Here is a 144,179-nt window from a genome sequence, read left to right as displayed (position 1 = left end):
AAGAATTCACATCTGACTTAAACATCAGTTATGGCAAATCTTGGAAAATCTTTATCTTTCTTGAAGTTTCTCGGTTTGTTTATTTTGTTCCTGATTCATGTAATAATCCCGAACAGAAATATGGCTGTTTTCTGTATTTTGTGTGGGACGATGCATCACGGATGCTATCCTTAGACCTCTAGTGAGGTCAGGATAAAAAAAAAAGGGAGTGTCTCCATCGTAGAAGCAGAAGTGGTTTATGATGGCAAATATTTACACTCAAGCGTGATCTCTAATATGCTTCCGTTTGTCATCGCCAGCAGGGCTTAAAGTGAGCAGTGTTGACAGTCTGCCACTCTTCTGATGAGTCCTTTTGCTTTTTGTCTTTTCCCTGGATCACTTGAGCATCACTTGGCAGCCTGGGAAGATGAAGAGCAGCTGGAAGAGGCATCGGGATCAGGAGCCAGTCTCAATCCATTGCCCATCAGGAGCCATCGCTGATGGAGCTTGTGCTAATTATATCCAGTTGCTGTCCTTCCCATGGAACAGAGAACTAGCAAAGGGGCTTCCAGAGAAGAAGCAGGCTGGTCCAAAAGGCCAACTAGAGCTCCACAGTTTGGCATGTGCCGATAAACTGTACAGCTAGGTGAGCACAGAGGTGTGTGGACCACGCTCCCTTTATTGCTCACACCCAAGTGTCTCTCTCCCAGTGTCAGTCATGTGTAACATTCCATGGTTCTCGAATGCCTCTTACAAGCACTGTAATAAGACGAGGGTGCTTATTTCTGTAATAAGAGCTGAAATCCTGTCCCCAGCTCACCACTGCAAAACCCTGAGCCCAGAGATGATAACTTTTTTTTTTTTTTGTGGAACGAATAATAATTTTCAAAGAACAGCTAAAGTTTAAATATTACCGTGAAGCTCACTGAACTTCAAGCAAAACATATTGCAGTGCGGAACTGAAACAAGGCCGGTTTTGTAGATGTCTCTTCGTATTGACTGTGGCTCTAATTATTAGGAAAGCAGCAACAGAAAGGTCCTGACTTATGCTTATTACGCTGGTCCGTCCAGCTATCCCCTATCTTTTCTTAGAATAAATGTACAGTGTGAAGAAGGACCACCAAAGACGGTGATATTATCAAGGCTTGCGTAGACTTTTCCAATATTATCCGAAAGGAACATGTGTCAGAATCCTATAGTCTCACAACTGGTGCCACTTGGAAATGATAGAAACTGGGGAAACCGCTGAGGCAGCGCAATCCTTTCTGCTCGTCTTGTTCTACAATATATAGGTGCATGTTGAGCTGTGCGGACATAGCTGGCTTTTTGACCAGCCTGCTTCCTCTTTGGAAGACCCTTTGCTAGTTCTCTGTTCTGTGGGGAAAACATGTAATTAGCGTATGAGACAACGTGATGGCTCCTGACGGGCAGTGGACTGAGACTAGCTCCTATTTCTTCGAGTAAGAGTATCAAAGAACATGCATCACAAGGCACAGCTGCACAGATGATGTGTTCGAGAACAAATTCAAGTCTTCCTAATCCCGTCATGAAGGGTTTTCCTTTGGTCTCCTGTATTAGTATACAACCACACACGCTTATTCTTAATGGTTAATATAAACTTATAAAGGCTTTGATCCATTTATTAGTGGATTTACATTAGCACGTATGAATTTAACAATGAAAAGGACATTACCGAGTGTGTGTGTGTGTGTGTGTGTGTGTGTGTACTGTGATCACAAAACCTCCTTTATTACTTTCCTTTTTTAGCCTACAACTTCCTTTCCTTTTTCACACCGCACATAGACTTCTCTTACATGTTTGCGTACATGAGAACAAGTATGATATTTCTCTTTACCGGTCTGACTTCTTACACACAATATGATCACCTTATCTATCTATCTATCTATCTATCTATCTATCTATCTATCTATCTATCTATCTATCTACTTATCTATCTATCTATCTATCAATCATCTATGTATCTATCTATCTATCATCTATCTATCTATCTATCATCTATCCATCTATAAAGGAAATAATACATGTGTTGTTTCTTTGATCCGTGTCTCTATTCATGGGCACCTAGGGTAATTCTTCAATTCCTGATAATGTTTGCATCCTAAACTGTTTATTTAAAAATACAGCTAACTTTATTTCTTATTGGTTTGCAAAAAACAAGTAGGAACACCAATATAAACAAACATGACTTGCTTAGAGTCAGGATTCTGGTTAATATTCTCTCCCTACCAGACAATTTCACTAGGTGGGAAATATCAGAACAAAGGTTTCCCTGGAGATATTTGTGCTTGCTGACTCACTACGGCATCATACATGGTATTAAGTTATTATTTTTACAAACAGAGTCAGGGTAGAGGAAGGCTATTTTATTCTTTCATCTTCTGTCATTGTTCTTAAATTTAAATAACTCACATCAAAGAACTCGGGCATGAGACCAGAAAATATCTCAGACTGATATTTTTTGATAACAGCCGCTGTATAAAATGTGTCCTTATTCACATTCCCGTCAAAGGGTGTGGAAACAGGCCGCTGAGAAGAGGCTTCGTGGAGGGGTCCCAGGGAGCAGAGAAGAACCTTGAATGTGAAAATGCTCTCTCTCTCGTTCTCCTACTAAAATTGAATTTTCCCTTTTGTTCTTGGATTCTTCTCTGCCAGACATGCCTATGGTTTGTGAACACCCAACGCAAACTTAACAATTTTTGGAGTGAACACGGCATGGGCCAGATTCGCAAAGTTCCCTTTTAACATTAAAGAACCCACAATGAAGTTCCTAGGTAAAATAATTTAGATAGACAGTATTTTTATTGGTGATAATCATACCGATTTTAATTTACTTATGCATGTATTCTATTTTCAAGAAAAAATATACTTAAATTCTGTATTAAGGTTGAATAGAACAATCGCTCAGAAAATACAGAGCAAGAAAAATAAGGAATTTATAGTACAGTTTGTAAAGGGCTTCCCTCACACACATTGGGATCTAGATACCCAGAACTACATGGATCACACGGGGTAGCAAGCGCAAGTACTCCCAGTGTTGCAGACATAGACGAGAGGTGATCGAGCGTTAAAGTCATCCGTGGCTGCATGGCAAGTGTGAGATCAGCCTGAACTACAAGAGACCATCCTCCAAGAGACAAAGAAAAGCAGCCTACTTTTCTAATTACAAACTCAAACTTCAGATTCTCCTTCTTTGGTTTCCATGTGTACTGTGTTGTCAAAGATGTTGCCCTGTCCCAGACTTTGTGTATAAATGAGTGGAAAGGATACAGCAGAATTGTTACGTAGGTTAAATAGGATCAAGCATGCAGAGCTGTTTATGAATAGACCACAAAATGATGAAGTCAAATGCCATGTTTGCTGTCTTCCCGTGGCCCATACGACATTGGTTTTTTTTTGTTTTTTTTTTGGTTCCATACGACATTGGTTTTTAACTCTTGGCTTACACCCATGAAAAAAGCATTCAAAATCCCAAGGTCCATTCACGGGCCGTTTCCCATTGCCAAAGAGCGCAGCCCCTGAGGTTCATCAGTCGCACGCCATGGGTGACCCTGAGGCATCAATCTTTCCCCGGGGCTAATTGTAACAGCTAATTCCATTTTTTTTTCTCTAGGTTCCGATCATTCTCAGGATGGAACTGCCAGCTTCGGGGACAATGTGCGGCATCACTGTTTTATAACTGTAACCTTTTGAAAGAGTCAAGTATGCTATCTTACTACTAAATATTTGCACAGGATATGGGAAATAATGACAATGACATAATCATCCCCTTTCAAGATAGAGTCAATTACTTACATTTAAATTTAAAATGCTCTTGGATTCTAGTTTCTGATATATTACACCTATGATTCTATTAAATTATAAATAGGGTGGGGAGGTGGGAAAGGATGGATAGATGGGGAACACCCTCATAGAAGTAGGGGGATGGGATGGGGGCTTATGGACAAGAAACCAGGAACGGGGATAACATTTGAAATGTGAATAAAAAAATTCAATAAAAAAGAGAAAAAAGGAAAAAAATCATAAATAATTAGCATCATTTGAAAGTTTGCAACAGTTTACCATACACATCCCTTTGTCTTAAGTGGAACACAATTCAAGAAGTTAATATTTTTCCTCCTGTAATTTCCAGATCTTTTCTCAGAAACCAGTGATTTTCAAAATGAATGATGTCATAGTCCCAGAGTGCTCTGTGACAGTAGCAAGAAAAGAAAGAAGCAAAACACAGATGGAATTAATGGTTTGGGATGTTAATCAATGTAATAATTTGAAAGAAAGGGATGGGAACTTGTCAAAAATGTATTTCTGTCATTTCTTTAAAAAATCAGCTAATATAATGGGCTTGTTTTAATTTCTGTTCTATTTTTTAAAGTCTAAACAGTTTAATTTTTCTTTTGTTTTCTTCGATTTCTCTTTATCTGAGACACAAAATGTGAGTGGAAATGTGTGTGTGTGTGTGTGTGTGTATGTGTGCACGCTTGTATGTGTGTGTATGTGTGTGTATGATAACAATTTAGCATGGTATTTTATTAACATGGTTTTTTGGTGTGTTCTGGCTACATTAATTATATATCAATCCATGCCTTCACAATCCAACCACTAGGGAGTTCTCCCCCAGGAGTTAAGACCCTCTGACCCTGGGACTCTCTGCTGTGGGAAACAGCCATGCTTCAAAGTATTAGAGTGAGGATTTAAGGAGTTAGCATTTTGAAAGTTATTGGAGCAAAGGCAATCTGTGTGCGAGTACCAGAAAATAACTCAAGTTAGTCACTGTCTCTGAAGACACCTTATAGGTCCGTTGGCAGAGGAAGGGCTCATACTTCAGTATGAGGGAAGGTTGCCCAGCATCATGGTGAAAGAATGGAGCTGAGAGAAGGGAGAGGCAGATGGGACCACAACTATGTTATCTATGTTTCACTTTTCTGCTTGGCAGAGGTAGCTACCTTCTAGTGTCAGAACAGTGGCTATCACATTGGGGAAAATGTATACAAAATAAGGAATTCAGTGACTCTTTCCCCTCGTGTGTGTGTGTGTGTGTGTGTGTGTGTGTGTGTCCATGTACGTTGCTGTGTGTCAGTGATGATGCATGTATACCATGACAGTGTTAGATGTTAGAGAACCATCTCAACTGTCAGTCCTGGTATTCTACTTTGTTTGATACGGGGCAATTTTTGTGTTATTTGCAGATTCCTATACCAAGCTAGCAAGCCCATAAGCATCAAGAAATATTTCCTCTCTATAACTCCTATCTTATCACAGCCAGGAACACTATAGGTAAAGATGTGCTCTAACATGGCTTTTGGGGTGTTCTGGGGTTACTCTCTGATCTTCCTTGGCAGGCGTTTTATCTATTACTCTAACCACGGTGTTACAAGTTCAATATTAGTATATACTTTGTACCATGATAATTTTGTACCATGTCTGTGTTCTTTCTCTTTACCATACAAGTGACTAAATGCCTTTTCTCTTTTCTAGGGTAAAATTTTGCAGAGTAAGTAAGAGGGGGTATAATAGAAAATGATTGTTTAGTTTAATTAATATCGTTATTGTCATAAAGTCCTTCCCTGTACCAGAAATATTTCCTTAAAATGGCATGAAAAATGTCATGTGAAAAGTAATGGCAGTCTTTCAAGAAGAGAGATTCCAGAAATTAGAAAAGGGGAGGAATGTAGAATATTCTAGAACATTCCAGAAGAAGTCTTTATGTTCAAGAGAGATTTGAACAAGTGAGGTGTGTACCTCTCAGGAATATATACATATATATAATATATTATATATACATATATAATACACATATATTATATATGTGTGTCTGTATATACCATATAATATATATATATACATATACACACATATATATGTATACATATACATACACACATACATATATATACATACATATATGTATATATGAGTATAGACAGAACCTGAGAGCAAAAGTGGGTTTAGAGCCAAGCAGGCTTTACTTCAAGCCCTAGTTCAACCCTCATGATGTTAGCAATTTGATCTGCCAAATGCCAACATATATATTCACATGTTAACTTGTAGCCACTAGATACTTTTATGTGGAACATCACACCCCCCAGACACTTCCTAAGAACTCCCACATCTCTCCTCTGCACTCATTTTTACCACAAGACAGGCATGGGAATATTCTTGCATTGAGCCTTTCCATGGGTCAGGGAAGTAGATTTCAACCACACATTTGCAAGGACGCTTGGATTTGGGTGTCCTTAGATACACCCATGGACTCTATGGAGCTAGGCCTTGGACATCCTGTCTGTGGACTGACAGTGGCACGGTGTTGTTTAAAGTCCTGTTGGTTTCCATGGGACACTCAGCAATGGCTATTTGTCCCAGGGAGCTAGCAGCCAAGGGAGATAGGATTTTCTGAGGCCAGCCACCAGCAATCCATGTAAATTGCAGTTTGAGTGCAATCAATAGATGTGACAAACAGCCAATGCTGGCAACAGGGGACATAATGAAGGTGAGGCTGTGTAAACGCTCCCAGATAACAATGGAGGGGAAATTACAGGGCCGCGTTCTATTGAATAAGTGTGATGCCAAATAAGCCTCTGCTCTCAGGTCAGGTTTTCCAACTGCTCAAGTGTCTGTGTTCTTGTCCTTTGTAATTGCTAGTGGCAGTGGAGCTGGCTGGACTTGTGGGGAGCACGCATTCAGCATGCAGCTGTTCTGCACCACAATCCAGTTTGGATGGCACCAGCTGGTCCATGGTGTCAATGACCACCTCCCAGTGGACAAGGCACCACCTCAAACACCAATGACACTCTTCGCAGTGAGAGTCAAAGGCCTGCCGTTAAAGCAATAACGGGTTCTGAGCACTCCCAGAAAAGGATTAAAATGGGGAAAAAAAATCACGTTGGCTATTATTATAATGTTTTCCATTTCCTAAGTATCTAGGAAACAGTCTCTGATAAATGAAAGGAAATATGCTAATATGATATTTCTTCTTTAAAATGTGGAAAATCAGAGACGTGTTGAAAAACATAACCTTACATCTACAGCCTGCACGTATCGTAGTGTTTCAATAAGTTTAGGATCTAATCTTTTGGTATCTCAGTCTTCGTGGTTGCAATAATTCACGAGTGGCATTTTTATTTTCTTAAAACTATATTCTATTTTTTAATTCTTAAACATTGGTTTTCTATTTTTAAAGTTATTATATAATTTATATAATATGTGCTACATACTATATATAATATATAAATTATATAATTATGTAATATAATTATATATTATATGATATTTTATATCATATCATATCATTCTCCTTCCCTACAAAACTTCCCATATACCCCTTTCTCATTTTCAAGTTCTTGGCTTCATTTTTTTATTAGTTGCTCTTACAGCTATGTATATATTCTTAAATACACAAGTGAAAACTGCCAGTTTGACATAGCGTTACTTCTATGTGGATTTTGAGGGCTGATCATAGTGTACTGGATAGCCAGTGGGTGTGCTCTTCCCAGGGGAAGATTATTTCTCCTGCTCTCAGTAGTACTTGGTTACCTCTAGGTCTTTGTGTGGTGTTTAGCCTGCTGGGCTTTTCCTCATCCGCATTAGCATGTCTATTGTTGTAAAACTATATTTTAAGATTTTCAATCTATATTGGAAAATTACTAGGCAGTGCGGTAATTGTTTTTTTTTTATGGGTGAAATGGCTGCTTTTTATCTACAAATTGTATTAATAATTAAACGTGCTGCTTTTATGTTGTTTAAATCTCCAATTTGATACAATGGAAAAAAGAAATTTGTTTTTTCATTACATTATTATAATAATATATCCACTCAAAACTTCAAAGCATCAAAATAGACAAGTGAGGGCTCTCTTGGCAGGTTGGTGATGTTGTCACCTGTAATTGCAAACCAGATGGCAATTTGAGATTAAGTGCAGGCCCCTTGTTTTTTAGTAAGATAAGCTTGCCTGCTTTGTGGTGGGCAGTGTGTGGTGTTTGGGAATATTTAGGACCCTCCCATTTTTTTCTTTTTTAACGATATCACACTTAATTCATGTACTCTACCAGTTATCTTTGTTTTCCAAATGGCATACACTTTACAGTCATTTTATATCTCCAAACATTGATTTACAGACATAATTAAGTAAAATTTCTTCGGTGAAGCCAATGCTGTCATGTTCATTAGTGAGTTTGTGTAATTTTCTCCAGATCTAGGGGCACAAGGGATATGAACTTGAACAAAGCCGACTCCGGGAAACCTACCTCCCTTGTCAAACAGCATTTACTTTTATTATGTACAATGAAGTATAGTTTGTAAAAAGCTTCTAATCTATTAGGAGAGCCAGTATCATATATATTATGCCTCTTATGGGGGTGTATCAACATTCTTCTTTCTCCCATAATTTTTCATGTATTCAAATTACCCAAGGCCCTGGAGTGGTAGAAATGCAGATTCTGTGGCCACAGCTCCATTCGCAATACCAGCTTCCCTAGTCAATCCCAGCTTTATGATAAGGATGGAATGCAGAAGAAATTTTGGTTCGTTCTACTTCATTGAGAAGACTAAATCCAGACAAAGCAAAAGCAAATGCAGGGGGTATTGCAAAAAGGTCACTCAAATCCACAAATTCCACCTACATGGATGGAGGGTAAAATGAAATCAGGTTTTAAGATATAAAGTCAATTTGCTTCTCACTCCCTTTTTCAAATGACTGACCTTCTTCATAAGACTCAATGGACTTTATAGGAATTTAGGGCCCACGGCAGCCTTCCATGATCACTAAGATAATGAATATTCAAACCTTTTCTTGGACAGAGAAAGCCCTGTTTAAATGAAAGGGTATGTTGAAAGCGACCAATTGAGCTCACTCTCAAAGCAGCTGCTGTTTTGGAAGCAGACTCTGGCCTTCTTGTGGCCCTGGCTTCTGGGGCATAGCTACTTCTCTGTTCCTGAGGGGCCAAGCCACTGATCAGCCTCATCATCCTCCAATCCTTGTTTACAGGTACAAAAAAATTGGAGTTTTGAAGGTCAAGTAAATGAATGTACGGCTTCTATCAGGGAACTCATAGAAGAATTTTTAGGGGCCGAAGCTGTACCTATTTCTACTTCTTCTCCTAAAAGTTTATTTTAGTCTTTTCCCAGTTGGGTGACTTCTGCCCATTTGGGAGAGGATATAGCACTGGATATGTTCTTCTCAATCTCTCCCCCCACACACACACACAATGGGAAGATGATATGTAGTCATTGTGTGTGTGTGTGTGTGTGAGAGAGAGAGAGAGAGAGAGAGAGAGAGAGAGAGAGAGAGAGAAGAGGGGGGGGAGGAGGGAGAGAGGGAGAGGGGGGGGGGAGGAGGGAGGGAGGGGGAGAGAGAGAGAGAGACACTTGAAAATTTCATACATGTTTACAACATATTTTGATGAAATCTACCCTTACTTTCTCTCCTCCCAATTTCTTCCTGTTCCTGAACCACTATTATCCTCAAACTTCAAGCACATACAAACAACAAACAACCAAACATACAATCCAAACACTAAGTAGGCTTGGTGCTCTCAGTATGTACTCGATTGCAAGGCCATCTACTGGCTCATGAGGAGCTTTCCGGTGGCTATAATTCCTGCATCCCCACCCCGCACAATAGCCTAAGTTTCCGTTACCTTAGCAGCCATTAATTATTTTAGATTCTGAGCTAGGGGTGAGACTTCCTGAGCATCTCCCTCATGTATACTTGTATTTTGTCTGGTTGACCTTGTGAAAGTCTTGCACATACAGCCATAGTCACTGTGATTTCATGTGTGGAACTACCCTGTTGCATCTGGGGAAATAGATTTAGTGTAGTCATTTACTGTGGTTTTTTTCTTTTCCCCCAAACATCCCTACCATAAACCTAGCCTCTTCTTATGACTAACGAGGTCATGGACACAAGAGGAGAAGCCATTAGTACCATTTTCCTAAACTGGTATCATTTCTAACTCCATTCTAAACACTGATCCCTCTCACCCGAAGAATCTTTATTCTACAGCAGCTGGAGACTATTACAGAAATCTACAATTGGACAAAATGACGAGAACAATGGGATGCACAGCTTCGATTGATATGTCTATAATACAACCAAAAAGACCATCGCAGAAGAAGGCTTCAAAAGATTTTTAAGTCCTGGAGGTCCAGGATTTCTTCTATCTGTGACACTGAAGCTGCCGCCATCGAATCTCAACGATATGATCTTCTCACCAAAATCTGCATAATGACAGCACCAGCTGATATGCAAGTGTGGAAGGAGCTATCCCACGGGGCTCCAGACATAGATGAAGAACTGTAGGTAGTGAACGGCTGCTGAGATGTGGTCAATCAGTTTGCTCCAGGGATCAGTCACCTGATAGGTTATCCAATCCCGATTGGTCAGCTTTAAACATATATGCATATACACCTGAGAAACATAAAGGGACTAAGAAGGGTATACATTTTAATAATTAGAGAATAAATAACAAATTTGTGAAGGCATTGAGGGCACATGGTAGGCCTTGAAGAAGAAAGACAACGATACCAATATAGTATATATACAAGACCCCCTCCCCCAATTGTAAAGTTTTTTATTAAGCAAAACCAAAAACCTCTCCTGAAACCAAAAACAGGCTCCCTATTGGCATTGCTACCGTAGAAGTCAGTTTGGTAGTTTCCTACGAAACAAGACATTTTATTAGCATGTGATTTACCAGTTGTATTGCTTGGTATTTACACAATGCGTTGAAGCTTGATGTCCATACGAAATGTATACACAGGCATTTAGCAAACCTGTATTCATTAAAGACTTGGAAGCAATCAAAATATCCTTCAGTAGTTTAATACACAAATGAATAAAATCTGTAAGCATAACGTTATACAGTCCCTGAGCTGCCAAGCTATAGATGTCCTGGAGAAAGCTTGCGCGCATATTGCTAAGTGGAAGACGCATATCTGCAATGGCAATATACTATATGACTTTAGCAAAATGAAATCTGGGAAAACCAGAACTAGGAATTCTGTAGAAGGATCATGGGGTACCTAGGGATTAGGGAGTAAAGATTATATGACTAGACCGAAAACAGAGGTTTTTTTAATTATTTAATTTTATTTTATGTGTATTGGGCTTTTTTCCTATATGTGTGTTTATGCACTGCATGTATGCCTGGTGTCCATGGAGGTCAGAGAGGGTATTAGATCCCCTGGAACTGGAGTTATGGATTGGGTGAGCAGCCATGTGGGTGCTTGGAATCAAACCCACATCCTCTTGAAGAGCAGTCAGTACTCTTAACCGCTTGACTGTCTTTCTGGTGACCACAAAGGGGTATTAAGGCCGTAAATCCACTCTATAACATAAACAAGTTTTTACACATTGATCCAAGAATCATGCAGTACACATCACCTAAAGAAAAAAAAATTAAACTATGGACTTTGAGTGATAGTGATGTCTCGATGATATCGGTTTCCATGGTGTTTTGAATGAAAATGGCCCCCAAAGGCCCACAGAGAGTAGCACTGTTAGGTGTGGCCTTGTTGGAGCAGTGTGGCCCTGTTGGAAGAAGTCAGAAGTTCAAGCAGGGCTCAGTGGTTCATTGTCTCTTTGTACTTCCTGTGGATCCAGCTGTAGAGCTTGCAACTACCTCTCGAGCCCCATGTCTGCTTGTGTATCGTCATGCTTCCCATCATGATAAGAATGGATTAAACTTCTGAAATGTAAGCCAAACCAAATGAAATATTTTTTCTTCATATTACAATAGTGATGGTAATAAAACCCAAACTAAGACAGTAACAAAAGTGACATACAAAGAGAGAAGACTAGGAAAATGAATAGGTATGTTATTAGATGGGAAATCTCTACTTTTAATTTTTACCCACCAGCAATATGACCTAAAATTCCAATTACATTGTTTCAGATGATATTACAGGTTAATTACAAAATATTAACCAAATGTTTCATAAAAGTTCATATATATTACACTAAAATTTTATAGTCATATATCTAAATATTACAATACATATATTAATAATATCTTAAATCAAATTTCAGATTTAATGTAACATTTTAGAGCAGATTAACTTTTCTGACTTCTAAAATTCCGATCTAAGTTATTAATGACAAAAGAAAAATATCTTTAAAACATCTTTGTCTTAGATATATTAGAAAGGGAACAACAGCAGAAGCTGTAGAGATGGGTTAAGGGTTATAATCTGCAGTATCTAAAGAGGTAGGAATTGAGAACAGCTACCTGCAGGGCCTACAGAGGGGAGTAAGAGTCACTTTCTGAAACATGGACACAGAGCAATTTTAGGACCACTATCTGTAGTATCTCTGAGAGAGGAACTGAGGATTACTCTTGTACGAGAGCTACAGAAAAGTTGAGGACCATTATTCTGAAGCATCTATAAATTACTTGAGGACCACTGTTCTACATATGTGGGAAAAGTATAGAACTAACAGATCTCTGATGAAAAAACATATTTCTAACACCTGTCCATGCTATATGGTAATGGGTGTGATTTTATAAATTCCCTATTTAATGAATGATATTCTGCTTTCCTTGAGGACAATTATCCATGATATTGGGTGGTTGTCAAGCTTTCTTGAAAGTGAAATTGTTGCTAAATTATACACATCTTGGAAAACATTATGCAACACTAATTATTTTGACTGTTGACAGATTGCATCAACTACCCATGAATAGCATTTTTTATAGATGCCTGAACCTGTACAGTTTAATATAGTTCATTGATTTATCACAGCTCAATTTCATTCTAAAAGATCTCAAACTACCAAATCCTTCAGTTAGTGAAAGTAATTTTTCAGTACTTAGATACTCAAATTCAGACAAAATGGTAGGAAAACAAGCACTTGTCAGATTTGTTTAATTTCAAAAATCTTTTGGGGGAATTTCCTAAGCCACTACAGAGTTAGTTCAATCTTATCATCAATGGTTCATTTATTATGAATTCAGGGAGGGCATTAAATAAAAATGTAGTCAGAGAACTCACTATTAATTGAGTCTAGGGTTGGAATCTGAAACATTAACACCTTTTAAGGTTCTATGGGTAATTGTGAATGTTCAGTCAAGCGATCACTGTTTCACACCATCGACAGAAGGAGACTGAGGACCGGACATCTGGGACGTCTGCAGAGGCAGGCACCAAGGACCACTCACTACAGGGAGCACATACAGAAGACTGAGGAGAAGGAGTGATATCTGCAGCATCTACAGAGGGAGACCTTGAGGTCTGATAGAACCTGAGGCATTTATATAGAAAGGTTAAAGGTCATTACCTGCAGCATGGACAAAGAGAGGTTGAAGATTACTGTGGGCAGCATCTGCAGGGGAAGACTGAGGTCCACTGTTGGAAGCACTCACAGAGGGTAGCTGAGGACTTCTGTTCTACAACATCTACGAAGGGAGTCTAATGGTCATTGTTCTGAAACATCCACAGAAGGAATTTGAATAGCAATTGCCCAAAGCATCGATAGTGGAAGACTGACGATTACTATCTGAAGCATCTACAAAGGGAAGCTCATTACTGTTTTGATGCACCTAAACAAAGAAGTTATTACTATTATTATTATTACTACTATTATTACTACTCTTATTATTGTTACTATTATTAATAGTAACAAAGAAGTTACTATTATCTGTAACAACTACTAGGGGATCTGGGGACCGCGTTTGAAGCAGGTAGAGAGAGAGGTTGAAAAGAACTGTTCTGTAGAATTATAGTAGTAAGCTGAGGGTCACTATGGTTTAGCACATAGGGAGGGGTCCTGAGAAACATTATTGGGCAGCATCTAGAACTAGAGACTACTAGTCCAAACTATCTATAGGCATAGATTGGGAACCACTCTCCTGCAGTACAAAATTTCTGATCAGATTGTGCATTGCTTAAACAGAATTTTGAGCATCATGGTTCTGCACCATGTGCAAAATGAGCTGAGAACCATTATTCTACAGTGTCCATGTTGGAAATCTGAGGGTCGCAATTCTCCATAATTTACCAGGGGAAGTATGAGCATTGTCCTGTACCATTTACATAGGACAGCTTTGTTCTGCACATTGATATAAATACATACATTTACAAAATAGAATAAGGACGTGTATCATTTATTTAAAAACCCAATTTGGGAAAAAATTTAACATCATTTCTATTTGGAAAATGACAAAATACACAGAGTGCTACTCTCTGAACAACTTAATTTTACTTTTATTTTTATCTTTTAAATGACTCATGATATCTAGACATTTTGGGGGCTTAGCATCATCCTACATGTATACATGACTATATGTGATTGAATTAGGTAGATTGCAAATTTCCAAATTTTTATTATTTTGTTTTGTGTTGAGAATTTAAAACTCTTTTGCTTATTATGAGATATAAAATAAAATACAGTAGAATGTAGTCCTTAAAGTTGCTTATTTTACGTATTTTATGCCTACAGTGTGTACTGTACCATATATGTGTCTGGTGACCCTGGAGAGCACAAGAGAGCATAGGTTCCTCTGTAGCTGGAATTACCTATGGTTGTGAACCTTCATGTTGGTACTGGGAACTGACCCTAGATTGTATGAAAGAGTAACAATGCTTATTCTTAACTAATGAACCATCGCTAGTGCATCAACTATAGCTATTTTTCTGTGCTATAGAACATTGAAATTATGTCTTCTTTTCTAATTTTATTTCATTACCCATTATCAAACCTTTTCCTATCTACCTTCTCTATTTTCTCTAGTCTCTACTAACTTGTGTTCTTTCTGTACATGAGGGAGAATATAGATTTTTTTCTGTGTATCTGACGTATTCAGTTTAACCTGTAATCCTCACCTTCCATCTGCTTTGCCACAAATAACAATATTTTATGTTTTAAGGTTGAATAACTTTCCATTATATATTAGTATAAATGAAGTCTCACAATAAAGGAGTATAGATGTTTCATTGATACAAGTACTTCTTTCTTTGACTATATACAGATTATGAATCTGTTTGTTCTGAAGAACGTCTTCATTGTTTTTCATGCATATTCTTATTAACATCGACACTCATAATATATGAGTCTCCTTTTTCCTCCTCCCTCTCATTTTGTTTCTTTTAATAGCAATCATGATAATTAGGGTAGAAGGCTATCTCTTTGTGAGTCTAGTTTGTATTTTCCTGATAATTTATTTTTTTAAACATTTTATATATATTGTCATTACCTAGCATGCCTTGATAAAATCATTTGCACATTTTAAATGATTAGATGACAATTTTTACTGATGAGTCGTTAAGTTCTTTCTATGTTCTCAACATTAATCTTTTGTCAGTGTAATGTCGGTCTAGCCTCAACATTTCTTAAACAACTAAGGAAACATGTAGAAAAGAATTTTTAAAGAAATGTAAACTTTTTTGTTATTAGGTCCAACTGAATTCAAGAGTCAGTGAAAATCACCTTTTTCTATCTATCAGGGTAAAAATGGCATCCCAAAAGTGAGGAAGCTATAATATTCTTCCCGTGCTCTAAATCACTTATTAAAGAGATGCGAAATTAGCAAGCCTGCATCCTAGAGACTAGCATAACATGACATAAATGATGAAAACTGACTTTATTGTGTTAGATGCCCCTAAGGCAGAGTGAAGGGGGAAAGACAGCAGTAATTTTAGTAGCTGAGTTTTGTAGAAGTTGTGTGCTAGAAAGGGAGCACTGAGCAAAGCAAGGTAATGGGACAGGGAAGTTATTGTATGGCATACTGTCATTACTAAGGCACAAATGACTGTGTACGTATGTGTGATTGGATGTGTTTAAGATAGTGATACAAATGAAGGAGAACATATTTCAGTTATATTTCAGGAAAAATGTAGCAGAATCGAGATGGGATCGTCAAGCTTTTACCTTGGGACCTTAGTGGTTGCAAAGAGAGGCTTTGCTACCCAGTGGGCCACTGAATCCCTGCTCCCTGACTACACTTTCAAATGGATCTGAGCCTTTCCATAAACAAATGTGATAGCCACAGTCCAACTCCCTATGATGCTCAATGTTCCAGTGGCCTGGGTAATAAAGAAACTTTAAAAAATGGCAGTGAGAAGGACAATGAATAAATCCACATATCTAAAAAAACAAATACTTCCAAACAGCTTTGAGGTATTTTATAATTTCTACAACTGTAGAGAACATACTGCCTAGAACTTGCCCTCAACTACATTTGGCTGTGGATATTAACTGGATTGCTCTAAATACCATCGTCTATAACTCAAAATAGAATTTTTCATAGCCTCCACTTATACAAAGGGATGGGGAATATTTACAGTTTTCTTAACAGTCATTCGATTACTCTCCAAGTGGTATGTTTCATGCTTTTACTTTATTATTTTTGTTTATTTATTGGATATTTTTTATTTACATTTCAAATGTTATCCCCTTTTCTGGTTTCCTGTCCATAAGCCCCATATCCCATCCCCACTCCTTTTTCTTCTATGAGGGTGTTCCCCCACCCATCCACCCACACCTTCCCACCTCCCCGCCCTGACATTCCCCTACACTGGGGGTTCCAGCCTTGGCAGGACCAAGGGCTTCTCCTCCCATTGGTGCCCAACAAGCCCATCCTCTGCTACATAAGCAGCTGGAGTCATGGGTCTGTCCATGTGTACTCTTTGGTTGGTGGTTTAGTCCCTGGGAGCTCTGGTTGGTTGGGATTGTTACTCTTATGGGGTTGCAAACCCTTTCAGCTACTTCAATTCTTTCTCTAACTCCTCTAATGGGGACCCCGTTCTCAGTTCAATGGTTGGCTGTGAGCATTCGCCTCTGTATTTGTCATGCTCTGGAAGAGCCTCTCAGCTTTTACTTTATCTTTAAAAGTTTAGTTTGTTTTTTTAATACACATAGAACAAAAATAAACGAAAGACAACCTTCAAATACATCTAGATTCGATATTAATTCAAATTTCCAAGCTCCAATGTATGTTTGAGTCTTTCTCTGTCATTTATGTGTATTTATTTTAGCTGTGTAAAGTCATTTTAAAATTCTAGTTTGGATTTTTGTTATATTTTCCTTGCAAAGTCTAATGCACAAATGTTCTTTGAGAAAAAGACTGAGTATAATATTCTGGTGTCTGGCTGGCTGGCTTTCTTGGCATAAGGACTTAAATACATCAGTCACATTTTCTGCAGCGACCAGTGGCTAAATAAAAGTGGCTAAATAAAAGGGACCTTGGCTTTATGCTAATGCCTGTGTTAACTCGTCCATATTGAAGAGTAATTTCTTAACCCCTTGTTCCTGTGTATGACTTAAGTAGGAATGGTGACTCAACTTTTTTATTCTGGCATAAAATCTGTTCCCTGATATGAATCATAAGGTAAATTGGTTAGATGTGTGTGCTTTTAAGTAAGATAAACTCTCTCTCTCTCTCTCTCTCTCTCTCTCTCTCTCTCTCTCTCTCTCTCTCTCTGTGTGTGTGTGCATGTGTGCGTGTGTTGTGCATATGTCTGTGGGTTCTCATGTATATGTGTTCATCCGGAGGCCAGAGGTTGCCATCAATGGCTCCTTACCTTATCTTTTGAAAGACGACCTGTCATAGGTCAAGGAGCTCATTGATTCAGTTACATTAGATAACCAGTAAGGTGCTTGGATCTGTTCTTGCCTCTCCAGCACTCATGGTGAATACCAACATATACCACCCAAAGTTCTTTTTATGTGAGTACTGGAGACTTGAACTCCGGTCCCCCTAACCACACAGCAACAAGCACTTTACTGGCTCATCCTTTTCCCCCAATACTTTATGGTATTTAAATGTCCACACTTGTTAGTAATGAGTATGACTGGTCAGAATTCTAGCTCTCCTTTAGTGTTGGAAGAGGCGATTTTGTGTAAAACGATTTTATCTTTTCTGTGTCCCAAAATCATGGCCTGCGTTGATGCTATTTAACATTTTATCAACTGAGCAAGAAAAGAGATGTTACCTCTCTGAGCACTGGGCAAAGGCCACTTGACTAATGCTGACCCCTGCCAACGATAACACATGGTACATGGAACATCCACAATTACCGCTCTAGTGTATTTTGCAAGACACAAGGGGTCATAACAATCAGATTGTTATGTTGTGGGAGAGCAATAATTCAAGCCCTGTTTGCCTGTGCTGAGCTTGAGAAAGCTGCTAAGGTCAATGTGGTTATGTTCTCCGAGGATGAACTGAATGTGAATGACTTCAGTGAGCCCACAGAGCAGACGTGCAGCCGGCTGGGGCTTGGGCACAAAAATTGTAACCACCCTCAGGGTTTCTACTTGTTACTGCCTCCTTTTTGGAAGAGTTTAATGTATCCATATATTATCTGTGAAAAACAGATTTTATGAAAGCCCCCCCAGTATCTTACACAGAAGCAAAATTCTTCTGATTGCTACTCCCTTGCTTTCTTTTTTAATCACTAGGCTTCTATGGAGGGAATGTGGCTGCATTCTTCCCAGGGGTGTCACCTTGAGTGGAGAGGCTGACTTTAGGTGCTAGGACATCACATCCTTTGCCTTTGAGCTCAAGCCAGAGTTTTGAAGTGATCCTTAGAGCCACAAAGAAAGCCAAGAGCAATGTCAACAGGACAATGCATTGGAGAGAACAGAGGACAGCAAAACCTGCATTTTAAGACATCAGATATGATCTCCATAACTCAAGACTTAGTAGTACCTACAACCAACATTCAAAATAAGAGCAATTATGTCTGCGTGTGTAGCTTACTCATGTATGTTACTTGAGCACGCGTGTGCATATGGTGTGCACAAAAACCATCAGTGAGTGGATATCGGGTGTTCTGTTCTATCGATCTTTCCTTTACTATTTGAGACACATCTCTCCTTGAACCTGGAGCAGTAAGTTATTATTATTACTTTTAGTTATTTACTTTTCTCTCACTATGTGTGTGTGTGTGTGTGTGTGTGTGTGTGTCAGAGAGAGAGAGAGAGAGAGAGAGAGAGAGAGAGAGAGAGAGAGAGAGAGAGAGAGAGAGAGGGATGATGGGCCAGGACTCACAGATGCCAGGGCCCAGATGTGCAGGTGAAATGATAATTCACAGGAACAACATGGTTCTAGGAGCCAACTCAGAGAGTCGAGTTTGACAACAAAACCTTTACCCACTGAAAGATCCTTTTTACCTATTTCTAAGCCATTGCTTACAGTAATAATAACCCATCACATTAACACATACTTTGCTTTTCTGATATCTTTAAAATAATGCTGTAGAATTTCTTTGTTTCAATGTTACAGGTGTGTTTTCCCATCACAGTTCAACTGAGGCTTTTAACCAGCAGACAGATTACCGGCAAGCAATTGGGACTCTGAGTTTATGTCTAAACTTTGTATGTCTAAAACAATGCTTCCTTTTAATTTTGTGGTTCTAGAAAGGAGGGTGGCTGTCAAGTTTTAAAATTTTAATTTAATTTTGTTATACATATATGGCTGTTTTGCATGCATGCATGTATGTCTGTGCAAGCTTTACTTTTCGCTGGAAAAGTCAGAAAAAGCTATTGGATCCCCTGAAACTGGACTTACTGATGATTGTGAGCCACTATGTGGATCCTGAGAATCAAACCTAGGTCCTCACCCACTGATTTTAACTCCTTAGCCATCTCTGCTGCCAATTTTTAAATACTTTCCAGGTTAATATATTATTACAAAGTACAGCACCTACTTTTCCCTGTTCCTTACATACAAGTACATGTTAGTACATGGATAAGAACATACGCACACCAATAGACATCAGTTATCCAGCTGAACAGCTGAGATTATTAATAGATCATAGAGAATAGACTTCTTCCCTCAATAGCCACAGGGGGTCACTGGAGAGCAAAGCTGTTTTCAACTAAAGCATCCTTTATCAGAGAGAGTCTTGTCTTGCCTTAGGATGCTCTCATTAGGAACAAGATTAAAGAAAAACTGAAGCAAGAAAACTAAAGGAGGAATTAATTTCAAAGGATTTAATAAAGGGGAACAAGGGTTAGAGATAAATTCTTCTCTGCAGACAAATTTCCTCCAGATAGTTCTAGTCAAATAACAGTGTCAGTAGCTCAAAGTTCTAGAAAAGAATTGGAAAGTGCCACCAAATTGGTTTGAAAAAAGAAAAAGAGAAAAAGGATATGGTTATATTACATGCCATGGAAAGTATTAGAAAGAGAAAAATAAAAGATCACAACAATGAATTAAAAGAGGGTTATAATGTTTAATGTGGAGTTTGACAAAAGCATATTATATGCCTTGTGTGGTGAGAGCAAACTGAAAATTTGACGGAAAGTTATACATGAAGGAAAGATTTATTTCCTTGCTGTACTTTTGGGGTGTGATCTATTACAATAAAGAAGCAGTTTAACAAACTGATGTGCTTGTCTACCATTGAGTAACTATATCCTGAATTTATATTAAAATATGTATACATATTTTCATAAAAACAACTAAGGGCATTTATTTTAACTTTTCCATTCCGTGAGAAAATTTCTATGTTTTTATTAGTTTTGTCAAGTTAGCATACAAATAATTGAATTCATTGTGGGGGTTTTCAAATATTTAGGTTATTATGCTTTTTATTCTTTTTCCTTTTCAAATTTCCTGCACCTCTCTCCCTGCCCATTCAAATGGTTTCCCCCTTCTACCATCATGGAATGTATATATGTGTACTGGCTGGTTCTGTGTGTCAACTTGACACAAGTTGGAGTTATCACAGAGAAATGAGCCTCCCTTGAGAAAAGGCCTCCATGAGATTCATCTGTAAGGCGTTTTCTTAATTAGTGATCAAGGGTGGGAGGGCCCAGCCTATTGTGGGTGGTGCCATCCCTGGGCTGGTGGTCCTGGGTTCTATAAGAAAGCAAGCTGAGCAAGCCAGGGAAGCAAGATAGTAAATAACATCCCTCCATGGCCTCTGCATCAGCTCCTGCCTCCCAGTTCCTACCCTGAGTGGGTTCCTATCCTTGTTTCCTTTAGTGATGAACAGCAATGTGGAAGTATAAGCTGAATAAACCCTTTCCTCCCCAACTTGTTTTTTGGTCATGATGTTTGTGCAGGAACCCTGACCAAGACAATGTGTAAAGACTTTAGATTAGAGAAAGGCAAAACACTTATTTTGGACTAGAGATATTGATTTGGTATCTGAGAGTTACTAAGTTTTCAGTCTCATAAATATGAGTCAGCAAGGAAAAGAGGAACACCCATGAAAGGAGTGGAAGGATATTTGCCATAATTAGTATAGATGTGGGCTATTCAGTAAGAAACACGTTCACCATCGTTGTCCAATACAAAGTAGTTTAGTGTGGAGACAGATTAAACAATATGTGAAAATTTAGCCAACTAAATTACTGACCCCCACAGTCCCTGCAAATGGAAACTCTGCGTTCCTCCTTGAAGTCTCGTGTTGTAAACAGATGTTCTTTCATGACTTAGTGCCATTCATTTGTATTTTAAGATTATGTTGGTGATTTAGATATTTAAAACCACCTCAAGTACAATGCTAAAATCTATGTAGTTTGTGTTTCCAAACCCAAGAAGTGATGTTCTTTACTGAGAAAAAAAGATCTGTGTGTTATTTGAATTTTGTTTAGATGAGTTTTTTTCCTACTGTTTTGCAGTCAGTGATTCCACAGTAAATATTCAATAAGACATGTTGATTTGAACAAGACAGGTCCTCATGTGTTTGAATATTTAGTCCTCAATTGGTGGGACTATTTGGGAAGAATTAAGAAGAATGGCTTTGTTGGAGGATGTATGTGCTGCTGACCAGATTTCTTTGAGGTTTCAAAGACCTGTGCTATTCCCAGCATGCCTCTTTGCCTCCTATTGTTTGGGCTCCACTGTCATGGACTTTCACCCTCTGATATAATAAGCCCAATTAAACACTTCATTTTATAATTTCTTTGTAGCATTCTATCACAATGAGAGAAAGTAATTAAGACATAAGGTATCTTTTAAAATCACACACACGGGGTTGGGGATTTAGCTCAGTGGTAGAGCACTTGCCTAGCAAGCGCAAGGTCCTGGGTGCGGTCCCCAGCTCCGAAAAAGAAAAAAAACACACACACACACACACACACACACACACACACACACACACACAGCTATATGTTCATCTGTTGCCAAAACTAATATGACCAGAAACATCTCAAAATCTCTCCTTGGATCAATGTTTGAAGAGTACTCTGCACTTGTAGCAACTTGTGCAGTTAGACGGTGACTAGGTTTAAATAATGACAATTTTTTTCTTCTCAATTCCCTTATTTAGTAGGCCCTCTTCCAGTCCTTTTTGTGTGCATTAATATGTCCATACATGTAGTTAGAATTAGCATCAAGACAGCTCACAACCCTATGCTCAGCACCTCTAATGGCTTGAATGGGAAATGTCCCCTATAAGTTCAAATGGATGGGCACTTGCCCCCCGAGATGTTGACACTCTTTGGGAAAGTTGTGGAACTTTTAGAGTGCAGAGCTTTGCTGAAGGAGGTAGCTTGTTGAAGACTGGGTCTTGAGGTTTTGTAGCTTGACTCTATGGCCTATTTACTCTCTACTTCTTGACTGAAGATACCATGTGACCAGTTGTCAGAACTTCTGTCTTCTGCCATGTTTTACCAGATGTAATGGACTGCAATCACTTGAATGATAAGCCAACATAAACCCTTTGTCTTTTAAGTTATGTCTTGTCAGGTTCTTGTCACAGCAACGGGAGCAGTAACTATAGTGGTACCATTTCAATGATCACACACATCATCACCGTCTTCAGTTAATTATCCACTTACTTAATGAATCCTTCCCACGGAGTGCAGTCAGCTTTGAATCACAGACTTAGGCACTGTCTTTAGAGAGGATTCTACAAGAAGTAACCACTCAGCTGGAAATTAAGCAGCGAAACCACTAAATGTAGAAGAGAGAAGAATGCAAAAGCATCTCCAGAGGAAAGAATTGTTTTATTTGGCAGTCCTGAGAGAGAAGAAACAAAGCATTTTTAAAGTGTCTGTTAATAATCTACACTGACATTAAAGTGATGTCTTTCAAACTCAAATGCATACTGGGGAAAAAGAAATAACTTGGTGAAAATGAAAAACCTACACTGATTTTAGTAGAAAACACTTTAATCTGGTTTGTCTGGTCGTGTGTGTGTGTGTGTGTGTGTGTGTGTGTGTGTGTGTGTGTGTGTGTGTATGTGTCTGTGTGTGTATGTATGCATGTCCTCATGCAGACTGTAACATGTTCAAGCCATAGGACAATCACAGTGTGGGCTCTCACCTTCTCGTCTTTGTGGTTCACTGTTGCTCCTACCAGGCTAGGTGATCTGAGCTTTGTGCAGTGTTGTCTGCCTCCCACTTCGCTATAGTAGCACTGAGATTACAGAGGCACACACCCATACTCATATTAACATGGTGTTCATGGTTCAGGAGATATGAACTCTGGTCCTCATGATTACATGGCAAGTGTTCCTCTTTCTATCTTGCCAGTCCTTGAAAAGATTTTGATTAAACTTGCTGCTTATTTTCTATTAATTCTCTAACATTTTCCCATTCCCCATCAATCTTCACTACAATTTACTTTTAGTTGAATAAACAAAAAAGCATTTTGTTTTCATTATTTTCAAGTTTGCTCTGAAGTCTTAATACTCCTGTTCCGAAGAAAACTGGCACCGGAGAATCATCACAAATGCGTCAGCAAAGTTGCTTTCAGAGGTGTCCCAGAGTTAAATTCCTAGAAAAGCACAGGGATTAATTCCTTTCTGTATCAGCAAACTCAAGTCGGATTAGGCCACTGTGATGGAAATCTGGTACAAAGACTGAAACACATAAGAAAGCAATTAAGAATTTTAACATCAAAATATAGATTGTTAGTCCTACTAATCCTCTGCCAACTCTTGGTAAGCAGCAATCTGATGCGTTTAAGAATTCCACCCTGAGCTCGTAACATACACACAGGCACACACACACTAAAAAAATCTCAATTTTGGGAGGTGGAAGGATAAATCTGGTCTGCCCTCCCTGCCTCCATACCTATTTTGTATACACACCTTGTGTTTTGTTGGCCTGATCTTCTCATCTGTAAAATATGATGATAAGATCTCGTAGTCTTGTTACAGAGGTTAAAAGCATTATAATTATCAAATAGTTCTATGTATCCTACACTCTCAGAAAGTGTAGCCCTTCTCTCACACCCTGTTCAGCCATCTGTTGCTGGGCAACACATTATCCTGCAGTTCAGCATCTCAGAGAACTCAGAAGAGTCTTGTGAGCATCCTGCGTCTCTCATAGGTACCAGGAATCATGCCCTAGTACCCACCGCTTGGTTGTCAGGGTGTTGCTTTCAAACTCCCTCAGTGGTTGTTGGCCAAATATAGGTCCTTATTGACTGTTAGGTGGAGACTTCTGTGTCTCAGCATCCACACTTCTCCAGGGTCCTTCAAAGTATTCCAACAAGGAAGCTGCCTAAGTGACTTAGAAGAGACAGAAAAAGAGAAGAGCAAAGGAGAGAGGCAGAATGCGGGAAGGAGGAAGAGGACAATGATGACTAAAAGAAGGACGAAGACAGATGATAAATAGGAGAAGGGCACAGTATTCAAGACAGATGCAGAAGAATTTCACAACTAAATCCCAGAGGTGACACCCCTGATCCCTGAGTTCCCTGCTCATCCCATCTGATACGCGCATGCGCATTCCAGGAAGCAGAGATCAAAACAGCCTGGGGGAGGCTGCCTACCTCTGATTCCCAAAGATATGTTGGTTATCTACTTAGAAAAATGACTAGGAAGAATAGAAAATACAAGCTAAGAGTGGTAACAGGAAACTGAAATATAGATTACGAATGCTCCGAAGAAATAGAAGGCAACTCACTTAAGTCACATGGAATTTCAGATTGTCTATGATGCCCCTATTAAAATAGCCATCACATTTTTTGAAACTCAAGTGCCCTAAAGGCTCATTTTCTTCTGTAAAATGGGATTGTCTGTAGCTTTAACCTCCTGTGGCTATTACAAAAAAATGATAGCATTTTTTTTTAATTCAGGCAGATTGCTTTGGGGGTGGGGTACCTCTGAAAAGTATCAAATCCCACAGTTGTTTGGTATAAAGATGACCGTGTTTGCTTTGTTTGAATTTGTGAAATGGGCTATTTATATTACAATCACCATGGACGAACCAAAGGAACCTACCAGCTTATGTACACATGTATTTGATCAGAAATCTGAGCAATGGCCTGGTAGCACTCTGGTAAAGGTTGAATGACATGCTAATCATGGTACACTTCTCAGTTGTTCTGTCAGAAGCAAGAATTCTACAGACCAATCTCAGCGTCTAAGCACTGGGGGAAAAAAATCTCATTTTCAAAAGCTTTATCTTCCCTGCTATGATTACATAAATTACCCAGTGGGTAAGGTTACTCAAATGACATAACCGGTATCACCTCTCTATTACTATATTGCATTTTTTGTTGAAAAGACTGCAATTATACTAAATACCCATCTTCTGAATGCAAATGACAGCCGAGCCTGTGAGTTTAAAAATATTAATTTCTCGTACCATTTAAAATGTTATTTTACGATCATTCTTACTGGGTTAACATTGTGTGTGCTGAGGTGGGGGTGACAGACTGAGAGGGACAGGGAGAAGAGAGTATGGAGACAGGAAAGAGAGTGAAGTAAAAGGGAAAGGAAGAATTTTAATAGAGGACAGTGACGTGACGTTATTTAATCTTCTTATCAAGCGAGTTTCAAAATATGCTTCCAATTCTTACCACCCAACTTCCTTCATGGTGTATTTGGCTTTATGCTGAGCTGAATTCAGAAGATCCCATTAATGAAGATGGTTTAATGCCTGTGCGTTATTATAATGGACGCCTTTGTTCTCACCCTCCTTCCCCTGTCATATGCTAAGTCATTAATCAGTGGGTGCTGAAAAAATAATTGTCTACTTCTTAACAATTGTCTATTGTTGAAACATTTGGAATTTCGAGATAAAGATGTACAGGCTGCTCTAAAAATGGTTTAAGATTACCCTTCATGGGACCGTGGACGTATTGTGGGAAGCGCGGAACAGCTGACCTGGTTTTAATGCAGTTTTGAGGCTCCTCACTGAATTGCCTATTCAAATAGCACTGGGAAAGCTGACTTCATTAATGTCAGGAAATAATGATTTCACATGTTTTTATTGAGCTGGCACAATTATTAAACGCGGAAACATCATAGAATTACTTGGCATTTTCAAATAGAAGTGTAGCATGTTGAGAATCGCAATGGCAACCTCTTGTCTATATAACATCACCTTTTTGTGTGTAGTACTCTCATCTTATGTAACACCTATAAATTAGAACCCCACATCCGAGTGACTGCTATTCAGCAGGAAATATATGACTGCATCATGCTGTTTTAGTGGCTTAAAATTAGATATCTTTCTCATTGAAAATGCTGTAATTTGAAATGTCAATAAGTACATTTCATGCCATCTCATGCTATAACAAATTACTGCTTAAATCTGTCAAGATGGAAGTCTAACTCATAACCTAAAAAAAATGTGAATTCCAAATTGGAAGAAACGTGTGCTTTGATTTTTTTTAAAATATAACTCACTTTAATAAAAATTTCTTTGTAAGTCTGTGTATTTCCATATTGAACAACAGCACAGGCAGTTATTGATTTTGTTATAGATGTAAGCTACAGAAATTAACACATATTATTAATTATTTTATTTGATGAGTGCCTAGAAGAAAAACTACTCACGTGTGTATGCTTGTGTGATTTGTGTGTTCTCATGGGTGCACATAATGTATATTGTGGAAGTCAGAGATCAGTCCTGGGTTTTTCATTTGAGAGCAGAATTCTGATTGGCACATAATATTTTGCATACCTCCAGTTAAAAGAAGAGGGATATTTAACTCCGTTTTAATCTATCCTTGATATTTTAACAGTTTTGTTTTATTTTTATGGCATGTGTATGCATGTGTGTGTGCATGTGCACACATGTACTTATGCATGAATGAAAGGTGGCATGAGGGTAATATATACTCTTAACCACTGAACAATCTCTCTGGCCCTATCCATAATAAATTTTTCTTGCTGCATGGTTTTAATTGTATCGATATTCCACAATTTGCTTATCCATTCCTGTTCAGATGGACATTTAAACTCATTCATACCTCTGCCTGTCACACTATAAACATGTATGCACAAGTCTTAGGATGTGCGTAAGCTTTCATGTCTATGGGCAAATACCTGAGATGACTCCACCATATGGCAAGCACATACTTAACATCTTAAGTTGCAACACACTTTGCAGACCCATGGCCACCATGTCACAGCTTGTTGCAGCCATGGTCACCCCCACATTGTTTATCTAGATCATGGGAGATGAGAAAGGATTCCTTTGACTACATCTGCCTTGAGCTCTTAGCAAAGTTACAAAGAGAGCAGAAGTCACTCATACTCTGAGCACTCGGGAAGGATTTGAGCATAAGTGTACATCCTTTCACAAAGTTATCTCAGGATTCATGCACCTTGGTTGCAACTTGACACACCATAATGGCACTGACAACTGGTCCATCTAGGAGAGAAATTTGAAGATGACGACATCATCCTGAAGAGTACATGTCCTGGCCAATGCTGGGCCAAACACAAATGGTTCCCGGTTTTTTAATCTGCACTGGCAAGATACGATCTTTGGGAAAGTGAAAGAAGGCATTATGGGTACAGGAATCTCAAGGCCAGTAAGACGATCACCATTTCCCACTGTGGACAACTCTAATTCGTTTTTGGTTGGTTGGTTGGTTTTTTTGACTTTGGGAATTTTCATTTAGGTTATAAATTTTTTCTTTTAAAGAGAATAAGGATAGTGAATCAATTTGTGAGTCTGTGCAAGTACATATGTGTTGACGTGTGCATGTTTATGTGTATGCATGTGTGTGTTTATCTGGCATCACATAGTGGAGTTTGCACTTAGTATTTTTACACAATAAAAATGTGTTGTTTGTTTTTTGTTAGTTGATTCCAAGAGTTCTTTCATTTTATAGAGATGAGTTCTTTGTTAAATATGTGATTTAAAACTTTTTTATTTTTAGTTTGTACTTATCTCCTATGGTGAATGTTCAAGTAAAGATGAACTTCAGTTTAATTTTTGGCATTCAGATGACCTGTAAACATTTTTATATGGCAATATTTTTAACATGACAGTGATTCTAAACTTAAGCTGTGGCTTCAATCTTACCTTACTGAAAACTATAGCATGCATTCTAGTAGAAGTTAAAAAGGGAAAATCTGAAATTTCTATGGTAATACAAAAGATACATATAAAAGGCAAAATTGAAAGATGTAATTTGGGGTGATAATTCTACTTGATTTCAAACTTCATCTATGTTAAGTCAACATAGAATTATATCAAACAGATAAAAGATGCATTCAGCTATACACATACACAGACGTACACCACAACTGCCTTGCAAACAGAGATAGAAAAAGTACACATGCAACTGAACATTAAGACATTTGCAAAGATTCATGCTGAGAAAGAAGTATTTATAACAAATGTTCCAAATCCTGGAACAGTCATATGAAATAAAAGAACTTTGATCTCTGTCTCTGTCTCTGTCTCTGTTTCTGTCTCTGTCTCTGTCTCTGTCTCTGTCTCTGTCTCTGTCTCTCTCTCTCTCTCTCTCTCTCTCTCTGACACACAGACACACAGACACACACACAAACACACATACGGTTTAAAATGGAAATATATCTAAGTATAGCACCAGGTACACAAACTCCCAGAAGAAAATATGAGAACAACTTTGCAATTTCGAGTATGCAAAACTTTTCTTGTACTTTTTGTACAAATTGTCAATAACTTCTGAAGTACAGAATGTCAATGATTGTTTGGTATCATGATATAGAACAGTGGTTTTCAATCTTCCTAATACTGCAACACTTTAATACAGTATTGCCACTTCATAGCTGTAATGAATTGTAATGTAAATATCTGAAACACACTCTGTGGGTTTGTGACCCATAGGTAGAAAACCTCTGGTATAGAAACTGTTATAGAAACAATAATTTTGCAAATCTTTCCTCTACATCTTATACAAGGATATAAAGGAAAATTGACAGGCAAGTATCTAGGAGATAGAACATTATTGCATTTGTGTTTTTGTATCTGTAACTTGTAAATATTTAATGAATAAAGTACCGTGTGATTATTTAATATATTGAGAACTGAGAACAGATATTCCAGCTCACATGTACTTTTAACACATTAAAAAGGTATTTTGGAGGCTCCAACTCACAATTGGCATAGTTGCACATTTTCCTACTACATGGGATGCTATTTTGCAACAGCAAGGTACAAAATACCTTCTGGTCTATGACTATTGGAGTATTACTTTACAGCAGAGAAGCTTGTTAATAATTTTCAAAATTCCCAACAATTTCCATAGGTTTTGGAATGAAGGGTTTAGAAGTTATTTTCTGTGTTAGCATAATAATTACTCATAGGTTTTTAAATGCCCGATGGATTTATTTATGTAATAACCATTTGTATTTCATTTTTCCCATCAGTGCTTAGCATAATCTACATCTGATTTATGCCATCATATTAGGTAGACTGCTAATATCAGTTAGTTAGACTGTTTTAATAGATTTAACTTCCTAGGCCTATACTATTTTTTTTTGTACTGAATGAGGTTGTATTTTGCCATCTACTATTTGTCTGTCCATTATCAATCTTAATTCATTCAACAAGAGGAAGAGTAAATATAGCGTTTTGGTTGAAATTAAAAGAACAGATTGAAGTGATGTAGAATTTTAGTTATTCTTTATTTACATAAAACTGTCATCTTAAGCCTTATTGTTCATTGTTTTTCTCCATGTATAGTCTATTTTATTTCTAGATACTCCCAGGTCCTTGAGAACCTTAGTGAGGACTAGGACCAGGCTCTACTTACTCTTTACTTTAGCCCAGAGACATTCTGGTTACATGGAACCTAGTGGTGGCATCACTTCTGAGGTTTTATAACTCAGAAAGCTGGGAAGAATGTTTAAGAGAAATTAAGTGTGGTGGTTCGAATGAGGATGGCCTCCATAGGATCATGTTGGTGAACTGTTTAGGAAGGTTTAAGAAGGTGTGGCCTTATTGGTAGAGGTCTGTTAATGGGGGTGGACTGTGAGGTTTCAAAAGTCTACTCTAGGCCAAATCAATCTCTCTCTCTCTCTCTCTCTGTCTCTTTGTCTCTCTCTGTCTCTCTCCTCTGTCTCTGTCTCTGTCTCTCTGTCTCTGTCTCTGTCTCTGTCTCTCTGTTTCTCTGTCTCTGTTTCTCTCTCTCTCTCTCTCTCTCTCTCTCTCTCTCTCTCTCTCTCTCCTCTCTCTCTGCTAAATGTCTGCCTACCTGCTGCAGTACTCCCCATAATGATGACCATGGACCAACCCTCTGAAACTAAGCAAGTCCTGGTTAAACGCTTTCCCTATAAGCTGTCTTGGTCACCGTGTCTCTTCCCAGCAGTAGGACAGCAACTAAGATACTGTCATAAAGCTTAGTTACATAGATAAGGATGATGAGACATTCTGGATGATTAATGCAGCACACAGTTCCGAGGCTGCAAATGGTTATCTATATATTCTCAATTGAGAATTACTACTCTTGGAAAAAAATTAAAAAAAACCAAAAAAACAATGTAGCATCTGTGGTACTTGTGAGTGTCTCTACATGATAGGTGTTTTTTCACATACCTCTGACAAAATAATGGTCCTTTATTTATTCTTTTGCAAGATAACCTCATGGAACAAAGATCCCGACCTTTGCAGAGATATTCATGGAATGGATACAGAAAAGAAAAGCAGATTGTTCAACAGTGCAGCCCTGTGAGACTTAGCAAAGTATGTGACCAGCACTTAGTGCAATGAAAACACCCCTAGAAACAAACCCTATTAATTACATGGGTACCAACTCAGTAAAGACTCGTGGATTCTGAGGATGGGCAGATATTTTCTTCATCTGTCTAGGCCTATGGGTGACTTCTCATGTTTACAAGCTTTTGTTGTGCAAACCTTGTTCCTTGATTTAAAACTATTGGTTAAATAAAATCAGCTTGAAGGATTACTGGGGAATCACCCCTAATCTACTCTTCTAACTGCTGGCCTGGCTACCTCACCAGAAGTGTACTCTAGATACTTGCTGTTTCTCCTGGCCATTTGCTCATGGTTCCTCTCCCCTCATGATGGCTTCCTCCTCCCTCTCCTTCCTCTTTCCTCCCAGTCCCTCCTCCTCCAACCAGTCACTTCTGACCCAACGACCTCTAATTCCTCCAGTAATTGGCTGTAGCTAATTTTATTTAACCAATAGTTTTAAATCAAGGTTTGTACAACCAAAGCTTGTAAAAATAAGAAGTCACTTGTAGGCCTAGACCTTCAGGTATAAAATTTAACATTACAATACATAGCAATAGACCAAGCCTCAACAAACTGTTTACCCACTGATAAGCCCACCATGCTCTAATAGAGAGCTACAAACCGATGGCCACACACACAGATGGCAAAAAACAAAACAGAGATACACATGTCTCAGAAAGGGACTTATAGGTGTTAATAATAATCTGGGAGGGAGCTAAGGAAGGACAAGTGTGATGGTGACCAGAATATACTAAATAAATATATAAAATTATTATAAAAGAACAGTTTTTTCCATCTTTATTAACTTGAGTATTTCTTATTTACATTTCGATTGTTATTCCTGAGCCAACATCCCCCTAACCCCTCCCCTTCTATATGGGTGTTCTCCTCCCCATCCTCCCCCCATTACCGCCCTCCCCCCAACAATCACATTCACTGGGGGTTCAGTCTTGGCAGGACCAAGGACTTCCCCTTCCACTGGTGCTCTAAAGAACAGTTTTAATATACTATAATTAAAATGAGACCAAGTCCCAAGTCACCAACATTAGCATTAAAATGTATCAAATGTAAAACTTCACTAGAAGGATAAACTCAGGTCTATTTGTAATATTTAAAATCATCGTCTAGATATTTTTGCCTTTTTTGGTCAAATTAACATTAGCTCTGATAAGTCAAAAATAGAAACTTCCGCCCTAGGTAATTTTAAAGTATTTTGCATAGTCACTCATAAGAGAGAAAAGTAATGAATATATAACATGTTGTGTTTAAAACCTTGCTTCCATTCCTGTGCTAGTGTTGAAATTGATTCATGCAACATATTTAGTAACTTGTAATGCTTTGGGAAACAAGTATTGTTCTTCCTGTCACTGCGATCTAAATCTGTTGAACTCAGGGTTCTCACATGCGGCTGGTTAGCATCAAATAAACATAATTATTCCTACCATAAATCACAACCTTGGAGATCTTGCCTTTCGAAGGGCTGTTTCTAAATGCATTGATGTTTGCTGTAAAATGAAATATAAAATGATTCCATGAGTAGAATCTCAGAACCTGTCTACAGTCTTCAGTATGAATTACCTTTTTCATTGCTATGATAAAATATCTGACAAAGAGCATCATGCTGGAGAAGGGGTTTATTTTGGCTTAAAATTTGAAAGGATACAGTCCATCATGACATCATGGTGACAGGAGCATGAAGTCCATTGTTTATGCTGTACCTAGATTTACATCAACTTGACACAAAGTATAGTTATCGGAGAGGAGGAAACCTCAATTGGGAAAATGCCTCTATAAGGTCAGACTAGAGGCAGCCTGGAGAACAGTGGTTTTCAACCTTCTTAACGCTGAAAATCTTCCTCACGGTGTGGTGATCCTCCCAATCATAAAATTATTTTAGTTGCTACTTCATAACTGTAACTTTGCTACTGTTATGAATTATAATGTAAATTTCTGTGTTTTCTGATGGTCTCAGGCAACCCCTGTGAAAGGGATTTTGCCCTGCAGGTTGATAACAACTACTGTCGAGCAATTTTGTAATTAGTGATAAATGGGAAGGCACAGCCCATTAGAGCCCTATAAGAAAACAGGCTACGTAAGCCACAAAACCAAGCCAGTAAGCAGTACTCCTTCACGGTCTCTGAATCAGCTGTCTCCAAGTTCCTTCTCTGTGTGAGTTCCTGTCCTGGCTCCCTTCAGTGATAGACTACCACATGGAAGTGTAACTCCCCCAAAACTTATCCTCCCCAACTTGCTTTTTGGTCACAAAACAATAGAAACCCTAACTGATACAAGTTGATACCAGGATAGTGAGAGGTATCACTGTGACAGATCTGAACATACTGTGTTGGGGAAGATCGCGGAAGGACTTTGGGGCTAGAAAAGCAATTGAGTGAGTGTTAAGAACTTAATGAGTCGTCGTGTAGGATCTTGGAAGGTAAGGATTTTGAGAGCAGTGCACGTGATAGAATCTGTCTTGTGAAGTTAAGAGAGAAGAGAGTTTAAAGACTATATCATGGGCATTTATTAATTTGAATTAAGATTTTGGTTAGCTGGGGCTGAAGAACTGGCTGTGATTAACAAGATAACAGAACTACTAAATGGAAACCTTTGCTGAGTTACTTGATGCTGGTCAGCTGGAGCTGAGAATTAAATGTTGGTGAAGACGAGACAGGCATCATCAAAATCTTCTGGAAAGTGTTTCCTGAGAATTAGCATGAAGAAGCTGTATTCCAGAGGTGGTGATGGTTGTACCTCATGCTGCCAGCTGGGCTTGGTTGTGCAAGAGTCACCCAGGTGGTACTGTTTTGAATGCATGAAGGGGTCTTGGAGAGCAGCTGAGGCTTGGCACTGTGAGAGACCAGGAGTGACCATTAGTAAGGGAATCACCTCAGTGGTAGTTGACGTTGCAATGCAGAGAAGTTGAGGCTTAGCACCATCACGGAAACCTAGGAGAGGCTATTGTTGAAAGTATAGTCCGGTTGCAGTAGAAGCACTGGGCATGCTGGAGATGCCACTATCACTGTGAGACCACCAAGAACAGCAGCAGCTGTGGAGTAGACTCAGTCAGAACCAGAAAGACAAGCCGTGGGTGCTACAGAGAGATGAGCCAGGAAACTGACCCATGCCCATACAATACAGTGCAGAAGATCATGAGTGGGTCCCACACATTGAGCACCCATTATTTACAGTGTTGGGAGTTTGGTTTTATTTGTTTAGAATATCACTGTGCCTGGGTCTTCTATCTATCATGAAGTAAGAGAGTACTTATAGGAGTCCACAGAGGAGAGATTTTAGGGGTTTTTAGGGAGAATTTGGATTTTAAAAGAGATGATATTTTTAAAGAGACAACTTTTAAAGTGTTTAAATTTGTAAGGCTGAGGACATTTTAAGTTTGTAATATGTCCTACATTGTGATATATTAATGTGTGGTCTTAGGATGAACAAGGAAGGAAAGGCTGTGGATTAGCAGCAATGTGTTTGTGTGTCAAGTCTGTCAAAGGGTCAGTTGTATTGGCTAGACTTATGCCAACCTGACAAAACTATTTTTATGTGAGAGGAAGAGACCTCAAGTGACAAAATGCCTTCATAAGATCGGGCTCTGGGCAAGTCTGCAGAGCATTTTGTTAATTAGTGATCAATGGGGAAAGGCCCAGCCCATTGTGCATGGTGCCATTCCTGGGCTGGTGGTCTGGCTTCTGCAGGAAAGCAGGTTGAGCAAGCCAGTAAGTTGTACCCCTCCATGGTCTCTGCATCAGCCTTTGCTTCCATGTCCTTTCCCGGCTTGAATTCCTGTCCTGACCTCTCTCAATGATAGATGACAATGTACAAGTGTAAGCTCAATAAAGCCCTTTCCTCCCCAACCTGTTTTTTCATCATCCTGTTTTGTAGAAATAAGAGAAACCCTAACTAAGACAATGAGGGACAGAAAGTGAACAGATAGGTCCATGTCCTATCAGTAACTCTCTCTAGCAAGCTTCAGTGTCCTACATATTCCATGACCTTCTCAAACAGCACCACTACCTGAAGACCAAGAGAAGAGTTCAAACATTTATTTAACCTATGGGGACCACAATAAATAACTACTTGTCTCATGGAAGGGTCCACTATTATCATACACTAACACTAGAGGATATCAATAATGATCTACTCATAAACATACTGTTGCTTGGGCATGTTCTGCAACCATAAAATATAACTTGCTGAGGGCTGGAGAGATGGCTTTCTGCCAAGTATGACTACCTGTGTCTCTGGACCCACAGTAGAGGTAAAGAGTCAGCTCCTGAAAGTAACCCTCTAACTTCCACACAAGTGCCATGAAATGCATGCTCCCCAAAATAATTTGATTGATTAATTACAAAACAACAGTAAAAATAAATCAAATAATTTAACAAACTAATAAGAATAGCAATTCCCTTGCTCCTCTTTTAATTTTAATAGTAACTGAGCAGGGGCCATCTCTATAAATGACAAGGTATTAGCCGGTATCAATGTATTTTACTATAGTAAAGTACCTAAGATTATTCAAATTGTGCTTAGAAAGAAGGCTACTGGACTAGCAGTGATGACTTTTACTCTGATTTTATTAGGTAGAGACAGGCATTAATTACATAGAAAAATCCAGTTAGACTTATATAAAATTTAAGAACATAAATATAAAAAATGTTTAGTAAAAATCATGATGAAAATCTAATGTTTTCATCTATTTAATTCTTTGAAAGTATTTTATGTATTTTGGATTCCTTTTCAAAATGTATGTCATAAATAAAAGTGATTATAGGCAAGCTGGAGACATAGAGAAGCATAATTCAGTTTTATTGTTTAATATGGGACAGAGAACACAGTTAAGTTCAGTTTATTTTTATGTTCCCTTCTGCTTGACTGGCATATCTAAAGCTACTGAAAAATCCATACTGGAGTCATGAAAGAGACAAATGGCTTTGCTCAGAGACATTCTGCTTTAAATAGGACGTGTTTCTGGTGAGTGTTATTTCCTCTAACAATGACTATTTCATTGCAGATGCTGACTATCATACATCTAGACAGTGGCTAAAGGAAGTCATACCCCCAGCTTGCCCTAATTATTATTTAGTTTTCTCTCTGTCTCTGTCTGTCTGTCTGTCTGCCTGTCTATCTCTCTCTGTCTCCGTCTCTGTCTCTCTGTCTGTCTCTGTCTCTCTCTCTATGTCACACACACACACACACACACACACACACACACACAGAGTCTTCAACACTTATTTTAGGACCATTTTTTAAAATGAGCTTTTACTCTATAAATCAGGCTGATCTAGAACTTACTGTGAACATGCTGGCACTGAACTCTGGCGTCTCAGCAAATTCGGTGCTAGATTCCTGACAGCAGCCAACACATCTGCTGATCTTGGAATTGTTTCATCTTGCATTTCTCTTCTTTAGATTTTTGTTAATAGCTCATCTTTTACAGTTTCCTCTGCACATTTTCTTTTGCGGCCCCTAACTCAGTAAACTTGATAGGTTATAATGCTAGACTAAAGCCAAGAGAGTGAAACTTAACAGAGCTGTTGAGTTTGAAATAAGTTTAAAAGACTGTAGTCCTAGTTTCATTCTATAGCTGTGATAAAAAACTGGACCAGTGCATCTTAGGAGAGGAGTTTATTTAGTCTTATACTTCCAGGTCAAAGGCCATCACTGAGGTTAAAACAAATGAGTTATTCAAGGCAGGGAAAATGGGGGAATATGACTCGCTGGCTCAGTCACTGTGGCTCGCTGTCTGGATAGAGTCTATTTAGCTTCTTGTACAACCAAGACCCACCTTTCTAGGGATGATGTTGCCCACAGTGGGCTGGGCCCTCTTATGTGATTCATTAGTTAAGACAATTTCTTAACAGGACATGGCCACAGACAAATCTGATCTGGGCCATCCCTCAACTGGCATTCTTTCAAATGGTTTTAGGTTGTATCAGCTCGAGAGATAACTAGGATAGCCCTGGTCCAAGTCCAAACTAAAACCATAGGGTGGCTGACTAGTGAGAGTACAATGAATATACACAGTGAGTTCTGCCTACTCCAAATCTAGTGAAAACATTACTAAGAAATGTAGTCAGAAAAGCTGTGGACTAACATTCGTTTGTCACAATTTGTCCAGAGAAGACTGATCAGGATACTCTAGAATGTTAACCACTGTAACTGCTACTGTAGAGCGGTGTCCTAGAAACTTGGTTGAGGGAGATTGCTCCAGCTGAGCCCCATAGAGATATGAAGTAAAGCCACCAAAGCTGTTTTCAGTCGCCAGGAACCCTGTTCAAAGAAGACAGTGCCCGAGCTTCAGGTAACTGCAAACAATGGGACTCAGATTAATGTCTAAGCTTTCAGAATGAACCCATTATTGTATACATTGTAAGAAGGTCATAATCAAGAAGTCCAGCTCTTGGCAACAAGAAATTCTTTGATTATTCTCTACCAGAAATACAATTTGCTCAGTGCATGAGAGGGCACATTATAGACACTCATTTGTTATGGTTTATTAGGTTGTCAGAACACTTAAGAGCTTTGTACAGTTACCTGTTTAAATGTTTGCCACAGGCTCATGAAACGAACTTGTATTGTTCATGCGTTAATGCTAATGACACTTATGCACGAGATATAGGATCTTAACCAGGCCTCTTTTAATAGTTTCTTTTCTCATTACTGTGACAAAATATCTTGCAGGAAGAGAATTAAGGAAGGAGAGGTTTGTTTTGGCTTGTACTTTGAGAGATTATAGCTTAAATTGGCAGGCAAAACTTGACAGCAAAAGTAGGAGGTTGTCTGGTCATAGTGTACTTGCAGTTAGACTGTAAACAGAAAGTGGGCCTGTGCCTACTTCCTCCAATGAGATTCCACCCACTAGAGGCGCCACAACCTTCTCAAATAGTGCTACCAACTGTTAATTAAGTGTTCAATCCAATGGGGGGGGGTGTTTCATATCCAACTGCAACGGTCTTCCACCTCTAGAGATCAATTACTGCCTCAAGGGGACATAGTTCTCTCTGAGGTAGTAGAGCATGGAAGCAAGCTATAGAAGAAGACATCTGAGGAAGAAGCTAGCAGAGATTTGTGTATTGATATACACAATACTCCTGTTGCTTTTCTCCATTTATGTTTTGTTTTAATGAGTATGAAGATGTGGTGTTCAGTGTAGCCAGTGTCCATTAAAAGAACAACTTGAAGATGTAATCATGAATAAAAGGGAGCAGAACTGTGAGATCGAGCTTGAGTCTTCCTAGGTTAGACTCTCAGGGTTGTACCTCTAGGCCAGGTGGGTTGCCTTTCTGTAGACAGTTGCCTCCACAAACTTCTCTACTGATTGTCACAATGAATCCAGCCTACTAACCCCGTGTCTCGTACAGTAAAGCTCATACAGTTCCAGGTCAATAATCTGTCATAAAAATAAAATATCATTTGGAGTTAGGAGTTCTGTACTTTTCTATACACTCAGATTATTTGAGTTAGGCTCTGGTTTGTGTTCTTTATTACAAAGTGTGATAAAAGCTACTGTTCAATCAGAGTAGGTGCCTGTCGCATATGGAAGTCTAGCAGACAAGCCCCTGGCCGTGTACACTGGCCCTTCCAACTTCCCTTTAAAATACAAGGAAAGCTAATTATTTGTTGTTGTGTGTTTTTGTAACTATGGGGTTGAACCTGGAACCTCTGGTATGTTAGCCACCCCCCCCCACCACCACTGAGCTACACAGTGTAATTACATTCCCAGAAAGTTTGTTTGGTTTTATTTGTGAGTTTTTGAGATAGAATTGTGCTGTGTAGTCTAATCCGATGACCTTGATATCTAATCATTCATGATTGGGTTACTATATTAATATATTACTATTTGCACAACCTCATGGGCATCTTGGGCAAAACATTAATTTGTTGTAAATCTTCATCAATGATAGTGATATTTGTGTCTCAGAGAAGTTGAGATTAACTCAACTGATCTACTAAATAACCATATTTGGAATGAATATACTTTGTGAGGTTCTATCCACTTCATTATAAACATTTTAAAGATGTAGTGGCAATAATCACTTGACTTAAAGTGCATTAGTACTTTGGATTTATCTGAAAACATTAGTAGAATGTTGAGGGTTGAGAGTTACAGTAGGACAAATGGTCCGACTTCAACCTCTCAGTTTATTTAACAAGTAGAAAAGCACTGTTTTCTATAGCAAAGTGTAAGAAAAGCCAGTAGATTAGTGACTTGATGACATCTTGGGGCCACCTATAGGTCATCCCATTCTTTAAGAAAGATGCTCATCTTCTCCTGCTTAACCTCAAGGGTCAAGTAAAGCTTAGGGGAAGAAGAGAAGATTGACTCATGTTTGGGTGGGTCAAGAAAACTGGTATTTGTCCAGGTTGTCCTTGGGGCAAGTTCAGCTTATTATCTACGACATATACAATGGAGATTTAGAGGAGTCACATTTGGTCATGTCCTAGGTAAATTTTAGGGACATACTTAAGTCACACCTAAATTAATTTTGGAGTGGAAAGGATATTTTGTGGCTATTTTTTCTAGTATGCAGAAAGATGTGGCTTCCATTAACTTTTCAATAACTAAGACTTGGGTGAAGATCAGCACTGATAGTAACGTCTGAGGCTAAGAATCATTAGTCTGCTTCACTATAGTCTAAGTTGTGTACAAAGTCTGTGAGATCCATGAAGTCAAAGAAATTGAGCCAGGTATAATAGTTTATCTCAAGGAATGATGGTCTAACCCCACACTCATAGGAAAGACTCTCTGATAATGGTGGTGATCTCTGATCTCAAGGATACTAATGGGAAAATATGCTAATGCTATACAAGTTCAAGAACACTGGAGGTATCTAGGAGAGGTTGAGTAATGCTATGGTCTTGGGTGTGGTTTGCAGAGCAGCTCAAGTGTGTAACACTGAACAGAGAAGGAGGTGAAGGCTTCTTTACCTGTACTTATGAAGAGGTGGTTTCTTTTCACAAGGAATAATTCCTTAGGAAAGGTGCTGTCAAAACGAATTAGAAGCTGTCATTCAGAGAAGTGATAGCACGATTCACTCACCAGGAAAAGCTTTCAAAGGGGAGTCCACAAATTTTGGGCACCCATCTTGGGGACTTGTTTCCTGGATAATATACTACAGTTCATATTTTAACTGAATTACTGTCAAGATTAGCATCCTTTCCTGTGGGGCACGTGGACCATACCACCAGAGGAATTGGCATAGAGCTAGTGAGGTGGAACACGCTCAAACCCCAAAACTCATAAAACTTGAAACTGGAAGGAGTGGTGTTACCTCCATCTGGGTTTCTATACCTGCCATAGAACACATAGCCTGGAGACTCACCACCAACCTTTTCGCTCCCTGGATATTCTCATGCCGCTCCCCCAAACTACATAACCTTTGGTTAACCCTGAGTAAAGTGTTTCCACACAAACCCATTCCCAATAACGAACTGCTAAGATCATCTCAGAAAGCTTCTTCATTAAAGATCTTCTCACCCCACAACTTGCTGCCAACCAGACCAGGACTCTGCCTCATGCCCTCATAGCCTGGTAGGCAGTAGCATCTGATGCCCCTGAGGAAAGAGGCAGATTACAGACTTTAGACTTCACTCATTCCAGACTTCACCCCTCACCCCGGGAGGGGAGGTGGAACCTGCAACCACAATATTTGGTAATAGATCTTTAGATTCCAGCTTGATCCAGAAGTACCGGGAAGATGGTTCCATAGGTAACTTCTTGGAGCACAAGCATGAGGATCTGAGTTCACTCCACAGAGTAATAGCCAGGCATGGTGTGTGCTTGTAATCCCAAAGCCAAGAAGTGTGGGTAGAGGTAAGAAGTATCCTCAGTGAATCTGTGAACAAGAGAGGGAGGGAGAGAAGGAGAGAGGAGGAGATCTTGTCTCATAAAATAAAGCAGAGAGTGAGAGAGGGATTGGGGAAGATACACAGAATGGCTTCTGACCTGTGTACACATGAGCAGATGTACTCCCCTGCATCTTCCCCTCTTCCTCCCCTTCCCTCCCCCTCTCCCTCTTCCTCCTCATAGACATAAATACACACACACACACACACACACACACACACACACAGAGAGAGAGAGAAAGAGAGAGAGAGAGAGAAGATAATAACCCTTGAAACATTTAGAGATTGTCCCCATATCCTTCCTTCCCTGTGCACACTTGCTTGACCTCATGCTGCTTACTTAGGTTTCAGCTATCTCAAGGGTCATTTGACCTCAGGAGCCTTTACAATTAGATTTTGGTTAATGTTCTTGCTTTGACAAGTGTTATTTGGTAACTGGCAAGTTAGCCATTTCGAGATCATTGAGAGTGTCTTCAAATGAGACTAGGGTGGAGAAGTTAGTGTGAGCAATGAAGGAGCTCACATGCACACATGGTGTCTACGGTATGCAGGTGCTCAATAAACCACCACCCATTCCTACCAGTTACCATGCTACAGTCAAAATCAAATGGGAAAAATGAACAGAAAAAATTATGGTAACTCAGACTGATTTTTGTAAACAAAGGAATGCAAAATTTTCTTTTTCTTAAAAGATCCCAAATGTTATTGAGATATTTTGTCTACTAAAAGAAACAATGACAAAATCAGACAGACTAGTATTTTTTTTCTTTTCTCTATTGTGATTGTCAGGATGAAAATTCAGTCAAATAGCAGGCACATGGTTGAAAAGTACTGTTGTCTCCAATATTCAATGTAATTATAGATTTTCAGTATTTTATTCACAACAAAGTCATATTATGATAGCAAGACGCATTAGCATATTTATAATTTTACCCTTTGTGCCCAGCCAATAACTTGCATGTTCTCTAATTTGAACAATCTTTTGTTTCAATTTAACTACCTTTCCACCGCAAACAACACCCATGACCCTAATGTCAGGCTACATAATCTATTCAGTAATTTGCACCAAGAGTCTCATTGTATTTCACTTAGCAGCATGCTTATCAGGGAAACTCAGGAAGAGAGAAGTCCACAGCTCTTTGTAAAACAAACAGGAGTAATAATAACAATAATGAAAAGATAGGACTTTAAGAAGCAGACTGGGGAAGTGTGCAGATAGGTAGCAGAGAGAACTGATCTTCGTTCATTTGATAACAATGGTAAAATACCATTCAGACAGCTGTGAAAGCACCCACCCCAAGTGGCTCTGTGGATGTGACTTGTGATTCCTGATTCTTGTGACAGGCACCTTAGGGAAATTTGCTTTGGGCTTCTGGGATGAAACCAAAGATCATGTTTATATGTGCAATAAAGGACAGACTTGGAATGTACACATGGGAAGTAGTTAGATGGTCCATAAGTCTTTTTAAATGTAGTGACTTCTCCTTCAATATTCACTAAAAACCTGTTTTAAAAAATGTTAATAGTAGTTAAGTAAATCTTTTGCCAGCTCAACAGAACTCCCCAATCTCTAGCTCTAATGATATTCAAAGTGATTGTGAGAAATGAATGAGTTGACATGGAAACACAGTGTCTACTGCATGACAGGTGCTCAGAAAGGGTGGCGATGATGATCACAGTCACCCATACAATGTCCTTAACAAAATTACCTATTTTCTCTCTGATCGGACATTGCATGTCCATTGGTTTCAATGAGTTCTCTCAAGAGCTTCAAGAAGTGGAACCTAGATGTCCCATTTAGGATGGGACAGTCTACTCCAGTCACTTATTTTCTGTGCTTTGATCAGTTAGTTATGAGTCTCTGTATTCATGCTGTCTACTGCATAAAAAACCTTCTCTAATAAATACAGAGCTATACTTATCTATGGATAGGACAGGTAATTAGAAGAAAGTTTTTAGTACTATGTTCATTTTAGAAAACATAGTAGTAATTCTCACATATGACTTGTGACCTCTCTAGTCCCAAGTTCTTGACCAGGTTATACTACCAGGTATGGGTTCCTCATTGCAGAGAGGGCTTCAAACTACACTTGATCCTATCACATCTTGTCTGTTACTGACCTAAGTCTATGCTCTTGCAGGACTTCTGATCTTGTATGATCAGAAATCAAATGAACTAAAACAAAAAGTAAGAAAACCACCAGCTAACAATGACAGCAATTAAACCATTGCTGTGTGAAAAGAAGGACTGTTTGCTTTCTTTAGATGGAGAGTAAAAAGAGCTGTCAAAACACAACTTTTCTATGAACTTGACTTGCAAAACCAAAGGCACACATCAGGAGGGGAGACCTTCCAGGAAGAAGCAGAACTACGAACTATGCACAGAGATAATGATGAAGAGAAAGGGGGTAGGAGGGAGGAAAAGGGAGGGGATAGGTAGAAAGAGATCGAGGGAGGAAGAGAGAGGGGACCTAGGACTAATTAGAATTGGGGAGGTAAATAGGGGAAAAAGTAGGAAAGGAGGCAGAGTCAATGAAACTTCTGGGTTTGTTCGTTGATACATATGCAAGAGAGCTAATGATTCCTAAGCAGAGTCTAGAGTGAGGGACCTCTTCTTTTGGATGGTGGCATTCCAAGGAAAAACTCTCATGTATTTGACAGGTAGGCAACAGATTCACAGTCGCCCTCAATTTATAGTGAGATTAGACCTCCACCAGTTCATCCCTAAAATCTCATAAAGCAGGGTTGAGGAGACGGTTTACTTAGTGAAGACCTTGCCTTGTATGTATGAGGTAGAACACAGATGATGAAGAGGCTCAGAGGCACTTAGCTAGAGCTGGGTCAAAGAAAGACTGGGATCATGACCTCTTCTTGGGAGAAGGTGGTCTCAGCCTTTCTCTATGCCTCATCAAATCCACGAGACCAACTTTGTCAAATCCAGGTTCCCAGAACTCAGTCCTTTCTGTAAAAGATTTGGTGCATCAAAGACTTCTCCTTTCTTTGTCTTCCAGATGCAAATCATTATCCTTTTATCTTAAACTCCACAGCAAGGAGACTAGAGAACATTCACTGATCCCACAACCTGGAGAGTCTACTTCAGCTGATTGCTATCCATGATGGCTGTTGGTTAGCACAGATAGCTGTGTTTGCTGCTTTCACCATGGTCCTATCTCATCCTGCTATCAACCTCCAGCGTGTTCAGAAGTTCTTGGTGCCCTCAGATCTACCCGAAGTGACTCTAAGCAGCTACCCCTATCCCTTGCTTCCCAAGTTTCATCATTTCAGTGGCATTACCAGTAGGACTGCCATCTCTAGGGAGAAGTTGAAATGAAAACCAACAGTGGCTAAAACCACTCAAAGCAATGAGATTCAGAGCGTAGCCACTAGCAGTCAGTTTTAAAGGCCAAACCACAGACCTCTGATTAATTAGTTCCACACACCCAAGACTTGATTAATACTTGACAGCCTTGATAATTCTTTTTCTTTATTTTTTCCAATATAAGGTTATCCAGAGAAACACCAATATTTTATGCTTACCATCACATGGATTTTGGACCAGCTTCCCCAGGCAAAGAGCCTCCATTGGAACATTCCTGAGTTTTTCAATGTTTGCAGCACACTTCTCCTCCTATGCCTGCCTCCGAATGTCTGCTGAGTTCACGTGACTGTATTTGCATACTAGGATGTTGCAACCTGAACCCAGAACCATCACTCTTCATTTGGGTGGTCGTCAGGCACAACGGCACACAGAACACACGTCCACAGTCAAGGTTAGCTATTAAATTTAATCAACTGTGTAGGGTTATTTTCATAATTCTAGTTTTGCCATGCAATCCATAACTTCCTCTGCATTATATTATTCAGAAATGATGGACTCAAACTGTTAAAATATAAATTTGTGTGCTTGTCAAAAATAGAAATAAATAATGTGGCAGAGACCGAGGTGAGAGGGAAAAGTTCCATGCACAACCCAAATGATTATGACTATTCTGGTGCCTAAGGCACCACTGTCCTAAGCTGCCCTTTGTTCTATTTTTTCTGTTTTGTTTTTTTTTAATGGAAAATACTGTTGGCACTAATTTAGGTGAGTGTTTAACCAACAGAGTACAAACAACATCCATTAAAACTTACACAGAGACAAATGAAAACAAAAACTACAACCCACAAACAACAGGGATGCTGCCCCTCAGATCACCATAGAGATGAGGTGGCCCTGAAGGCAAGGATGAATCATTCTCCCATGCACTGGCACCAAGGTATAAAACCAGATAATGGGTAAGGTTCAGGGTTTTCATTATTATTGATGGAACTTAAATTATATGCTATATGATTATACCATTCAGCCCAACTCCCAAAACTTCAGCAAAGTTTGAAATATCCTGCTTGCTTGCTGTTGGTTTGAGAATTATATGAAATGTTTGCATCGTATACAATAAATAGATAAATTAAACTTTATAAAATATACCAAGGGCTCTTGGGATGGCTCAGTGGATAAAGCTCCAGTTACCCATAGGTTAGGAGAGAACTGACTTCCACAAGTTGCCTTCTGACCTCTACAAATGCACCATGGCACTAACATACAGAAGAAATTAAAAGAAAAATGTAATTTAAACAGGTTGCAGTGTTTTCCTTAGCATTATTTCTAAGAAAATCGGTCTCGTGGGGGAGACTGAGAAGTTCAGCAGGAATAAAAATTAAAGGGGTTTCGGGTCTTACAGTCTGTATGTCGCTATTCCAGATACCTTGGTTATAAACCTTGGTTCAATTTTATTTAAATCTCAAAGGACTGAGGTCACAGCCAACCTTAAGGCACATTTGAAACAATATAGACTGGAAGAAGGAGAGGTCAACCATCCATAGCAAAGAAGGAAAGGAAGATTTATTATCTTTTAACTCTAGTGAAAGCTTATGTTTATCTAGCTAGTTTATTTCTGGGGCATTTTACAGTTATTAGGTCATCCAATTAGTAAGTGTTATTCCTGTGGCACTGAACTGTGGAACACTATTGTGACAGAATTATTGTAGAGTAGTATGTATTAATCAGCACAAGACTATGAAAAATATAAACTATTACAACAAGCCATTGGATCATAGCAAAGAAGCCATATTTAGGATTCATCCCATCTGCAGATACCAAACCCTGTCACTATTGCTGATGCCAAGAAGTGATCCCAGACAGGAGCCTAGTATGGCTGTCCTCTGAGAGGCTCGACCAGTATCTGACTAAGACAGATGCAGATACTTAAGCCAACCATTGGACAGAGACTGGGGACCCTAACCCCTCCCCTTCTATATAGGTGTTCCCCTCCCAATCCTCCCCCTATTACCGCCCTCCTCCCAACAATCACATTCACTGGGGGTTCAGTCTTGGCAGGACCAAGGGCTTCCCCTTCCACTGGGGATATCCTGGCTCTGGATATGGGGGCACATGTGCCCCCACATTTGGCATACAATGGTAATATTTTTATTGATATTATTTGACTTGGTGATCCATTAAAATTATAGATTTCAGATTGGTTATTGGGCCAATGCTGTCTACTTAAAATCTTTTAATAAGCCCCGGGTAGAACGTGGCATCAATATGATTAAGACAAGGACTCATATGTCTGTGATAAGCCTGTTTTTCTCCAAGTACTCAGGCATCAATGCTGAACGTGTATCATACGAAAGCTAAGAAAACTGCTTGAATTAAACTGGATCCCCGTTATTGAGCTCTGAATGACTTGAGCTACTCCCTTGGCTAAGCCAAGACTTGAATAAAGGCAGTCATAAAGAATAGATTTATCTTTAAAGCCATCCACACAATAATCAGCTTTAGTGGGGGAAGAACAAGAATCCAGATCTTCTACCATGAGCCTTCCATGGCTTCTACCTTTAAAGGCCAGAGATGAAGTGACTTTGTGCATATTATAGCAGTGTTTCATGGTATATCAAGAACATATGGTATAGCAAAAATTAATTATATACAACCAGACAAATAGAAAAATCATCAACTATAATTCACAGATGAATCTTGATGGTTTCCATGGCAATGGGAAGTTGAGAGTTTCCAAATAGAGCAATCTTGTGAAAGAAATACATTTGGTGATTTTCCTGACACTTCATAAGTGGTTAATCAGGGTACAGCTATCTCGATGCTGCCAGGAACTGATGCTTGAAAGAAAAGCAAACTTTTTTCCATTCAGCCTGGTGTAGCACATCTGGACCACCACATCACCAGCACTGGTGTATACAAGGTTACATGAAATCTTGTGAGACAGCATGCTGCTCAGTTTTGGGGAGTCTCATAATTTAATAGACTATTTAAACATAGTAGTGGAAGAGGGAGGCAGGGGTTGGTGGGGAGAAATGGGGCATCCAGTGTACTGAGAAATAGTAACGTAGCTAGGAACATCATGGCTGAGCTAAGACGTGTTCTTTTGTTTTTAAGAATGACAGTATTTATGGCTATACTGAGGACAAAATTATACAACAAAGAATAAGCAAAAAAGTACAAATATAAATAAGGCCAATAATGAGTTCTCAACTAGTAAAAATATTCTAAAAATAAAGAAAATTGAAACAATAGAGATAACTAGTAGGCAAGAAGAGGAACAGAAAAAGTTTAATGTCAGCCATCTCAACAAAGGTGAGTGAATGCAGTTACTCAGGCTTCCATATCTTTCTATTGGGCTGGATCCAGAGCACAATGGTCAGTGGGGAATCTTTTTTATCTGTGGAAGCTACCTTCCAGGCCACGAGTCTATTTGTGGAAATTATGACTTTATTCTTCCCAACTGTTTATTAAGAAAGGCACAATTTCCACTATGTTCATAGCAGCCTTATTTATAATAGCCAGAAGCTGGAAAGAACCCAGATGCCCTTTAACAGAGGAATGGATACAGAAAATGTGGTACATCTACACAATGGAATATTACTCAGCTATCAAAAATAATGACTTTATGAAATTCATAGGCAAATGGTTGGAACTGGAAAATATCATCCTGAGTGAGGTAACCCAATCACAGAAAAACACACATGGTATGCACTCATTGATAAGTGGCTATTAGCCCAAATGCTTGAATTACCCTAGATGCCTAGAACAAATGAAACTCAAGACGGATGATCAAAATGTGAATGCTTCACTCCTTCCTTAAAAGGGGAACAAGAATACCCTTGGCAGGGAATAGAGAGGCAAAGATTAAAAACAGAGACAGAAGGAACACCCATTCAGAGCCTGCCCCCACATGTGGCCCATACATATACAGCCACCCAATTAGACAAGATGGATGAAGCAAAGAAGTGCAGGCCGACAGGAGCCGGTTGTAGATCTCTCCTGAGAGACACAGCCAGAATACAGCAAATACAGAGGCGAATGCCAGCAGCAAACCACTGAACTGAGAACAGGGCCCCTGTTGAAGGAATCAGAGAAAGGACTGGAAGAGCTTGAAGGAGCTCGAGACCCCATATGAACAACAATGCCAAGCAACCAGAGCTTCCAGGGACTAAGCCACTACCTAAAGACTATACATGGACTGACCCTGGACTCTGACCTCATAGGTAGCAATGAATATCCTAGTAAGAGCACCAGAGGAAGGAGTAGCCCTTGGTCCTGCTAAGACTGAACCACCAGAGAACGAGATTGGTGGGGGGAGGGCGGTAATGGGGGGGGGAGGGGGAAGGAACAACCATTACGGAGGGGGGGGGGGGGGGGTAGGGGGGAGGTGGGCCGGGAAACAGGGAAGGGGAAAAACATTGGAAATGAAATTAAGAAAAATCAAAGTAAAAAAAAAAAAAAAGAAAGAAAGAAAGAAAAGAAAGAAAAGAAAGAAAGAAAGAAAGAAAGAAAGAAAGAAAGAAAAGGCACAATTGTAATTCATGGAAGGAATGAGATATTAGCTGACACAGGGGTATAGACTTAGAATTCTTCTTGAAATGCACGAAACAAGGGGTCTGGACAGGTGGTTCAGAGACAAAGAGCACATAGTGCTCTTGCAGGGGATCCTTGGTCAGTTCCCAGCACTTGTGTCAGGCAGCTCTAAGCTAACTCCAGCCCTAATGGTGTTTGAAAGCCTCTTATGCACTCACATGCACAGACCCACACATATACAATTTTGAAAAAATACAAAAGAAATACACAAGCAGGACCAAAACCAAGCCTGGGGGAGGAGGAAAGGAGTTTGTCCATCTTTATGCACCAAGTTCAAGGAATCCTAGTTCTCCTGCTGCCTCTTACAATGTAGGATTTTGGTGTTCTGTTTGTATTTAGAGATAACAAGGCTAATTCAGCATATACAATATGAAAAATTGACCTGGTAGACCAAGAAGTACAAACTAACACACACACACACACACTTTAAAGTCCAAGTTATAAAAGTATAGAGGGAAAAAAGCACATGAAGATTCAGAGACCTGACATTTTTAGGTACCTAGCCTGGTCCAATTCATGTGGAATATCCATTTCTCTGGAAGAGGAAAGATAACAATTGTTGCTGTCATTGAGCAATAGTATATATAGCACTTGCCTTTGAAGCTGGTGGGTTTTAGTATTGTTTTATACTGCTCCCGATATAGTAACCAAAAGTGGTGGAAAGCTGTCAGTATAACCGGAAGTCAAGAGAACTAGCTGAAGCAGGATCAGTTTGGAATACAAAGTGGTTTGCCTTTTGGTCATATGATTGAGCACTGAGAAATCCTGAATGACCTAGTGTCCGTTTGTTGTTTTTTTGGATTTCAACTTCAGATACTGCAGAGAGGAGGGAAGACTGCTAGGCTTACGAAAATTACAAGGAAATTCTAAGACTCAGCACGCTCATGAAACTCAAGGAGTCTTCCTCAAGGCTTAGGACTTGTAAACTTACTGGGATCGAGAAGTCTCTTCAGTGAAGATGCCTGCAAGTTGGACAGGATAGACTAGTGATGTGGTTTTTATAAGTCATTGTCTGTGCTGTCACGGACTTTTCAATGATAGAACTGTGATGTTAGCCCTCACTCAAGCTCCTGTAAATAACTCCTCTTAACCCATTGGTGAATCAAGCTATACTTGAATGGAATAATTTTTTTGGTCTGTGTTTACTCTCTCTAATCGAGGTGATAGAACCAGTCTCACCAGGAAAAGTCATAAAACAGGGTTTCCAGAAAAACCCTGGCAGAAGATGATTGTATATGTGTTTCAAGAGCTACGAAGCATGAACTGGATATTGGATCCTGACACATAGACTCAAATAAGCCCAATGGCACTCACTGAAGATGAAAATAACCTGCTAGGTACAAGGGAATAGCAAGCCCATGAGCATCAATCAAAATAAATGCCTTGAAGTCTTGCTGGGGCCAGCAAATCTCCCTTTAAGCATAACTTTTACTTCCTGGTGGATGTCTCATGATTCATATGGTCAATTTTTTTTCATGCAAGACTGAATATTTTTAATAGTAGGAAAAGGACTCTATTAATCATTTTCCTGGAACCACAAGTAAAAAACCGGGGCTTTGCAAACAGATATAGCAACATGCATGATAGGAAATACAAAATGATCTCATAGTATTCTAACATTTATTTTCCCATAACCAATGTATGAAGAGAGATTAAATGCAATGCTCCCCTCTTTGACTGGTTGTCTCACCTAACTATATATAAGACAATTGGCATTTGTTTTTATTTTGAGGGTGTTCATTAAGATTGGATAGCACTGGTGGGGCTGGAGAAATGGCTCAGCAGTTAGCAGCACGAATTGCCCTTTCAGAGAGACAAGTTGGGTTCTCAATGTCTGTGTTGGGTAGTGGCTCACACATGCCTGTAACCCCAGCTCTGTATGGTCTGGTTTCATATTCTTATCTTTATAGGCACCTGCATTCCTCCAGAAAGACAGATAGACAGGCATAGTTACAAATGAAACAAATCTTTAAGAGCCAACAGTATTGATATATTTACACAGTATTCGAATTTGTTCTTTAGATGTTGCCTGTTTAATGGAGGACCATAGATAACTATACCTAAAATAACTGCACACAGGAAGCTGTTGGGAAGGTTAGATTCATTTGGAAGTTGGCTGGGGCATGCTATACCAGCCATATGGTCAAATTTCATTTTGACTGTTTTTAGGGCATTTAAAAGGTGATGTTAGGATAAATAGGCTACGTAAAGTAGGTTTTTTCTTCTAAATGCAGGCATACCTCTTCCAGTTAAAATATTGAATAGAGCAAAAAGAATGCAAGAGAATAATTTTCCTTTCTGCGGATCTGCGAGCTGAGAACAGGCTCTTCTGATTTTGGATTTACTGCTGGGATACATTCCTTAATGGTTCAGAACCAACATCTAATGCAGACTTCCCATTGGCATCATCCCTATGTAGTCACGCGGTCTAGAAAGCTGATGTTTTAAGGAAGAGAGACTTACACAGAGGTAATCACATAGCATCCCATCAATATAAATATGGGAGTGTGAGGGGTCAAAAATCATTAAAGAAAGCACTTGTATGTTGGAGTAATTGAAAACCATGTTAAGCTGAAGGCAAATTGTGAGCAAAGCATTCACACGTGAAGGTTACTATGTGATGTGTTCAGATGAGAAGGAAGTGGAGAGAGTGGAAAGAAAATGACCAGGGCTGTGGGGTCAGTGTGTGAAGAAGATAGGCTGTGTGTGTGTGCAAACGCTTGTGCACACATGTGCACACACCATACATGCTCATGTGTCCATATAGGGTCATACATGCATGCATACATACATGTGTATTGTCTGTATGTGTGACTCTTTTTGTATAAGCATGTGTATGCATAGGTGGGGAGAATTTCAAGAAAGAAAGACTGGAAAGACAGTTTAAATCTACTCTACAGCCACGGAGAGATTCTCTGATAGTTGCCAACCTCTTCCTGTACGTAAATAGTTTCATGTTCTCAATGAGCATTATACAAACAGCCACACACCATGCACATGTGTAGGTTTACATAAACATAGAAGGGATTAATATTTGTTAGTATTTCCTACATGAAATGTTGAATGAGAGGCACTTGAAGAGGTAACTGCTGTTTGGAAATAGAGAAATTCACTTCCTGCCGCTTTCACTTTCAAGCCTTCCAGAGACAGCTTCAGCAAGTAAAATATAATGAATATAATTCATAAAGACTCAAGACACGTGACTGAGATTTTCACGTGATAAGCTTTATAAATCTGTTCCAATTTTCTGTCTTTCTTAAATATTACTGTGTGCTTAAAAATTAATTTGTATTATGAAAACTGACAAGGCTCCCCACAAAGTCATAGCTGGGTTCAACAAGATAACAGTTGAATAGACGTGCCTTAACCTCTCCTTGCATAGTGATTAGACTGAAAGCAGACATAGATTTGAAATACAATTATGATGAAAATTAAAATGGCCCCTTGGTGTTACTTTTAACCAGTATCTAAAGTTGTACATTCATATTGAGGCTTTGTTCGAAAAAAAATCTATATGCAGTGAAATGTTTATAGGCAGTAAAATATGTGGAGTAACCACAATAAAATTTTAAATTGGAAGGAATATCAAATGCCCTATATCATCCCATATGCTTTTATTATGTTTCCTAATAATTGGATCATAAACAGAGGCAGGATCGTGTCAGTATAGACTCTCTCAAACATGTTCTTAAAGAGACTCTATGAAAACAACCTTTCCATTTTATTTTACTCAGAATATATGATCAGCAATGTAACATAATTTTACCTTTCAGGGAAGCCTGGAATTTTCTAAGTCTTTGAATGCCAGCTCTCAGAAGATGATAATGGAAAGAGATTTGATTTGAAACACCAGATGCTCTCCGTCATTCCTCATTCCGGGTGTCTCCGTATGAAGGTGAACTTTGTCTCCAAGTTAATGCAATGCTGTCTGTCTAACATGCGGTCTCTTAGGTTTTTCTTCACTGTGAGGCGAACACATCTTTCTCATTCATCTAGTAAGTAGGATTAATGTATTGCTATGTTGTGTAGCTTTTAGAGAAATGCTGTACTTAAATATATGCAATATATTTACTTGGTTTAATAGTTACAGAAAGAAGCCAATGAGCATTACCAAGAGTAAGGAACTTTTAGAATCCATTTTCATTGGAAGTCAATCATTTGAACTCACATCCAGCTGATACAATTTTAAATGCTTCAGATACTGAACCATAAAAAGAAATTTATTATCCCTCTAGGTTGAACTGTATTGTATGATCAACTTAAATCAAATAAAATGATTGCTTAAAATATGATAATCTCAATGAATATTTTATACATATGCATGGACATATTTATGCATGTATGCATGCATCTCTCATTAATACACAGCCTGTATATACACTATATGCTTATATATAGTAAATGTAATTTAAAGGGCTTGAGATATAATAAACAATTCACATGTGCTTAGAAAGATGAAAGGTTTTTGATTATGCCTGTTTGTCGAGAATATGGTTTAGAGACCCAATGAGCATGTTTTAAGATGAAAACCTGCATGTATCTGCATGTGGATACTAGCCTGTAGTCCTATGTTTTGATGTGATGTATCTGCAGAGGGTAGAAGACAGATCTTAACAAGGTGAAGGAATCCTTTGTAGGGAGAGAGAGAAATGAACTGCAGACCTGGGGGAGGCAGGGATCAGTCCTGAATTGGTTGCTCTTTGGAGGGATTAGTGGAAGTGAGGATTAATTAGGGATTAGGTGCTGCTCTGAGTTAAGGGCAGTTTAGCTACGGGGTATCCAATTTCTAGGTGGAAATAGCAAAGCAGTTCTAGGGTGTTATTAGACAGAAAGCAATAGCCACTCGAAGAGGGGGCCATTATGGCATTTACAGCTGCTACCTGACCTTGGAGAAAGCTCTTTCCTGAAGTCTGCAGCTGGATTTATCTATCGTGAGTTTCTTTCAAGTCTGATCAGTGACTGGCTGTGCTTTTGCGTTTCAATCTAGCTGACAAACCCATGTGCATTGATTTGATTTTCAAATATATGAAACCATGTCATTTAGTACCTTTATCTGCATTTAGTATGCATGATATAAAGGAATGATCAGGTGAACATTACGGGTGTGGGGGATGAAGGAGTGTTATAGACACCGAGAGAGGAGACAGCCCTGAAGAGGAAATGATTCAACGCCCACAAGCTGCCTATTGCAGTGATATAAGAAAACCAATAGAAATGCATTTCAGTGTCTGTGTGGGTGACTGGTAGCCTTTCTCAGGACAGTGACACCGAGCTAAATGTGAGGGTGAGAACGTGAGAGGAAACACACATGGAGTGAGGATATAGACTCCAGATTCTCTTTCCCGGGAATTAGAATGATGAAGCAAATTTGAAATGAATGAGGGTGTGATTGCTGAAACTGCACTTGCTGGGGTGGGGGAGGAAGTCAGTGAAAGAAGATAATGTAAATAAACAGAGAAAAGTAAACACCCATGTTCGCAATTACATCCGCTTAGACATATCCGAAATGAAAATGAAGGTCGCAGAGACAAAGATAAGCAAGACTACACCTACACACACACACACACACACACACACACACACTCTCTCTCTCTCTCTCTCTCTCTCACACACACACACACACACACACACACACACACACACACACACATCCCACACACTATACTGGTCTTAAAATGAAAGGTAAATGTAAGTGTCGATATGCATAAAGGTTAATGTTAGGATTTTCTACCTTTGTCCTAGTTTGCTTTCTGTGACTGTGGTAAGTGTGTGGAGGAAAGGTCCGGGTTTTGTTTTTATTTTTTCAATTTAGGAGCTTAGACCATCATTGAGGTCTAACCTAAAACAGGAATTTGCAAGAACTCTAAAAGAATGCTTAATGGCCTGCTCTCTGCCTTTCTTTCTGATAGCTTTTTATATCACACAAGTCTGCGTACCTAAGTATAATCCCTCCCACATTAGGCTAAGCCCTCCCACAATTCCTCGCACAATTCCTCATGGACATGTCTGCATGCCAATCTGATCGAAATGGTGTTTCAACTGAGGTTCTCTCAGACAAGTCTGGGCTATGTCAAGTTGACAGCTGAAGCTAACTAGGAGAGACCTGGAAATGAAGAATGAAAAAGAAAATGGATAGGACTATGATGAATAAGTCAAGAGGGAATAAAATGGCCTGTCTTAACTGCAGTGTTTATTCATTGATACTAAGGCCAGGGCATTCACAGCCACAGACATAAGCTGGGTCCTTGCCAGAGCTTCCCAGCATATGAAAACACTCACTGCATGTTACTCTTAGAGCTCATTCAGCTGCAATAATTAAATTTCCCTGAAACACATTGTCACTAAAATGAGCCTTTTATGAGTTTCCTGGCTGACAAACATGTGTTGTACCATTTCCAAAGTTGTTTGATTTTTATATATTCACAGATCACATGCCTACACACGTATGAGCTCATGTGTGTGTAGGCATATGGGCATATAGGTGGGGTCATAGTCTTAATTCCAGCAATTGAAGTCTGAGAAGGTATGCTCATGAGCGAGTCCCAGATCATTTTGGGCTCGAGAGAGAGAGAGAACAAGTCTCTAAAACAAACAACAAAGACAAATTCAAATAATCATCAGCAATACACCTAAACATGAATTTACCTGAAAATTTGCATATACAGACATTATTCCTTCCCATGTGAACATGTATACAACATCTCATCTCCCCCTGAAGTGTCTACTGAAGTCTGTTACATACAGTTTTCAAGTAGGAAGTCCTCTATAAGGTACTGTATGCCAGTTTGGGGATTGTGGTACATACCATAATTTTGCTTGAGAAACATGCCTCATACTTTCTGCTATTTGTCTCAGGATATCAAGTGTAGGACCTTCCTTACAAAAATATTTCTAACAAATTTTGATTGGTTGATAGATAGCAACTAGTGTTTTAAGAGCTCTTTGAGGAATGTGCCCATAACCATAATACCCACTGGTAATAAAAATCAGTACTGTGTCTTGGAGTTGTTTTTTATGTAGATAGGAGTTTGTCCCATTTCTCAGAATTCTTATATAATAAAATAAGGTGCATGCTAAAAATACAAGTTTTAGAGATTTTCTTTTTCCACTTGGACTGGAGCTGAATGGTTTTGCACATCCCTTGGAAAAAAGATTGAAATCCTGTTAGCATTATGAGTCAGTTGTCTATATTTATGACATTGGTTTTATGGAGTGCATATATTTATTGGGAAATAGCACCTGAGGGAATGAGGAGATCAAGATAAATGTCTTAGGCTGCCCTATGTGACACCTTAGCAACTCAAAATTCTACCGATTTCGGGGAAAAAAATTATTCATGCAAACACAAAGTAGTTGTTTTGAATTTTGAGTTCAGAAAACCTGAGAGAATAATTTTTTGTTTTCATTATTTTTAACTATTGTAGGCGTCATTTGAACACTAGCATTTATATTTGTGCTTTTTAAACCAGAAGTATGGGAGCTATTTGACATTCTCCTCTTGTACAATTATGTGTGAGGTGAAGGATGCGTTTTGATCTTCACAGCGGGTTCCACAATTCTTTCTTTTTCTTGAAGTGCTAAGGATTGAACAGGAACTTGTGAATGCTAGGCACAGAATTCATTTTTAGTGGAGATAAATCATATTTGTAAAATTATGTCCTGGTTTCAGGGCCCATCAAGCTAAGAGCCTGAACACTGGCGATCTCCATGGTGTCCAAGAAAAGGTGTGTTCTCTGCATGAAGAGATGAGCTGAATGTGTGCAGAAGGAAGAAAAAGGCCGGGGTTATATAACAAAGCTTATAGCAGCACAGGCGCGATGCTTTTCTCGTTGCTGTGGTAGCCTATTCAACATAAGTAACCTAAAACGAAGAAATAAGTATCCTTCCATGATTGCAGAGGGGTTAATTATTTTGTGGTGTGGAGGTTATGACGGAACTCAGGAAGTTCAATCTTTTTCGTCGTGGAGGACTTGTTGGAACAGCTCATGTCATGCAGACAGGAGGAACACAAAAGGGTAGGCCAAGCTTGAGCCCAACTGGACAGGACTCATTCTCCTTCTTCCTCTAGTCGAACCATGTCATCCAAAGTTCCATTACTTCTCGAACCTATTCAGAGTTTAAATCCACTGATAGAAGCATTCACTCATTACATCATAGCCCTCACGAGGGATCATTGTTAGCAACAACCATCACAGTTATATCCAGAGGTGCAACTCTCAAATCTCCAGGGCATTTGCTCCTGCTCTCTGTCAAGTTGCCCGTCAAAATTAAACATCATGGTGAATGTGGTCCCACACCTGACAGCGCCAGGGGTGAGCACCAAGTGGTTACTATGAGCTTTGGAACCTAGGAATGCTTGGATTCTTCTAGAAATTGGCACTAAACTTCTCACACGACTAAAACATAATCTTGCAACTCAAACCAGGAGCCTACAGCAGCTTGTATTCTTGGATTTCTAAAACAGCTCTAGGAAAGGCCAGTGTTGATCCATCAACCTGTAGTTTGTTTTTTAAAGAAACAGAGATGTTTATGTTTTTTCTTTTAATTATTTTATTTATTTACACTTCAAATGTTATCCCCCTTCCCAGTCTTCCCTCCATGAACCCCCCATCCAATCCCCTTTCCCTTTGCTTCTAAGGAAGGTGCCCCCACCCACACACCCACTCCGACCTCACCCCTCTAGTACCCTCTTTCTCTGGGCTATCAAGCCTCCACAGGACCAAGCGCTTCCCCTCCCACTGATGCCAGACGAGGCAGTTCTGTGCTACATATGTAACTGGAGGCATGGATCCCTCCTTGACTGGTAGTTTAGTCCCTGGGAGCTCTGTGGGGTCCAGTTAATTGACACTGTTTTTCTTCCTATGGCGGTGCAATCCCTTCCGGCTCCTTCAGACCTTCCCCTAACTCTTTCATTGGGGTCTCTGGGCTCAGTCCAATCAGGTTGGATGTGAGTATCGGTATCTGTCTTAGGAGCTGGCAGAGCCTCTCAGAGGAGAGCCATATCAGGCTCCTGTTTGCAAGCACATCTTGGCATCAGCAATAGTGTGGGGGTTCAGTGTCTGCAGATGGGATGGATCTCTAGGTGGGGTGGTCTCTGGATATCCTTTCCTTCAGCCTCTGTTCCAGTTTTGTCCCTGCATTTCCTGTAGACAGGGGCAATTCTGGGTTAAAAATTTTTAGAAGGGTAGGTGGCTCTATTCCTCCACTGTGGGTCATGTCTATCTATTGGATGTGGTCTCTTCAGGTTTTCTCTCCCCGGTGTTGGGTATTTTGGCTAATGTCATCCCCATTGGGTCTTGGGAGACTCTTGCATCTCTGGTATCTGGGACTTTCTAGTGATTCCTCAAGTTTCCCACCCCCACTGCTACATATTTTTATTTGTTCTCCTGGGCCTCTGTACTTCTCAACTGTCTCTTCTCATGCCTGGTCCAGCCCCCCCTCCTTTTCCTCCTCTCTCCTACCCAGGTCTCTCCATCCCTCTGCCTCCTGTGATTATTTTGTTCCCTCTTCTAAGTAAGTTTGAAGCATTATGTATTTTATTTAATGTCGACTCCACGAGCTGGAACCCATACCCGACACTGCTCAGGTGGCTCAGAGCATGAGACTAGAATAGCCATGGGTGCAGGAAAACCAAATACTATTGTTTTGCTAAAGGAACCAGCAATAGAATGACTCCTAACAATATTCTGCTATACCAGTAGATCAGTGTTTCACTCAGCCATCATCAGAGATGCTTCCTTCTGCAGCGGAACAGAACTAATATAGAGACACACATGACGACAATATGCAGAGAGCAAATAACCTGGGATCACTTAGTTCTAAAGGAAATATCTTCTTAAAACCCCTCCCCTCAGAGCTCAGGGATTGATGCAGAAGAGGAGCCAAAAGGGATGGATGACACTGAGCAAATTGTGTTTTCCCGGCACAACAGGGCTGACACACCTATGCACTCGCAGAGACTGTGGTAGCATGCACAGGTCCTGCACAGGTCTGATGTAGATGGGATTTCAGCACTATGAGGCGGAAGCATACGCATGCTCCCATCCCTAACCAAGACGGTATCTTCAAATACTTGCAAAGGAAAACAATTACTTTTCTCCCAGGAGTCTCACTTGGCATACAAAGAACACGTAAGAGGAGTAACAGATAGCCAATCGCTGGGTGAAAATGAGGAGGCAGATTTTCCGGTCAAGACAGGAAGAGGAAGGGAGGAGGAGGGGTTTCAGGAGCCATCGAATGGAGGAGGACAGAGGGGGAGTGTTGGAAGATGGAGCAGAATCACATGGCCTGCAGAAACTGTCATTAGCAGGGATTTCATGGCTGGGGAAGAAAGTGGTATAGAGGCAGATCTGCCCAATATAGGCGTGCAGCTTATAAATATATAACGGAGTTGCTCCTTGCATGGGCTTATTGTGGTTGGAGATTTACCACCACAGAGCAGGCCCCATGCTCATCAATAGGTGGCTGGCCTAAAACAAACACAGTGGAATTTTTAGAGAATAATGTATCTCATGTTGTTATATGTGGTTTATTCCTTTGTTTTTGACACACTGGTCATTTTCTTGAAAATTATGGCTTCTGATTTTGTGATTTTTATGACGTGTGTGTGTGTGTGTGTGTTTCTTGTTATTTTTTCTTATTTAAATTCTACTATTCCAGGTTTTTGTTTTTCTAAAGAGAAAGAAGGCATTGATTTGGAAGTGTGGGAAGTTGAGAGTATGTAGGAGGAGAAAAGAGAGAGGAAACCATGATCAGAATGTATTGTTTGAAAAATATTTAAAAATATAAGTTGAAGACCAGTAGGACACTTGATATTGACCTCTGGCCTGCCTACTCAAATTCCTGGACACATGCATGCACACACACACACACACACACACACACACACACACACACACACACACACACACCACCTACCACAAGCAAAAAAGGGGAAAATACTCTGCAGAAGAATTAGAACTTGAACACATTGTTTCTCTAATAAAATAGCTATTTCACTAGAATTAATTTCTCCTTTATGTGACCCTTATTGGGAAAGAACAAAGTAGAAACCTCTGTCCGATGCAGGCTGCACTGTACAACACTTGGCAAATGTTTTTAAGTGAGTGCCCTGTCAAGGCTGTTACACACAGCAGCTGTGACTGTAAGCACAAGGCCTGAACAAGATCAAGCTGATTAAAATCCCAGCACAGATGGGCGAGGGTTCTTGAAATCCCTCTTCTAGACTGGATGCTATTGGCGATTGATGGCTACTGGGAAGGGAGAGTAAGTTTTCTTTGGAGAGGCAGCCCCTGAAAGACCTATACTCATATAGGTGACATAAGGGGACTCTGACAGGGGAAAGAGACAGATGGAGAAAGAATGGATCATGAAGCTGGGAGGGGAAAAGGTGGGTGTGGGTGATGGGGGTGCAGTATAGAGAAAGGAAAGGGGGTGATCAGAATCCATTATATGTATGAACGAAGTTCTCTATTAAATATAAACATAGACAAAACTGACAAGAATAAAAGCAGAGGGAGGTAGTGGTTTCTTTGTTCTTCCCTCTCCTCCTTCTTTTCCCTACTCTTCACCTGTACTTCTTTTTCTGAAACAGGCTCACACCATATAGCCAAGACTGGCTACTCACAATTTTCCTGCCTAAACTTCCTATCTGCTAGAATGTCAGGAAAATGGCTTCTTAACAGGTTTGTTTAGGCTGAGACATAGCCTTATCCTTCTACCGATCATTTCTGAGTTAGAACTGACAAACTTACCATGAAAATTCAAATAATTCCAAAGTGTGTGTGTGTGTGTGTGTGTGTGTGTGTGTGTGTGTGTGCAATTGAACAATTAACAACTTTCTTCATCTTAAGCTAAAGGCCACAAGATTCTAGATGATTGTTCCTGTGGTATCAGTTGTCTTTTTGTGTTTGAAATGTGTACACAAGGGTGAGCAAGCGCTCATCTTCCCCCTTTTCTAATTTCAAAAACAGTGTGGATATCGTCTGTATTGATGAGTGGGTATATTGGTAAAATATAATAGTCTCCCTTTCTAACATATTCATTACATCCAGTGTTTCTTATGCTATTTCCAGGGCAGTGTTCGGGAGCTGGCGGGTCAGCCATTGTTCAAGCCTATTGTGTCGTGCAGCTGTGTGCTGCTATGTGGGGAGTCAGTGCTAGGGGAGGCTGGAAGTGGGAATACAGGCTAAGGGAGAAGCAGGAAATTGCTGCATGAAAGCAGCTGTCTTAGAGAAATACTGCTTTCTTTATGAAATGCTAATGTGCTGGAAGAAGGCAGTGCCTTTCTGTTCAGTGCGTGACACGCAAAAGGCGAGTTGGTGGGGGAGGACTTCTTAAGCTTCTGCAAGTAGAATCTGGCAGAAGTCCCAGTAGGAGAGAATACATTGATAACCACTCTGTTTAAACCTAAGGTGACTGACCCTAACGGCTTGTGTCTGAGAGCTGGAATCTTCTCTGGATGCCTTTACTGCTTTATTAGAGTGCAATTGATTATTATTTTTCATTAGTGGTTGTGGACCTAAGTGTGCGTTTTGTGCAACATACATGCCTGGAATGTATGGAAACCATAAGAAGCCATCAATTCCTGGAAACTGGACTTACAGGTGGCTTCAAGATGCCTGATACGGGCACTGGGAACTGAACCAGGTCCTGCAAGAGCAGCCATTGCTATTGACCACGGAACAATCTCTCCAGCCCCTCAATGCTTATCATAAGAGGAATAATATCATAGGGATATGTTACCTTTGGAGGATTCATCCGTAGTCGATTCCAGGTAAAATTGATTTCTGTGTACAGCATGTCGGGCAGATTTGGATCATCCTTTGTCTTATTGTAAAAGGTGAAATAACTTGCCTTTCAGTATAATATTAAAGACCTGTTGGGTAAGGTAACTTAATTTCCAAAGCAGCAAGTTGCTTACAGGAAATACCTGTATCTTGGAAAAATATATCTCTTCATGACAACATATGGGCCTCTCTTTACAAGCATAAGCTTTTCAAACCCCACGAGACACGCATTTTTCTAAATAGTTACTCTTAAACTTTACAAACAAGCTAAACAACATATGGGACGATTATGATTTACATAAAATATGATGTGGGAAATATCCCATAAATTCTTCCTAAGTTTGCTGCACACTTTTTGGGTTGGAACCTGCAAAGCCGGGAGGGGGTGGGGAACCCACACAAGGCTGTTTTCAGTTTATGATCCTTTTCCAAACCGAGCTGCCCTTTTCCTGACCCTAACTGTGCTCAGGTGCACTTACTCTGTCTAAGTGCTGACTGTAGTTTTATTTTTATTATTTATTTTTATTTTGTTGTTGTGGTTGAGTGAATCGTTTCTGGCAACAAGTAATCTTTTTCTTATGATGTCATAAAAGCATCTGTGTCAAGTCCCCACATGTTTTTGCTTCTGCCATTTTGACTGAATTCGTGGAGACATACAGAAGCCAGCATAAATGGGTGCCACAAGAATTCCTTTGTGTCCTGTACTTCCCTGGTGGGTTCTGTAATAAAAGTCAGTAAGCTTTCCTCACTCACCCCTCAGACACTGGCGAGGAGCTTGCTTACCTGTAACACACAGCTTCCCTCATCCTGAATTGATGTTTTCTACATGCAATCCCATCACTACATGCCCATTTTTTGATTATAGGTAAAACACAGTCACATCGTTTCTTTCATTCCCTTTCTTGCTTCTCACCTATCCCATGTTTTCATCCCCCGATGCCTCCCAAAATCACAGCCTATTTTTCTATAATTTTTATTCTATACCTTTTCATCTTTTCCTCCAGAGTGGAGGATCAAACCCAGCATCCTGCACTTCCGAGATGAATACTGTACCCTTACGGTAAACCCTAAACCCATGTGCATGTTTATAACCCAGTTATCCTGCATGTATGGATTAACCAAAGCTGAAGGGACCATCTGGGCGGGGCTGCTGAGTCCGGAAACCATTCCTGCTTTTAGGCCTTCCATATTGCATCCATTTGCCCCTACACACTCTGTATTTCCTAAGGGCCCTGAAGGAAGAGCTTCATGCCTGGCCTTACAGTTCTAACAGAAGTGAGCTGAGTCACCAGGAGCTATAGCATCTCTGGTCTGTCCTAACACCATTGCTCTAGTGTTCTAAGCCTATACCTAGAAGTGTATGGTGGCATTTGATATTCTATTTCCAGAGATTTGCTGATCTTTAGACATGATAATGTGCAAGAATTTGCTTTGGAATATATACAACCCTTCACACACACACACGCGCGCGCGCGCGCGCACACACACACACCCACACATACACACACACACACATACACACACACACACACGTTTTCCCTTTCTTTCCTAGTCTGTCCCACTGATTTTCCTGTACACAATTCCTGGAGTTCCCAGGAGAAAGCTATGATGAATTCACTTACACTTAATTGCTAAGGCAGAACTGAAATGATTTCTGGGGGGCACTGATATTTCCATAGCTGTTACAGAATAACTTACCTGGCACCTGCCCTCGACTTTTGCTTTGGAAAGCAAAGCTGCTCACCTGGCTTGCTCTCTGAAGTGCTATTCTAGCTCAGTAGAACTTTATACCTGCCGTCCTTTATTTACAGTGAACCTATCATTAAACCTGGTATAGAGATCCACGGTGGTGATGGAGAAACTTATGATACATTATTTTCACGATTGAAAGTTTCCCCGTATATTTTTTCTTCATTTCAATGCAGGTATGGTAGATATTAGCAAAATATTTCTACCAAGCCTATTAAATCTACCTGGACAAATGAATCAGGTACCTCTAAAGCACACAGTAATGGATACACAGATGTTTGTTTCACAGAATTCTAATATGCATAACACAGGCATAAGACAAAAACTCAGAAGGGACTTGGTATGACTATGATACAGCACATATCTCTTTGTTAATGAGGCTGGAGATGCCATGTGAAGGAAGGGAAAGACATTTCCAATGTAGATCAGAGCCACACACATAGCAACACCAAGATAATTACTATGCAGTAAAGAAATACTAGTACATGTAGCTCCCTGGGCTCTCAGGCAAAGTCATGCTATTACTTGCCTATGAACTTTCCTTAGCAGTGTGAAGTAGTGGCTTCCACCAGTGGTGTTCCACCAAGTGTCATATCTGGTGATGGCGGCAATGAGGTCGTGGTAGCAGTGAGAAAGGTGAGAAGGAGCCCAGGTTTGAGAAAGGGTGGGATTCTCAGTCCGTATCTGTATTGTCTGCAAGGTGTAACGTGTCAGGAAGACTGAATGCAATAGTACTGTGCCCCTCCCCTTAGGACAATAGATGCTCTACATGGATGCAAACTTAGGGCAAGATCTCCTTTCCTATGTGGGCATAGGCCAGCGGAGAAGGGAAGATGACAACGAAAAGAGAAAAACAGGAAATGTACAAATGATAAATATAAATATAAAAGAAGATGAAATTAATCATATGCCATAAAGCATTTCTCAAGTATACAGGTGTCAAATTTAATAAGAAATGAGGAAATGGAGTCTGGCATTAGGTGTCCTTTTCTGGCACTTAGAATCGCTTTTTGCAGCCTCTTCCTTGATGTTCCTTGGGCTGATACTCCATTGTGTTGTAGATGGATTAGTTAGGGTGGGCGCTACATGATCTCTTGATCTCTGCATCACGATTGGTTGTGTTTTTCTGTAGAGGTCTCAGTTGCCAAGAGATACACTTATCTGTGGCTGTAAGGATAAATAGTTAGGATGAAGTTAAGTATTATGCTTGTTTAGTAAAATTCTGGTTGTAGGTTCTTTCCAGGATTTATGACATCATTATATCTGGGTAGTTGATTAGGTTTTCAGTACAAGGCATGATTTTATTCTTGTTGAGCAGATCTTGCTTTCCTTTAGATACATGTTAGTGTGTGATAGATTATTACACCATCCATGTTCAATGTTGTAGTTCACAGCCATCCTCTCTGGGAGGGACTACTGGTTGCAAAATCAAAAACATTAAAATTTATAAGGAAGTTTAAAGGGTAAAATCATTAAAACCTGCACAATTAAATTATGCGATTAAAACTGTATTAACCCTATCCTGGAGACTCTGCATCATGAAAATAGAAACAAGGTGTGTTTTGCTCACCCTTTGCAACTAAAAGTTTACTTTAGACAATAGTCTATGGAGAAAATGATGGGATAGTCTGGAAAAGTAATTCCATTCAGCTGTTCTTTTCTACTCTATTTTTATATGTCATGACATAGGAAAAAATTTCCCTAAGCATATAGTATTATGTGATAGTTATAGGGAGATGTGTAGTTGGGAGACAGTGTGGTAAAATAAGGAAATGTATTTGAGGTAAATTGAGTATAAGATGGATCCATTTATGTCGGTGTGTAAGTGTCTATAGACACTTGTCAATCATTGGCTGCTGTCTGACAAGCATGCACATACTGAGATTTTTGTGAAGTATTTTTTCCCTTCTATTTGCTTATATTGCTTGTTTGCATTTTTCTTTTATTGATTTTACATTTTTCCTGTGAGCATATGGCATCTGCCTAATCATAGGAAACACAAAATTAAGCCATGCTCGTGAAGTAACAATGGATATCTAGAGAAGTCTCTATGTGAGTTCCTAGAAGCCAAAGCTTATGTTATCTAATTGCCTCTCCTGCATTTAGCAACATACCTTCATATGTCATTAGCAAATGTTCTCCTACCCAGAACAAAAAAAGACACAAAGTATCATTCACTCTATGAAATCTTCTTACTGTGAAATATGATTAAAACAAATAGAGGAAAATAGAAAAATCACAGTCCCACTTATCGGAAAACGTATAAAGACTGAAAGTGTCTTTAAACTGTTGAGCTATGATGAAGCAATAATTAGAACAAAATTCAATTTTTGCTGATTATCTTTTTATGTTAACGTTTCCCCCACACATGCATATATAATAAAATTGGAAACTACAACCTGAAGGAGAATGAAGGAACCTTGTTCGCCTCATATGTGCTCTGGGAGGAAATGTGGGTGAAGTGTCTTGGCTGTTTCACAGGAATGCAAGCACGTGTGCCTATCCATATGCTTAGTCTATTCCTCCATGCCAAGAATTGCCTAGCAACACAGTGCAGAGACGAGATGAGGAGCAGAGTTGACGGCACAGTGAGGAGAGGATGCTGCACGATCAGAGATGCTGGTTTCTTCTTTAAGGAAAAAATAGAAGATGAATTTCAAAGCTGTGTTTACTGTGCAAGTACAGATCCCCAACAGCCCAGCACTGCGCGTGGCACCCTTCTGGTTTGGGAGACACACTTTTACCATCTTATTTAGTTCTGTTATGTTTCTAGTGAGATGTTTCAGCAGTTGTGCTTCTCCAACTCACACTTGTGTGCATGCACATAAGATACAAATCCATGTATGTTTTAATAATATATACATAGATACCCAAACACACACATACACGTAATATGCTCACAGAAAATAAATGGTATTTAGCCAAGTACCTGGGCACCATATGGGCAAGTCAGATTAATGCATAAAATCACTCTGCCTATATATTATATCTAATGTAATTAGATAAGCATCTTTATTTGTGTGTTTTATAGGTAATGCATATATAGGAGTATAACTTAAAGTATTATGTTCAAAATAAGAAGAGTCATGGTATGGGAGGAGAAAGAAGAGAAGAGAGAGAAGGGAATGGAATAGTATAAAGGTATATAATTCTTAGAATTCTACGTGCAGTTCTATTATTAACTGTGTGTTTAAAAGTGGGGAATTTATTAAATTTCCAAAAAGTTTAAGTCCTTTATTAGGTTTAAAATCCTTATTAGTTTAGACTGCGCCTAGAAACAAACATAGAAAAATCCACTTTAAGCAACAGAGATCCAAAACAATGCAGCAAAATAATTTCTAAACTATGAGTTGATCCTGAAGAGATAAATAAATGACACTTTTATCTAGTTTTGCATCATCTTGATGATTCTCCTTTGACACCACCATGGCTGACATGCCTATGCGAGATTGCTGTTGCCTTCGGTGGTCAACAGAGATTTAGGACAGGCCAAGTCAATTATCTGGGAAAGTGAAGATGTTATATCTAATGCAGTGGTTGTTTATATAAGTATCTTTATTTGTGTGTTTTATAGGTAATGCATATAGAGTAGTATAATTTAAAGTATTATATAAAAAATAAGAGGGTGATGGCAGGGGAAGAGAAAGGAGAAAGGAGAGAAGAGCATTTTTTGTTTGAGTGACTGGATGCAACATGACCGACTGACATAATTTCCTGTAAGGTAGACTGTACTATCAAACTGTGAGCCAAAATAAATGTTTTCCATAAAAGGAAAGTTTGCATTAAAACATTAACAACAATCTGTCTCAGGATCCTAGTCTCCATGGCATAGTTTTGCATATGCTATTTTGGACACTCTTTTGAATTTGTGGATTGAAAGCTTCATTCTGTAAACTATAGAAGGCAATCTAGGAAATGGTGTGAACTCTATATATTATAGATGATAAATATAATACTTTAGAGATGTATTTTCTTTTTTAACTTTAGGAAATCAACCTAGCCAAAATCCCAGCATGGACAGGTGTTCCCACCCCTTGCTGAGGATATACTGGCCGTGGACAGCAGTAAGGAGGGAGTAAATGGTTTTTCTCTGAGCTTGTAGTAGGTAATCTGTGTCTGTGCTCCAGATTGCCCCACACCCATGCTAAAATGAGCAGCATTAATAAGGTGTACTGGAGTTAAGAAAATATAATGTTAGGAGACAGATGCATTGATGGGATTGGTCAGAAGAAAATGGGGACATATATAACCACAACACATTGTATGTGAGAATGAATTTCTCAAAGAATAAATACAGTTGTTTTTTAAAAAGTTTTTTTTTTAAGAAATCAAATCAAAAATTAAAACCTTCCATTTGGTTTAAGGATGTTCAGACTTTCCAGAATGGTTAGAAACTATTTTCAACAAGGGACCCATGTATATTTAAATTTGTAAATAAGTGTTCAGGACGCTTCTGTAAGTTACAAACCAATTTGTCCTTTACAAATGGATCAGGGCAGGTTCATTAAATTTGTTCATTAGGCCACCATATGGGGCATGCTGTGTTAGGAGGCAAACAGAAACATTTCGGAAGAAATTTGTTATGTAAATCAGGTTGTGCATTTGAAAAGAAGGGCTTGGGATCTTGTGGGTTTTATGACTCTTAGATAGATAGATAGATAGATAGATAGATAGATAGATAGATAGATAGATAAACAGGGCATCTGGGTAATGTCTCTGAAGCTTTACACTAGACACTAAAGTAAAGCAGGGCAGGTGTCACTTCTCAAGAAAGCTGAACATCTCAGGGCAATGTACAAGAGAGGGACACACTATGCCGAATCACAAAGCTTATGATAATGCTGTCTTTTACTTCTGTGATTGGTGATTGCCAGGGTTCAGGCTGTACAACTGTTTGAAAGAATTAACGTCAGTGAATTTAAGCCACTCCGAGAGAGGTGGCCGACATTCACTTAGAAAGGAGGCTGAGTAATAGCCTTATTTGAAATCAGATAACTTTGGAGGTCAGGCCTGTGATATTTTGCCTTTCAGGGCCCATGCAGTAAATTGAGTATTATTTAAATCGATGTAAATGAATGCATACAGGTAGAGATAGGAAGCAGAGATTGGGGTCCTAAAGCAAACGCGGAGCATCACAAATGTGGGTTTATTACACTCTTTCATGGAGCATCCCTCACATAATCTTTACTGTTATTTTGAAATCATCAACTTAAAGTTTTCTTTATTATTTTTATATTTCATTTTCATCACAATCTTCAAGTTTCAGGTTTGGTTTATATGAGACAGGTAGATCACTCATTGACATTCAGGTCCTCGTTTGTGTCAGACAGAGTAGTATCATGGTTCATACCCCAAACTTAAGTCTTATTTTTCTTCAAATTTTCCTGACCCAAAAGGATTCCTCGGTATAAATGACATTTCTGAACAATAATTTGCATACCTATACTTTATCATATGTAGTTTTTAAAATTGATGCATCCGTGTCTTATGTGATGTCTCTCAAGATTTGTACATTCTGGGTCTAACCTTAATCAGTATATCCCTCAGAAACATAATTGATTACTTCATAGCCAATGTTTTTTCTAATTATTAAGGCTGATAGGATCTATAGACTCTTGATACAATACTTTACTCAAATGACAGACAAATGTTTACAAGCCTCTAGGCACACTGAAGATTCTTCAGGAAAGACAAAAAGCCCATTAACCAAATCTAAACAAACTGCTTAGAAAAGATTAAGATGTCTTATTTGTGAGTACAACAGAGTGAACTCAGAAGTCTATACAAGGCAACAGTATTTAAAGAGATGTTAACTGCTGAAAAAGTCTATATTTAGGGGGAAAACGAATGGACTTAAGATGGTAAGCTAATTTTATACTTAATCCACGCAACAGTAAAAAATGAGCTAAAGACAAAGGCAGTGGGAAAAACGAAATGAGTAGAAAGATGCATCAATTTTCACATTAGGAGAGAAATTAGTGTAACACAGAACAGCAAATCCATGCAGAGGAAGCAAAGGCTGCCAGAAGGTGTTTATTTTTAAAGAGCAACAAATTGACAGATTTTTCAGTTATACTGATCAAGCCCCAGAGGGAGAGGACGGCTTCTAAATTCAGGAGTGATGGAGGAAAAGTTTTACAGAACTCCTCATACAGAAATAAAGAGGATTTCGGGGCAATGGACTGAATGATTTAGGTGAAAGGATTGAGTTTCCAGAAAGTTACATACTTCTGAGATCAAGTCAAGAACAATTTAGAAAAGCTCAGTTGACCTTTGCCTACCAAAGAGATATTTAATTAGTAATTAGAAACCTTCCCAAGCAGAAAAATCAGAGGGCCAGTTGACCTGGTTTGGAAATTTTGATAGATATAATTAATTAGTAACAAATATTTCATTTCAAAAGTTAGAGCCCTCACAGTTCACCTCTGCAGACAGTTATGTTACCCAGGAGAAATCATGGAGGCCTTTAACTTTGTGTCACCACTCTCAAAGAATAGTTGCCAGTCAACTAATAACATGGAATAAATATGTACCATGATCAAGAGAGATTTATCCCATAAGAGAAAGATTGGATTAGCATCCTAAGAAAAAAATCAATAAATCAATTAGTGCAATATACCTTTACAATAGGATAAAGAATAAATTTTATAGGATCACTTCAATAGCCACAAGCAGGCATTAATAAAATTCCATGCTTTTTATTAAAAGCATTTAACAAAACAAGAGTGATAAAGAAGTTTACAGTGGTAACATTTTCACTTAAAATATCCAAAGTTGAGAGAGGCAGACATGCCTGGGAAACCAGAAGAGACTGCACTCTGCACACACATCTCGGACGCCAGAGGAAAACACCAAACGCCATCTGGAACCCTGGTGCACTGAAGCTCCCAGAAACGGTGGCACAGATCTTCCTGGTTGCTGCTGCCGCAGAGAGCTCGTGGGCAGCACCCCGAGAGCAAACTTGAGCCTCAGGACCACAGGTAAGACCAACTTTTCTGCTGCAAGTGACCTGCCTGGTGAACTCAGGACACAAAGAGGCAGAATTCCTCTAGGACCAGGCACGTCCTGTGTTTACCGGGAGTCCCACACCCGCGGATCCCAGCCCGCAGCAGCTCTCTGCTCCCAGACCCCGTGGGAGAGAGACCTCACCGCCTGGTCAGGTGGGCACTCCTGAGGCTGCAGAGCAGAAGAGACCTCCAACACTGCCCACCCCTGCCCACATCCCTGGCCCAAGAGGAAACTGTATAAGGCCTCTGGGTTCCCGTGGGGGAGGGCCCAGGAGCCGAAGGACCCCTGCGCCTGAGACACTGCTGGAACCTGAAGGAAAAGACCGGATAAACAGTTCTCTGCACCCAAATCCCGTGGGAGGGAGAGCTAAACCTTCAGAGAGGCAGACACTCCTGGGAAACCAGAAGAGACTGCACTCTGCACACATCTCGGATGCCAGAGGAAAACCTGAGAGACACAGCCAGAATACAGCAAATACAGAGGCGAATGCCAGCAGAAAACCACTGAACTGAGAAATAGGACCCCCGTTGAAGGAATCAGAGAAAGAACTGGAAGAGCTTGAAGGGGCTGAAGACCCCATATGTACAACAATGCCAAAAACCCGAGCCCAGGGACTAAGCCACTACCTAAAGACTATACATGGACTGACCCTGGACTCTGACCTCATAGGTAGCAATGAATATCCTAGTAAGAGCACTAGTGGAAGGGAAGCCCTTGGTCCTGCTAAGACTGAACCCCAGTGAACTAGACTGTTGGGGGAGGCGGCAATGGGGGAGGGTTGGGAGGGGAACACCCATAAGGAAGGGGAGGGGGGGGATGTTTGCCCGAAACCGGAAAGGAATAACACTCAAATGTATATAAGAAATACTCAAGTCAATAAAAAAAAAAAAAAAAAAAAAAAGATAAAAAAAAATATCCAAAGTTGATATCAAACTCCAGGGTAAAATACTGAATGCAAAAACTCCAAGATAGAAAGCAAGGACAACTACCTATATTTGTTACTTCTTTTAATTTTTTAAAAAAAATTTATTAAATTAAAAAGTTAAATGTAATTAAAATGCAATTACATTGATTAACTACCCTCTTGTCCCTTTCCTTTACTGTTCCATTTTTAATATTTTACTTTTAACATTAAATTGGATGACATGGGTCAGGGAGGGGAAACATGGGACCAGCCATAATTCAGATTAAGAAGCAAATATTAAAAATGTCTGTGTGCAGAATATACAATCTAGTACATAGAAAAGCAAAGCAAACTATATCAAATAATGAAAATTAAAGACATTTTGAATGTCTCAGCTCACAAAGTCATTCTTATTTCTGTATTCTAGCTATGAACAAACCAAAAATAAAATCATCATCATCAACAAGTTCAGAGACATACATTTAAAATAACTAACAAAAAAAATAAAAACTATATTGTGGAAATGATAGTATTTTTGTTGAGCTAAATCAATTGATCTCAATACATGGAAACACATTTATTGTTCGTGAAAATGAAGACAATCTAGCTAAGATGAAAATTGATTTCCAGATTGGATAGTGTCCTATCAATACCCAGATGCACAGCAGTAGAAAATTTCATACTGATAATAAAAGTGTATGAATGCTAAAGATCCTGACAGACAAAAAACAGTTCTACAAAAAACCCAATCAAGCAAACAAACAAACAAAAAAAACCAAACCAAAACAGCTAATGGGAGGTTAATAATTCCTGTTTTCCAAAAAATAAATCAAAGTTGTTATAAGGGTTCTTTGGATGTTGTGGAACTGATAAATGCAGAGTATAAGCCAACAAGTAGCATTAAAATTTAGGAATAACTTTTTTCTAGTTTGTTACTCTTTTTTTGTGCCTGTTTACTCATTTATTTTATTTTATTTTATTTTAATGTTTTTTATTAATAATTTTATTTGTTTACATTTCAAATGATATCCTCCTTCCTGTTGAACCCTCCACAAACCTCCCCATCTCATCCCCTCTCTCTCCCCCTCCACTTTGCCTCTATGAGTGTGTTCATTCATTCACCTACTCCCATATTACGGCCCTAGCATCTCCCTACACTGGGTCATCAAGCCTCCACAGGACCAAGGGGGCTCCCCTCCCATTGATGTCAGGTAAGACCATTTTCTGTTACATATGCATCTGGAGCCATGGCTCCCTCCATGTATATATATATACATAGTTTGTTACTCTTTTGATGTGATAAATCCATGACCAAAAACAACTGGGGGAAGAAAAGGTTAATTTCTACTTAAAGCGTATACTTCATTACAAAGGGAATCCAGGCAAGATCTCCAAGCAGGACATCGGAGTCAGGATCTGAAGGGGAGACTGTGCAGGAACACTGGTAAATGGCTCGATCACTCTGGTGTTCTTTGCTATTTTTCTTAATATACCTCACACTCCCTTGCCCAGGGGTAGCACTATCCACAGTGGGTTGGGTCCTTGCCTATCAATCATCCATCAAGAAAATGCTCTACAGGTGTGCCAACAGGTCCATCTGATTTAGGGAATGCCTCAATTGAGATCTTGTCTCCCCAAGTATGTCTAGGTTTGTGTCACACTGACAAAAATTAACTATGACAAATGCCTTCATAAAACCATGTAGGTCAACATGCCTAGTAATATAATTAACAATGATTTTCAGCATACCCCCCCACACCCTAAATTTCAGCCAACTAATGCATACATTTAAGCAAACTGTTCAATTAGTCTAAATTCTGACATTGTGTTTCTACTGATGGGTTCACATAAAAAACCCTCATGTAATATTAAAAAGTGATTGAAATTCTGATGTGAAATTCTAGAACAGACAAGCCTTTCAAACATGCTACTTAGAAGAAGGTACTTAAAGAAAATGGAGGAGGGGTTTTCCCAACCTGCAAAGTGCTAAAATAGAATTTAAATGAACAGTTATATTATGTAAAAATGGGACTACTGCATTTTTAGACACATATGACAATCAATAATAATACAGCAGACTTAGCATTATCAACAACATTACCATGAGTCTCACAGCCATGAAATTTATAATCCCATTACACGCGGTCAGTAAAATATGAAATCCTTTCTGGCCAGTATGGTAGATTCAGGAGTTTTTAGACAGTTTGATTTAGTGAGGGAAAAAATGTTCAATTTGTAGGTGATCAGGTGATCAGGGGCTTGTGCACAAATTCATAAAACCTGCTAAGGAATATGGGGGGAATTGGTTTACATAGAAAAGTAAGTTTAAAGTCAGGAAATACTGACTCTGTTAGTCAGAGCCCTCAAGAGGAACATAACTCATAGAGAGTGTGTGTGTGTGTGTGTGTGTGTGTGTGTGTGTGTGTGTGTGTATGTGTTTGTGTGTGTGTACACAAGGGGGGAGTCATTCTGGTTCTGGGTCAGTTTACAATGAGTTTATTGAACACACTAGTACAACATGGTTGAGATAGTCCAACAATAGCCGTGTCCAACCAGAGAGGGTAAGAAACCCAGTAGACACTCTGTCTATAAGACTGGGTATGTCAGCAGACTTTTGTGCTTCAAAGGCCTAGAGGATCATCAGATGCTACCAGTGTTCAGTTCATGTCCAAAGCCAAGAAAAGTTCGTTCAAATATCAGTGAGAGAATCAGCAGAGGCAGGAACGGGCTAAATGAACTCATCTGCTAGATGGAAGGTCAAGTGCACACACACACACACACACACACACACACACACACACACACACACACACACACACACACTTTTCTACCTGGGCAATGATTTTGTTCATAAGAAAGACTTTGTTTAGATTCTTATGTGAAGGTAACTATTGACTCATTCTCTAATCTCTATTTAGTTCCTAAGCCACAAAAGGAAGCTTAGAAACACAGAATAAAATTTTATTTATTGATAAACAAAATTCAACACCCTGTGGACCACATCATATTAATAGTCTTCCCAGTTGTAAAGCCTGCTATAAACAGGCATTTAAATATCTCTCAGTGAGTGGGCTGTTGATTCTGAACTTTATGATCCTGAAAGGGATACAGAAAAGAAAGTTCAGGTGCAGAGGTGACACGTTTTGCAGGGCTTTTCTTAGCCACAATATCTAAATAGATAAGGGTTAATTAGAGTTCAGAGGTTAACACTACTTTGTATTATAATAAATACCTAGAAGTGACCATCAAGTAGATAGATGTTACTGCATTCTCAGTAATTAGTCCGAATGGTCACCGTCCTGTACAACAGGGGCCACAGGGGAGGAAGTACAGCCCTCAAGTGAACTTTGAATTATCCCAAAGCCACAAGTCAAGACCAGGATTAAAAGGTCACAATCCAATTGACATGAGGGAGTTGATAAAGTCGACAGAAGTGTGGATTTAGGGTGAACCCAAACCTGGCAAACAAAAGGGGCATCGTGGCACAAAAGAGGTTGGTATCATATCCGAAAATGAAACAGCACAGAATGCGGGTCCTCCATCAACACACCTCTTGGCATTGTTATTTTATTTTCCGAATTGATATCTCGCTAATGGTTTTTGTCTTAGAATCTACCGACCCTGTGCCCCTCACTTTTTATTCCTAAACGAGATCACTTAAATACAACCTGTACCCCTCTTCCATATCTGTTTCACCTCTGGTCTCTGCTCAAGTGTGCAGATTCAAATCCACAACTCCAGAGACGGTTTGATAGATGAACGTGCTCTTGAAAGTTTAAACTAAATCCTTGTCATTATTTATAACGTTCCATCCCAATAGTCCATGATTTTTTGCCTTGCTTCATAGAAAAGTTACCTTCTAACTATTCCGGATAAAATTTTTATCCAGCTCCTCGGCGGCTCATTTACTTTCCTTTACATTTTCCCTTTCAAATCCTGTTATCTCTTCGAGCGTCGAGCATAATTTTTTCCCCTTGTTAGCACACTGCCTTGTTAACTCCAATTCTGAGTCTTTATTGCGTACAGTGCTATTTGTTCATGCTTAGGATCTAGATCTCACCTATAATCCACTGAGTTGGATGCCTGTACAGTGCCTCCTCAGTGATAAATCTCTCACTTTATTCCTAACGGCAGCATCTTCTGTATCGTTTCATTTCACCTCTGTCGGATGCTTTGTTTCATTTTTGCTGTTCCATTGGAAATTATTTCATCTCATCTGCAATTGCACATAAAACACCCTCTCTCTCTTCCCTCCCTCTACCTCTCTCTTTCTTTTCCCCACTCTCTCAACCTTGAGGTTCACCTTGTGCAGAGATTCACTTAACTATTAATATGTATAATATTTCTGGCAACAGCATTTGCATAACTGTATTAAGTGCCCATGACTGACAAAAGCTACATTCCTGGAGATTTGCAAAGTGTTTTGCTTAAGAGTTTGAAGTCATCACTAGGTCAGACATATTTCTGTCCTTTAGCAGTTTATTGTTCAGTATAAAAATTTAAGATGTGCTTTTGGTTTTTATGATGAATACAATCAACTATATTCTAAATAGAATAGAGTACTATGTGATTGAAATTGATACCTGCTCCAAAGAGTGCATGGCATCCACTCAAACGGCCGCTGCTTTTATTATGGGAGATGGGTCACTTGGGTTGGAACCTGAAAAGCACCCAAAGCATAGATTTCCCAGGAGAGATGAAGATGAAGAACTAAGACTATGCAATTTCACTAGACTGGATCATTATAATCGATATTAGTTTGTGAAAATCACACTTATAAGACTTTACTATTACAGCAGAATTGGATATATTTTTGTAATCAGTGTAGTTTTAAAGATGCTCATATTCCCTGTACTGGCTGGTTTTTTGTGTCAACTTGACACAAGCTGGAGTCCCAATTCTTGTTTCTTTAAACTGTAAATTTATATGAGCTTAATTCATGTTGATTTAGAAGGCCTTGTTTTCTTTGTGTCCTTTATCAACTCTGGTCCTTACACTTTGTACTGGCAGGTTTTGTGTGCCAACTTAACATGAGCTGGAGTTATCACAGAGAAAGCCTCCTTTGAGAAAATGCCTCTCTGAGATCCAGCTATAAGGCATTTTCTCAATTAGTGACCAAAGTGGGGACGGCCCATTATGGGTGGTGCCATCCCTGGGCTGGTAGTCCTGGGTTGTATAAAAATGGTGTCTGAGCAAGCTATGGGGAGCAATCCATTAAGCAGCATCCTTCCATGGCCAGTGCATGGCCTGCCTCCAGGTTCCCACACTGTGTGAGTTCCAGTCCTGACTTCCTTTGGTGATGAACAGCAATGTGAAAGTGTAAGTTGAATAAACCTCTCCAACTCACTTTTTGATTATGATGTCTTACAGGATTAGAAACCCTGACTAAGACAAATTGGTACCAGAGACTGGGGTATAGTGGTGATTGGCCTGACAATGCTTTTGCTTGGAAGAATGTGGATTTGGGGACTTTGGATTTGGAAATTAGTGGAATGTTTTAAGTGGGGTTTAATGGGCCATCCTAGTAAAAATAAGGAAGACTTTGTGTCTAAGAGTGATTTAAACTATGTAAGCCTGGTTCTAGAGGTTTCAGAGAAGAAGAATTTTAAATTTTAGTATGTGGTCAAAAGACTGTTCCTGTAATATTTTGGTGAAGAATGTGGCTACCTTTTCCCATTGTGCAAAGAATCTGCCTGAGGCTAAAGTGAAGAGACTCAGATTAATTGCATTGACAAAGAAAGTCTCAGAAATGCCCATCTTACACTTTGTTCCTGGTTAAATCTCATGAAGAACATTTTAAACAAGCATAGCAAGCTAAGAAAGGAAAAATATAAAATATGTGGTTGGAGTATTAAAGGGGCATGAGGAAGTCAAATGAAGTTGAATCCTGTGTTCAAGGATATTAAGTTGAATTAAGGGAGTAGTGACCTTGGGGAAAGATCCCACCCAGCTAAATTTAGTACTAGGCATGGTAGTACAACTCAGGAGGCAAAGACAAGCAGATCTCTAAGTTCAAACCAGCCTTAGAACACAGCAATTTCAAGGTGAAGAAAATCTTAAATCTAGACTTGGTGGACCACACCGTTAATCCCAGTGTTTAGAAAACAGGGCTGTAGATCTGAGTTTAAAGTCAGTCTATGGAGCAAGTTCCAGGACAGTCAAGGTTAGGCAGTGAAGGAGTTGGGAAAACTGAAAGCTGGTGCTACCATAATAGAACAAAGGGTCCATGTTCGAGCACCAGCAAGCAGCAAAACTTGGCAGCTTTTGCCATGTGGCTCTGGCTTTAGAGTCCAGAATAGAAGAGACTACTGGGACAGCTAACGTTGGTCAACTGGAGATATGAAATTGGTGGTAATTAAGAAGAACCAGCATCACTATGGTGAAATCTTCTGAGAAGTATTTCCTGAGAGCACAGAGAAGCTGTGTTCCAGAGGCAGCCACAGTAGTACCTTGTGTTGGCGGCCAGACTTGGTAATGTGTAAGAGTCACTCAGGTGGTACTGAAACATGAAGAGGAAGCAGCTGATGCACTGTGAGAGGCCAGGAGAGGTCACTGGTGAAGGTGCAGCCTCAGGTCTGAAGGGGTCATGAAAAGTAGCTGAGGTTTAGCATTATGAAAGGAACTATGGGAGGCTATTTGTGAAAGTGTAGACCAGTTTCAGTAGAAGACAGCAGTGTTTTGGAGATGCCAGTACCATGAGATGACCACCAAGAATAGTAGGAGCAGTGGCATACAGGCAGCTGGGGCCTAGAAGACAAGGTGTCTGCTACAAAGGGCAGAGGTGGAGACGTGACCCAAGCCCTTGGAGGAGCCCAGAAGATCACTACTGGATCCCAGACATTGAACAGTTATAGTTTGATTTTGCTTTTGATTGTGACTGTGCCCTCATATTTTTCCTTCTTGAAGTAAGAAAGTATTTTAGTGGAGCCCACAGTTAAGAGACTGAATTCTAAAAAAGACTTTGAATTTCAAAACAAATTAGGTATTTTAAAGGGATAGAAAATTTAAGATGTAAGAATTTGTAAAAACCGTGGGACTTAATTAAAGTTATTTAGATCATGGGGATGAATAAGAAAGTAGGGGTTGAGGCTTAATAGTGATGTGTTTGTGAGTCAAGTTGACAAGGGGTCAATTGTACTGGCTGGTTTTGTGTCAACTTGACACAAACTGGAGTTATCACAGAGAAAGGAGCCTTCCTTGAGGAAATGCCTCCATGAGATCCAGCTGTAAGGCATTTTCTCAATTAGTGATCAAGGAGGGGTGGGCCCATTGTGGGTGGTACCATCCCTGGGCTGGTAGTCCTGAAATCTATAAGAAAGCAAGCTGAACAAGCCAGGGGAAGCAAGCCAGTAACATCCCTCCGTGGCCTCTGCATCAGCTCCTGCTTCCCGCCCTGTGTGAGTTCCAGTCCTAACTTTCTTTGGTGGTGAACAACAATGTAGAAGTATAAGCTGAATAAACCCTTTCTTCCCCAACTTGCTTCTTTGTCATGGTGTTTTGTGCAGGAATGGAAACCCTAAGACATTCCATTATGGACTAGACTGCAATGCCCCTGCTGTGACAATATGATTTTATTTTATGTTGATATGAAACATTTCACTCTTTTGGCAACTAACAGCATGACATCACTTGGGATCTGAAATGCGGTGTTTGGCTCTGGTGTCCTAATTTGGTGTCTAGAAAGGTTTTGGTTGTGACTTTCGGGAAGGAAAATGTGGCTTCTATAGTGATGGATGTTAGAATCCTCTCCTATAGGTGCTAACTGGAGGAAACCTCAGAGCTCTGTTTCAGTTGACTCTGTTTCCTCCATGGCTCAAAGTCCCTTTGGTCTTTTCTGTGGATCCCACTAATTTTATCAAGCAAGAAACTAATGCTATTTACTCAAGATAAATTTTGCATGGTCAGAAGACACAAGAGTCCATAAGACTCAGGGAAGAAATGAGTTATTGACCATCTTGATGTTATGTGAAGGAGTGATGAAAAGAGGTCAGTTTTCCTGTGCCATGAGAGTGCTACATAGACAGAAATGTGTATCAGCATGCTGGGAACCAGTCATGGTTGATCAAGGTCTAGGTGATGATCGAGGTAATGGAGGATGATTGTCGAAAGTGAATGGTCTCTTTGATTGATTACAAAACCATATTAAAAGTCCCCACATGGAATCTTAAGGACTCAAACATTAAAGCAAGATACTGTCCATTTTCTAGGCTACATATTTCATGATGGTTCTTCAGGTAATAAAGTCTTCTTTTTTTATTATTTCCCCTGGTCTTTGATAATCGTAGATAATTGGAAAAATTTTATTTATAAGGTGTGTTGTTTTATAAATAAGATAAAGGCCCTTCTAGTGCCTTAATATACCAAAATCATGGTGGGATTTATTTATTTATTCACTTTACATCCACAAGACTTCAAGAGTCAGAGATGTGATATGAGGTAACTATTATCACTGTATACATTTCACAAAAATGCTATGAAGTATATAAAATTATGTCCCATTTTACAGATAAGAAAACTGAAGGACAGAGAGGAATGAAACATGAAAATTAAACAATACGTGGTAGAGACTGTTTCAAAAATATAGCTTCCTGACACTATTTATGGTTTTAGCTAATTAGCCTCACTGGTATTAATTTATCTCAGCTGACAATATTATAGTATTAAGGAACTATTTTCCTTAAATTGAAACATACTCTTCTGGAGAAAAGAGATGCTCACAGGTCCATGAAGATCACAAGACACATGGAAGATTAAAAACCAATCCAAACCAAACTGTTGGATACACAAGGTTCCTGAGCCTCTTGTAGGGCTAATGTGCAATAAGTAGTTGCTGAAGAGGGGACTACTTCAGCAGAGCTTCCTGAGGGTTGTATAGGAGTTCCTGATGACCTGTGTTGCTTTATAATCATCACCCATTCTGTGGTGGGGTTTCTGGTGATGCTGTTGCTTAAGGCATCCATCCTCCTGTAAGTACTCCCAGTAAACACATTGATTACCTAAGCTAAAGTTGGAACCAGGTCATTGGGCACCTGTTGATGTCTTCTCTGGGATGAATAGACACTTGTTCATGTCTTCACAGGAGACCTTAAGAACATAGAGATCTTACCTCCAAAGCTTAAATGTATGTGTGTGTGTGTGTGTGTGTGTGTGTGTATGATTATTGTTTTCTCTAAATATGTTACTTATATGAAATGATTTTTTATAATGAAACCTTGTGTAAGGTCTAGACAACATATAGAGTTATCTCTTTTTCTTTTAAATTAAAATTAACACCTTAATTAGGATTTTATTACTATGAAGACACACCATGATCAAAGCAACTCTGAAAAAAGCAAGCCTTTTTTTTTCCTTTTTTGGATATTTTATGTATTTACATTTCAAATGTTATCCCGTTTCCTGGTTTCCCCTCCAGAAACCCCCTAACCCATTTCCCCTCCCCCTGCTTCTATGAGGGTGCTCTCCCACCCACCCATCCACCCACCCACCCACTCCTGCGTCCCTGACCTAGCATTCCCCTACACTGGGGCATTGATCCTTCACAGGATCAAGGGTCTCTCCTCCCACTGATGCCCAACAAGGCCTATCCTCTGCTACATATGTGACTAGAGCCAAGGGTCCCTCCATGTGTACTCATTGGTTGGTGGTTTAGTCACTGGGAGCTCTGGTGGGGTCTGGTTGGTTGATATTGTTGTTCTTTCTATGGGGTTGCAAACCCCTTCAGCTCCTTTAGTCAGTTCTCTAACTCCTCCATTGAGGCCCCCATGATCAGTCCAATGGTTAGCTGCAAGCATCCTCATTTGTATCAGTAAGGCTCTGGCAGAGCCTCTTAGGAGACATCTATATCAGGCTCTGCAAACACTTCTTGGCATCTGCAAAAGTGTCTGGTTTTAGTGTCTGTGTATGTGATGGATCCCCAGGTGGAGCAGTCTCTGGAGGGCCTGTCCTTCAGTCTCTGCTCTTTACCTTCTTTCCATATTTCCTTTAAACAGGATCAATTCTGTATTAAAAATTTTGAAATTAGTGGATAACCTCATCCCCCAACCAAAGGCCTTGCCTGACCTCTGAATATGGTCAATAGAGTTTCTCCCTCTCCTTTGTTGGGCATTTCAGCTAATCTCATCCCCTTTGGTTCCTGGGAGCCTTTTGCTTTTCTGACATCTGGGATTTGCTGGTGGCTACTTACACTTTCCAATCCCCCATTGCTACACACCCCTGTTCCAATTTCTGACCCTCTGTATATTATAACTAACTCCTCCTGTACCTGATCATGTTCCCCTTCTCCTCCTCCTCCTTCTCCTTCTCCTCCTCCTCCTCCCTCCTCCTCCTCCTCCTCCTCCTCCTCCTCTCCTCCTCCTCCTCCTCTCTTCCTCCCAAATCCCTCCCACCCTCTACCTCCTGTGAATATTTTGTTCCTTCTTCTATGAAGGACAGAAGCTTTCACACTTTGGTTGTCCTTCTTGAGCTTCATATGATCTATGAATTGTACCTTGGGTATTTAGAGCTGTTGGGTTAATATCCTCTTATCCGTGAGTGCATACAATATGTGCTCTTTTGTGACTAGGTTACCTCACTCAGGAGCATATTTTCTAGTTCCATCCATTTGTCTGTGAATTTCATGAAGTTGTTTTTAATAGCTGAGTAGTACTCAATTGTATAAATGTACCACATTTTCTGTATCCATTCCTCTGTTGTGAGACATATGGGTTGTTTCCAGCTTCTGGCTATTATAAATAAGGCTGCTATGAACATAGTGGAGCATGTGTTCTTGTTATATGTTGGAGCATCTTTTGTGTATATACCCAGGTGGTATAGATAGGTCCTCAGGTAGAACTATGTCCAATTTTCTGGGGAGCCACCGGACTGATTTCCAGAGTGGTTGAAATCCCACCAGCAATGGAGGAGTGCTCCCACTTCTCCACATCCTCACCAGCATCTGCTGACACCTGAATTTATGAACTTAGCCATTCTGACTGGTGTGAAGTGGAGTTTCAGGGTTGTTTTGATTTGCATTTCCTTGATGACTAAGGATGCTGAACATTTCTTTAGGTACTTCTGGGACATTTGATATTCCAAAGGTGAGAATTCTTTGTTTAGATCTGTACCCCATTTTAATAGGGTTATTTGATTCTCTGGACTTTAACTTCCTGAGTTCTTTGTATATATTGGATATTAGTCCTCTATTGGATGTAAGATTCGTAAAGATCTTTACCTAATCTGTTGGTTACTGTTTTGTCCTAATGAGTGTCCTTTGCCTTACAGAAGCTTTGCAATTTTATGAAGTCCCATTTGACAATTCTTGATCTTAGAGCATAAGTCATTGGTGTTTTGTTCAGGAAATTATCCCCTGTGCCCATATGTTCAAGGCACTTCCCCACTTTTTCTTCTATTAGTTTAGGTGTATCTGGTTTTATGTGGAGGTCCTTGATCTATATGGACTTGACCTTTGAAAAGGAGATAAGAAAGGATCAAATTGCATTCTTCTACATGCTGACCTCCAGTTGAACCAGCACCATTTGTTGAAAATGCTGTCTTTTTTTTCTACTGGATGGCTTTAGCTCCTTTGTCAAAGATCAAGTGACCATAGGTGTGTGGGTTCATTTCTGGGTCTTCTATTCTATTCCACTGATCTACATACCTGTCTCTGTACCAATACCATGATGATTTTTTTTTATCACTATGATTCTGTAATACAGATTGAGGTTAGGGATATTGATTCCCTCAGAAGTTCATTTATTGTTGAGGAGAGTTTTTGCTGTCCTGGGCTTTTGGTTATTCTTAATGAATTTGCAAATTGCTTTCAACTCTATGAAGAATTGAGTTGGAATTTTGATGGGGAGATTGCTTTTGGCAAGATGGCCATTTTTACAATATTAATCCTGCCAATCCTTGAACATGGAAGAACTTTCCATCTTCTGAGATTGTCCTCAGTTTCTTTCTTCAGAGACTTGAAGTTCTTGTCATACAGATCTTTCGCTTGTTTGGTTAGAGACACACACAGGTATATTATATTATTTGTGCCTATTGTGAAGGGTGTCATTTCCCTAATTTCTTTCTCAGTCTGTTTATCCTTTGAGTAGAGGAAGGCTACTGATTTGTTTGAGTTAATTTTTACTTAGCCCTTTGCTGAAGTTGTTTATCAGGTTTAGGGGTTTTCTGGTGGGATTGTTGGGGTCACATAAATATACTATCATATCATCTTCAAATAGTGATAATTTGACTTCTTTCTTTTCAATTTTTAGCCCTTTGACCTCCTTTCATTGTCTGACTACTCTGACTAGGACTTCAAGTACTATACTGAATAAGTAGGGAGAGAGTGGGCAGCCTTGTCTAGTCTCTGATTGTTGTGGGATTGTTTCAAGTTTCTCTCCATTTATTTTGATGTTGGCTAATGGTTTGCTGTGTATTGCTTTTACTATGTTTAGGTATGGGCCTTGACTTCCTGATCATTACAAGTTTTTTTTTTTTTTCCATGAAACGGTGCTGAATTTTGTCAAATGCTTTCTCAGCATCAAGTGAGATAATCATGTGGGTTTTTTCTTTAAGTTTTTTAATCTAGTGGATTACATTGATGGATTTCTGTGCATTGAACCACCCTTGCATCCCTGATGTGGAGACTACGTGATCATGATGGACAATTGTTTTGATGTGTTCTTGGATCTGGTTTGTGAGAAATTATTGTGTATTTTTGAATTGATATTTATAAGTGGAACTGATCTGAAGTTCTCTCTCTGTGTTGGATCTTTGTGTGGTTTAGGTATAAGTGTAATTATGGTTTAATAGTATGGATTGGGTAGAGCTCCTTCTGTTCATATTTTGTGGAATAGATGGAAGAGAATTGGTATTAAGGTTTTCTTTAAAGGTCTGGTAGAATTCTGCACTGAACCCATGTGATCCTGGGCTTTTTTTTTTTTGTTGGGAGCTATTTAATGACTGCTTTCATCTCTTTGAGAGTTATGGAACTGTTTAGACGGTTTATCTGATCCTGATTTAAGCTTGATACCTGTTATCTGTTTAGAAAAATTTCCATTTCTTCCAGATTTTCCAATTTTGTTGACTATAGACTTTTGTAGTAAGATCTGATGATTTTTTTGATTTCTTCAGATTCTGTTGTTATATCTCCCTTTTCATTTCTGATTTTGTTAATTTGGATACTCTCTCTATGCCCTCTGGTTAGTCTAGCTAAGTGTTGCTTTTGCTGATTCTTTGTATAATTATTTTTGTTTCTACTTGGTTGATTTCAGGCCTGAGTTTGATTATTTCCTGCAGTCTACTCCTCTTGGGTGAATTTGCTTCTTTTTGTTCTAGAGCTTTCAGGTGTGCTGTCAAGCTGCTAGTGTATGCTCTCTCCAGTTCCTTTGTGAAGGCCCTCAGAGCTATGAGTTTTCTTCTTAGCACTGCTTTCATTGTGTTCTATAACTTTGGGTATGTTAAGCCTTCATTTTCATTAAATTCTAAAAAGTCTCTAATTTATTTCTTTCTTCCTTTCTTCTTTCCTTTCTCTTTCTTTCTTTCTTTCTTTCTTTCTTTCTTTCTTTCTTTCTTTCTTTCTTTCTTTCTTTCTTTCTTTCTTTCTTTCTTTCTTTCTTTCATTCTTGACCAAGTTATCATTGAGTAGAGCATTGTTCAACTTCCATATGTATATGGGCTTTCTTATGCTTTTGTTGTTATTGAAGACCAACTTTAGTCTGTGGTGATCTGATGTGATAAATGGGATTATTTCAATTGTCCTATATATGTTGAGGACTGTTTTGTGACCATTTATATGGTCAGTTTTGGCGAAGATACCATGAGGTGTGAGAAGGAGGTATATTCTTTTGTTTTAGGGTGAAATATTCTACAAATATCTTTTTAATCCATTTGTTTCATAGCTTCTGTTAGTTTCTCAATGTCTCTATTTAATTTCTGTTTCTATGATCTGTACATTGATGGGCGTGGGATGCTGAAATCTCCTGCTATTATTGTGTAAGGTGCAATGTATGCTTTGAGCTTTAGTAAGGTTTCTTTTATGAATGTAGGTGCCCTTGCATTTGGAACATAGATATTCAGAATTTAGAGTTCACCTGATGCATTCTTCCTTTGATGAATATGAAGTGCTCTTCCTTACCTTTTTTGATAACTTTTGACTGAAAGTCAATTTTATACGATATTAAAATGGCTACTCCAGCTTTTTTCTTGGAACCATTTGCTTGGAAAATTGTTTTCCAGCCTTTTACTATGAGGTAGTGTCTGTCTTTGTCACTGGGGTGTGTTTCCTGTATGCAGCAAAATGCTGGGTCCTTTTTATGTATCCAGTCTGTTAGTTTATTTCCTTTTTATTGGAGAATTGAGTCCATTGATATTAACAGATTTTAAGGAATAGTGATTGTTGTTTCCTGTTATTTTTGTTGTTAGAGTGTTTATGTTTGTGTTTATGTGGCTCTCTTTGGTTCATTGTAAGATTACTTTCTTGCTTTTTCTAGTGCATTGTTTCCTTCCTTGTGTTAGAGTTTTTCATCTATTATCCTTCATAGGGCTGGATTTGTAGAAAGATAATTGTGTAAATTTGGTTTTGTCATGGAATATCTTAGGTTTCTCCATCTATATTATGAGAGTTTTGCTGGATATAGTAGCCTGGGCTGGGATTTGTGTTCTCTTAGGGTCTGTATGACATCTGCCCAGGATCTTTTAGCTTTCATAGTCTCTGTTGAGAAGTCTGGTATAATCCTTGTAGGTCTGCCTTTATATGTTACTTGACCTTTTTCCCTTACTGCTTTTAATACTCTTTCTTTGTTTTGTGTATTTGGTGTTTTGACTATTATGTGACTGGAGGTGTTTCTTTTCTGGTCCAATCTACTTGGAGTTCAGTAGACTCGTATGTTTTTGGGCGTCTCTTTCTTTAGGTTAGGGAAGTTTTCTTCTACAATTTTGTTGACAATATTTACTGGCCCTTTAAGTTGGGAATTTTTGCTCTCTTCTATACCTATTATCTTTAGGTTTGATCTTCTTTTTGTGTCCTGGATTTCCTGCATGTTTTCGTTGAGGATCTTTTTGTGCTTTTCATTTCTTTGATGGTTTTGTCAGTGTGTTCTATGGTATCTTCTGCCCCTGAAATTCTCGCTATCTCTTGCATTCTGTTGGTGATGCTTGCATCTATGATTCCTGATCTCTTTCCTAGTTTTTCTATCTCCAGGATTGTCTCCTTTTGTGATTTCTTTATTATTTAATTTTAAGATATTGTATGGTTTTATTTAATTCCTTTAACTGTTTGTGTTTTCCTGTAATTTTGTAAGTGATTTTTGCGTTTCCTCTTTAAGGGCTTCTACTTGTTTACCTGTATTTTGTCCTGTATTTCTTTAAGGGAGTTATTTATGTCCTTCTTAAAGTCCTCTATCATTATTTTGAGCTGTGGTTTTAAATCAGAATCTTTCTTTTCCTTTGTGTTGGGGTATCCAGGACTTGCTGTGGTGTGAACATTGGGTTCTGATTATGTCAAGTAACCTTGGTTTCTGTTGCTTAGGTTCTTGTGCTTGCCTCTCACCCTCTGGTTATCTCATGCGTTAGTTGGTCTTGCTGTTTCTGACTGGAGATTGTCCCTCCTGTGAGTCTGTGAGCCTGTGATCTTAGGTGTTTCAACTCTCCTGGGAGACCAAGACTCTCCAAGCAGGATTTGGGTGTGGAGAGCTGTGTTACAGAGTTAGCTCTGGAGTGCTGATGGAAATTGGAAGAATCCTGTCCCTGGCTCCTCTGCCATTCCAGTGCCCTGTGGGGCTCCTGACAGGTTCCTCTTTGGGCAGTTATTGAAGTAAAAGTGGTGCTCTCACCTTTGAACTCTGGAGTGACTGAACTCCTGGGAGACCAGCTCTCTCAGGGCAGAATTTGGGTACAGAGAGTTGTGGCTCAGCCTTAGCTCTGGGTGCAGACTGAGACTGGAAGGCAAAAGAAACCTTTTAATTAGTACTGACTTTAATTTTCAGAGGCTTAGTCCAGAAGTATAGCATCATTTAGGCAGACATGGTGCTGAAGTAGCCTAGAGTTCTACATCTTGATATGAAAGCAGCCAGGGGGAGACTAGACATCCAAACTGGGCAGAGCTTGGGTATCTATAAGGCCTCAAAGTCAGCTTTCCACACTGACACACTTCCTCCAATAAGGCCACACACCTCCCAATAGTGTGATTTTTTTTTATTGGCCAAGCATTTGACACATCAAGCTAGTATAGCCAAACCTGTTTAAACCACCATGGTTCATTTCTTTCAAAAGAGTAAATATGGGGAAGTAAGATAGCTCAGTGGGTAAAGGTGTTTGCTATTGAGTCTGGCAATCCCGATTTCCAGGATCTTTATAGAGAAAGGAAAAAACCAACTTTCAAAGATTTTTGTTTGACTTCCTTATACATGGTTATCATGGCAAGTAAATACTCCCCATATCCCCACAAATAAAAGAAATAAAGAATAATATTAAGAGCCATTTACTGCTACATTTTTTGTGGTTTTGCCCTAGGTCTTGGGGGTCTAGCATTTGGTTTGGTCATCTAATCACAAGCGAGAATGGGTTTCATATTGCATATTAATTTTTGTTGAATTCTAGAAAGTCTTTCATTTCTTTATTTTCTTCTTGATCCATTTTTCATTCTGTAGAGCATTGTTACAGTTCAATGAGTTTTTAGGCTTTTTCTTGTTGATATCCAAACTTAGTCCACAGTGGTCAGACAGGGTGCAGGGCGCCATGTCAGTTTCATTGTGTCTATTGAGACTTGCTTCATTTCTGAATATGTGATCAATTTATGATATATTTCTCTATATTTTAGTGCCATCTCAAACTGCAGATATCTAGAACTGAGCTATTTGCCATTCCTGGACTTCTATACTCAAATGTATTCTTGTTAATGCTTTACTTTAGTAAGGGGGCATTTGATTTTTTCAAACTGTGTTTGTCAAAATTAGGTTATAAAAATAAAATGAGATAATAAATTATAATACCTGTAAATATTTTGTTAAAAACACCTACTCACAGGAACACATATTAAAAATTACTCATGAATGCATTATCCACACCAGAAATGCGAGATTTATTTGAACAAAGAGCTAGTATAGATAAATTAAATTAAAATGTAAAATGTACATTAAAATTATTATTATGTTTTTCCATGTTAGCAGGTAGGTAATTTAGGATGGTTAGAAAATAGAGAAATGTAAAAAGATTCACCTTGGACTAATCACTATCAACTTTGCAGATTTTCTTATATTTTATAAAACTATTGTAAATATAATTTAGACCATGCTACATTAGTTCATTACCAGCACCATTAACAGTGATTGTTAATAAATATATATCTTGGAGTCCACTTGATGTGTTTTATTATATCATTGAATTTGTAGCTCATTTAAAGCATGTAAACAATTAGTCTCCAGAAGTAATGTAGACTATATATTTTTGTGTTGCGTTGTGGGGGTTGAACTCAGCACCTTGCACATGGCAGGGATTGCCCTAATATTGAGGATTGTCTTTGTTTCCAAATGTGTGCTGTACCCAGACCCAGAGCACTCTTGTGCACCATAACTCACTACAGAGTTTGGCCTTTCCTGGGCTTTTTATCCTAGAAGATATAAAGGAGTCTGGTTAATATCAGTGTATACTTATCGTCTATAACCAACTTTTCGTGAAGGGATAATTCAAAATATTCTCTTTTAATAATAATTTCCAGTGTTGACATGCCTGTAATAACTGACATATTTCATTACATAATCCCTGGACTATTAAGCTTAATGAAAAGTTTGAAATGAATAATTGTGTCATCTCAAGTTGAAATATGATTCTATTGGGGACCTCATGAGAAAATAAGAAACATTTCCTAGGAAACAAATCTGCTATTAATTCAACAGAGAATATGAAGTTATAGTTTTACTTTACTACAGAGCAATAAGGTAATTTTTCATATTTGCACAAATAGCATTAGAACTAGATGGAAAGTTGGAGTTAGGCATTTTTGGTGAATTTATCTTATTTTGTCTATAAAATAAAGAATTACATCCTTCTTTTAATAACTTGGTCAACTGAGATAACACAGAAGTAAGAATTATGTGCAAAAATTCCTTTGCCTGTCTAGGATGTGAATTTGGAAAGAAATTGAATGTTTTTAAAAGATGATAATGGGGCTGGAGAGATGGCTCAGCGGTTAAGAGCACCAACTGCTCTTCTAGAGGTCCTGAGTTCAATTCCCAGCAACCACACGGTGGCTCACAACCATCTGTAATGAGATCTGATACCCTCTTCTGGTGTGTCTAAGACAGCTACAGTGTACTTATATATAATAAATGAATAAATCTTAAAAAAAGATGATAATGTACCAATATCTATAGTTCTGTTGCTTTTTAAAAGGGGAGAGTTAGTGGAGAGGGAGAGAGAGAGAGAGAGAGAGAGAGAGAGAGAGAGAGAGAGAGAGAGAGAGAGAGAGAGAGAGAGAGAGAGAGAGAGAGAGAGAGAGAGAGAGAGAGAGAGAGAGAGAACCTGCAGTATCTGTCTTCCTGGAAGCCTTTCAGCCATTTATGTAGAGTGGACTTTGCAGCTCACATAGAGGGCATGCAGGTGGAACACTGCCCAAGATTCTTTACAATAATGGCTTCCATTTCATTTTAGGTAAGTATTTATTTTCCTTTATTGATTTTATAAGTGTGGTTATAGATTTTTATTTCATCCTCCTTTGAATGTGAACTCTGAAAGATCAACCTATGCTATACTGTATTTCTAATCCCATTCACAGTGCTCAGGAAACTTAGTAAAAATGGGAGAAGGGAGCACATTACCCTAGTCCACTGTGACCCCACTTTTGCAATTATATAGATCCATAAAACACAATGGCTATACTTAGGCTGCAAAGGAAATGATTTTCAAGGTGCTCTCACCACACACAGCTAACTGTAGGTGAGTATATACAAATTATCTTACTTATAATATCTGCTTCACATTGTTTACATATATGAGGGCATCAAGCTGTAAACCTCCCATACATTTTTTTTTAATATTTGAGTATATTTCAATATTATATATCTTGAACTTTTTGCTTTTATTTGTAAAGCATGCCTCAATAAAACGTGTGTGTGAGGGTAAATGGTTCTGAACTCCGTTGTTAGTGAAAGACCCATTATGATTCAAAACACACTCCATTTTACAAAAAAAATTTAGATGATGAAATCAGTTGGAATTTGATGAATTTTTATTTTCATAGCAAGTAAATACTCCTCAGGAATCAATCTCTCACTTAAAAACAGATAAGTTAGAAAAACACAACTGAAAATTTTGTTTAAGGTATATCCATAATGTCTAAAAGTGGTACTTATATATAAGAAGACATTCACAAGCATGATGGTATTCAGATATTTAAGCATTTAGCAACTTTCTACATAGGTCACAGATACAAAATGTATAATATATATATATATATACACACACACATATATATGCTGTATATATGATATATACTGTGAAATAAACCAAATATAGTAAGTATAATAAGTCAGTGTGTGAGTGCTATATAGAAACACAAATCTAGGAAGAAGAATGAGAGTATTAGGAGAATGGAGAGTGTGGTCTGTGAATTAGGGTGAATAGATCAAGTGGGAAAGTTCAGTTTCAATGTCTTTTCAAGACTAGACTTTTTTTTTTTGGATGGTGGGTATTTGGGGGACAAAATTGCATTGTCTAAAAGTTCTTGAGTGGGGGTGTGTCTACTGTGTCAGGGGAATAAGGTGACTGAATATGACAGGAGGAAAATCTGCTAATAAGGAGTGGAGCAGGGATAAAGAATGCTGAAAATTCCCACCACAGGGACTGACGAATCGCCAGGACAGGTTTGAAATGACGAGTCTTTAAAACTTACAGGGTCAGGTGTGCAGAACTCTGACTTTCTCTGGCTTCAGAAGATTAGCAGGGAAGGAGGTTTTCTATTCAGCAATTTTATCTGCAAATGTAAATGAGTTAGAGTCATTTATAGGCCCTCCACACATAGAGTTTGTGACAAGCTCCTGCAATTGCTGGCAGTCCTGTAAATGATGAGGAGCACCAGTGTAGCTCAGGCTATATCTGGTGTTTTTGTAATCTACTCAAACCTTCTGAGTTTCAGAGTATCAATGATTTCAGAATTGTTGAAAGAGGACTGTGATCCTGTTGTATCTTCTCCTTCTTCTTCTCCTTCTTCCCCTTCTCCTCCTCTTCCTCTTCCTCTTCCTCTTCCTCCTCCTCTTCCTCCTCCTCCTCCTTCTTCCTTTGATTCTGAGTAAAGCGTGTTGTACTTCTCTGATAAGGGGAGTATTTGTGCTAACATGTCATCATACTCTTGATAGCTAGGTTGAAGTGCTGGATTGCTGGGTTGAAGTTGCTAGGTGGAGGGATCGAGTCTTGACTATATTGCTCTGTACACTATCTTGTAAGAGACACACCCGTTGTCCTATTGTTACTTGTCTATCTTGTATTATAGATACCTTACAGGTCACGTTTCACAAGGTGTTTCACGTCAGTCTTGACACTTTTTTGTATTTAAGTTTCTATTCTTAATTGGCTCATTTTTCCTGGGGTCTTTCCCATGTAGGATAATGTCAGTGTGGATCTAAACACTCTGTGGATACATGTATTTGTATGTTTGTGTGGCATGTATCCATGTATGTATTTATGTCCACATGTGTAAGTGCACTTGTGTACATGTAAATATGCTCACATGTGGAGACCAAGGCTGGAATATAAAGTTGGGAGTGTTCCTCAATTGCTTTCTACTTTACTCATTGAAGCAAGCCCTCTCAATTAAACCCAGAGCTCACTGATCAGGCTAATATAGCTAGTCAGCTTGCTCTGCCGATCCTCTGTCTTGGCATTCTGAGTGATGGTATTACAGGTGAGATGTCATATGAACCACAGACATTTATGTGGTTTGGAGGTATCAAATTCTGATTCTCATTCTTTTGCCATAAGTACTCTATCTACTGAACCATCTCTCTGGACAAAAATTTATTTTATTCTATTTTTACAGCAACATTTTCCTTGTTGGTTTTAACCTTCTTTTTATTGTTTATATCACACTATAGTACATTGATATATCTTCTCTATAGCTTTGTATATGTCTATTTTCAGCCCATGAATCTCATTACAATGGTTAATTAAAAGTGTCTGCCAAAGATAAGTGAAATTAGTACTTAAAACTATCTCTAAATACTTGGTTCTTTTTCACACACAATTTAAAGACTGCTACTCAGAAGCATAAGACATATGTATCATCTCTGACCTCCTAATGGAAAATGTCTGACTAGAGCTATTTTGTTTGCTTTTCATTTTGTTTCCATTTTTGTTATATGTAGTTGGTATTTTCAACATGTATCCTGAAGCAGAGCAGGGAGACCGTGTTCCCTGACTCTTCCAGGAACGAGACACTCCTGATCCACTGCTTTAAGAGTCAGTCTCCTGTTGCATCTTCCATTCTGGCTGCATCCTCTTCACCATACCCTCTGGTGTGCTGACATCCCCGTGATCATGATTTGGCATGGTATTGCTAAACCTGCTTTCCATTAAACAAATGAGAAGGTTTCTAGGGAGACACACTGTCTGAACTAGAAAGAGTAGCGTAGCAGAGGGATGCATGGCACAGACCCTCAGACTGTCATTGTCTCTTGAATCAGAAACCATATGTATTTACCTCCATTAAGAGTTGCTCTTTGACTTCTGAGGAGCTTGCTTGCCTGTCTACTCAATTAGCAACCCAGGAAGATGTAAGTAAAGTCATCGAGGACCCTGAAATTCGCCTCCTGGAAAGCCGTTAGCATTGCCATCTCACTGACAAACTTAAATGCCTTATGGCCAAATAAACTCTTGACAATATTTCTAAGTGACTAAGCCTTTCAAAAATGTATGTAGACCAAACAAACCACTGAATCAGTGCCGTGGATATGGCTCCATGAGTAAAGTTCTTGTTGCAGAAGCAGAAGGGCGCAAGTTCAGATCCTTGCGATGTACATTCAATAACCAAGTATGGGGGAGTGGATGTGTAATCCCAGGGTTGCAGGAAGATCCTTGGTGTTTATTGGGCCAGTCTAGCTGAATTGGTGAGTTCCAAGTTCTGTGAAAAACCGTGTTCCAAAAGCTAAGTTAGAGAGAGATAGCAGACACATAGTGTCCACCATGGGCCTTCACATGCACACGCACACATAGATGCACGCACAGACTCATGTACACATAAGCACACACATATACATGACACATAGCACAAAGCAGGCACGCGCGCGCATGCGCGCGCACACACACACACACACACACAGGCACACACATACACACACAAACACAACTGCTGAGATACCTTAGGAATGAATGCTAGGTGTACGCATCTCATTTGTCACAGTAGCAACACTCTGCGGAAGCCTGTCATTTGAAATGCTGTCCTTTGCTCTGAGCCTGTTCTCACAGCCCACTCACAACTAGCTCTCCAAGTAGTCATGACTGTTAGATTTTTATGTTTTTTTCCCACTTTCATCATTAAACTTTCCCCCAGTAATTACCATTTCAGAGATAATAGCAGTGTGTTCAGCCAGATATATGTCTCACAGCAGAAGGCCTAGTTTGAAATGATGATTATTAAAAATAATAAAAGGCACAGGGTTATATGCACATGGATGATGATTTGTCTATTTCTGACTAATTTGTCTGAACTTCACTATGATAGCCATATTTATAGTGATGTAGGTGTTGTTTTATCATCGTTGCTTGTTTGGGTTGGGGGGAGAAAGTCTCATGTAGGTTAGGTTAATGGTGAACTTTCAGTGTGGCTGAGGATAATCTTGGACTCCTGATCCTTCTGCCTTCATCGCCCAAGGTGACAGGAGTATGCTATGATACCCTTCTAGCAATCGGATATTTGGAGAAAATGTGTAACTATTTAGGAACTCAATGCTTCCTTAGTTTTTTTAATAACTAAGAGAAAAATGAGCCACCTGTTTTAAATGTGAGAAATGACAGCTTTTTTTTGAATAGCTGGTTTTGTTACCAGATTTTTAGGTGAATGTGACCCCTTTCTTGCAAGTCCCCACAGTCCTGAATGCCAGAAAGTTTTGCCTACACCTTTGTATCGTATAAAGAAATCCATCCATTGATTTTGATTCTCATTTTCCATCTGTACAGTGATACAATCAGTGTCTCGCGCAGACTGAGGACTCTACAATCTTCCATCCCTTTTTGAAAAATCTGTACAGATGTCATTAATAACATGCAAGAAATTAAAATACATGCCTCACAGACCTTTTCAAAAGAAAATTTAAACAGTGGATATCGGTTTTGTCACAGAGTACAATCAAGGCACTCTAGGAACTGTTTTGAGAAATAAGACAAACCGAAACAAAAGAGCTAAGTGACAGAGAATAGACAGTATGAAACTGAATAACAAATGCTCGGAGGAGATAAGACAGAGTCAGGGAGAAGGCCAGGGCAAGCGGCCAGGCTGTGGGAAAGGCTGGATTGCTCTGTGCAGGCAGTAGTGCGGTGAACTGATCCCGGCCAGGTGCATCTGTAGAAGCCTGGTGGCCTTCTGTAAATGTTAATTATATGGTTCAGTTACAAACAGATGAGGATGGGAGGGTGGGGTGAGAGGGAGATCCAAAACACAGACACAGCTCTACTGGGGAAAAATCAAGCAGAACATGGGTCAGGCAGGTGAGTAAGGAGTCGGACACCCTGAAGACTGAACCCAGAGGCTTCCTGTACCTCAGCAAGGCTGAAAGCAATTCTCATTGAGGATCTGGGCCAGAATGGTGCCAGTAGCCATGGCCAGCAGCACACATGTCCTAAGCCTCCTGCAGAGCAGAGGGGTCGGAAACAAGCTCACTTCTCTCTGATTACAGAGCTTCTTTTCGTAAAATGGCTTTGTTTCACTGAGAATAATGTCCCCAAATTTGTGAGCTCTATAGAACATGTATTACCTGTCTAGTTAATACTGTTGTGATACATTCGATATCAAAGTGGAGATTTTGAGTATTCTTTTCATATAAAAGTAAGTATGTTGAATAATATACACTAGCCCCCCCACAGTTTATATATATTTCAAGCCTGTTGTGCAAGAAGAATATAAACTATTTTATGATCTCTCAATTACAAGTTTTGTTTTCAAAATGGAAACTTTCCCCAGGGAAAGTTCTTTTACCTTTAATAAGAAATTTTAGACTTGTATATTCCTTTCTCATAACTGCCTTGGGAAAATACAGCTCAGAATGGAGGATATTTTTATATCTGTAGGAACACAAAGGCCTGCATTTCTTAATTGCTCATTGTCATACTAAAGACCATCAATTATATCACACAAATCACAAACACGGGAATTAGAATAAAGAATAGGACAGATGCATAAAGAGGAGCCGCAATATGGTCCTAAAATTATGAGCAGAATGGGATTGGGAATTCCTTTTGATTGTGACAGATTGTTCGCCTTTCCAGGGCTGGCCCGCAGAATCCTTGAAAGAGCAGGTTACCATACACTTCAGTAAACAGTTGCAATAGACTCTTTGCGAGACACGAGTATTTGGTAGAACATGCTGTGTACTAGGACGCAGGCAGCAATTAGTCAGGCCTCTGCAGCTAAGTGTTAACGGAAGTGTTGGCTTTACCGGATTCTGCAGCCATTGGAGGTTCCTGTGATATTCTTCCCGGAGCCGGATGCCTGCAGCTACATGTCTACATAGAGCAGAACCTTGCTTTAAACTTCTGGGAGAGAACTAGAAATACATTTTCTCAAAAAAAAAAAAATAAAAAAATAAAAATTAGATACAACAAAGCAAACAATGGGAAAATGAGAAGGAAATCAGGTTTTCCGGAGATTGCTTCTCGTGTAGTCTGTCAATAAGAAATACTGTTAAGGCAACTTGCATAAATTATTTAGTATGATATTAGCAGGTTCAATTGCAGTTTAGAAAGCAACGCTGCTAGTTTTAAATATTTATTTTCTTTTTTTAAAGTTAGTTGGTAGAGTATTACGTATGTGCTATACATGTTTTCTGTACTCATGCAGAGGTCGGGGAAAGCCAATCTCATTGGAGGTTCAGTGATCACAGCCTCCCTGCTTAGGGCCCCCTGTGCTGGCATTATGTGAAAACCCTATGTCACCCAGCTCTTTGGCTTTCTTGAAGCAATGCCCAATTTATATCTTAGCTTTTAATCAATGTGTAAGTTGATGGATGTACGCATGTCAATCTATGATGTCTGTTTGAGGTTGGCATCTATGGCACCTATTAAAAGACACATTGATTGCTAAGAACATATTCAAAAGCGCTAGAAACTTTTAATATTTTGTGTGTTTTTAGCATATTTATGTTGAATACATATAGGATACACCTAGGGGAAAGAGGAGATTTTTAAAACTGAAAACAAATAAGCCAGCATCACTTCTTTTAAATAGCTAGTTTTGTTATTAAATTCTAAGACAAATGATGGTCTTCATTTGCAACTCCCCAAAGGATAGTTGGCAAGAAAAGAGTGGCTTGATTTGGTGTCAGGAAATGAAATCATCTTGATTTCAGTTTTTTCATATATACATTACAAAACACATTATATATTCTACAGTGTTTCTTGTAGATGAAAATTGTATATTTCCTTACCCAGTTCCTTAAACACCTGCAAGTTTATATTACCAATGTACACAAAATTAATATTCATCGAGCCACTGGATACAGTTTTTGTCTGTGTTTAACAATTATGATGTCCACGTCAGCATGCATTGAATGTACAAAGTTTCTGCTTTCCTGATAAGAAAACCAGGCAAATGGAGGCTTCATTCAGCTCTCCACAGATAGCAGTCGATGCTGATCACATTAAAGAATTATAAACATGATGTAAACATGTAAACATATGCATCTTTCTAGAGGTTTACATATCGTCTTAATTTTTGATGAACTAATTTTAGTTTTAGGCAGGTTTCACACTGTAATCTAGGCTTCTGTCAAACACATGGCCATCTGCCTGCACCAGACTCCCCAGTGCCTGCATTACACATGAACCACTGTGCTTGCTATGAAGGTATGTTCTAGACATAGAGCATAACCTACATTTGAAGCATGTTTTGGTAGGAGATGAATATAAAAGAGTATTAAATGTGATCCCTTTCTTAGAACAGGACAAAACCGACCAAGAAAAAGGGAAATGGAATGAACTGACCAAGCAGAAGTCGTGATTACTTTCTGTCCCACTTTCCCCCACTAGTCCGGCATAAAGGTCTCATCACAGGCATCGCTAAGGCACTCAGATACTTGAATTTTGCAGTTAAACCCATAATTTGAGGATCCTTTTTGTATTTTTATCCTCAATTGCTTTCTTAAGACCAATAATTATCACTTCAAAGAATGGAATTACATACATTATCCAGATGGAAACTGCTCCTGGATATTAGATATGGCTTTAAATTTAGGGACTTTTATTTTTAGTTTCTTTAAAATGTTGGTCTTAAAATAAAAGCATGATATGAAGCAACTTATCAAGAACCACTTTTAGTATGAGCACATTGACCTCCATTTTCCTTCTTCATGTGTGGAAGCACAACTACAATGTAGTGAGCCAAAAGTTGGTGAGTGGATGTCTGTCCGGTAGATCACAAATGCTTCCTGATTGTAAAATATGTTTCAAGGTCAAACATTTTTGAAGATCTATAAAAAGTACTGTCTGTCTAATTGGAGTCTCCAGTTAATCTGATGAACTACTTCTACGCAATGTCTTAAAAAAGAAGAGAATATCAATGGTACAAAATCAGTAAGTGAGGGGCTTGATATTTTGGTCAATGCACTTGTTAAATAATGGCATAATAACAGTTGGTCATCAAACCTAGTTTAGTTTCTTGACTTAAGACCTTTAATTCTGATATCTATTTTCCTTAAACAGATATTACTGCCTATGGGGGTAGAGAAACCTCCAAGTTCTATTCTTAGCCTTGAATCAGGGACCCAAATAAGGCCGCAGTGTTGATGATATTTGTAGATGATAAGTATACACTGAGTTAAATTACAGCAAACCCATAGTGATTGTTGTTAGCACTAGTACGTGTAGTAAAAATAGTGAATGACTAAATTATGAACATGTTAATATGGTGGAAAATTGATGGATAACAGTTAAAAAAAAGTTGAGAGGACTCAAAATATGTGTTGAGTAGTGTGGTAATGCATTGTGATAAAAATGTCTTCTACATCCTACAGGACTGAAACTTTTCTTGAACCTCACAGTCAAAGTTAACAATGCTTCTTGAGAGTGTTATTGTAATGGTTAACCTAGCCCACTTGTTTTATCTATGTGTAAGGGAACAATGTAACCACTGATCACTTACTTGGGTTTTCCTGAAATCAGTAAAAGGTAATGAGTAGCTATGATCTTAAGTTATATAACGTAAGCTATATAGTCTTCTATGCCTTGGATTTACAGGTAAAATGTATATGTATACATCTACCATAATAATCATTCGTTAAAAACACCATATATAAATTGAAAGCAATTTTATGAAAGGAATATCTGTGATAAATATTGAATGCAACATAAGGATATTTCTTTATTCACAATGACGTTTGTAGTAATGTTCTTGCCTGCATCCTTTGGGATCAGCTAGACTCTTGAAACCTTTGTTAAAAAACTCATTTAAAGATTTATGTAAAATGTACAGCATTTTATGTGATACTATTGTGCTTTCCAATATAAGAGAGAGCAAAGCCCTTTATTAACAGGAGACACACACAGACAGAAAGGCACACTCAGAACTGAGGACAGACATTCACAACACAGCATTCAAGAGGTACAGATTCAGTCTCAGAATAGACCGAGAGGACAAAAGAGGACAGGGAGAACTGAGCTGATTTTAAATCGGGGCCCACTTTTGGTTAAAGGACACCAAGTTGGAAATGCTTTGATTTCTTTCCTTTATGAAACACCAACACATGATTGGTGACTCTGAGTTTATCATTAATATATTCAATGAATTGGTACCTTAAATAAGGAATCAATGCCTTAAATATAAGCAGTATAGATCTGAATTATTAAAACTCTATTATACTATATACACAAGAATTGTCAATTGACACATAGTTAAAAAATAAGAATAAATTACTGAATAAAATGTGTTTCTACTAAGGTGTTATTTATAATAGACTTTTTCCAAATACAACGTGGAGTTTTCAGAATAAAGCGCGGCATCATGAAGATAACAACCGTTGTTTAACATCAAATGCAAAGAATCCAATGACAAAGGGGTCAATCCAATAAAAACATGGTAATCTGCATCCATGTGTTTTTTACAGAGTGGCCATAAAACATCTCTAGAAAAATTAAAGAAAACTAAGAATAAAGTTATACTTTTATCAGTGGTGTTTCAATTCACCAGACATTATTTAGCATGTATTTGCCAGCTCTAAGAAAAAACTAAATTATACACACTTTTAATATACTAATTATCATATGTAAACTAATTGAATTATATATTACTGTGGGTTCAGCTTTGAGAAATGCATATTCCGTTCAAGGGTGCGTTAACCATGAAGCAAAAATGACTGAATGAGTGAGGCAGTTTACAGAGCCTAACAGTGTTTAGGGATTCTAATCTTTCTGGTTATGTAAAACTGAACAATAGAAGAACAATGTCAGGATTGACAAAACATTTCCAAGTAGAGTTAAGCTACTTTATCTCTAAAAAGTGGCAAGTCAAGAAGAGGGAAGGGAGGTGAGAGAGAAAAAGAGAGATAGGGAGGGGAGAAGGAGGGCATAGGGTCAGAGACAGACAGAGACTTACATGGGCAGAGAGTCTGTAGTGCTGCATGACTTTAATCTCAGCACAGAGTAGACATAGACAGGTGGATCTCTGAGTTTGAGGCCAGCCTGGTCTACAGAGTGCATTCCAGGATAGCCAAGGATACACAAAGATTATATACATATATGACATATATGAAGGTGATTGCAGCCAATAGTCAATATTTACTTCTGGTCCCCACACCATGTTCACACATTTGCATCTACATCCACAAACACATGTGTACACATGGAAAGGAAATTGAAGGCATAAACAGAGATGGCACTGTTAAAAACATAGTACACACAGATAGTGTCATATACATAGATGCACTTATATACACTGAGAAGACCCACGGATCTTCCTGTGTGTCATGTAATATATATAAAATTATCATCAAGTGAGTTGATAGTAGTCATCTGCAATTTTTTTTCATTTTTTTTTATTAACTTGAGTATTTCTTATTTACATTTCGGATGTTATTCCCTTTCCCGGTTTCTGGGCCAACATCCCCCTAGCCCCTCCCCCTCCCCTTCTTTATGGGTGTTCCCCTCCCCACCCTCCCCCCATTACCACCCTCCCCCCAACAATCACATTCACTGGGGGTTCAGTCTTAGCAGGACCAAGGGCTTCCCCTTACACTGGTAGTCATCTGCAATTTTAAAATGAGTACCTGCATTTTGTTGAAAATGGATTTTTCTCTCACACAATATACCCCATTTTGTATATTTGCTCTGTATATAATAATATGGTATTTAAGGAATAACAAGTTAATATTGCCCCATTCCTTTGTATATTTGGAATTTTTCTGATTGTCTGATATCTTCAGCATTCGGACTTTATTCTTAGACAATTCTGGCTAACTATATATCAGATTTTTCCCTATACTTCAGATTATTTAGATTTATCTCATGAGGAATGCAATTAAAATTGGACAATGCTGTTAGTTTGTTTCCTATTGTTTTTAAATTGCAGAGTAGACAAGGAAGAGTCAACTTCATCCCATCTTCATGTGAATATACGGTTATTTATTCCTGTAGAAATGGTTTGGCAGTTTTCATAAAATCTAATAACAAAATTCTGAGATACTTTGTTTTATTAATTTTTCTTATTAATCACCCCAGTAAACATTATCAGCTCTTCTTATCTTTAATAAGACATTTTTAATTTCCTTTATTGAATACATTTCAGCCCAGACACATTGTTCAAATTTAAGGCATGATAGCATAACATTTCACTTTTCAGCATTCCTGGGACTCAATGATCATAGGATGGCTGGTGATAAAAATGATAACAATGAGTTATCACTGATGTCTTTGATTTAACCAAATCAATACACCTTTCAATACATTATTTATATCTGTTAATCATCAACCTAGCATCTATCTACTTACCATATGTATACCTACTGTCTAACTCTATACATACTATCTATCCTGTATTACATATCTATCAATGATCTGTTGATTGGTCTGTATACTTATCATCTATCTATATTTCTGTTATCTCACATCTATGTATTATCAATCTATCATACATATCTTCATACCTATCGTCTATGTATCTCGCCATACATATTATAATTTACCTGTAATTTATTCAAAGAGATAGTTTATATCTACTCTCAGTTTATAGAAAGAGTTTGAGGCATACAGAGAAAAGTATTAATTTAGGATTATTGAACTGCAGTGGTGGAATTTCATTTGAACCAAGTTAACCTACCTTTAGTACCTGACTGATGAATAGAATGGGATCATAGATGGATGAGAAGCAAGACTAACAAAATTTCAACTTCTAAAGGCATGTGTTCACAATATCTGTTGATGTTATTCATAAATGACCTTCTATCCTAAGCCTTAATAAGCTAATGTGCTTAATTAAGTGATGGAATAAATTTATTTACAACTCTCCTTCAGTTGGCTATGACCTTCAGTCATCCATCTGTCAGTCACAGCCATTGGGTATTTACAGAGTAAGCTTCTCCAGAGGGAGAAGTTTTTCTAGAAAATAAACATAAGACGTGACTGGAAGATTATGGGAATATGTTCCCCATCATGAAAACAGATATGCTGTGTAGCATAGCAATGGCATCATGCACTTTAAAGGGCAAATATGGATTGGATACCAAAACGGTGAACAAAGGGGTTCTTTACCTATTTACCTTTGTTTCAAACTTTCTGTTTCCTTTACATGTTCACATGTAAAGATAAAGATAAAGATATTTGTATATTTCTGAAATACTTTAACGCATTTCACAGATATATACTGAAGACACATAGACCACATTCTATTAAAGTAACCTAACTGTCACAGCTTTTATTTCACTATGTAGCTTTTGATAAAAGAGACTTGACAGTTTATAAAAAATATTCTGCTGAAAATATTAACAGACTATTAATTGGCAAGGAACTAAATCCACGAGACCTCTCTGAATTGGACTTCACAGGCAATGCAGAACTCTGTCAACAATAACAAAAGTTGGATTGGATTTCATGCATCATCTTAAAAATTAATCCATGGGAAAAGTTCTTGAAAGCTTTACAGAAATAAATGTATTAGCTTAACTGTAGATAGCAGGACACTCTACATTCATCTAGAGGTCATTTGCTTCAGATAACTTTTAGAATGTAACTGAAAAATGAGAGGAATTTTATTCAAATTTGTTACCTTCATGTTTACACCAATGCCATTTTTTTTTTTTTTGGATGTAATAAGCAAAGGCGAGGTTTATTACGGAGACCTATTACGGAGATCTCCGGGCCGACACATATCCCGCGCAGGAGACAGAGGTGTCGACCCACCAATGCCATTTTTTACTTGTCTATCTATCCCTATCATCTATCTATCTATCTATCTATCTATCTATCTATCTATCTATCTATCTATCTATCTATCTATCATTTATCAATCATCTACCATCTATCATCTATTTTATCTCCATCTACCCACTCATTCATATGATCTCATATAGCTCTAGATGACCTCAAACTTACTATACAACTGAGGATAATGTTGAAAGGCTTCGTCTGTCTTTCTTTATCTTAGAAGTATTTTTATGCCCAAGTCTTTATGGCCAATTTTTGTGGTACTGTGGGTAGAATCTGGGACTTTGTGTGAGATAGGTAAATATTTTATTAATTCTGTTCTTCTGTAATTCTGTACTATTTATTTTAAAGATGATTTATTAAAAGGATAAATGAAATTCAACTAACATTATTTTTCCAATAATTACCATGAAATATATAATTCCCCGAATATTCTTTACCACAGGTGCTATATGAAAAATGACTCCCTGCTCACTGCCTGATTTACAAAACGTGGCCATGGATCTTGTGTACAATGAACATCAAGTAATATTTGGAAAGAATTTTTTTGAAGGGAGACTCTGGTTAAGAAAAGCAGGGAAATCATGAATAGTCTTGTTATATTTCCATGAAGCTTAACCATTCAATGAGGTGTTATGGGCATTATGAGTTTGTGATGACAGTTTGATCAACAATATTGTTCAGACTAAGTTGATTGGTGGCCATGGGAGGAAGAAAAAAATCTATAACTTCATGTATTTGAAAAACATGAAGTCAGGGCTGTAGCCACAGAACACAGTTTCCAGGGAAGAAACAAATTGGGTAGATTCATGAGTGGCTAATATACAAACAGCCTTGGCATTATTACATTGAAATTTTGGCACATCATTTTTCCTAGCCCACCTAATACGATCTGGCTCTCTGATTAAAAGAAGTTAATGGTAATAACAAGGTAAGCATGACCACACTGAATCTACAGTTCAGGTAGAAGATAGTTTTGAGAGACTAGATGTGAATCCTGGGGTATACTTATCTGTGACTAGAAACCACACCTAGGGAAGTAAGAAGTCAGCTTCATTTCATTTGTACTGGGCTACACACTGTTGGTTGACAAGCAACTTGCATTGTGCATAGGCAGAGTAATAGCAGGTTTAATACTGGAGTAAAAGGGGTTGGGGATTTAGCTCAGTGGTAGAGCGCAAGGCCCTGGGTTCGGTCCCCAGCTCAAAAAAAAAAAAGTTACTGGAGTAAAGGTAAGTGAGAATCAGATCAGGTTAAATACTCCTTCTTAAAGACACATGCACTTGTTCATTGTAAAGAGCAGAATGACAGAGACATTGACAATTCCAAATGCATTTTCAAAGCCAGCTTAACTTTCAGTGCATTTTGGTAGCTTGACATACCGAACATATTTTAATAAACACATTTGGCATTGAATTGTGAAATTCAGAAAGTAAACATGTATTATCAGTTCCTAGAAGAAGAAGAAGAAGAACTCTTTTTTTTTTTTTGAAGACATGGTCATTACTTGATTTTCTGTGCTCTAATAGATTGTCTGACACTCATACCCCTTGGGCATTATTAACTAGGCTCAGTCAGTTATCAAAGAACAGAACAGTCGTGAAATTGAGGAAAATGTGTTGGGGAGAGTTGTAAGGGAGAAAATAGGGTAAATATGATTATGTTTCATTGCATTTTAATAAGAAGTTCTCAAAGATAAAGTTTTGAAGAGAGAAATCAGTGTACCATCTGAGATCAAGATTTATCCTCCTAGTTTCTTATAAGAACTTTTCATAGCTGTATATCATAAATATGTCTGAGTTTTGTTTTTGTTTGGTTTTGTGTTTTTTCAGTCACATCAAAAGTACTTACCTACAGAATCAACTTGTGAAAAAGAGAGATTTGTTTTGCATAATGATCTCATAGGTTTCATTGATGTGGGTTTGTGACGAGGAAGCTAATCATACTGGCAGGAAGTTGTGGTAGAGGATCGTGTTCACATCTTTGCAGGAGGGAGAGAAGAATTAATGGAGTAAGAGGTAGATATAGATGATAGATATATGATAGATGATAGAAGGATAGATAGGGGAATAGATGACTACATGGTTGGATGTGTGGAGATGATGGAATACAAAAAGACACACGGTTTATAGATGATGCTAAAAATATGTTTCTTATAGAGCACGTCCCTCATTGATGTTCATCTTCCCATTATGGTTCATCTACTGGTTTCTACCATCTCCAAATAATATTCTCTAATCAGGATTTGTATAATTGGGCAATCCACTCATGAGGTCAGAGCTATCATGATCTGGACATTTTCCAAAATCCCATCAGTTATCAACTGTGCCTTTGGAAAAAGGGTCTTTGTGGTAATTTCAGATTCAAACTATGAGTCCATAAGTTCACTATTACAATACACTTTAGTGATTAGAAAGCCCAACATTATCTATAATGTTAGAGAAAACGTAAGCACCAGAAGTCAGTGGTGTAATGGGATTTCATGTACTAGACCTTCTGTTGACCAATGATTTGGCTAGACTAGGAAAACATGATTGTAATTTCAATGCTGGTGAGGTAGAAACAGAAGGATCCTTTGGGGTTATTGAATATATGAGCTCTAGGTTGAGTGACTCGTCTTACCTCAAAGAAGATGTTTATATCTAGATGGTAAAACCCTATTGATGAAGACATCACTAACTTTAGTCAGAAAGTTTCTTTTTTGTAGTGGGTTAGTGGAGGGACTCTAAAAATGCTTAAATTGTTCTGTTTAAGTGTTAAGCTCTTGGTGAAGTAAATTTGTATAAGTCTCTGACAGTCTAAGGCTTGATGAATTTCTAGAGAGGGTAGAAAGTATAATATATATTATATATTATATATGTATAAGTTGACAAATAGTGAGAAGTATAGGTTGCTGATTTGCTGATTTCTGTACAAGGCATGACTGCTGTCTGAATAGACTCACAGAAGCTGAGGCACCTGCATAAGTCCTGTACAAAATCAAGGTCATCAAAATTTCACAATGGATGATGTAGGTATTTCCAAAGCTCCACCCCTATTGAATGTCTACTGAAGGAGGAATAGTCACTCTCCTTTGGAAATGTGGCAGCTGCTGCTCGTGCTCTGGTTGATTGCCAGATGCCTAAGCACAAACAGGCAACACTCATTGCACTAAAGAGATTATTAATAACAAAATTAATAAAATGTGGTCATGAAGTGGGGGGGATGGGTGGAGGACACTAGGAAAAGTTGGAGGGAGGGTTGTGCTGGGTAGATACCCATCAATATACATGTTTAATGTATACAATTAATCAGGCAGTTCAACTATTATGTAAAAATAAAATAACTCTCCAAATATTTATGAGACAGAGAGTGGCTGAGGATGAGGCTCAGGTCTGTCTTCTGACCTCTATGTGCACATGCACACTTGTGCCCTTATATCCACCTACATTCATACGTACAGACAAACATATACAATTTTGATAAAGTTACTTATTCTCAATTTCACTCTGAACGCACGAAAAACTGAGAAGTCACATAACCTCACATAATAAAGTCAAATGTATTTCAACAGCATGTTCCTGAGCGTGTCTCAGAGTAAGGTATCCCTGTGACCTGTTTCTACATTAGTCATTGATTAGTCATTGAGGAATTCGGTCTTGATCAAGGTTGGACATGATTAAGATTCACACTCCTCTTGCATTTCGTTTTACTGGAAAACAAGATTTTCATGCACTTCAAATCCAATTAGTTTATTTGTTCAATATGACCTTCCCAGTACCCTTTTTTTTTCAAATACACAGTGCTGAGCTCTGAATATCATTAGCAGAGAAAGCAGTGCCAAATGCTACTTTTAAAACCCTTTTCTGATTCAAATTTAGTGGATTTAATAAAAAAAAATACCTTAGGCTTTACAGCTTCACCCATTTCTACATGCAAATCTGGTAATTGCTTATATGAATTGAGTAAACTATACATGAAAACAAGTTGTTAAATGTTCAATTAATCAGTATGAAAAAAATCTTCCAGTGTTCTTGCTACTAGCAAACTCTTTCCAAGATAAATTCACATGAGTTGGAAAGAAATCTAATATTTCATGTTCACATAGAAAAGGTTTCTTTATTTCCTGAGGGTTGGCTTTGTTTCTTTCATTTATTCAATACTATATTTTTATACACATCATAGTTGTCAGATATAAAATTTCTGTGAAAAAATGATGTGTTTCTATCCACCCTGTGCTCAGTTTTGAGCTCCTGAATAATACCACAGTATAAAAGTAATCTGTCATTTATTTTAATTTCTGTATTGAAGGTTAAGTCAGAAGTGATAGTGCAAAACTTAGACCCAGATTTTATTCGTAGCTATTAGAATTTGCTGAAAATAATGTGATCTTAAAAATATTCTCCATGTCATAAAATGATATGGTATCAAATTGACAAAGTAAATTTAAAAATTTTTAACATCATGGTCATAAACAGTTGTCACTGAGAGATACCTGCACCTCTGGGACTTGTTTCTATACTAGTACTTCAAAAGTTGATAATTTAAATATAGAAAGTTACTACCAGGGATGGGGTCTTAGCTAGGATTAAACCTCATTGCGTGGCTTTCAAACTTTTGAAAGTGGTTTGGAGGAAGAATTTGGAGAGGGTGGCTGATAATGTAGGGTATTGCAAGCAGAGTTTAGCAGGTACTTATAATGACAGATGTGATGTGGAGGTTGATATAAACTCGGACAGTAAAGTAGGGGTCATAGGATCTCTGGTGGAAAGGTTGAATCTTTAGGAATTGGAATAGATTCTAATTTCTTTGCTTTTCCATCCAGTGGACGAAGAGTCCTCTGAGGAACATGCTCACCTGTCTGTCTCTATTTTACACATGGGAAAAGCAGCAGGATTACAATAAGTGTTCCTTCGGTATTAGAGTATACAGGGTCCACCTGGGGAATATGCTTGGATGCTGACCATGGGACTGAAGAACGAATGTATCTGACCAAACGATGCTGATGCTGGAGATGCTCCAGGTACCACAGCTTTGCACTGAGTAGCAGAACCAATTTGTGTGTTGTATACCACATTTGTTTGCTTTGGGTCACAGAAGTTTCTACTGGGATTTCAAATAAGGCCCATGATTACAAGTAATATATGGCAGGCTCAAAAACCTATAGGCAGCCCCTGAGAGGAAAATGCATGTAGCTATGAAGTTAAAGCTTCAGATAGAATGGCAACCCCAGAATGTTGAAGACATTCATACTCGAAAGGTTGTCAAGCGAACTCAATCCAGGAGAGAGGCCATGTATCGTAAAGCCTTAAGAATGGAGCTTCCCAGATTTTTTGAGGTTATAGTTTAATTGCAACATTTCTCCCTTGTCTTTCCTCCCTCGAAACCCTCTCAATGTATACTTTGCCGCTCGCCTTCAAATCATGACCTCTTTTGTTCTTGTTTACGAACTTTTATTGCATGTATATGTGTTCCTGTATTGTGTTCCATCACAGCAGCAATACAAGTAATACAGGGATTTAGATCACTGAATCCCCAGTAGAAAACAGTAGCACCTAGATATATGGATTTGTGGTTAAAGAAATGCTTGCTAATTCCTTTCTTCACTTCCTCAGCAGCCTGTGCAATACCTATGCGTGGCATATAGATAAAAAAAAGTAGCCCTGGAGTCGGTAGGTATCTCCCCCAGTTTCATTCTTCCGTAACACCGTGTAGCTGTACGTCCTAGCCAGTTCTGCGAAAATTCAATTTACATGATGCAAAATCCTTCCCATTATCACCTAGCAATTTCTGCTTTCCATATCATAATACAATCAGTGGTTTGGTTTTAGAAGGTGCATTATGCAGAGAAATGAAAGAACGTTGATTTTTATCAGATGATATCATTTAAACTGGCAGCGTTACGCATAATGCATATTTCTCTTAAGTGATGACCTATTCAAGAATTTGGATCTCTATAAGTTTTACATTTAATGAAAATATACTTCAATGGATATAGCATTGTATGAAATTTTGTATTAATTTGCATGCGTATTGGGAAAAATATCTTATTACTCCTCAAGAGATACATTTGAATATGTGGCTTTAAATATCTTCTTTTCCCCCTATCTCATCCCCCTCACCCTGATTTTGTGAGGGTGCTCCCCCTCTCACCCACACACCTGGAAAGGGGATAACATTTGAAATATAAATACATAAAATATCCAGTTTTAAAAAAAGAAAAAGAAATCTTCTTTTCAAACCAGAGAGATAATCTGTTCACATTATTTGGCCAAAAAAAAAAAAAAAAAAAAATCACAAGGATCACTTTTTTGTTATCTAATTCTTTCAGAATTGGAAAAAAACTTTCTATGTTAAAAGTCATATGTACGAGAAAGAAAAAGTTATTCTCATTTTTGCGCATTTTTTTTGACTTAATCCTTTTGAAACTGGTGCAATAGTTTGACTTTTTCTTAGAAGGTCAGATTGTGTCCATCGCCTGGGGTGATAGGGTGCTATGGTATAACCCACCCAGTGGCAATATGCCTTCATTTCAGGAACTATGGTTTAGAGAAATACAGACTTGTCTTTTCTTGTGAGGTTTTTCAGACAATAATGGAAAAAAAGCTGTTTATTTCTGTATTTTATACTTTTATGAGGACTTAGGCTATAATGGATTAAAAAAAAAACCCACCCTCGTGAGGGTGAAAAGAAATCTCTCATACCTAGAAATCTTGGCCTTTGTAAGTGGAAGTAAGGGTAACACTAAGTTTTCTAAGAATAGGAAGAGTTGACTCCTACATTGAAATAGAGATGTGAAATGTGAACGAAGCAGATTTCCATCTGTTAGGGCGAGACCTCCCGATTCCAGGATAAGCAAACCTGCCTTGGGTTGTTGTGAGTACAGGGGCCACACAGAAGTTCGTCATCTATGTAGTTTAATGTGGGAGAAGGAATTTAAATGGAGGAGGGATGGAGGCAAGCTGTTCTTATTTAATTTCATTGTAAATGTTTGTTTTGCATGTACTGCGTTACACAAAGACATTTTTATGCAAGTGTGTATTGCACATTGATTATGGTTCCTACCTTACTCCCCCATCTCCCCTATGGTCAGGTAGTTTTGAATATGAGTACAGAATAATTCTCCCACAGACTTTATCTAGTGTGGCTCAATCTTCTGCATTTGTCTAGTTTGATTCACATACATTTTGCCTAAAATGTTTTTTGGGAACTATATATTTTACCAAAGTAATGTATGTTCAAATAAGAGTCATGCATAAATCACAAATGATAGTCATGTACAGTCTAGAGGAGGAGACAAAGTAACACTTATAACTGTGTCTATGCTGTAAAAATTGTCCTTTAAATCAACGTTATCAGTCACCTTGAGAAGTTACAATTTTCTAATCATGAGGATGTTAAAATATATTCCTTTAGCAATTCTGAAATTCACAGTAACTTAATATTAGCTATAATGATCAGTGTGACAGGTCATTAAACTTGTGCCCTTTGTGACATAACTCCCTTACTCCAATGTACCTCCTTTCTTCCAGACCCTGCTAACTCTCTCTATTCTTTTCCATGAAAATTTCAATTTTATTGACTCTTATAAATGAATGAGCTCATGCAGTATTGTGTTTTCTATATTTGGATATCTGAGTTTGTATAAAGTCCCCTAGTTACATCAACCATGCCCCAAAGGACAGAATATCTAACAGTGTAGAGCGATTTAGTCATGTTTGGAAATCCCGAGCACTTCCTCCTGATGCACAGTCTAACACAGGGCAACATCTTATACCCAGGAGAACACTTGACAGCATGTTTGCATTTAATATGGTTAATGGAAATTTAATGTTCTTACAATTGTTTCTGCCCTCCCAGTAGCACTGAATTATTTATAAATAATTCCAAATGCCTTTAAATAAAACACAGTTCTTTATTAACCAAAGCAAGAATAGCTATCACATTTGATAAGATCTCTCCAAACCCGATGCTTGAAAATCACATTTTTCATATACTAATTAGTGCTATTCTAACTTTGGCAATATCATAAAATCATTCCTTATTTACCTTTGCCCTGCAATGCTATTTTATTAATATCAAAAAGTTCAGTAGGCAAATCGTTCACTGAGTATGACTGAGGACCTGTGTAATGCCTGGCATGGTGTCATCTGTTTCTATTCCAGACCTCACGTGGAAACCTAGGGGTGAGGACAGGAGAAGCCATCCTGTTAAACACAGTGGAGAACAACAAAAGACCCTGTCTTATGCAAGGTGGAGGCTGACATATAGGATTGTTCTCTTACAACCACATTAATGTCATGACCGGCACAAACACATAGAAACAAATGTACACATACATAACACACAAATACATTCCCCTCCATCATTGTTCATATATATGAAGTATTATGAACCCAGAAGAAGTTCTGAGTCCTGGTCAGAGCAGTTTCCATCCAACATAGATTTTCATTGAACTGTGTATTTTGTGAATACACGGCTTCTTTGATCTCTAGGTACATTCTGTACTTTCTCCTATACTTAACTTTGCTATCCTAGGAAATGTCAGAGAAGCTTACTTGTAACATATTTTTGAGACAAATGCTTAATTTTTCTCTTCATTTATAGGTAATCCATAGCCTGTGACTCAATAATGTAGATGTAAATAATAATTTCTATATGGAGATATTGTAATGATGAAAGAAACTATTTTTTAAATTTATAATATATAGTATGTGATTAATGGACAATATCTTCTGTAGTTACAGTTTATTATAATATAGATCTGGAAATAATAATTGCTTAAATGACCTTTATTGTATCTGAAAGATATAATAATAAAAGTCATGAAAATGTCACATAGCGATGGGAGAAACACACTATAGCATTTCTTGTTTGTTTGAAGGAGTTGTATCAAAGGACACATATGAATTAATAAATTAGTATTTATTACTTCCATGATCTGATAAATATTACTGAATGTGCCTTAGATGCTATCTATATCTCTCTTTTACCCACAACACATGCTTATTTTCTTTAATACCCTGGAACAAACACAAGTGTAACCAGACTCAGCCTTGATTTTTATTTTTTTTTTTTTACAAATTTCCATCACTTTATTTTAGTAAGGAGTTCAGAGTGTATTGTTTGAATGTATAAGGTTTCTTGTAAGGTCACACATTTCAACACTTGATCTAAATTGTTGAGAAGGTTTCGTAAGTTTTAGGAGTTAGGGCTTGCTGGAGTTTGTGGTTCACTCAGACGAGCCTTTGAACTTCATAGCCCATCCCTAATTTTTGTTCACACTCTGTTTCCTGAGTACAGTTACAGTGCATCCAACCAGCCTTTTCCTTCTGCTACTACATCTTTCATGTTGCTCATCATGTCTTTCCCACCATGATGGACTGTATCTCTCTCTGAGTTTTCATTTTTGATGGTTTTGGTTGATGGGGTGTATATGTGTGTGTGTGTGTGTGTGTGTGTGTGTGTGTGTGTGTGTGTGTGTATACACATGCATGCGTAAGATTGGGGAGTGAGGAAAACATATGATCAAAATATATTGCACAGAAAATCTGAGGTGGAGTGGATGGGTGGATGAGGGGGGTAGGTGTGTGGGTGAGCACTCTCTCAGAGGCGAAGGGGAGGGAGGATGGGGTGAAGAACTCTGGGACAGGAACCAGGAAGGGGGCAACATTTAGGATGTAAATAAATAAAATAATTTGATAAAAATTTTTAAAGAAATAAGAAAGGAAGTGGATGTTAATTTATAAAAATGAGAACTTTCTTCTGCAGAAGACATGAATGATCATACCTTTCTAGTTGCTTCTCAGTGGAATAGCTCCCATATTTTAACGAGGAACTCATTTTAATTTGTGAAAAAGATAGTGGAAACAGTGCTCTCTTCTGTGTAGGTGTAAAACTCGAGAAATACAACTTTCATGACAATTCCCAAACTCCTTCTGAGCAGGCTGCTCTTGTTTTCCCTCCATTGACAGAGCTCTTTTGGTGTTGGCCCTTAAATTCGCCAGATGCCTCTAGTGCCCAAGTTAGGTTAACACATACTGTTCTTTTTGTGTGTGTGTGTGTGTGTGTGTGTGTGTGTGTGTGTGTGAGAGAGAGAGAGAGAGAGAGAGAGAGAGAGAGAGAGAGAGAGAGAGAGATTGTCTATGAAGGTCAGAAAGTTGTGATAAGCTGTGATAGTTGACTGTCTTCATTCACTATGTGAGTCCCAAGGATTGAACTCTATCTATCAGTTTGAATGACAAGGATCATCATGTGCTGAGTCACCTTGCTGACCTTCTTCTCTTTTCCTGAGTTGATACTTATAATGACAACAACAACTAAACATTGTATATGCCCAAGGGCATTTCTATCTGCCATACCTAGATTGCAAACTCAGAACTTATTGTTTCTGTTCAGTGTTTCAACATTTTGTTCGAACATATGCTCCATGACCTCACTTATGTCCCCAAATGGTCCCACCATTTCCCCATTTGGAATTATGGCCTTAAACTCAGCATGCCCAAAGGTGGGTCAACCCTAGACGGCCTTCTTACATGACAAAGTACCAGCTTCCTGCATGAAACCTCCATACTTCCTTTGACTGTTCTTACTGAATATTTTTCCACTCTCATTTTTGACCATACTTATTTTTTGACATTCTACTCATCGTAATGCGAACATATTATTTGGAAACAAAAACAACTTTGTGCATACCATGTCTGAGTAGAATTATAAGAGCTGTGCTGTATGTAGACTTTAGCCCTTTGTCTAGCAAGAAGTTTTATGCTAAATTGAAGAAATTCCTATTAGAATATCTTTTATTGTGATAAAATAGGACAGCAGTGGTGTTTCAAAACATGCCGGGGCTACTTTTACGGCAGCAGAATGTACATAAGTCAGAAATTGCACCTGTTTTCTAAGGAGAAGCCATGAGGTTAATGAAGTTATTCATAATCAAAGGATATTGGAACACATTGACGCACCCATTCATTTATTATAAACCAGTGTCCTACAGTCTTAAATTTAGGACCTAAATGAGATATTGGTTTCAAACCAATATTCATAGCATTTACTTTGTACCAGAAAAACGAATAGTCTAAATAAGGTGGCTATGCTTGTAAATCAATAAAGATCAAGTCATGTATCCAGAATATTTACAAAGTAGAATATTAATAAATGGATGTCCTCTTTTTTTGTGTAGAATTCTTGTCACTTTGCAACATGGTCTATATTTGAGTTAGGCCTTTAAGAATGAGCAGGTATTTGCCACATAGAAATGAGCTGATGCATGGATGGAGGCAGCATATGGCAAATAAACACTGGTGATTTCTGGCAGACCTTATGAAAACCAAGAAGAAGCAGTATATGTTGGCTTTTCCTCATGCCTAGAACCCTGAGCATCAGGACCAATAGAGGAAGTAGCCAGCAGCTCACCCTGTACCTGTGGTGTGACAGATAGGCACTCACCCCTCAAATTAAACAAGGCAACAGAAGGCAATGAGTTCTGAAGCTAAATCTGGAAGGCATTTTCTGCTGCACAGTTCTGAGATCTGGCTCAGCTCTCACAGGAAAACCAGCTGCAGGTGGGATTTCCTCTGAGAGCCTCCTAATTGCTTTGTGGGTCTAAACATTCAGTGCAAAGTTGTCAGGGATTGCTATGGATAGCCGACTCCATTCTGCTAAACAAAACCAGCAATTTGGAAAAATTACATCCCTGGATGCCATCGTTGGCGCAGTAAAGACAGCCTCCCTACTAACTGTTAAAAAGGAAAAAGAAAAGAAATGTTGGCAGTACACCAAACCCAGGAAGGCCCCTTTGTAAATGTAGCCCTTGGTGACATTCTAGAAAGGAAGTAAAGCCACACACTGGATAAACATTTGATTTAACCCAGGACAATGATGTTTTAGAAGGTGGTAGCTCTTTCGTTTGGTACAGTCATTTTGAAACAAAAATGGCACATTCTGCTTTGCAGTGTTAACCACATTTAAGCACTGTTTAGCAACTTTTACATAATGACTTCTTCCTCTGAATAGCTGGTTAGTCATGAGACAGATATTCATAGACCTGTGGCTCATCTTGCTAGGGACTCATATAATCATGTGCATAAGGACACATCTGATGCATAAAATCTAAAATAAGATACTGACTGCTACATTGCCCTTTCTTTTCTTCCTTCTTTCCTTCCTTCCTTCCTTCCTTCCTTCCTTCCTTCCTTCCTTCCTTCCTTCCTTCCTTCCTTTCTTTCTTTCTTCCTTTTTCTTCCTTCCTTCCTCTCTTTCTTTCATCATTCTAAATCTTTTCTACATTTTAGGTCTAGCCTGGAACCTTACAAATTTCAAAGGGTTGCATAATGATCTTAACTTACAAATTCTTGTTCTTGATGTAAGCTCAACATTGTCTGTGGAAATAAAATATACTTTTCATAAACTTCTTATCCTTCAAATGAAGGGAATCTACACAAAGTACCCAGACATGGTGGACAACACCAGCAGTCCCCATTTTTAGAAACTGAAGAGAAGAGGATTAGGAGTTCAAGGTGCAATATTGGTTCCACCGTAAATTCCAGGCTAGATGGAAACTTATTTAGTGTTTTTCTCAAATAAACCAAGAAAGTAAAAACATAACAAAAGACACTCAGATCCACTGATTAAGAGATAGATGTTGTCAATGAGTGCTCACAGGGAGCTGTAACTGTTTCATTACAGGTAGAGAGAGGCGGAGTCAGAAGAGCCATGTGAACAAAGCCTTCTTTTTCTTAAGAAGCATGGCTTCAGTCAATGATGCTATAGGCTGAACCTTTTCTGCCTTTCATTCTCTACAGGTACACAACTATGAGACTCCCCTGATATCAGCCCAGCCTCTTGGACCATCACACAACACATATCTATGTAACTTATCTGCTGAAGAGCAGAATTTTCTTCAAAAAACAAATGACAAGCCAAAACTACATCAATCTGCCTGGCTTGTGATGTATGTCAAGCCTGTCTGAAGTGGTCACACAGGTTGAATTTGGTTATTTACTACGGTGATTTGAAAATAGGAATTCTGGTCTATTCAACATCTTTTGACATTTTCAGGCACCCTTCCCCCTGCAAAGTTTACTAGATCCATATTCACATTTCTTTATAAACCAGATACTACTACCCTTTTATTTTATGTTCTGTAAGCTTTTCATTTTAGTATTATACCTCTTCTCACAAGGTTTCAGAGGAAAGAGAATATTTCATGTGAGGTATTTGGGAAAATAGACCCTTTCCATGCTTTAGGATTGATTCCTAGGAATGCACACACATGATGATTCTTTCTCCTGATACTTTTAAATGCTATTTCCCATTTTTTAAAGAATGTGGTGAATCTTAATATTTACATTAAGAGAGACGGCAGGTTGAGCAGCAGACCTGAGCTCAGTGATGTGTTCTGTAGTAGCTGTTGTTAGTCATTTACTGCTGTGAGTTTTGCACGTCTCATTTTGAATAAGTCATCACAATCCCTTCATCAGAAATCAGACATTTTTCAATTTACACCCATAGACTGATGACCCTAGAACCACTGAGGGTTGTATTTAATTACCTGCACAAAATAAGGTCACAACAGGGTCTGTCCTTGGAGATATAAAAAGTTAGTAAAGTTCTTTGGGGGAGTCATAATGAGCCTTAACTTTTTAAATGAAGTATTTTGTTCTTCTTATTAAAAGGAAATTAATTGTCCTATCTCAAAGTCTGAATCTGAGAATCACATATACAGTTTAATTATTAAAAAGAAATACTAAGCCATGGTCAAATAAATTTATTTATTTCCATGGAATCTTGATTTGACTTATTGACCGTGGCTCTGTTCATTCTTCTCTCATCATATTTAATGAACTTATAAAAACTAAATGCCTTTGATGGACTTAATGAACTTGAGAAACCTCAGGTTTTACACTGTAGAATGGGCTTTCAGAATGCCTCTATTTATCTAAGGTTGGGTAGGATTTGAAATGAATGATTAAACATGATAGATACAAATTTGAGACTTTGTAACTGGACCAGTGACAGACTTAGGCAACAAAATGACTCAGAGAAGAGAGAAGCAGAATGAATAATGTTAAATCATACAAACTTTTAGGGCCCACTTATGTTGAATATTTTATACCCGTGACACCAGCTGTGGTTTGCCAGAGATCTTGAAGAAAAAAATAGTTTCTAGGGAAATTAAATGTATATTAAAACTTCATACCAAAAAAAAGAGATGCTGATAGATCCCATCTTAGGAAATCAGACAGCCTAAGGCTGGCTGAGGATGATCTGGTCCTCAGCTGATTCAAAGATTTGCTGGCAGCGGCAGCACCTAGCTTTCTGCCTACTACATTCACCATCACCTAATATGCTCATCTGTAGCCTTGAGGGTGTCATTTGACATCTTCCTTACCTCTGAGTAATGAACCAGCTCAGTCAAATAAAATGAGGAGGGAATATTCTAAGAAAATAATGATTCTATGAAGTGATGATTTCTGCAATCAAGTATTTTTAAATCCATCTCTTCGAATCAGAGACAGGTCCAATGAGATGGTGCCCGTTTGATGGAGGAACCAGTTTAGATGATCTTAAATATAAAGAGTGGAGAATCTAATATCATCTCCAGTATTAGATAGGATAGGGAGGAGCTAGGCTCACGTGTGATGCAGGTCCATTGAGCATCTGTTTTATAAGCACATGACTTTCTCTTTTCTAGAATGTAGAATAACCCGAATCTACTTCCAAGCTGAGGATTACTTGCATCACAACAGACTATTTTTCTGGGGGTACTCCCAGTATTTGTTTGTTGTGATCCTTGTCATTTGGGGTTTATCTTTTTAAATTCCTATGACACACAGTATAACTTTTGCTACTTCTACTACTTGCATAACCATCTCCACAATGGTTCTAATCTCTAAGAGATTGTATATGAGTTACCAATAACTATATGCTATGCTGTATGCTGAAGTGATGTGAGATATATATGTACATATATATATATATATACGTATATATTATAAGAATATATTTTGAAAGGTCAATTCTACATTGGCACACCTTTCAGTACAAGTAACCCCTCCCCCCAATGTCACAGAAACAGTCAACTAACTCAAAACCAGCACTAATACCACAATTGGAAAGGCCCTCTTATACATTTCAAAATGCTTGCCCACATTCAGTGGTGATTGTGCCTATCTGTAAGGGATGCTGAGAGCTGGTTCAAAGCACGTGGCTATCTCAGACATAAGCTGGTTCTCAAAATATGTCATGTTTACTAATAAAGCTGGGAACTACCCTGTCTTCAGGGGGATGTGCTCACAACTGCAATGAACAAGTAAGAATTTATCTGATTCATAAAATTGGCACCTGCAGTCTAAGTGCTCTAAGCCAGTGTTAGTTACATAAACGTTTCCAAAGCAGTAAAATCCACGGAGCTCTATGTATTCCTGCGAGTTCCATTCCCATTTCTTGTACAAGTTCATGTTCTCCGCATCTGTGGATTAGTCTCCTGGGCACGAGGAAAACAGAAACAAAGGGAGAGTGAAGGCCCAGGCAAGCCCATGGCTGGGGCCCCTGGAGACCCTGTAAGCTGAAGGTGCTGTGACCAGAGCATTCACTCCAATTCTTATTACTCAAGAGAGGATGAAGAGAATCTCAAACAGGTGTTCTCTTAACCTAATACCAGGTTTCAGAATTTCAGAATATAGAGGTAGAGGTTTTGTGACTTTTCCTTTATCCTTTACTCTCCTGAAGAATAGTCTAGAAGAAAGAGAATATATCTCTGGAAGATTAACTATATGCATTAACTCCATGAAATTTTCAGAGCAAAAGTCTCAGCTTGGGCTTTCTCAGCAAATCTTTTCAGAAGATAAGCAAATCCATTTAACCTCGCAAGTGGCTGTGTCTACAGTTGCTTGTCTTTCACAGGCTGTCAGCCTCTGCGATTCCTTGTGCTATCTCATCCCTTTAGAAAAATCTCACTCTGGGTTTCTATATGTATCCATGAATATATATCTCTATGCATGTGAGTACAATATATATGTGTATGAATATGCATGCATATATTCATGTAAAATATATATTCTTAAATAAAATTATAAACACAAGTGTGGGAAGATGAATAACTCCTGAAAATGACTGTCCATTTTTACCTTTAATTACATCCCTAAGTTAGATTCAATATTTTCTGGATAACTTTTTGAAGCAGGGAAGCTCTCTGGAATAAAACTGATATAACAGGGCAGGAGAGCTCTTTGGAAACCTTCTGCCTAGGAAATCTTGTCCCTATGTACAATAAAGTAAAGTATTTTAACAACAAACAAATATAAAATATAGTGTCATTTGCAAACTCACTAGTATTTGTAAAAATTTAATATACTTGGTAGACATATACATACACATACAGGGGGGAAGGTCATAAATTGCAAATATATGCCGCTTATAAATGGCAGTTGTTGAGAGAATCTTACCAAAACTATAGACAAAAGGAAAGATATTCCATCTAAGATGTTCATTGGTAAACCATGGCTATCATAGGGAACATATGCATGCGCATATATGTATCTATCAATCATCTATCTATCTATATCATCTTTCCATATGTATCTTTACATCCACATGCCATCTACATGTATATATTTTCTATTCTTTTATTTATCTTTATCTATCATTTATCTATCATGTCTGTCTGTAGTCTATCCATCTACCTACCTATTTATCATCCATCTATTACATATCATATGTCTATTATTCTGATAAAAGTTGTAAGCACTTTTGATAATCTCTGTTTCTTATCTTACTATGACCTTTGTAGCTGTGTCATTGGTAGAATGGGTTTTATGCTGGAATGGATTAAATAACTCCCAATCTCTTCCCATCTCTAACTGGATCAGAAATGCTACAAGTGCAATGAATTCTGGACAGAAGGAAGACTTAGTGTCAGAACTTCAGAAAAACCTGGTTTTAAGCATTTTTATCTTACTGCTTTCTCAAGTATACTTTTACAGACAGGTTTTCAGTTCCTGTCTAGGTAGAAGGCACCTTCATCTTGTCAAATCTAGATGACAATATTGAGTGTGTATCATTATTATGGGATAACTCTTTCTAGCTCAGGGTCGTCTGCCTGCTTCACATTTGTTTCCTAGTCTACTTTATAACAACAACAACAACAACAACAACAACAACACCAACAACAACAAAAAGAGCACAGAGTCATTTCCAGCAAAACCCAAATAATTTTCATTTCATGAATTAATACAAAAGAGTTATAAACAGTGATTTCAAAACATGTATATTTTGTCTGCATGAGCAAGTATGTTAATCAGAACTCATTTAAATCTGAAGTTCTGAACATGAAGACCAAGATTCTAGAACTAATAAAAGAAATAAGAAAGATTCTAAAATACTGGTGAAATATTGAGAATGACTGTGTCAGAGTCAGCATATCTTCAACCCATGCCAAAGCGTGCTAACATCTGCTGACCACTCTGTGAATTTGTAAACCTAATTCATGTTCAAGAACAAGTGGCCGATAAGAGGCTAAAACTTATACTGGCTTAACCCTGAGAATGAACTAACTTGTTTTATTCTGCAGTAAAGCGTGTAATAATACTTTATAGCCCCAGCCACCTTGGTTGTAACTTGTTTCCAGCATTTTCCTTTCAGTGACCTTTCCTGTGGTGACTCCAATCTGTGTGTTCCCAAGTTAGGAGTCACATGCTACTTGAGACGGTTGTTGAAGCTGTCCAGTACATATTTATGTTGTGAATATCTTGTCTATAGGAATCAATTCCCTTAAATTGGATTCTTTCCGTTTTTCACGAAAAACAGTAAACTAGACAGTTAAAACTCAATTGGATGGTTGACCTGCATGTAAATGATGAAACCTCAAGTTCCTTTCCATGAGTGTGCTGCCCTCAGGTTCAGGTGGAGATTTGCTTTGTCATAACAGTGTCAGCAGCCTCCTCTGACAAAGTCTCATTCCACTTCCCCAAGGTGACAATGAGTGCTATCTCTTCTGTGTAGGGACTGATCTCAATTTTTGTAGACGTTTGGATTGATAATTACTCCGCGTCATGATTTATAATGAAGATGACAAGTCCACTCAGATTCTGAGGTTGATAATCAGGGTAAATAAGGAAGGATCAAAAGTCTAGACCTTTTGTGATGTGAAACTGTGTTTGGCATGGTGTTTGGTGACTGTGTTGATGCAGACTCACATTTGTTTCCTAGTCTACTTTATAACAACAACAAGAAAAATAACACAGAGTCATTTCCAGCAAAAGCCAAAATTTTTCATTGCATGAATTAATACAAAAAAAGATGGTATAGCATGGGCTTAATAGTTTTTAAATATATCACTAATTTGACCAATTAGAACTTATTCACTGTAAAATAACAAAACATGGCCACAAGAAATCAGAAGATCTACATTTCCATTTATTCTTAAATGCAAGGCATAAGGGGATTCTTCTGTAGGTTTCCTACTCAGAAAGAAAAGGAAAGTTGTGAGTTACTTGGTAGATCATTGGCAGTATGAGGTATAGAATGACTGGATATTTCTATATAGCAGGGGGGATTCTGCACAGACAAATGCCATTTATAGAACCACCATGATTATATCAAATAAAAGCAAGATAGTGGTGGAGAGTAGGACAAATGAGAGGTCACATCTTCCTGGAGACATGAGTCTAGGGGAGGAAATATGAATGTAAGACAAGCATAGGAAAGTCACGATACATAATAGAATGCCAAAGGGATTTGAAACTTAAAATAGCCACTCTAGGTAATAGAGTTAGGGTTATCACATAGGGCCTGAGATGGGTCTCAGCACAGTCATGTATGTTTTAGGACAAAGGAATGTGGTAGTAGAATCTATGCCCAAATTCAGATCAAAACTTGGTAGTGCTTTTGTGGTGAAACCCATGAGAACCTGTTTCTTTCTTAGATACCTTTAGGATTTATCTAATACAGAGGTGTACCTTCAGAAACAACCTCAGAAATAGTATAAAACCAACAGTGCATTTTTTTCTTTTATAGAAAAGAAAAAAATCTTTTTGATGCAATCCTTGAAATGGTGAAGACCAAGAGTAAAACTTGAGTGGGTAAAGAACTAAGATCTATTTGTATATGTTCTTTACAACTTCATCTTTGTGTTCTCTAAATCCTAAAGAAGAGAACTTAATTTTTGAGAATGTTTTCTTCAAAAAATGTGGTCAGTCAAAGAGAAAACTATTAACACAAAGTACATAATGAAAGGAACATACATGCTTTTTATTTAAATTTATACAAGTCTATCCTGATTTTTGTTGAATTGAAGGCTCAGATCCCTGTCTGAGATTATTAGAAAGACAACTACCACCTATTTAAAATGGAAAGTTCTTGTCACACGTAGAATTAAATGAACCAAAAATATATTTATGACAGAAAAAGCATTTGCATTAGGATTCTCTAGAGAAATAGAAACACACACACACACACACACAGGAGGTTGCATAAATATGTCAGTAATTCAGTAATTAAAGGCATGTACTGCTCCTACAGAGAAGATCTAGAATTTTTATTTGCAGACAAACATCTAATAGCTCACAACTGCATATATAATTCTAATTCCAGTGATTCAATGCTCTCTAGTCTCTGCGGGTACACATGCAAATGATTTTAAAGATAACATAATGTTGAGTACTATGTCTGATGTTTATATTTACAAAATATTACAATATGAATTTATTATACATTATATATATATATATCTGAGAAAAGAAAACTTATTAGACTGGCTTATGTAGTTGGAGACCAGATAGCCACACAATGGTTATCTGCATGGTAGGAAACAAGAGATTTTTGGTAGCAGATTGATTATCAGGGTAAATAATGAAGATTGCTACTCAGTCCTCTAAAATCTTCTAAAAGATAGTAGTATTTTCAGAAAATGGAAAGCTATTGGCATTGTCCCAGTCTGATGGTCAAGTTCTAGAAGTTGCCTGTAGAGTCATCAGTGACTGAGTTAAAACACAGAGGAGGGCGAGTCTCCCCTGGCTTACGGGTGAAGGCAACATCAATAGATGTGGAGATGTCAAGAATGGAGGTCTGGCTTGGCTGGCAGATCTTCTGCCTCTGTTTCATACAGATTTCAAACCTATCAGGCAATCCAATCCATATTCAGGGTTGGTAAAGGTGCTGTAGCAAGCATCTTAGAAAATGCCCTCATGTGCACATCTGTGAGTGTGCTTTACTCATCTCCTACATGTCTCTCAATCTATTCAGGTTTTCAGTCAGGATTAACTGTTATAGCCATATATCTACAAGAAAAGAAACACAGTTCTTCACAGCTAAAAGCCAGGGCATGTTCAAACATTCTCAAAACAATAATGCCTTCCCCCACTGGAAGCAGTGTTACTTTATTGACAGATCAGGTGCATTACTTTAAGCACATAATGAACTTGGGTCTACTCCACACTGAAGGGAGCTATCTAAGTAAGGTCATCATCACTTCTATTATGGAGGACATAGCATTTAATGACGATAGCCATTAACTTTGGCCATTACCACACCAAAGTCACTAAAAGAGGCAATCAAACCCATCCTAAGCTGAAGATCTAGTGCAAGGTGGCCACACATCCACATCCCTTCCAGACCAATTAAATGGTTTATGTTGTATGTCCCTTGGGATGAGAGGAAAGGAGATGACTAGACTTGTGCAGTTCTGTGTCTGGTATTCTTAGACAAAATAAATTTAGATCCCAAGATGCCTGTGTATTTGACTCTTTAGGTCACAAACTATTACCTGTGATAGAGCAAATAGTTGAATGTCAGGCACCATCGGAGCTTGTCTGGTTCAAAGAAAAAAGAGCACCAAACTATAGTCAACCCATTTCTGGGCTTCACTGTTTTTCTTTGTCTGTGAATACAATCTGGTTATGCTGCAGTTCCAGAGCTCTCAGTGTGGTTTTGGGGCTCTCCAATTAGGAGTCATGGATAAAGGTCAGCTAATATCCTTATGCTTTATTTGATTTAATTTTTGTAATTTGTTAATCCATAGCAAAGCTTCCTGAAATCATTTCAGATTGCTTCCACTGGGTATAGAGGCTCCTGAAATCGAACCCAGACTAATTCTTTTCTCCCAGGGGCAATCCTTCACATGGGTCAAGTTAGTCCTTTCCCCTTTCCTGAGCATCCTCAGCCTTTTAAACCATCACAGTCAAGTAATGCAATATATCTGAAGAGGTATGTTTCTGTCATATTCACTCTCAGAAGCTAGGAATTGTTACTTTTGCTTATTTCCATCTCTTTTCAAATCATAGCTATGAAAATAAACTAATTGAAACGTGTATATGGAATTAATCTACTGCATATGAGGAGGGCTCCCTAAAAGTTTCATGGTCCAGTTGCCTCATCCTGCCCTGCTATGAGTCTATCAGAAGCACCTTGCATGGACAGCACATATCTAAAGATGTTAATAAACAGAACCATGGTTTTTTTTTTCTGGGACATCTGAGGCATTGAACATGCTGGATGAGAATTGAATTAATGACTTTTCTACTTAACTTTGTCACATAGTGACTGAGATAGAGCAAACAGCAAGTGACTGGCATTTTTGAAATGCTTTTAAGTTTTGGTCATTGTGAATACAGCTTTTCATATACAGGTTTCCGGGGAGGGTGGGGCACAAATGTTTACATAATGGAATAGCGAATTCAAGCTAAATGTAAAAAAGTTACATTTCGTAAACCTTTACTAAACTGTTTAAAATGCACTATTTTGATAATTTTGCTGTAAAGAATAGTTTAGTATTTACAGAAGTCACTATTTTGTGCACTGGTTCACTTGCCTTAAGTCTCTTCTCTCAGTCAGCCTTATACCTTTTGATTAATATCTTATCTAGGTATGTTTTCATTTTCCTCTGGTACTCATGATAAAATTCTCTTCTTTTATGAGTCTGTAATTTTTCAGATTACTCAGATCAGTGATATCCTACACAATGTGTGTGGGTGTGATACATATGCAGATGTATTTGTAGAGGTATGAAATTTAAAGACTGATCCTGGATCCCTTTCTTAATGGCTCTCTATATTATTTTTTGAAACAGAAAGCTTTCTGAATATGCAGCTCATTCATTGACCAGGCTGGCAGGCTGTATCTCCAGGTATATTCTGTCTCTGCCCCACTAGAAGTGGCATTACATATGTGCTTCCATACCAGATTTTTGGGCTTCGTCTTGTGTCTATGTGAACCTTTAAACTCAGCTTCTATGTAGTCATGTCTTTTACTGTTTATAATGGGTACGAGGGATAGAAGCCGAAGTGGATACTCCATAAGAAAGCTCTCCAGAGAGAGTAGTTTCCTGAAGCTGGAGTCAGATCTACAACATACTCAACATATATTTACAAAAGCTTTGTATAGACTAAAGGCCACTGGCATTGAAGCTAACCTGCAAAATGTATAATTTTGACAGCCATTAGAAGTAAAACCATTTTAATTTAAAAGCTATATTTTGACCTGAATAAAAAGTATATATATATGGAGATGTGAACTCCACAACAATCATTAAAACTGCTAACTCTGTTGCCAGGCAACGTTCTCTCAAATAATTTTATTCAAGCAGGGGTTAGAATGTTGTGTTCTATTACTGTATAGAGGTTTACTTTGTGGGAAAGTGCATATACCTTATAGAGATTGCCTAAAGCTAGGAACATTTGCTTTGATTTCTAGCTAAATTCCAAATGTGTGGTGAATTTTGTGGCATTTCAAAGCATTTTGCTGCTTGTAAGATGCCATTTTACATAAATGCATTTGTTTCCCTGAATCATGGTTATCTCCATAGATGGCAAAGTTGTATTTTTTTTCTAGGCCTTAAGATGGGAGAAATGGTGCACTTAAGAATTTCAGTATTCCTCTTATATCATGTTCACATCCATTCTTGAAGAGGTTTACCACTTTTAATCCTGATTAACACGATTCTTGGGGCAAAGATCAGGAAAAGTGTGAGCTATGAGATCCTTTGTTAGAATCCTTGAGTGTTCAGAGTGATTCCATGTAGACATTTAATATTATATTGACAATGTTCTAAAAGTCTTAACAGCAAAATCTGGACAATTACATAAACATCCTTAAGACAGTGTTGAGAGAAAAACATGTTTCAAAAGTATAGATATGGACTGTGATAGTCCCATAAAATGAGACCATGCCTTGGGTGCACTTATCATGTCTATACAATGACTAAACACCTTATCAGATATTTTTTAGAGCAAAGTCTTTCTCACTACAGTAAGAAAATGAGTGACTTTAGTCAATAGTTGGTGTCTAAAGAGTATATAGACAAGCCATCCTGAATCCATGATGTTGAGATTGGAAAATGTCACATGGTGCTAGAAGGGACTTTAGCGGATGAAACCGTAGAGGCTTCTGGAGCTTCTGGTTTTGCCATATTTGTCAAATCAAGCATTTCTTGTGTGCAAGTATAAAAGTCTCCATCTTAGAGGATAGAAGCTAGAAGACAGTGGGGGAAACCAATATCCATAAACATCAGCCATTGAGTGAGCCCCTTCTAAGTAGTCAAGGACTTGGAATGTTCTGCAGAGTAGAAGAGTGTGGGCCACTTGTAAGAGTAGTGCCAAGATTTCATAGGGACTCTAACCCTGGAGAGTCCCCTGATGACAAAGTGCTCTGGCAGAACTTTTGGTGATCAGGAACTATAACATTTCCATTCTATCTGTTTGAGTGCCTATTGCAAGAATGGTGTTCCCCAAATATTGTACATCGTGTGTGTGTGTGGGGGGGGTGTGTGGGTGCATGTGTGTATGTTTTTAGAGGCTTAACTATTTTTAAACATAAAAAATATTTATTTTTAATGTATGTGTATACGTGTTTTGTATGCATGCACACATTTGTACCACTTATATGTCTGACTCACATATCCATGAATCCAGAAGAAGGAACTGGATCTCCTGGAACTGGAACCATGGGCATTTTTGTGCTGAAACTGAACCATGATCCTCCGCAAAAGCAGTAAATGTTCTTAAATGCTGATCCATCTCTCCAGCCCTACAAACTCTTAATCCATATGTTCCTAGATCAAGAGAAGTTGCATTTCAGGAGACATATCGGCATGTAATGTGGCTGAAGAGAAACTAAAATTTGACCTTTGTCCACCATAGAGTGAGTTATGAAGGACATGGGTTAGGTGAGAGAGATTTCCACATAAGAGGGACAGAGATCATTGAAGTCATAGTAAACAGTACGGTCAGTGCAGCAGAGGCTTCTGAACGAGTCAAAGCTTTCTTGATATTCACCAGGCCCCAGTTTGTTTTGTTTTGGGAGGCAATAGCACCGTTGATGCTGACACAGTCTTAAAAATTTGCTTCAACCCTGGGGCATCAGTTATTGCTCTTGAAATCTGCCTGGAAAACTAGTGGTTTGTATTAGCCTGTTATTCCCACTAAGTTTCAATGTATAGACGTGCCATCGTCCATATGAAGTATGAGAGTTCCATAACAAAGGGATAAGGAAAGTGTGACTATGTCAAGGACAGAACCTTAATATTCATATATGAGTTACTTTAGGGTTCTATTTATATGTGCGCACATGTGAGCACACGTGCTCGCACGTGCGTGTGTGCGTGTGTGTATGTTAAATGTATATGTGCACACATATCCAACAAGGCACTACAATTTATATATCACATACCCTTTCACCAGGATTGCAGATTCAAGGCTTTTTAAAGGGGTCTAGGGGAGCCAAATGTGGGTCCCCAGCTCATTCAGCAAGTACTATCACCCACAAGGACATATTTCCAGCTCTATTTAAAGTGTCTTACTCAACAGTAAATGTTATGTGCCAGAGTAATGGTACATGCTTATAATCCCATTGTCTGAGAGATTGAAGCAGGAGTATTAAGAGTCCAGCATCCATTCTGACTTCATAACAAGTTCAAGGATAGCCTGGGGTACATGAGACCCTGCATTAAAGTGAAATAAAGTATGTGAACTTTTACATTTGTCATATATAGGGAAATATAATTCCTTTAGATTCCATGCAGAAATTAGTGGTTTATTTATTACACTGAGGTACATGGTGTTGAATTTATCCAATTAAAAATTATTTATATTAATATTTTCTAATGAAAATCTCATGATGCATTGTTCATTGGCTCATTTATTAAGTTTTTAAAACAAGAATATACTTACATTTTATTCTAATTTTATTGCCTCAATATGGACGCACTTATGCACAAGAAGGTAATGTACACAACTGAGCAAATTGTGCTGCTTATTTTAATATTTGGGAAGAGGTCAGTATAACCAAATATGCATTAGTTTGTTACTTTGCCATTTTCTGCAACCACTTACAGGAAAACGCCCCTGAGAAGTGTATTGACAATGAGAATCTAACACTTGAAGCAGCATCTTCCAGATGACACAAATTCCTAAGCTTTTATCACGCGTCCTCCCAACGCTATCATTCTGTGGTTATTACTATCATTTCTGAAACAAGGAAATATGTGTTTCTTATAGTACTTGCTGGAGACATCTGAAAGTGTGTAATTTCAGATGTTCACACGCCTGCCATAACTGATAGTGACATCACTCTTCAAGCTGATGAGTTCTGGCATGATGCTCAGAGCTACAAACGTTCCTTGGGGACTTTGCCACATGAGCTGTGAAGGCTACACTGTAAAGGACAGATGTTTTCACTCACATTTTCGACTTATATAGAAAACTAATGCATATTGAATGAAAATGAATTCTCCTCTGATTGCATATCTGCATAGGGTATTGTCATAGTTTGTTTTATAGTTGCAACTTGGGTAGGAATGTTTTATCTATTGATACAGGTTTCTGTCGACCATCAAGAAAAGCTAAGGCTGACACTCAAGGAAGAAGCATGCATCAGAAACTGTCAAGACACATGCTTCTTTCTGGCTTGTTTTCCAGTCTCCTTGGCTTCCCTTTTTTTCATCTTTTTTAAACAGTTAGGACAACCTACCTGGAGATGGTACCACTCACGGTGGGTTGGATTTTCCTATGTTATTCATGAATGAAGTAAATGACTCAATGACATGACCAAGAGAGTTCTTCAGATGAGGTTATGTTCTTTCCTGATGATTCTAGCTTTGGGTTAAGCTGATAGTTGAAACTGGAAACTTTGACTTCCAGGTATAATGGAATGACTGACAGAGGAACAGCTCAGTACAGTTTTTAGTAACAATGTCATGCTTGTTTCTCAGGATTAGAATAAACAGAGTCCAGTCTTGTCACCTATGAGTTTGAGATACATTTGTTGAAGAAAAGAAAAGCACATAAGGTGAGTCCTCCAGTCTACTGATTCTTGGTCTCAGAATAATTTTCAAACTCAGAAACAACTCTGAAGTCCTTGCAGTATACTAAAGTTGTGCTGAGCTGAGTTACCTGACCTGAGAATTTAGGAGAGCTAAGGCAATTTGAACTCATGGGTCTTAGCTTTAGGGACTAAAAGGTTGTACTACATGGGACAGAATTTTAGGCTATGGCCTGAATTTCTCATGCCCATTTTTTTTTTAATTTTATCAGAAGGAAGGAATTGCTCTAAGTCCAAGGATGGAAAAAGGATGCAAAACCTGGTCATGCTAGGGTCTGCTGAATTGTTGACCTAGGTGGTGGGATTTGGCATGAAGACAAAACATGAGGACAGCCAGCATAAAGTCAGTCAGTATATTATTGTATGGCAGCGTCAGGACTCCCAGTCTACTGACAAGTAGCATAGTGAGGACAGATGTCAGAGCAGTCTATTTGCAGTCAAGAGACTGTAAGAGCAGCACTGGAAAAAAGATGTTGTACTTTTCTGAGCAAGTGCTCAAACAGAACTTGATGGTAACCATTCTTGTAAAACTATTATAAAATAATTTGTACAAAAATCAATGAGTAGTGCATATACTCCAGAAAATCAGAGCAAGAAAGAGAAATGGACATGCTAAATATAAAGAAAAATGGAGTTGTCAGAGCAGGTATTCATGGAATTCAGATAAGTAGCAAATCAGTCTGAAAATCTAGTTTTAAGACATAAACTAATGCTAATAACTTGGCAGAAAAGCACGGGGACCGACTATTAGAAGGAAAATGAAGGCATCATGTCCCATAGTCACTCAAAAAACGAGAATTCTATGCAAATGAGATGGGCAACAAATACTCTTTGAAAGTATAGATTGCCAAGTATATTTGACATAAGAGCAATAGTCTATGTATTAAAATTCATTTTAGTTAAGATGTTATTACAAAAGTATATTTGGCCTACAGTTTCAGTGTGTGGAAGGAAGGAATGACAGTTTGACACAAACCCTTCATTTGTCAATGACTGCATTACTATAATAACAAGCTGAAAATATTATAGGAAAATTACTGGTTGTTGGCCTGGATAAGTACAGACTGGCAGAATTTTTATTTGAGAAAATATAAACCTATAGAATCCAGTAACATATAAAATGTACTATGACAAGATGGTACTTTTTTCAAGAATAGGAGGGTATTTCTAATTTTGGAAACCAATAAACTTATTCTATAGATAAATTAGAAAGAAAGCTATATAATTACCTTTAGAGGACCCTGTTGCAAATTCCATACTTCCTCTAAAACGACCCTATAGAAAACAAGGAGCAACTACGGCAATGTCAGAAATACAGCTATATCATTCTAGAGTAAGTGATGGCCCTGTGATCAGCAAGAGGCAAGACAGAGGCGTTTCTTCATTTTCCTCCCTGAAGTTCTTTCAGACAGGAACAATTAATGGGTCAGAGTTTTAACTGTGGGCAACCCCATCCCTCACTTGATGTCCTGTCTTTCTGCTGGAGGTTGGCTCTACAAGTTCCTTCTCCCCACTATAGGGAATTTCATCTAGGGTTGCTCCCTTTCAATCCTGATTGTCTCTCACCTCCTAGGTCTCTGGTACATTCTGGAAGGTCCTCCCAACCTCCTACCTCCTAAGGTTGCCTCCTGTTTCCATTCTTTCTGCTGGCCCCCAGGGCTTCAGTCCTTTCCCCTCATCCACCTGATACTAGATCAAACTTCCCCCAAACCACCCCCATCCCCTTTCTCTCCCAGGTCCCTCCCTCCTCCATTCTATTGTGCTTGCTTTCTTCCCCTCCCAAATAGGACTGAAGGGTCCTCACTTGGGCCTGTCAGCTTGATGACCTTTTGGAGTTTTATGGACTGTATCTTGGTATATTCTGTACTTTTTTCTGCTAATATCCACTTATTAGTGAGTATATACTGTGCATGTCCTTTGGATCTGATTTACCTCACTCAGGATCTCAGAATGATATTTTCTAGTTCCATCTATTTGCCTGCAAAACTCAGGATGTCCTCATTCTTGATAGCTGAATAGTATTCCATTGTGTAAATGAACCCATTTTCTGTATTCATTCTTCTATTAATAGACACTGGATCACCAACCAGGCAGCACACAGCAGCTGAGACGTAGCCCCCAGTCAGAGAAGATGCACCTCATCCTCAAGAGACTGGAGCCGCCCAAGGAGTCCAGAGGTCTGGTGGTGTGGCTAGGGTGGGGACATCCTCTTGGAGACAGGGCGGGGCAGGGGGTGCAAGGAGGAGGTCCGGGATGTGGAGCAGTCAGAGGGTGTACTGAGAGGGGAATAAAATGTGGAGTGTAAAAAAAGGAAAGAGAAAAAGAAAAAGAAAAGAAAGAGGCAAATCTCTGTAATCCTGTTGGCATCTTACTGAGTGGTTCAGAGAGCACAATAGGGCGCTTTATTTCTATTTCCTCTTAACTTTAAACTTCCTTTTGGACAGCAGAGGGAGGTTCCTAAGACTCAGGAAGTAAATGAACTATATTAGAAGATTCACTTGGTCCTTTCTGGAGATTACATAAGCAATAAGAAATTGCTGGGGCAGAGCCAACTTAAGAGAGCATCTTGAAAGTAACGCTGAGAGCCCCGGAAATGCAGTTTTGTGAGTGATCTCCCTTGCTGGGCTAGGCTTTTGGAGGAGTTGCCTTAAGCAGCAGCAAGCAACCCCTTACTCAATAAGCTGACGCCTTGGATGCAACACCAGTGAGAGACAAAGAAATTATTTGTGAACCAATGAGGCTATTGCAATTAGAATAATACCATGACATTTTAAAACAAAGTATGCTTTATGTTAAAATAGAAAATATAATTTCATTCCATTTTGGCTTCACTTGTAACAGATAACAGTCCAACTACCGTTTTATATTTCCAGTTTTTCCCCATAAAACCAGTTTTCTTATCTCATAAATAAAAGTAAATTCCATTATCTTGAACTGTCTATATGTGTCCTGTTTTAATTTACCTTGGGTTAAGTTCCTTTTGTTTCAGGGTTAGAGCTTTCATTCCTTTAGAAAAAGTCCTTTCAGGTCATACCACATTATACATTGATTCTACTTTATGTTTTGTTCATTTGTGTTGACCTAACTTCTGCTTAAGCTTTTATTGCTTATTTGTCTGTAGTTCTTGTGTCTATAAAATGATCCTATTCCTGCTTGTGTATTTTAACTTTTGGTATTACATTTATTTATTTATTACTGTGTTTGTAGAATTAGGAACCGTTGTCCCTCTTTTCACACTGATTCATCAAGACTGTATTTCCATGGGATTTATGGGATGTTGGCTTTTGTCTTTATGCAGTGATGGTGCTATAACTACTCCCAAACTGGTCAGAAAATAAAATAATTGTGTCTCAATGTGTTTTAGGATCATAATTGAACAAAGTGAAATTGACTATAGAGTGATCTATGCATCTTCTGGTATGTCGTAAATTAACTGAAGCATGACTCTGATGCTTCAGGTTGTGCTAGCCTGGAACATGCACTTGGTCATTATACTTAACCCCTGTCTCTCTGCATTTTAGCAAGCATGAACAGTCTTCTGGCTCAGTGCTGAGGTGTGCCGGACAATTAACAATCTTAAACCAAATGAGGAATTTTAGTTTTATGTAACCTCATCACCTCTGAAGCCCCAGATCCTCACATTTTTTCTAGGAAAACAAACACAGACCCAGTGACAGGACTCAGCAAGGGAGCATCAGCCATGGTACTTTGGATCTGCTGCAGGACACGTGAGAGATAAACTCCCTCAGCAATGTCCTGTCCCCACTGTATTTCCCTTGCTTGTCACCAATACAAACATCTTTGTTTTTTTTTTTATTTTTCACACATAGTGCTAAAGCCACAACACAAGCTCCTCCCCATCTCCATGATTCTTCTCTATAAATATTCTGTGCAATCAATTAGTTATGCAAATAGCTTCTTTCTGTTGTTTCAAAATAGAGCAGTAGACTAAGAAAATATCTCCCTGACACAGAAGTATTTTCCTGTAAACTCAGAACATAAAATTGCCTCCACATAGTTGTGCCTTACTGTCATGAGTGCTGCTTTCATTAAAATAGATATAAAATAGATTAAGTACAGTGCAGTGCCTTTCCTTTCTTTATTAAACTGGACTGTTGTGAAAGACTTCCCTTGATTAAGTAGCAGGCCCACAGAAGATTGTACAGTCTTAGACCTCTTGCATATCACCTTAACGTTAATTTGAAATGAGACATCTATCGTTTAGACAAACTTACCTCAGATGCCAACGTGTGTGTGTGTGTGTGTGTGTGTGTGTGTTCAAATGCCTTCTGAAGCAATGTATGTTTATGATTTTGAGTGATATGGAAATCTTCCATTTTAGCCCCCTACTGCACCAGTATATGATCACACCTGACTGTAAATCATATTGTCTTATACCCTTTCAGTGAAGGTGTTCAGTTAATTCCCATAGTCAAGTGCTCAGCAAGTTTGCCTGCTGGCAATATCTGTCTTGGTGCATTCACAGATGTTAGATAAGGAGTTGCAATCCAGGTGCAATGTTCATTGCCCTCTGTGTGGTTGTGAGAGAAAAGTCTCACTCCCTTTTAGATTTATGCCATTTCCTGCCAGAGGTTGCCTGGCTTCCGCACTTCCCTAACCTCAGAGTAATTGTACAATTAATGTTGTACCATAAAATCTCTGAGCTAGCAGAGATCCCCATGTGATGTGATTAACTCCTGGAATTGTAGGCACCAAGCATTAGCCACAAAGTGCAAACTAATTAATATTGGAGGACAAGAAAAAGGCCAGACCTAGTAATGTAGCTGGCAAATTCACAACAGTGTCAGATAGAACAGAAAAAAATCCACTAAAGCAGTTGAGTTAGAGGTGTTCCCAAGCCTGATCCTACCTTTTCTCTCCATGTCTTGATTGTGCAGTATAAGGTAAGGAAAGGAAAAGGTCACAATAATTATGCAAGCACAGAGAAGAAACCCAAGTGAGGATGTCTTAGTGGACAATGCCGCCCTGTGTCCTCCTGTCTCCTGGTCAGGGGGACCTGGTACACTCCTCATTCTCACTCACAGCTAGAGATTAACAGCTAGAGAAGGCATGGCCAACATAGCCTCACTGTGCACTATTTCTTTGCAAATATTGGCATCAAACCCATAATATAAGAAATGTTTTTTTAGAAAGCACAAATAATAAAATGACGCTAAAATAATGACAAAATATAACTGATCTTATAGTTTTTGGAACTAAATGAAGAAAAGACCTCTCTAGGATCAAAACTCATCCTTCAAGATCTTCTTTTAACTGTAGCACAGGCAAAACTTTTCAAAGCATTCTCCTTAATATTTTGTAATGTTTTACTGATATTAGTTATTATGAATTGGCAAAAGGCACAAGAGAGTACAATATTTACCCGAATTACCAGAAGATATGCACGGGCATTCTGAGTACAGTCTGCATGGGGTCCTCATGAAGGCGAGTGCTAGCGGTTTTTGACAGGACAGTTAAAGGAATCCGAACGACGCCTGGAATGTAATGTCTCCTCCAATTGAGTGAAGTTATGGGAAAAATGAGGAAGAAAATTATCCTTTGAGGTAAAAAAATGTCTGTGAGAAAGTCTGGCCTTTGGTCCCATGACTTAGATCTATCATGGGAATTCCCAGTAATCATATATAATGCTTAGGTCACAGGATCCAGCATCCCCCCAAAATTCCCTCTGGGGACTTGCTAAATGGGAAACTAGCTTAGAACAGACAGAGGAAACTTAGTAGCGTCCGGTCACTGGGATGGAGGAATCCCTCAGGTTTGAGACCACAGCTGTTTGCTTCATTTTTCATCCACAGGAATCCCTACTTTCATTTGTGTGGCATTCCAAAGTGGAAAACACTTTAGGGTATGCTGTTTGATGGCATGTGCTTGCAGCATTGTTTCTTTGTAAATGTCACCAGGGATTGCCAGCAGTTAGTAATTTTCTTCTTTAAATGTTTTCAAGTTTGGGCTGAGTACCATTAAGTGAGACTGGAACACATGTTCGATAAATTTAAGACGTCCGTTGTTTTCGATTATTCAATGAGTCCTCGTCTATCTCACTGTCCCATGACACACTAGCTTAAAAGGTCATCTGAGTGTCCCATCTTGTGATAGGACAGCATCACCACCATAATTGCAGTGCATTCTGGCATCTCCCTGTTCCAGAGGGCAGAGCAGATGGGCAGAAGGTGCCATTTGGGCCAGTGATTTATCTATAATCTTTAGATTTATCTATAATCTTTAAAATATTGTCAGGGCATTAGAAGTCTGCCCAGTGGGATCCAGCCTGACACTCAGATATATTTGTCTTCCTTACCAACCTTGGCCTAGAGACCAAAGCTGTATTAAGCTGTTAATGATTAAGTGATCCGAAGAGATTATTAGGACAACCAGACCAAGCTTCCTTTACAGGGACTAAATACCGACAATGAGCAACTTTCTGATGCAGCAGGGAGAGAAGAGAAACAAAACAAAACAGCAAAGAACAAAATACAGTGCAAATAGGCAATTCAGTGGCGAATTAGAAAGTGGTCTGAAATCTCAGTCTTAGCATATCATTACATCTATATTCTGATTCCTCTGTCCTTTGGCTTTCTCTATCTATTTCTTATCATTTTCATATACCTGATTTGATGTAATGCAGGGGCTCGTAAATCCCTAAGACTATTATCTTCAAGTTAACCTGACTTGATTGTACACGTATATATGTATATACGAGTCCTTGTCTCCAGTTCTCCCTGATAAATATTGTATGTGTATGCATCCATCTGTCCTACATATATTGAGTGTTTCGTGATTTGATTGAAACATTGAAACCAATCCTGAGTCTATGGTTGACTTTTTTTTTTAACTGTTTATTTGTATTTCATTTCAAGTACTGAGCATTATTTTGGAAGCCCAAGCCCTTGTTATGTCAAGGAAGCCTGGGAGAAGACTGAGTTCCCCAGATCACTTGTGGAGCTTTAATCCTTTAGAGCAGTCTTTCAATACTGTTTACACCAGGGGATGTCTTAGACAAACGCTCGCTCTTTACACAGGCAAGAGTATCTCATGTAGGAGCTATTCATTTGTGAGCTTTGTAGACGAGACAAGCAGGAGCCTTTATGGGGTTTTCTGTCTTTTGTACTGAGCAGGGGGAGATTAATAGAACATCTCTATGTAATCTGATAGACAATTGGTTATATAGCTGTCATGCAATTGATCAAGTTAGGGAAGATAACAGAGTCACAGCATCCATAAAAACAGTGCTTATGGAATAGGACAGATGCCACACTGAAAAAGCTACATCTGTAACAGAGCTGAATCACTGTTTTCCCCGGAAACTCTCAAATATTGCCCGGGCGATTTCTCCTCACTTACACTTCCTGTAGTCATGTGGAGGCCTGTGGTGGGCTTCACCCAGGTCTGGTTCTCACTCTCTTCATGTCTTACTTCATCAAACAACGGATGATCAAATCTATGGAGATCTTTTATCAATTTATGATGATGACATCATTTAATGTCCCTTAATGGTCACGAAAAATTGTCCTGAGAGTAGTGAGAAAATTGAGGCTGGGTCCTACCTGTGGTCGCTATAATTTGTGTGTATTTAGTATTGCACTCTGTCTGGCGATTGTAGTTGCCACATTCATTGTAGGGCTTATACGCAGTTCAATTTCTACAAAAGGTTTGCCTTACAGCAAGCCTGTGTATAGGAGGAGGCATTAAGGGTAATGGATCACACAGGGAGGACAATGCTGGCACCCTACAGACTTCTTCAGGATCTGATGGTTTAGGCCTGAATCAAAAGGGGATGCTTTTTGGGGTTGGACTTATACATTGATTTGTCTGGTTTTATTATTTTTAACTTAAGAGGTATATGTTACATATAGTTTTTGACACGGATGTAAAGTCAGTAAGCTCTGATTTCATGGTAAGAATTTCTGTGTTTAAAATAGTTGTTGTAAGACTGTTGTTTTAAAATAGTTATCTTAAATTAGCATAAAAATAGAATGTTAGACAACCTAGGAACTTTTTAAATCAGGACAAGTATATTTGATAAACATTTTTTGAACAATGAAGTCTAACTCTAATAAAACAGTGATATAGTTTTTAAAAAGATTTCACTTTGTGTGTGTGTGTGTGGGGGGGGTTATACTGACAATAGTGCAGATATCTTTAAAGTCAGAAGAGGACTTCAGATACCTTAGAGTTAGAGTTACAGGTAGTTCTGAACCACTGGACCCAGCTACTCAGTGCATGTCTTTTAAAAACTCCAGCACCTTTTTTTTTTTTTTGGTCATTTTTAATACACCTTTTATGAAATAAACTTATTTTACAACTGTAAAATTTATAACCATAATTGTTGACACACACGCTGCAGGTTTCTTTTCTCTCTTGTGATTGACCTTTAATTTCATGTGGCATTTTTGACTATGTGTGTTTATGTGCATGTATGCTGTATGCACTTCTCTAATGTCTTCTGATGATATATTTTAGGAAGACATTCCCTACTTTGATACTACATTTCGATATATTTTGCAAGTTGCTTTTGAATTTTATTTATTTGTATCACACTTTTTAAAAAATCCAGCTTAAACTGCTTTAAGACAGGAAACAGTTGTACAAGTTTATTTTCTAGTTGGTAGTCTAGCAATACTTTCTGTGGGACTTTTTTTTTTTCCGAGTTGGGGACTGAACCTAGGGCTTTGCTTGCTAGGCAAGCGCTCTACCACTGAGCTAAATCCCCAACCCCTAGCAATACTTTCTGGTTACTACTGATTAAAATACCTATTGCATTTCAGTGAGCTGTATCACCATATTTTTGGGTTATTTTTGTTCTTTCTGTTGTACTTTTTTGGTGGTTGAGCTTATCCAAGCAAAACCGTTGAAGACTTCCTGGACCTAGATTCAGAGAGAAGTCTTTGAATCTTTTTGAGAAACTTGATCTCTTCCTAGTTTTATATACTAACCTTCCTTAGGGGGAATGACAATCTCTAACTTGGTGTTGACAAGCAATGCTGTTTGGGAAGCAGCTAGTGTGTTTCTCCAGACTGATTCGATCTTACCTGTCTTAAGACCTTGCTTTCTTTGCAAATGGAAACCACAGCAGCCCCGCAAGTCTTCATGTTTCCTAAGATCTCTGTCTTGGCTTTTGGAGGGCGAAGTCTCAGCCTGCGTTTCATCCGCCGATCCGCCGTATCATTGTACACTCTGCAGGCATTCCAGGTTTCAGTTCTAAATCGAACAGCACATGAGATAGCTCAGTGCCCTTCCTCTGCTTCAAATGAGGTTGGGGTGTCATGGATTTCAAGGAAATGCTCTATTCTGAATGACAGCTCCCTGCCTAGTGAAGGCTCAAGACTGACTGCACTTTTCCTCTCAGGCCATTTCATCTGCAACTGGAAGGCTCTGCTCATTACAGCACAAACATAAGAAAACTCCGAAAGGTGGGTGGGGCAAGTGGACATGCCACTAGACAAAAGAGCTGGTAAGGCTAAGCGATTCTAAACCACGTGAAACTCAGAATTGAGAAGATCGAGGTGGGACTAGCTCTTTGCCAAACTCTACCTGTTCTGCAATGCATAACCACTACATCCCGGCCAAGAGGACCATGGCGATCAGTCAGGTAGCATTAAAAACCGAGAGTTCTCCATACTAAAGAGGTATTTAGATATGCCCCGAATGCTTAGCCAGTGGGTTTCCCTTCCTGGGCATTTCTTCGTACAAGAAGTATTTAATCTCTGGTTCACGCTGAGTAAGGTATATATATTCGCATTTGTCATCAAATAAAGCAGTTTGGCTAAGCAAGGACCATCTTTGTCATCATCAAGGATTGCTGCGAGGGTGGTGTGGTGGGAGGCAGGTGTGGCGTTGGCGGGGTGGGGGGCTGTAAAGAGCACACCCAAATCTCCTGGAGAAGCCCTTCTCTCCCAGTCCCTCCACACTCTAGGCACTCACTTGGAACAAAACCAGGTTCCATCTAAGAGAGTTTCTGCTTTCCCTTTCTGCCTGGTATGTGGCTGCCCTAAGGAGAAACACAAACCTGGACCCCATTCCCAACTCCCAGCGATACCCTAGAGGCTCCGGGGTACACAGGAGACTGGGAACCACAGTTATTATCCCAGATCCCACCGTTTTCCACCTAGGGAAACAAAGACTGAGACCCCCTGTCCCCGCCCCCCCATTAAGGACTGTCTTCTACCTCCTCTGAGCCATGTAGCATCCTAGCATTGAAGCAGGTGGTATTCACCTTGAAGGTCTTCCATTTATACCCTCCCTGATGATGTGTTAGGCATTGAAGGACTATACTTGACCATGAAATTTTGCATAAGGAATGTACATGGATAATGAGTGTTTCATTTATTTCTTGCAAACCCTAATATATTACTAGGTTTTTTCTTGCCTTACTATGAGTGAACATTCCATTAATCTACAGGAAAAAAAAAAAGAACACAGAAGCCTTCCCAGACCTAGGTTCAGAGATGGCTTTCAATATTTCTCCAGAAAGCTTGCTTCCTAAATTTGTATATGGTCTGCAGATGTTCTTTTGCATAACATCTAAGTTGATCTTTGTAACGTTATTGTTTTTCATTCATCATGAGTGGCTTTTGGATTTCATGGATTTAAGAATGTTAATGCTTATAACCATGAATGAGATGTGTATAAAATTATTTTCTTTTTATCATCACTGTGGAGATATATCAACTTTAAGATGATGTTAGTAATAATTAAATTACTTTTAATAATTACTCGTTCAGTTAACTGATGTTTTGTGACAGGATCTCACAGCGAATCCCAGAGTGGTATTGACCCACTATGTTGCTCAGGCTTCTCTGGAATCAAAGGGGAGCCTCCTGCATCAGCTGTAACTGGGTGTCAGGATCTCAGGCAAGACCCACCGTGTTCATATAATGATTCTTTACAGAAAGGATAGTTCTCTAAACAACTAGCATTTTTATTTCATTAAATTTTGGTAAAAGTTACTGTATTACCTTTATACCAGGGAATTTTCTTCATGGAAATATTGTAATTAATTGAATTTATTTAAAAATTTATATTATAATATTGCTTCCCACTGCACTTAGACTAGGTTTATATGCCTGTGTTTTCCTCAGTTGAGTGTATTTAATATATATTTCAAAGGCGTTTTCATCGCATCTCTGTAAAATGTTACCTTTTTGGCAATTTTAAAATCAGTAATTATATATATTTATCACACCCAATTAAAAATGTTTATGTCCTCTCTAGGTTTTCATGATGATTATTCCTAAAAATTTACAAATTCTCTGGACTCTGAAAGAATGTTATGTTCTCTCCTGTGTTCTTTTCTTGATATCTACTTCTTGTTTCAGTATTTTATTTTCCTCCTTTCTATATCTTAAGTTAATGGTAGAAGGACTCACATAAACATGTAAAGAAAGCCTAATGAATAATGTTAAAACTTCATATCAAAAAGCATTTTCCAATATACTGCATATTAAATTGTTCTTTCACCTATGGGCAATTTAGAAATGCTTTATTTTTCTGATAGGCTAATGGAGGTGTTGGAGAAGTGCCATTAGAGTTTCAAGGTGAAAAAGAATATTCTCTGTGTGATTTTTAAGTCTCCAAGCTATGTTAAGCTTTACAAGTATTATTGGAAGCAGAATATTCTAGTAACACATTGGAGATGATGCTATGATCCATTACCATCTAAATCATTTAAATATTTTTAAAATTACATATTTAAGGAAATGATAGAAATAAAACCGACCAACTCAAAACACTGATATTAAATAATAATAACAAAGTCTTGGTAAAGGTAAAACTAAATGTCCTTTGTAACTTTCCTAAATATTAAATGTACTACATGTATACAGTAATGCACAACTTCTCATAAATGGTTAAAACCTAGGTTTTGTTTCTTGGTTATAAAGGTTTATTTTATCAGAGCCGAACAATTTAGGATCAGTTGTTGAAACTGAGTCTGAGTCTTTTAAATAGATCTAGTATGATCTACCATGGCAAGTACAGAAAATTACTGCATAGAATTGGCAGAGACAACTGACTAGTGCTTTAATTAAGTTTTATTAATGTCAAATGCAAACACTGCCTCCCCTGTTTGGTAAACATGTTAGGTACATTGGTGGGCATCAGGCTACTTTGCAGGCATTCTGGACAGTGTGGCGTGTGTGGTGAACTGTGGGTGTGAGGAATAGGAAGAAAGAGGGGAAACAGTAGAGAAAAAGATGGCCGCCAGGAGTGGAGGGTCTCTGCAAGGCTCCCCATAGTGTGAAGGGTAGATGAGCTGAAAACACATTCAGTTGATTTTCCTCAATTCTGTGTATTATTTAAAATAATTTCTTTATTCCACTTATACTTCATTCTATATTTTATGAACAACATGATACCAACTCCACAATTATACAGAAATAATAAAAGAATGCAAGAAGAATAAATTTTGAAAAGTTAGGGAATTATTTAACCTAAAATGTTACTGACTCTGTAATGCAAATCCAATGATAAATTTTGAAAAACTCAGGGATTGAGGAAACTTCAGTGCACTGTACAAGTTAGTTAACTAACTTTAGGCATGATATACTTTACAAATGTTATTTTTTAAAATGTTTCTCCCTAAAGACAAAAACATTAAATTATGTTAATATTTTTAAAGGTAGCATTAAATTTTATTGGCTTGATATTTCTATGACCAGGAACTCAAGTTACTGCAAAACATTAAAATGCCCAGAGGCCATTTCTTATTTTAATTAAAATGTAAACATCAGAGAAAGAGCTATTAATGGTCACACATCATTTTTCCATTCCATTATGGAAAAATAAACTGAAATTGGAGATTTCCCTATAACCAAACAGTGAAACATTGACTCCAACTTTTATATGTTCTTTAACTGAATAAACAATTGGCAAAAGATTATTTTGTTGGGAGTAAATCCAATCTAGCATATTTTCTGCATAAGTCTTATTGGTCTTATTGGTATATCTTCTCATAAGATTAAAAATCAAACCATTATCTCCTGTGAGAAGGGGTACAAGTTCCTTCATCAACAAATTCTTAATAGAGGCCCACTACCTGCTGTTAGACCCATGGCAACACTCTGGGAATCCTGAAAATTCCTAGTATTTGAAATTACCATTAAACACAAACATCACGTTAACAATTTTAACCACTGTGGAATTCATAAACATTGCCATCGTCATGAATGACTCACCATCATTGAAAAACAGTAGCTATTACATGCAGACTATATAAATATAAATTCACACATAACATAAATTCAAATTCAACTAGCCCATGGTGTTATTATCCTCTTAGCCCTGACAACAACCAAACTAGTCAGATAATATTGATATTACCATTCTATATATGACTGGGAGGCGATGGCACACATCTGCAATTCCAGCGCTTAGGAGGAGAGCAGGGAGGGTCAGACCTTCAGCCTAATCCATCCTGTTTGAATGTGAGGCCAGAATTTAGGAATGAGATTGAGTCAAAAGCAAGCAAAAATAAACATAAAGGGAGAGAAAAAGACAAGCAATCTAAAGTGTTAGGCATTGAGAATGGCCTGGAAAGGGGAAGGAGAGTATTGGAATTGAAGACCGTCACACTTCAGTATTGATACTTTGTCTTCAACAACCCATAGGTTTACTTTTTTTTTTTTTTTTTTTTTTTTTTTTTTATTAACTTGAGTATTTCTTATGTACATTTTCGAGTGTTATTCCCTTTCCGGTTTCTGGGCAAACATCCCCTCCCCCTCCCCATCTTTATGGGTGCTCCCTCCCCATCCTCCCCCATTCCCGCCTCCCCCAACAATCTAGTTCACTGGGGTTCAGTCTTAGCAGGACCCAGGGCTTCCCCTTCCACTGGTGCTCTTACTAGGCTGTTCATTGCTACCTATGAGGTCAGAGTCCAGGGTCAGTCCATGTATAGTCTTTAGGTAGTGGCTTAGTCCCTGGAAGCTCTGGTTGCTTGGCATTGTTGTACATATGGGGTCTCAAGCCCTTCAAGCTCTTCCAGTTCTTTTTCTCTGATTCCTTCAACGGGGTCCTGCTTCTCAGTTCAGTGGTTTGCTGCTGGCATTCGCCTCTGTATTTGCTGTATTCTGGCTGTGTCTCTCAGGATCGATCTACATCCGACTCCTGTCGGTCTGCACTTCTTTGCTTCATCCATCTTGTCTAATTGGGTGGCTGTATGCTTATGGGCCACATGTGGGCAGGCTCTGAATGGGTGTTCCTTCAGTCTCTGTTTTAATCTTTGCCTCTCTTCCCTGCCAAGGGTATTCTTGTTCCCCTTTTAAAGAAGGAGTGAAGCATTCACATTTTGATCATCCGTCTTAAGTTTCATTTGTTCTAGGCATCTAGGGTAATTCAAGCATTTGGGCTAATAGCCACTTATCAGTGAGTGCATACCATGTATGTCTTTCTGTGATTGGATTAGCTCACTCAGGATGATAACTGGCAATGAATAACTCATCAAAGATGGTTAGTAAGAAAAGGAATAATTGAGTGATTCTCAATGGGTAGTAAGAATGGGGCACACATCACTAAACATGAAATGGATATTAGCATTGCACATCTCATGAAACATGGGCTGGGTATAAAACCTTTCCGATAATAGATCTAGAAGAGAAAATCTTAAGTTGTACATTTCTTTGTCATTGCAGTTTTTATTGTTTTTTTCCTCAGCATTTTGCAAAGGACAGCAGGAGCATGAACATATGGGAAAGGGAAAAGGTGACAGATTCCAATTAATTACCTCCAATTTACTCCATACATCATGGTCTCTTGAGGGTTTTTTGAGTTCTTAATTTAGTGAAAATAGATAGAAATTTTTTTAATTTTTTTGAACAACCCCTAACATGAAAATTCATCATGCATTTATGATATTGCTTTCACAGGACACAGATAAATAGGACACTCTGTACAGAACAAAAGTGTACTGTGAATATTCTCTTAACACCTGTGATTCTCCCCGAACTTATCTTCATGTGCCAAAGGCTTTTTGTCCGCCTTCTTATTTTACATGGTGCTTTCATTCTCTATAGCAATAAATTATATCCACATCAGGAAAAGGTGTTTCAAAATTCTGGACATCTGAACATTGTTATATTAAAAATATTACATGCCTATATACTTTCATCTTTCATGCATGGTCCTAGGAATTGTATTAAGTATTTATTCAAGGGGACTAACTGTTGCTACCGGAGGGTTGGATGAATTGTGCACCCATACAAAGATTTTTCTCCATAGCCCTGGGTCATTTATAACTTTTGCTTGTTTTACTTTGTTTTCTGGCTCACCCAGGTT

The sequence above is a fragment of the Rattus rattus genome, chromosome 14 (genome assembly GCF_011064425.1).
Source record: "Rattus rattus isolate New Zealand chromosome 14, Rrattus_CSIRO_v1, whole genome shotgun sequence".
In the NCBI taxonomy this organism is placed as follows: Eukaryota; Metazoa; Chordata; class Mammalia; order Rodentia; family Muridae; genus Rattus; species Rattus rattus.
Note: the sequence above shows the minus strand (reverse complement) of the source record.